A 121,896-nucleotide genomic window follows, 5' to 3' on the forward strand; every position below is an offset into this window, starting at 1 on the left:
TTTTTAATTACATTGTTTTCAAAAACAAAGGAAGAACAAAATGTGAACAAAATCAAATTAATTTTTTTCGTTTTAAAAAGGGGTTCTAGTTGTTGTATTTAAGTCTTTTTATTATTTGTACATTGTGTAAAGATCATTTACATTTCCACCTCACCTGCCATTTTCATGGATCAAAAGTCTCTGAATATTGTGAAATAGAAACCCAAATGTTTTCAAAGAAGGATTGTTTACCTTTAATAATGTAAGTAAACTTTTCCAGAGTTAATATTATCGACACTTCTTTAATCCAATTAATGAACTTCGGTTTACCAACCAAGAGAGTGAGATAACTCTGACAAACGCTGACAAAGATTTAAGGCAACAACATCATATTTATCAGGGTATAGACCTTAAATTAAAAACTTTGGGTGTTTAAATCTGTCTGTATCATTCATGTCTCATCATTGCATGTTACTAATTCAACTTCTTCCCCGGAGCTGTTTGTGCTTTATCGTCTTGCAGGTCTCTGCTGATCGTGGTGGTGCCTGCTGCCGTGGTCCTGCTTGACGCTTCCTGCTGTTATTATCACTATCACTCATATATACTGTCACTAGTCTAATAAACTATAAAATTTGTAGCCATAAAAACACCATCAGTGGTATGTCTCGCTGTATCGTAGCTGCTATTGCCCCTACTCATCATTGATCATATTTACCACCATAATTACTATAATTTTAATATTCTGTCACCTTAGATGTGCTTGTTTCTACTTTCCTACTATTTTAACTGCCATAAAATATAAATCATATTCACATTACTATTAATATTATTATAGTTACTGTTACTTTTGTGGTTGCTTGCATCTCTGGAAGTGTCTCTCTGTCCATCTGTGTGTCTGTCTTTGTCTTTTCTCTCTTTCTTTCTCCTTTTCTTCCTCCCCAACCGGTGCAGACAGATGTCCGTCCTCCACAGAGCTGGGTCTGTCCGACGTTCCTGCCTGTTATAGGGAAGCTTTTCATTGCCACCGTACTCTACGGGGGAGATGGCGGGTCTATGTAAATCATAAATAAGTCATAGAGTGTGGTCTTTACCTATTCTATAAAGTGTCCCGAGATAACTTTTGTTATGATTTGGCACTATAAATAAAATTGAATTGAATTGAATTAAATGTGAGCCCATTATATTCTCCAGAGCAGAATCTAATCTCCCTGCAGAACTTTTTCACTTTATCACATTTTCAGACACAATAAAAAAGGGTCTCTTTCTCCTATCCACCCCTAATGCGCAGGTTGTTGATCGCAACTTGAGTTAAATATAAGTTGACTGCAAATTACCTCCACTGCGGCAACTTTTATTGAGAAGAGTATGGGACAACAAACTGTTACAAACATACTATCCTCCCTTGCATTTAGAAATAGCTTACACACATAACATTTCTGCACCATAACCCACACCAAACAAACAAAACATAACATAAATGAAACAGTTTGACGTACCAAACTAAAGCTGTAAATTGTCACAGGTTGTTTATGCTTAATTTATCATGCATATAAAAATACATTATTGTACACCTGGCAACAGTGACAACAACTGACCCAGAAGGGAACACACCTGAACCGTATTTATAACCATTGCATCAATCATAGTGTGTTTGTGTCTGCATTAAACACACTGGTAAGAACACATGCATAGAAATCCTCCAGCCACTTGAATAATATTTAAATTTCAAACTGATCAGCCCTCAGACTGACTCAAACATGCTGTTGTTTACAGTTAACGACGTGTGTTTAGGTATTTGAGGTTCACTGTCCACTACATTTGGTGGAGGAAGTTGGGTACACAGAGCCGCCAGGACATGTTCCTACTGTTCCTGCAACGGGTAAACATTACAGACCACATGGATGAACACAACCAACCAATCAGATGTCAGGAAAACACTGCGGGGGAATACACACAGACTGATAAGGGTGACTCTGGATTAGGGATTATTGGACAAACATGACTCAGATCTCAAAAGGTCAGACGTGTGGGACTCACCAAACATTAGATAACACACAAACAGTACATGCTAATGATATTCTCCCTCATATGCTCTTTATATGTAAATCAGGTAATTTCACAGTACTTGTTCAATATTATTTGAATTTGAATTTAGGAAAGGGATATTTAAAGTGTAATTTTGGCGCAAACTCATCCCATGGCCCTTTTCGGCACTTACATACATCAAATAAGCCATCAAGACAGTTTTTTTCGTGTGTGAACTATTAACGGAGAATTCCTGGAGAGTCGCTAACAGTCGGATGTGGCTAACACAGATTAAAACAGCTTTTTTAACCACTAACACTCCTCAGGATAACACCAAACCTCTGCAGTAGCATGAGAAGAGTCACTACACATAAAACAAAGCACCAAAAATGTAGTTAGTGAACCCAGAGTTTGTTTAAAGAGTGTTTTAAAGACGTACCTACTGGCCCCTGTACCAGCTCCTCTCGTAGTAAAGTCCATTCAAGTGGTTTACCAAAGTCAATCCAAAAGGAAGGAGCCCATTGATGCTTTGTTTTCTCTGTAGGGACTCTTATCATGCTGCTGCAGAGGTTTGGTGTTATTTTGTGCATTATTAGTGGTTAAAAAAGACGTTTTAATGCCTTCACCGTACTGCCCCGAGCTAACCAGTGTTAGCCTCTCCTGGATTTCTCCGTTAATAGTTGTTTCATGAAAAAAACGATGGTTTATTTGATGTATGTGAGGGCCGATAAAGACCATGGGATGATTTTGCGCCATTAAAGTGTTGGTTTTATATATTGAAAAGTCGGGTTGTAAGAGGTGCTTATCTATAGTCAGTGTATAACTGACTATAAGAATGTCAGAACAGTTTCCATCAAATGTTAAATATATTTGCAGATTTTGAAAGTGACAAAGGAGGTCCAATCAAACAGGGGTCGGTCCAAATCTAGGAGGTCCTGGGTCATATTCAATGTCCAATTTAAGCCCTGGATATATAACGGCCTCAGTTCCCCATTGGAAAGGGCTTTCTGACAGCAAGGTAAAGCTATGAAAACATTCTCAATATAGCGTAAACACAAAGCAATATAGATTTCTTTTCAGGTGGCTAAATACGTTTGCCCCTTTCCTTAGCAGTACAATGCTTAATTTCTGTGTTGGTCCTCCTGCCTTCTTCTGAAAACTACTGTAGGTAACGCAATGACTATGGATAAGTACCTCATTCTACCCCACTTCAAAATATCCAAACTAATCCCCTAAAGGTCCAGACTGGCCTTGTGGCTCAGCTGGTCCACACGGGGACGTCCCTTCAGCAGCTACTCCACTCATGTAAACATGACCTCTGCTAGACTAACAACAGCCTGAAAAATTTCAGAAGTAATCTCATTCCAGAGGGACTCGCTATAAAACCCAGACACTTTGAAAATCCCCAAGTATGTGTGCACCAAACACATGGCTTAGCAGAGATAGACAGAGAAATTCAGTGGCACATTCTCAAAATAAAGATAAATCATGGGCCTGTGTGTGGATCAGCGGAGTGGAGGTGAACGCCATGTGTTCCTGTCATCACAGGTTCAAAACCAGCTCATGACCTCTGCTAGACATCATCTGTTTCCTTCTAGAGTTTCCTGTCAAGTTCCACTGAGTACTATCTAGTGGAGCAGAGGTTTCCTTAACGGATAATACTGATGTCCGGGCTCCCTTTGCATGATCAAAACCTTAAAAAGAACATGATTAATGTTATGTGCAGCATGAAAAACTGCAGTGACGTGACACAGTGATCCATCACAAAAAGTAAGATTTATTTTAGTAGTTTTCATATCCACCTGGTTCAGGTGTTGTAAGACATACGACTAGCCCTACTCAACCTCCTACTTGGCACAGTAGGCCGTTATCATCTGTTGGTAAGCTGGATCACCCATCTGTGGATAGGTCAAAAAAACGCAGGACTTACACTTGGGACACCCTTGAGACTGGTGTTTACAGATGTTTACATGCAGTTTAAGACCCGATCCTATTTGGGTTAAGGGCATAGTCTGGTTTCTCAAACACAATGGAAACACCGTACCCCGGTATCTTTTACTAGCTAAGTTGTTTTGTTGCCTAAACCTCTGACCTAGCCTGGTATTTCCCGATGGGAGTCATCAACGGTGCAGAGCATAATGCTTCTGGACTGAAATTTAATAGAACTACAACCAATCATGTGAAAAGATGACCTTCTCAACCTACTTCTTACCCATAAATATATATATGAGGCTGATAATCACTGATAACGCTTATTCAGTGGAGTGATATCATTTGAAACAGGTGTCATGTCAGTGTGTGTATCTCTCCCCATTCGTCACTCTAAGAAATAAGAAGTCGCCTTCAGGAAAATATCCCATAAAACATGTCAGTTTACAAACTACTTTGGCACATTCATGTCTTTTTATTCAGAGAATTATTGTTCTGTGGCAGAGCAGTTCATCTCAAACAAGACTGGCACAGTCAAGAAAGATGCATGCACAACCTTTCCCCCTGAAAATTCTGTTCATTACCTACTAGTGTGTGTTGCCAAATGTGTTTTGAATTGCTGCCATGATTATGATTACTGGCAACGTTTTTTTAAGTCAAAAAACTATTATAAACATTGGCCCTTTGTTGGCAGCCTCCTCACTCTGTCCCTTAATCATTGGCTACAATTTCTTTTGGATGTAGCGTAGAGGGACGTCAGTAGCAATAATATACAATGCCAAACAAGAACAACCTTAAAACCCTCTTTACACTCTCGCTCTTAGCTTATTTACTGTTCCACAACTACAGCTATTTCCACAGCCACCCCCCTTCTTCTCTCAGCCAACTACAGGCTTACAGCATCTCAGAAACAACATGCAACTTCACGGACCTGTGGGAAACAGTGCCACTCACATTTTAACAGTAACATCAACAGTCACTAAAGTCTGTTACATTATGATATTATATTCATGCTTTTGTTGTTTTGAGCAGATCTCGTGTCTCAAGATTTAGTTTCTCGACACATTTTCTATGAACAGTGTGCGACTTTGCATAAATGTTTATTTAGCATGCAGATGCTCAAGTTGATCGTAACGCTGTGGTTGCGAATGTTTTGATCAGCTTTCAGTGATAACATGTTGCTAAACAAAGCTAGCTAGCTAGCCTTAGCTGCTAATTAATGGGATGCTGTCAATTTTCTTGCTCCGTGTTGCTGAAGTAAACGCAGATAAATGGAGCCGGACCTGAGACCTCCTCACTCATCTGCAGCAACATTATCATACCACTTACATGGCAGCAAGTTCCACCTTCTTGTCCATGTACGGTCAAGAGGGCCACGGCCAAATGTGAAATTCCTTGACAATAGTCAAACCAATGGATGACGTCACAGTGACTATGTCTATCTGTTTATTACTGTCTTTGGTGAGTTCCTTATCTCAGTTTAGTGTGTTAGCATGCTAACATTTGCTAGCACTAAACACAAAGGGTAGCTAATGGGAATCTCGTTAGTTTTAAGTATTTGGTAGTCAGTTTGAGGGGGGTCTTCCCTATGTTCCCCGTTCGGGTTTTGGCGGGCATACAAAGCGGGGAACATAGGACCCTTGGGATAGGTATTTGCAGGAGAAAGTGGAATTTGAACCTGATAATGCAAAACATACTTTTGTAAATCCATTCAACAGTTGATTTCAGTAGGGACCCCCAAAGGCGTGGACTGACCGACTGACATTGTCATCCGTACATGTTAGAGCCATGCTGCTGGAAGAGCATTTTTCTTTTCTTAGCTGCTGCTAATTGCTCCGTCTAAATATAGTTTGATACACTTTCAAGCTGCAGTAACAACTCCAGTTCAAACCACAGAGGACTGGTTGCATTGTTTGTCTGCTGTATCTGATTCAGTGATAGAAAAGGAAAAAAAAACGTATAAACTCACACTGTAATGACCTCAGCCTCTGGCACATCTCCACAGACCTTTCACCGTGTGCCAACACAATTCAAAAGGCAACAAAAAGGCCAAAACAAACCTCTGGCTCTTTGACACAGTCAGCATCTCCTGAAACACAGTGCAGCTCTGTGCTCAACATGGATATCTGACATGTTATTATACCATTAGTTCTGCTTCATTTACAGTGCAGATAATATATGAAAACACAAGCCAACCGCAACTGAGGCTTAGAGATAAAGATCGGCTGCTCACGGCTCTGGATTTGACCAACCAGTGTTTGTTTTTCAGCCTATTAATGGTCACTTGTCTAAAGGTTTTTGTACCAGCTGACAATCAAAATGACTTTCTGTTAAAGGTTAGAAAAACACTTAATGTATTTATCAGACTGTTGTTTCTTTGATTGTTGGAATCTATCAGTGGTTCAATACTATTAACTCTGCTCTGTAAAACTTAACAAATTTAACTGTGCTTGGAAGGTTATTGCTCTCAACACTTTACGGCACATTTCATATGAACAAAGTTATGTTCACCAGTATTGTTGTGCAAAAAAATGTGCACATGTGTAACAGAAATGCTCTACATTTTAAATTCCTGCACCTCAATTGCACAACTTACAGTTAATGGTGTTTGGACGTAAATCGTATTGTCAGAAGTACATTTTTCAAACGAGGCCACATCACGTATTTCCATCATCGCATTTTATTTCCAGCAGGAGCGAACTCTTTCTTATACGACGAATGTTTAGGTGACTCTACCATATCTCTACCCATATCCGCAGCAGGTCTCCAAGGTGAACAGCCTCTGGCATGTTAGATCAAGGTAGACAACCACTCATACCATGGGTACAGCATACAGCAGATCGCTCTTCGCTGTAATGCGTGGCATGAGGTGGGAATGTAAAACATGTTAAAGAGTGTGGACGGCTCTTGGATGCCGTGTATCAACAGATCCCTGAAATGTGTTTTGACACAGCTACAAGATGAGGGAAACCGACAGGATCCTGAATGTTACATGAAGCTGGAAATGAGAAATGTCTGCACAGTTTTAATTCCAGGTCACTGGATGGAAATATGACAACATGAATTGGATGAACTGCTTGGTTTTAAAAGGTACCAGTTTCTAATACAACATCGTTTATAAAGGGTTCAATAAATCAGTTACCATATCGTTATAGATCCATCACAACCTATTAGTATAAACAAGTGTCTGGTTACCAGGTCGAGAAAAATGTCTTTAACAGTCAAATCATTTAAAAGTCACTGATAAAAGGTCAGGTGGTATTTCCCACTTTCTAATAATCCTGCAGTTACAGACGTTAGTAAGGTCATAATAAAGGATGATAAATACCTATCTGGATTTACTATGAATAATACATTTATATATTAATAAAGCTAATAGTTACAATCAAGTGGCGACCTCTGGTGCTAAAAAACTAAGCTCCAGTTCATTAAGTGGCCACTTGAGGCTCTAAAAGCATTCTATCACCATAGACTCCCATGTCAAAATGCCCAAAATAAACATGTTTACAGCCTGGTACTAAAACTCTCTATAGTTAATTTCACGATTCATGACAACTCTACAGGGGGTGGATATTCATATAACTCATCTATTTAAGTTACATTAAATCTTAAAGCTCTGTATAATTAAGGCCTGGCTGCTTTGAGTGACAGGCGGATGCTGTCGCAGGCATCAGTCGGCTTCAGGCTCAGCTCCACCTCTGTCCATTTTTGAATTAGCCAAGATTTAGGTGTTGCCTGGCACTGCCTACAGTCTCTGCTCGCCCCCTTTGACGGCATCCAGGTGGCACTCAAAGCACCCATGCCCTTAGTTTGGAATCACTTTAAGCTTTACTAGATTTTAAACGGGTGAGTTATTAGAAAATCCCCCCTGTACAGTTCTCATGAGGAGGGAAATTAGCGACAGAGAACAAACCTGTTTTTGGTGCCGGGTACATTTTGATGATCAACTCGATTTTGGAGCCAGCCTCAAGTGGCCACTCGAGGAACTGCAGTTTTCGGCTCTTCCACGTTGACTTCATTTTTCAGTTACAGTGATTGCCACCTGCATTGATAAGCACATTTCTCACTTTTCTGTTAAAAGCAGATTGTGTTCAGCTCCTATCTCCTGCCAACATATTGTGCAATTTGTCTAAATATGAAACCTGATGTCCTCATTATCAGATGTACTGTCGCTCTCTCAGCCCACTAAGCACCGAAATGGACATGAACACAGGCTGGGTCTCTTCTTTATATATAATAAATGCAGCCTTGTATATTCCCTCAAGACCTTCTCTTGAATGGGGAGACAGATGTTTATGCAGTTGCCATGGCGAGGGGCGTCCTTTAGTGAGGGAGCAGCGGAGGTGTCGCACGATCCACATCACCCTTTCAGAGAGTCATTAGACAGCCCCAGTTGTGTCAACTGCTGAAATACCATCCTCGACAGGGTGGGCACGTTCTTTGCGGAACGAGGACACGTTCTGTAAAATATAGACTGAATTTATTTTTTCAAAAATTGCCATTTCACCCCAGAACAACGAGGGAGTTACTGATAGCTTCTGCACATGATGAAAAGTAAATATTCCCACAAAGGAGAACTACATCCCACTGAAACAAATACGGTTGAACTTCAGTATTTCAAGGTCTGTGTATTATTGCTTACATGTTAAGGTTTCCTTCTCTGCACGTTATTGCATATCCTTAAAGCATAATATACACCAAAATATATTTTCTCATAGGAATAAGCATAAACAGAAAAACTTGGACTAAAGGAGGAAACTGGTTTGAATTTCCTTTGTTTCTAAAGTTAGCTTTTCCTGGGATACATCCATAAAAATTCCCAAGGACGTTGTGTGGCCATATTTAAAGAGGTCATGAGTCTAATTATCAATTAACTGGGTTATTACTCTCTCTTAACTCAGTCAGGCAGCACATATGTGCTGTTATGTGTGCAGGATATTTTGATTACTGTTAATTAAAGACTGCTTTACTTCTGCCATTCACAAGTAATTTCCTATAAAAGTTGTAATGCATCCAGTTTTATTGTTCATATTTTAGGTACTCACATGAGAATAATTAACGGAAAATGTACTCTATAATGTTAATATCTCGCTCAAGGCTGCTGGCAAGAGTAGAAGAAAATATGCAACGTTGACATGTTGAGCTTAGCGTTGGCCAATAAAATCAGTGGCTTCACTGCTGTGAAAACTCGAGGTGTGGATCTGGTGCTCTGTCTGGCCCCTTGTCCAAACATTTGTCTTCATCTTCAGGGCGGCTGCTGGCTCTGGCCCTGCCGCCAGCTCCTCGCTGCATGTTTGATGATTAAATACATTTTTGGCCATGTTGTAAACTTCCTGTGTGGTTGCACCATCAGGTCTGTGTTCCACGCCGCCACTCCCCAAAGGCCTTCCATGAGCACCACTATTATCCCTGCAAATTAGCCCAGTTAACCCACCCCTGCTCCAGCTCACTCTTTGTTAACCCCTCATTTTTCACCGTGTCTGGACCACGGACCAAAGGCTTGCCCAAGCTGGACTCCCCCCCCTCCCCACCGTCCCCGTCCACCCGTCCCGGCAGATCCTAACCCCTGTGAATATTAAACAGCACAGACTGCAGGAATGCCTCGGCTAAATTGGCAGCAGATGTTGTTGAGGGGATTTGGTTGTGAGGTGTTTTGTCTGCAAACTGAGCTGTAAAACATCGCAGGCCTGACAGGTCCTCTGGTGAGCCTCTGAGGTGAAACGGCACAAGGGCAACACAGCCCTGTAGCAGGTCTACCGAGGCGCACTGGTGGCTGAACACTCAACCATCCATTTAATGGTCACTTATGAAGAAAGGTTTCAGGAGACAAGCTGAACAAAGAGCCTACTTCACATGACGAGTATTTGAGCTTTCCTATACGCAGTTTAAATAATCCAGGAGACGATTCCAAGATGTGATTGGTTGATAACCTCGTAACGTAATCTCCCTTTGGTCCATATGCTGTTGTCCATTAACACGACACTGAAAGGTTTTTGTCAAATAACACACAGATTTAAGTTCAAGATCTGGAAATCATGTCGACATTGCAGATTACATTTTAATGTAGGTTAAAATTGAATTTAAAAAGAAACCTCTGTGTGATCCAAGAATGGAAAATGTTGCTTACCTGCCGGTCACGTCAGTTTGAGAGGAAGCAGGCCTGAGATGTCTGGGTGTCTGGGAAAAAGATGAATGACTGCTGCGCAAAGAAAATGATTTCGTAGTTTGTTCCAAATTCTAAACCAGTCATTGCTCCGGGCTACAACCGCCGACATAAACTGTGACACATGTGATTTCTTACTCCCAGCACAAATTATGATGGTTTGGACTACTGGTGCTCTGGCTCCAAGTCCTCAGAGGCACAGGAAGAAGAATTGGTTATAGGCTCAAATAAGTCAGTGGGTGGTAACAGGAATAAATGCTTTCTCCGGCTCTGAAATTTGACAAGCAAAACATGACCTTCGGATTGATTTAAAGCTGCACCAATCAATACTTTTATATAAACAATGGATCAAATGACTATGTGTAATGTAAGGTGTTCCTTAAAACCCACAGAAAAAACCCTTCAGCTCACCTTCAGCAAATGGCAGATGAAAACAGAGCTAGAAGAACAATGAATGTTAGACTAAAATTCATCAGGTTGCCAGAAACAAAACTCTAATAAACCAAGTAATGCTAATGTTTGCTAACAAATTTACTACAACAACTATAATTCATCACAATTCGATGTTATTTATAGTGTCAAAACACAACAGAAGTTGCGGGACACTTTTCAAATAGAGTAGGGTTATATGATTTACAGAGACAACTACAATAATATAAATATGATGAACACTATAGCAGTGGATATGGTAGGATGATGTGAACAAGAGCAATAATTGCATTAATGAAAATAGAACATTATTATAACATTATTTTTCCAAACAACTTTTCAGACTCAGCACACCGCCAAAAATCCTTGCGATCCTTTTTACATTTATAAAGTGATTCTAGTTGCTGACGCTCTGTTGCGCTGTTGTTCCGCCATTTTCTAGTTTGAATTCCGTCCGGCCTCTGCCGCTAGTAGACAAAATGGTGGCGATTGAGGGCGTTGAGTGTCCATTGATCCACACTCAACGGTTTGGCCGTTTTTGAGTACGCGACCAGATAAATGCAGTGCATTGCATTTAACAGACTTCCGGCGTGAATGCACTTCCACCCTCAAAAAAAGCCAGTATGAGGGTGGATGTGCGCGATTTGGGACACAGCAACAGTTACTGTATACAGACTGTATGCATTTCTCTGCCAATTTAGCATTTTAATGCTTTCACAGTGCTTATATAGCCCCTTAGCCTGCATCGTTATCAGAAAAAGGCACGGGAACCTCACTTTTTACAATATGGGACCCTTAATAAATCATAAATAAGCAACATTTCTCGTAGATTGCAGTGCATTTTGTCAAATTGAAGGCCGTTCTGGTGGTCTGCAAATGCACTTATGTGCTCTTCACTCTCTTATAAGAGGGATCACTGTATACAACATCATTTAAATCAAATGCATCCTTATGGTGTATTTATATGCCCTCGCTGTGTTTCTCAGTACGTCATCTATCAACACAGAAATTCCAGAAAAATAATCAGGTTAAGTGCTACAGTAGGTGGGAGGACCTCTTGCAGCAGCAACTATGCGATATGATTTTTTTCTAACTGATAAGAAACCATTACAACCAAGACATAAGTTCCTACGTGTCGGGTAAGTGCAGGGAGAAGCCCATTTACTGACAAGTGAAGCTGAACATGAGAACTAAATTCAAGGGTGGCCAAGATCCACGCAGGCTATCTGCCAAGAATCCAATACAGCAAATGGTTGGATAGTTGTAAGCCCTAAGCTGACAATAAAGTCACTATGCTTAAAAAGATGCTAACATCCTTTAATGGGTATGAAAGCCACTGCAGCAGAATACAAATCCGGCCTGTTTTCTCTCATGTTCCCTGTAGCCCAGACTTTTATCCGCTTCCAGCCAGCACGTCCTGTGAAGTTGATTAATTGAACACTTTGGGACAAAAGGGAAACTTTTATCAACTTTGGCCGTGACTTACTCACTGTGTGTGGAGTTTGGGGAAATTTTAAAAAGCTGCTTTCCTTTATCCCCTGGTCATGAGACAAGGGACTGAAGTGTTCGCCAAGAACTAAAAAGATGTCAAAACTTCATATTAGATGTCGGATCAAGACGGAGAGTCTGGTGTTGGGGGTGTGTGCCACCTGCTTTGGGACAGACACGAGGGGGAGTGTGGGGTAACTGCGGGGTCACGGCTGTCAGCAGTCTCTCAGTTATACAGGCCGAGTGGGACTGCTGATATGAGGAGGGCAGAAAGTACAGCGATGACATGATGGGGGACCTGGGGGTTATGCAGTCACACTACCACCATCTTCAGTCAGCATTGCATGGCGTATAAACTGTGTGTGCGTGCGTGCGTGCGTGTATAAACATTCCTTTAAAGAGTTTTCTCTCAGGACTCATGTGATGCTCCCACAGTGAAGCCTGTCCTCGACCCCTATAAAAAGAGAGGGATGCCCACTTCCTTCTACCCCCGGGCGTGCCAGTGCTGCCTCAAGGGAGAGGGGCCCCATAATTTATTATTTGTTCCCCTCTTGTTAAGGAAATACTTTCTCAATAGCTCTCTCTCCTTTGTATATTTTTACTGTTCTTATTTTCTTCCCTGATTCAGCCCCGTCCTCTCTTATTTATTTGCTTTCTAAACACCAGCTTGGTTCCTTACGTCCAAGCTGCCACGAAGAGACTTTAAAAAATTACTTTTGTCCTCACTGAGGACGGTGTTTATTTGTCTGGGTGAACCTGAAGGGGGGAAAAGAGTATTTTGGGGATACCTATGTGTAGGTGACAGCTGAGCTGAGTCACACACGCTGACCTCGATGACCATTACCTCAGCTTTAATCAGATTCCTCTGCTGCAGATTGAAGATACGTGGACTGATGCAACCGGCTCACATGTCATAATTTATCAGCGAGGCCCTGCCACTCTTAATGTAAAGACATTCCTGCACCATGTGAAGTTAATGGGATGTTATATCCACAGCACATGTTGTGTGAAATGGTTTCTTTCAGCACGAGCAAACCGTCATGAAACATTCAATCTCAGTTACCCAGAGGGACCAAACTCTGCTTTATTCCCTGCAGTGACTCCTTTGTTTGTTGGTGTTAGGCAGGTTTGGCTGTTTTCTCAACCCCCCCATCCATCCACAGACACCATCAAGGCAAAAAAAAAAAGGGGGATGAAAAGGCCAAGCCACTGGATGACCACTGATCCATGACTCAGCTTTGAAAATCTCCGCCTTCAAATCAAATTGTCCAGCTTCAAGGCGCAGAGGTGCCACAGCCCTGCCCCGGGCCGCTCAGTGTCACCGGCCAGCTTTTAGGGGTTAACACGCATTTTTCTCAGTTGTCAAGGACGTGTGATGGGGGCAAAGGGATACAGAGGAGCACAGAGGTCTCCACACTCACAAATATCACGCCTTTGAAATACTTAATTGTGTTAGAAAAGAAGCTGCTGGAATTAACACGTTTACAAATAAAAACACAAGGTATTTATGTGTTTTTGCTCGAAACGTACCGGTTTTATACTATTTTATCCAAAGAGCATTTTCTATTAGTAAGTCTTTTATAATGTTTTGTGGGTGTTCACTCGATTACTGAACTATTTATTTATGTATTTATTAGTTATAGTGGCGTTTCCAGTTCAGATCAATGTTTTTGTTTGTATTTTTTGAGGGATTTAAGTTTAAATTACTTTGTCCTGACTGAAATATCTTTCTCTCTCTGGATTGTTTGTCTGGAAACATGGTTCAGATACTCATGCTTCACGCACAATTAATTGTAATAAGATGTAACATTTAAAATTGTTCAATGGCAAAAGTAATGATCTTCCCGTCAGTCTCAGCTGATCGGCTAATGTGATCCCATCACAAGATGGTTTAATGCTTGTTTAAAGTTATTCCTGTATATTTATGCTGTGGAGGTCACACACAACGGGACCACGCAGACTCAACCCGGTGCAAATGCCTACGAAGGCTGAAGAAGTGAAGGTGCGGTCTACCTGCTCCTCATCGACGGCATCAGACACCAAACTGATTTCTGTGACTCACCATGAAGGGACCAGCGGGGCTGCGGACGTCTTAAAGGGTAATTCCTGTGTAAAATTATCCCATGGTCGTATAAATACATCAAATAAGCAATCGAGTGTGAGTGTGAACGATTCACAGAGAAATCAGGTAGAGTCGTTAACAGCTCGGGGCAGTACAGTGAAGGCATTAAAACAGCTTTTTTAACCGCTTATACTGCTCAAAATAACACCAAACCTCTGCAGTAGCGTGAGAAGAGTCATTACACATTAATCGAAGCATAAATGGGCTCCTTCCTTTTGGATTGACTTTGGTAATCGACTTGAATGGACTTTACTATGAGAGGAGCTGGGCCAGTAGGTAAGTTTTTCAAAACACTCTTTTAATAAACTCTGTGTTCACTAACTACATTGTTGGTGCTATCTCATTAGCCCTCCACTGCCAATGTGGACTCTCTAAATTGTCTCGATGGCTTATTATACGGAATAAGGACGTAATTACACTTTAAAAGCGGGTGAACCAGAGTCATATCACTGGTTGACTAGACGAGTGGGCCTGTGGAAGTGATTGGGAACAAAAACATTTAAAAAATACGATCATTTTTCTTACTATTCATAGAATAATTTGCTGCGATATTACTTATGTGAAGTGATAATAAATGTCTTTACGTGCATGACATGTTGTTTTGAGATATTCATTGTTGATCATATTTTGTTCTCTCACAAATATACAACTGAATGGGCCTAAAACCTATTTTTATTTTCCTGCACCATTTCCCAGATAGTATAAGAGGTTTATTTTATTGGTCACTAGCACTGGTTCGTCTTCTGTGCAGGGGTTAACTTTTGCTAGTTGGACTAATCATTTAGTCTCTTGCACAGCTGTCAGAATACAGGCGTGCAATGCTCCCTTTTCCTGTATGGAAGCACTTCGACAAGAAAGGGATAGATGATGAATTTCCTGAAAGTCTAAATTTTACTATTCTGGTCCGGTCTGTTTCCTTGATTTCCATACAGTCAACCATCTTTCCCCAAGAGGCAGAGCAGAGAAGATAAAAGTGAGAAAACACAACTCTTAGAGGAAGACAGTTTTCTCAGATATTTTCATATTTACCACGAGCCGGAGACAGAGCAGTCCCATGAGATCAGGAACACTGGATGGCTCATTGGCTTTTTATTTGAGGGATATAGAAAGAAGCACTGAGGGAAAACAACATCTTCAACCTCATCTCCTCTGAGGTCTTGATTCGAGCTCTGCGGCCCTGAGAAACAGACATGGCCGCTTCCTCCTGAGCCGGCCATGTTTCATGTCGGGACAATTAAACAAGTCACCGTATCCACCCACTCCCAGCCTTTTCTCCAGACACTGAACTCAATTATTACAGAGAGTAACTCCTCATCACCACAAGTTCACAGAGTGTGGCTAGTCTGATCTGATCCGTTATTAGCAGCATTTTTCATCTTTATGGCAGAGCTAACAAGCCTTAGAGACGGTTAATATCTGGGAATGTTCAAAACTCACGCTGAACACGAAGATGAATGAAAAAAGGATCCCAGGACATAAATCACTGTGTGCTCTCTGCGTACTTTTACATTCTTAAGGCCGAGCAGTTCGCATTAAAACAGAGATTTTCACCAAAGAAATCACACAGCATGAGGTGATCTCTCAAGCAACTCGTTTTGTTTAATTTAAATCTGAAGCACATTTTGATGCAGATGCGGGAACCAAAAATGATTTATCGCAGACAGCTTGGAAGTCATGTAGAAACGAAGGAAAAGATTACAGAAGAATTTATTACCGAATGCTTATTTCTGAAAACGACAGCAAATTGGGACATGGCTTTTCAAAGGAGAGATGATGAATCACTCCGGCTTTCCTTGTAGAAACATCCAGGTGCTCATTTTGTACGAGAGGCAGAAAAAACAACAACTTCATGAACCATTTGAAAAGCAAACAGCACACTGCTCACTTGACTGTCAAGTTATAAAAACAAAACACGAATGCATGACTGTAAAAGCAAAAAGGGGAAGGTGGGATGCTTATAGTTACAAAACGGGCGAGCTGTCAATATGTTGGTTAACAAAGAAGGGGTCAAGGGTTAAGAGCTGGTAATCAGACAAAGTTTGAGTGATGGATGAGGTGGTATCATGGGGGGGTGGGGGGTGACCTCACATAGCCGCAAAGTTTAACTTGTGTGTATCTGTGCGGGACTCAACAGAGAGGGGACAGAACATTTATGAATGACATCAGTGAGCCGGTGGAGATAAAACCCACTTAAGGAAATATCCCTGCCAGACACTGAATGGATACACACTCATCGCACAGCCCACCATCCTCCCACCTCTTTTAGACAGCTCCATCTTTCTTCGAGTCTCGGGGTCATCTGCCAGCGACCGGTTATCAATGGCCCGGCTTAGGCCTCCAGACGGCATGAATCTGTTATGATAAGTTCTGTTTAATTGCTGCATTTGTACCTCAAGCTTCATCCTAGTCGCTGCGTTTTACATGTTTCTCTTTGGTCTGTTTTCTAATCCATGTGTGGGGGCGGGGGTTCGAGTCTGACTCTGCATCCTCAAGTCACAGGTCGCACAGCCTCTCCTCCTCTTCCTCCACCAGACTCCTGAACCAGAGAAACACACAAAGTACAGGTGACCACAGTGAAACACTCGCAGGCAAAACGTTGCAATTTATTGAGCCTGGATCGGTCTTTCCCAAAGTGAGGGACGGGAGAAAAAAGTTTTATTTGGTTGCCAAAAGTAAGATGCATAACAACGATATGTGTTTTACTGCAGGAATGAGCTGTAAACTCATTAACATATCACCTCCTTTATAAAACTGATAAGACCTACTTGTTAGCAAACATGCTTATATCAAGGTTCGTACAACTTTTCCAAGGGCAAATACAACCACTTGTTTTTCACTCCATTTTCAAGATTTTCCAGCAACTTACAGCTGTTGTAAGTAACATATTTCTAGGAATACATACATATTGAAATTGATTATTTCACCTTTTTTAATCACGTTAAAAGAGACGGTATTACGCTATAAACAACTAAAATTGTGTCCCGTAACACCAGCAGGATAAGAAATTAGATTAAACTTGTGAAAGAAATGCGGATACAATTTCAAACATTTTCAAGCACTTTATCCAAAATTCAAGCACTTTTCAAACCTTGAAAACACAACATTAAAATTCAAGCATTTTGATTTCAAGCACCCGTACGAACCCTGATATTTACACATCCCGCAGACAAAGAGCAATACTATCATTGGATGTCAAGTCCATTATTTACTATCTTTTTTAACTCTGTTCTTGGCCTCTACCAGCTCCTGAGGGAAATATTTGGCTCTTCGGCTGCTAAATGCTCCACTATGTTCCCAAGCTAGTTGCTAACTGTGTCTGTCTGCTGTTTGATGCGGAGCAGGAAGCACACGGTGGGTTTTTAAAAGCTATTTCACTGAAAACAGCTGCCTGCTACATCTGGAATCAAGAGAGACGAGAGCGATCCCAAACAATAACGGGCCAGAAGAACAAAACAATGAAGTGAAAGACGATATTAAGCTCAAGAGTGCTGAGGGGAGTCATTTGATTCATTGTTAATATAAAAATATTGATTATAGCAGCTCTAAGATAGGACCTGCAGTAGTCACCCACTGCACTTAACTAAAAAGCATCTTGTCCCTCGTCGAGCTACTTGTTGCTGAGTCATGCAGCAGCACATGAACAGCAGAATGAATTACAGTGTAATATGGTTCACATTAGCAGTGAGCATCTGCCTAAACTGCTCTGAGATGCTTTCACAGGCGATAAGCCACACGGTAATGGCAGCCTGGGGTCATTAGGGTCTGTTGTGCAGACAGTTTGCCACGGCGCAGAGCGAATAAACAACCACCATTTTCATTCCTTATTCATGGTTTTAATCACGGATGAAAAAACATCAAGTAAATAAAAAAAGGAAAGAAAAAAAGTTGGCTTGAACTGTGTGCCTTTCCTGCGCTTTAAATGTCTTTGGGACAGTCTGTTGGGTAACGTGAGGGAATTAAAAATGCGGCGAATTTGGAAATGTGTGTAAAGGGGAGGGTTGACATTAACAGGCTGGCGTGGAGAAGAGCTGGCAGCGGCCCAGCACACGGCGCTGACAGTGTGAGGTCCTCTTTGCCCATTCTAATGAGACGTTGTGAGGGTCTGAGCTCAAGTCTGCAACAGGGCCCCCTGGGGGTTAGATGCAGTCGGATCGGCGATGGAGGGACCGGGAGGAAGTCCGTGGCAGCAGGATGAGTTGGTTGAAGTGCGTCAGTCCACATACCAGGATGGCAGATGGTTAAACAACCTCAGTGGAGGGACGGAGTGACATGAAACGTCTTCAAGGTCACGTGCAGGAAATGGCATCATATGCAAGAGCTGTTTCCTCTTACCCCGGTTGGCCAATGATGTCAGCCCTTTGTTTGCAAAAATATCTTAGAATGGACAATGCGGATGTCCGGGTGACATTATATGAGACGGTATATGACTTAAACATAGGATTTTGTGGGAATACTCCTTGTGTCCTTCACTGAGGGGCCTGCTCAGAAACTTTTTGTTGATGTTGAAGAAACACGGTGAAGACGGAAACATTTGATTTCTCGTGTGATATGTGATTTTGCGGTACGTAAAGAATGTCACACAGAGCATCGAGTTAATTTAAATCTAATGAAATCAATCCAGGCTTATTATGTGCTTTGCCCCGAACAGTTCATTCTCCTTGACAGATTTAAATAATGTGTGGCACCGTAGGGGACGTCTATTTTCATTTGACCCCCAACCGCAGAGATGGGAATCTACAATACATGTCAGGGAGGGAGCCGACGCTTTAGATTTTAATTGCAATCAGAAACGGCGGCTGACTTTATGACATCTTCAACAGGCGAAGACAAATTATTCAGTGAAACCACCTGGTGCCGTGTTTTTGTTGGAATGAACTCCTCCATGTTCTCCAGCAGACATGGCTGTCACTCTCTGCCCCACAGCGCGGGTTCACAGTCAACTGTCCCAAAGTCTTCTTTTCTTCTCTGGTATAATTGTAACATGATGACATAAAGTGTGCTTAAAAATGTGATGGGTCTCATTTAAAAATAACAACCTGCAGCTCTATTTAAGAGGGGAATGAGAGTTGGGAAGGGACGGATGACCACTGTAAGAGCACAGCAGCTAAGAGAGCTGAGAAAGTCCATAATGGTCCGTTGTAACGTATTAAGTCTTATGCTAAGATGTAATTATTGCAATGAAAGATCAAAAATATCTTCCCAGACACTTTTGTATACAAACCTTGAATCTATCAACTCCAGAGAAACAGCAGTTTATGAACAATGAAAAAAAAACATTCGAGTCACTGAGCACTGCGGCGGGGCTAACGATTAGCCAATCAGCGCCATGGACGGGACTAAAGCAAAATATGTTGTGAACCAATTCAGTCTATTTAAAAGGCCTTTTATTGTTTGTTTTTTTTATAGCTACATTCCTCATATACATTTTTCAATCATAATGTTTAATGTTCAAGTTTTTGTTTCGTGTGTATTAAAGTTGTACTCCAGAAGAACTGAGTTACGTTGTTTCTAGCGGCCTCTTTGACAGTGAGGTGTAACTGCAGGTGAGTCATTTTGTCACATTCATGGTCCCTATGTCTGTTGACTTTTTATTCATTTATGTTTAGCTCTTTTGCAAACACATTCACCTCTGTACTCACCACCTTCCAGTCCGACCCCCATATGTTCCCCTCTTAAATCCATATACACACATGTTCCTATTACACTTCTACCCTTAGTACAAACCTGACTCAAGTTGGAAACACCTGATTTACGATTACAAGTGAACACTGCAGACCAACCGCTGTCAGCAGCGTCACTAACATGGCGGCGTATTAACATCTATGGCGGTAATGTCGCCATAGACAAAGGCAATAAATGGTTTCATTAATGGGTCATGTGATCAATCACCATTGTTTTAACTCACTCTTTGATAGATATTAACTTAAAAAGGCAAATAAATAGATTTCATCATCATTTTCATCATCATCTCTAATGATGACTAGTAACTGCATTACTAAAAGTTAACTGGGACTCTACAAACAATAATCAAATAAAACAATCCCTGGTAAATATTTATAAGCCATTTTCACTGTAACCGATTATAATCAACATTTACTATTCCGAGCTTTTACACCAACAGATAAAAACAGCATTTATTCAACCAGACTGTCTGACCTGTAGGCAGCAATTTCCATGTCTCTGGCCATCTTCTCACTGAGCAGCTCTTTGTAGTCTTCACACTGCTCCTTCATCTGCACTTGGAAGTCGGCCTCCTGGTGTCGCATTTCATCTATAGTACACTGAATAACACACGGACACACACACGGACACACACACACGGACACACACACGGACGCACACACGGACGCACACACGGACGCACACACGGACACACACACACACACGTGGGATTAGAGGGTAAGATTAAATGACAGAATTAGTCCTAACCACTGGTCCTCTACAGCCTTTGATTGCGTTAATCAGTCCACTCTCAGACCTCCAACTCAGCAATCTGGTCCATGTATGCAGCCGCCTTCATCTCGACCTCGTCCTCCAGCTCCTCGTTACACTTCTCCAGCTCGGCGAGCTCCTTTTGTAGCTCTGAAATCTACAGAAATACAGACAACGACATACAGCAAATGTTATTCATTTAAAATATACTCACAAATAAAAGATGTCTACTTAATTATCTTGTCAATAAAACTACAATGATGCTTTGTCTCGATGTTCCCTTCATGGTCGTGTCGTGTTTGTGAACCGCAGATCCCATATTTACTCCTCTTAGCTCTGTTTTGGTCTCGCCAACTACTGAGAAATATATCTGGGTTTTTAGCTGCTGGGTGATTTCTTCTTCAGTAATCACTAACTTTGTCCGTCTGCCGTTTGTTGTTTGTTTATAGAGGCTTTATAAATGTCGGCCGTTCACTGTTTTAGTCCAGTTTGTTTCCAGTTGATACCTCCGACTGACTTTGGTTTTCCAGTGTCACCACTCAAGGTTGGCTTTTGTGGTTTTAAGGTGAAATATCTCAGTAACTGAAGTGAAGTGCCGTGAAATTTGGTCCATTCATGTCCTCCTGAGGTTAAATTTAAATCACTTTGGTGATCCACACGTTTTCATCTTAAGCAATCTTCAGGTCAAAATTTGAATTGGTCCAATATTTTAGTTTATGACAAAATACCTGCAAAACTGATGTCATTCCCATCGGCTTTGTGTGCTTTGTGCTATGTTAGCATGCTAACACGCTAAACCAAGATAGTAAACATGCCCACTTAATATTAGCATGTTAGAACTGTCATGGTAGCATGTTGACGTCAGCATTTAAGTCAAAGCTCATGTAGACTAATATATAAAAAGAACGTACTGATTCGGCCAAAATGTAGCATTTTGTACGCTAAAAAACTAAATCAGATATCGTACTGATTCTGAATAAATCCCCTGTATATATCAGATCAGTCTAACTCAAATACTGTGTCCCACAATGCTTTCCAAACAATGCAGCTTTTCAAAACCAGAAACTGGCTAAGCCTGCCCTAGCATACTGCAAAATAGTTCAACTTAAAAGTTTCATACTACATACTATCGATGAACGCATTAGTAGACAATTTCATGTGCGATACGATTACGTCCTGCTTGCTAACAGCTCCTGACCATTGCTTGAATCCGGGATAATAAGGGAAGAATTTATGAAAACCAACTGAGGCTAAAACAGAGATGGGATCATTCTCTGTGGGTTGGTCACCACATGCAATCACATTACACAGTAATTTGATACATTTTTGATAAAAAAAATGAATAGAACCCGAGCTTGAACGAACCTTAACTTAACTGCCAATCAACCTGACCTACACAGATAAAACAGGTTCCTTTACTTCTACCACAAACACTTCTGTCAGGCTGCGGTGTCCCACTGTGAGTAATTACAGCAATCACACAAGTTCAACAATTAGCTGTCACAGCCAGATGGGGATCCAGGCGGTCGTGCTCGTCTTTCAGCGGGATCATGTGAGCAGAGGAAGACCCAGGTTACAACTCACAGGCTGATGATGACTCCCAAACCTGGTGGAGTCACTTACTCGCACACTCCTCTGTTCTCGCTGGCATGATGAGTGGGGTCTGGGCCGTGTGCGTATGTGAGAAGTGGCGTACAACCCCATCAGTGCATGCTCTATTATATACATTTCTGCGTCAGGGCTGATTTCACTGCAATCTGTTTGTTTGGCCATGTTGTGTCTCAGTGAGAAATCAGACCTGAGGCATCCATCACAGGCGAGAGAGGAAACAGAGCAGATCAAGCCGTGCTGTTCATCCGTCAGGCTGGATTGAGCAGAGCTGGGGATTGTGTGCTGCATATCAGAGAAAAGTAGATGATGTCGGGAGAGAGTCCTGCGGTGGTTACAGAGGCTCGCTGTTTATTTAAAGAGCTGGAGGTAGAGCTACAGCCACATAATGAGAACCAAACCACCATGTTTACAGATGTGGTTAGGTGTCAGCTGTGGTCTGACCACTGATGGATGTTAAGGAGACTAATGTGAAGAAAGAGGAGGTAGTTTCTGGAGTCACCTGACAATTTTACCAGGGGCATAATTTCCTGTTTCATCTCTTTATTGATGCTTCACTTTGCCGTTTCATTCAAAGCCCCCTAGCTTTCATTTTCCTGCTGGCTGGATGAGAAATATCCGATGAAGGTTTATTTCCTCTCTTCCATTTGCAGAGGAAGTCTCCAGTCAGTGTGTGTGTGTCAAGTTTTAAGACGTTTATGATGCTGCAGACGCTCTGAAAGACTGTACTTAATAACTGAGGACTCAGAGGGCAATAAATCCTGTCTGAGCTGAAGCCCAGCCCTTCACATCTCCTGCTGAAAGTGTCCGCAGAGTAAACACTCTGGTCAGCAGGATCTCCCACACTGTTGCTCTGCTGTCACTCAGCTGCTCTCCACTCCCTTCGCCTGCTGTGGGAAACCATCCATTTTCACCATTATGTCTGATTTAGGAGCTGATGGCCGACGCAAAGCCGGTTGTGGGTTGTAAGACTCCTCTCTGCTTTGTCAGTAAAGAGGTGGGAAACGTGTTATGGGAAGATCTGAATCAGTAGGCGGTAACTGAAGGATTTAAATGATGTGTAAATGTGATACTTAAGCTCATCTCTTACAGCCATGCAGACAGTTTGTGTGTAAGCATCAATTTATGAGATTTATACTTTAAACTACAATGTCCCCATTGCTCTGTATAATCCTTGCAACACACAGTCAACAATTTTCATGAGGACTATGCTTAAAGCGGTAGTACAACATTTTGGTAATATTCACTTATTCGTTTTCTTACCAAAAGCTAAAAGGAGAAGATTGATACCCCTTTCATGTCTGTACAGTAAATGTGTAGCTACAACCTCTTTAGCTTAGCATAAAGACAGCAAATAGGGGAAAACAGGTGACTGAACTTCAGGAAGTGACTGCACCCAGTCAAGAAATACAACAACAAATAACCCCTCTTAAACTACAATGTATTGTTTTTACATTTAGTTTTGTACGGATTAAACAAACGCCATTTAACGTGTTATTTAGTGAACTTTAGAGGAGCTGGTAGGCTGATTTTGTTAGCTTTGATTTGAGCGACGTTTGTTGTTTCCCCCGTTTCTAGTCTTTGTGTTTTAGCCTTTTATTCATATCTGGCGTGCTGACATGAAAGTTGTATCAATCTTCTCATCTAACTATCTGCAAGGAAGCTAATAAGAGTATCATTGCTTAACACAAATGTCTGCACAACATGTGCGAGGTGAGCAGAGCAGAAATATGATGGTTATCTCAATATCTTGGCAAAATAAAACCAATCCAAAATCTGCATTAGTGTAGGGAACTTTTGGTATCATTTTAGTGACGTGACCCTTAAAAAACGATGAAAAAAGTGAGTGAGCAGTGAGTCTACTCACCAGCGTCTTCATCTCACCAATGTCCATCTTTGACACGTCTTTGACTGCTGACACTCCAGCTCCTCCCACTTCCAGTTGTTTTCCATCACCGCGGGGAACCGCAGTGGAGGAGGCTGCACCACACTCGTACTGCAGAGACAGAGGAAGAGGAAGAAGTTCTGACCTTTCAGTTTGAGTCTGCAGATGCACAGGACTATGGAGGATAGTGCTTTATTTTGGGCAGTTAAGTGCACTCTGACCAGCCCCGGTGCCACTCGATGTCTAAAAGGAATACTTCACCCTCAAAATGACCATTTGTGTACGAATTACTCCTCCAGTGCTGCCTTCAATTCATGAAGAAAACTGTGACACATGCCCTTACGGTGAACGGAAAATCAGAAAACAGAGAAAAGTCTTTATGCTTTGAAGAAATAGGGGACCACGTTTAATAACAAAACTGTATCAAAACATCTGTTTGCAGTCTCTCACATAACTGCTGCAGTTAAATCCAAGTATATAAAAAGTCCAAGTGGAGGACAGAAACAGTAGAAAAATACATTTACATTATATTTATAAAAAAATCAAAGTGCAAAAACAACAATATTATTGTATACACGATTTGACTATCACGTAGCTGTTGTTTCAGAACAATGGATAGTGCCTCTGTTGGAGGAGGAGATTGATTAACAGACACATCACATCACTCTATTTTCTCCTCATTGCAAAAATCCACAGACATGGACACAAACAGTGAAGAAACAGTCAACGAGAGAGAGAGGTTTGGACGTACATGTCATTACTACATTGTGAATCGATCATAAATTCAAAAAAATATTTAGTGTACTACTCTGATTAAGATGTATTATTTGATTTTGATAAAGCAGACTCAAGTTAGTTGGTTAAATCAATGATTTTTATTTTAGGGGGAAAAAATGCCTTATTGCGATTTTTAACAGCCCCCTCAGTCACTTCATGCTGCCGCCTGACCTGACTCTGACAGGGGAGCAGAGAGCAATCAGAGCCTCACTCTACCGGCTGATGGTTAAACCTCTCCTCGTGTCCACCACATTCCTGATTAGATGGAACAAATGCAGCAGAAATGAGCAACATGAGGGTGCACAGGTGTGTGGGAGTCAGCCAGCAATCACCATTACTGTTCAAACCCAATAGCAATCATTTTCAGTATCGAGACAATTGCGTCTCGTAATGGAGGCCAGGCACAGACAGGACGGTGTCCAGCTGGAGAGAGAAGAGACGGAGTAGGAGGGAGAGAGAGGGAAGAGATGGGGTTTGGGGGAACAAGAAGCACACCTATGCATCTAGACAGACACACAAATATATAAATACGCTGGATAACCTTCAACCATGCCTCTAAATGAAGGACCCACACACAAGCGTCCACTACAGTGCTGCTGAGGAGCCTGGGAAGGCGGCCAGCAGTCTGATTACAGCCCTGACCTTTGAACCGGGCAGACATCCTCGCCCCAGAGGGGGTCAGACCCACCGGAGCTACAGTCTGACCCCAATAGAGCACGTCTTTGCTTGCAACACACACGCACGCACGCATGCACGCACGCACACACGCACGCACACGCTGTTGGGGTCCGGTCCTGCACCTCTGATTCTCAAGTTCTTCCCCGGTGTTGTGTTAAGAGGGAAAGAAAACAAGAGGGGGTATCGTTGTGTGATTTGTGGAAGCTGAGATTTACATCTGGACCTGACTGAGACGGAGAGAGAGGAGGTGACCAGTGGTCAGCAGGAAGATGAGGACGACAAACAATGGTGGAAGAAATACTCAATTTCTTTTACTTTATTAAAAGTAGCACTACATCAATTTAAAAATTCTCCCAGTAAAAGTAATTCAAAAGCCTACTGAAGTGAAATAACAAAAACAAAATGCCTTTTTGTCAAGAATACAGGAGTGTGAATGCATGTTTTCTTTAAATGGTTATGTTGATGTCCTTGGTCTGTTTGTTGCATAATTGTCAATGTCTATATATTTATATTGTTGATATGCATCTACTGTAATCAGGGGGTCCTTGGAAAAGACAGTTTGCTCTCAATGGCCCTCCCTGTTTAAATTAAGGTTTCAATAAAGTGAAAAGCACTTGTCACTGATAGATTATCATATAGCACATTATTTAATTATTGATACTGACAATCTAAAGGTAAGTGGCATTTTACTGTTGTAGCTTTAGAATAAGGGAATCTTTATACACAGTTGAGTCCAGTGGGGACCACACCTGAACGGAGAAATGGAAATTAAAATATATTAAAAAACACTTTTTCTAGTTTAACACACAGGTGGAAAAGTTGGTATTATCTCTGAAAACATAATATGAGCCGGCGTCCCATACACAGATGCTAAAAGTCCTCACTGCAGCTGCCGGGGTTCGACCTGCGGCCCTTTGCTTCCTCTCTCTCTCCCATTTCCTGTCAACCTCCAGCCATACTATCTAAATAAAGGCATGAAAGGCCAAAAAAATGTTCTTCTAAAAAACAATGTGATAGCTGAAGCGGGAGTTTTGGCTGCACGCAGGTAAACAGTCCGTGTGGAGAGCAAACGGGGCTTTTTGTTATTTATAGGTATGTTTCCATTCTGCTCGAATACCCGGGATGAGGCGGATCTATCTCACCAAAACGGCCCTGATTTGCATGTGAGTCGCTCGAGCTGCCTTCTGACAGGGCGTTTTTCTTCCTTGAGAGAAGCCTGGTTCCTGATTGGATGTAGCTCTTACCGAGATGAGACGTGTGGTAGTACAGATGCCACAACAACACGGCGAAGTAGAGTAGACACTCTTATCCAGTGGGGTATAGAACACAGCGCAGAAAATGATCTGTGCACGCACATATTTGCACAGGCTTGTTAAATGAGTGCTGCAGCAGCCGGGTTGGATTCTGACCTGCGTGCTCCCTCTCATACACACACACACACCGTACTGCAAGCGGGGTCACAGCCTGACTGTCAACAAACACTTTTACAGCGCCTAGAATTTTTTTCTGTTCATTTAGGATTATTTTTTGGCAGTTTTTGAAGCCTTTATTATATAGGACAGACAGGAAATGGGGTGAGAGAGAGAGGGGGAGACATGCAGCAAGGGGCTGCAGGTCAGAGTCGAACTCGCGGCTGCTGCCTTGAGGACCATCAGCCTCTTTGCACGGGGTGACTGCTCTAACCACCACTCTCGGGCCTTTCTTTTTGTAATGGAAACGCGGCGAGTGAGCGGCCATTTGAGAGGGCGTGCCCTGAAACTTTCCGAGCGGCCAAATTCTACCCTAATGGAAATGCACCTATTCATCTGCATTCATATGCAGATATGTGTTTACAGAGATGCCGTCTCTCGACTCATTTTGGGTCCCGACCTTGACGTTGGACTGCAGTAGTGGACGGAGACACACTTTTATTTATATTTAATTTGGCCGATTTTCTGGAAATATCGTTAAAGATTTGTGTTAGATTTAAATGGCGACCTCACCATCGACATTTGAAATGTGGCAAAGGGCCCAACCAACCACTGCTTCTTTGTGAGGAGTCAGTAGGTTAAAACACTTGGAAAACACTGGTTTAATCTTTAACAATGTATTTTACAAGATTATCATGTATCTGAAGAGTTACAAGTATCTGTCGCCGTCAGATCTGAAGAAGCAGAAGTAGTGGAGTGAAACACTGAAGTAAAGTTCAATTACCTTAAAATTGTACTTAAGTATTTGAGTAAACGTTCTTAGTGACCTGTATGACTGTCTGAGGTCATTTATGTGCATGTAGGTGTCGCTCAATGAGAACCACAGCCAGAAATAACCTTGTTGTGATTCCACGGTTGTACACAGACATGCTACTGTAAAGCATCTGGCACAGAAAGGATTCCACCTCATGACATGTTTATGTGTTTCATGCTACAGTGTGTTGTACCTGGAGGCTCTCAGCCAGCTGGCAGTAGTATTCCTTTACATCCAGGGCCCGAGTGATGTCAGGGCTGCCAAATTCAATGGCTGCCATGGCTCCTGTAGTCCCTTCAGCTGGCTCCAGAAGAGTCTCCACTGCCTGCTCATACAAAACACATACAAAACGCATTAGTGAAGCATATACCCATTCACTCAGTGGTCAAATATAACCAAGTACATGTATTAAAGTATTGTAATTAAGTTCAATTTTCAGGTATTTGTTCTGCTCTTGAGTATTCCCATTTTATGCTGCTTTATACTTCTACCTCGCTACATTTCACAGGAAATTGTTGCAGTTCTTACTCCACTACATTTATTTGACAGCTTTACTTCAGATGTTACATACAAAACATGTGATCACTTCATAAAATGATGCCTTATCAAAACTCTATTTAAAGTAGTTCAATTAAAATGCTGCTTAAAATAAATCAATAATACAACTTAACACTGAAAAGTCATTATTCATGATGAATACTTCATGGATGGACACTTTTTAGTATATTTGGCTGATAATATTGTACTATCTTTACAAGTAGAAGACTTTTACAGTGTGGTATTGTTACTTTCACTCAAGTAAAGCATCTGAATATGTAACTTAAGATAAAGTATGTAAGCATTATATGGAAAGTTGAGTTAAAGTGTCGAAATTAAAAGCACTTGTTATTCAGACGAATGGTTCCTAATATGTAGTGTATTATTAGATTATTGTTACTAATGCATTACTTTGCACGTAACATTTTACTCCGAGTTGGAATATGATCTATTATATATACACTGTTGGATGGTTTTATTTGCTTATGTGCATATTATGTTATCTGTGTAAAATCTTAATTTGTGACATCGATAGTTACTAAAGTTGTCAGATACATGTGGTGAAGTAAAACATAATTGTATTTTAGTGCACTAGAAGTATACTGTGGCATTAAATGGAAATACTGACAAAGTACCTGAAATATGTGCTAAAATACAGTGAATCTACTTAGTTACATTACACAAATACAAACACACACACACACAGTTAATTTTGATCCGTTTACACACACATCAAAGACCCCAACACACTTGTCTTTGCTTCCAATGTTCAGCCCCTTCAGTAAAAAAGCTCCACATCCATTACAGAGAAAATGAACTGTTACCGTGCTGCGGTGGCAGTCGAACATTTTTCTCCTTTCCCCTCCACCTAAATAACGACATGGCTGCCGATTTGTCAGGGGAATATGGGGTATCTGGAAGTGCTGATAATAACAACAGTTAATAAAACAAAGGGAACTTCTGTTTTCATTTGGTATTCAGCTGCATTTCCCGGACTGCGAGTTATCGAGCGTGTCCCAGAGGGAGTGTGTTAAACGCCGGGCGGCCCGGCTTTGCAGAGAAAAACAGTGTGATGGAGTTGGTCCTGCTTCAGCTGCCTCTCTCTCTGCTTACAGCCTCGAGCTCTGATACTGGGGCGCGTCTGTCATCTCCTGGCGAGGTGGAGAATATTGGAGAAGGTGGAGAGATCAGGGTTTTTTATGGATGTGATATAAGTAATGGTGTGCATTGGAAATGGTTGCAACCGTATATGTTAAAGATGGGATTTTTTAAGAGAGATTCAGCCATAAGCCTATATGTTTGAGCCCGGCTTCAGACAGGAGGCGGCGGGGAAGTGGACCCTTTGGCCGACTTGCGGAGCCGTGCTGATGGATGGCCGACTTACGGAGCCTGTGCTGCCAAATATAGTTTTGGCGTCCTGAAGCCGGCATCAGTCAGAGTCAGACTAGGGTGAGGAGTCTCTTTTTACTAATATGGTCGACTAGCAGACGTATCAGAATGGTAATTGTAGTTAGCATGTTTTATTAGTTTCTGTTGTTTGGTAGCCTGTAACTTTCAGTGGCTGACAGCTGTGATCGCAGTGTGTTTTCTCTCTGTACTGAAAGTCCACTCTGCGCTGGAGGCTTCAGCTTTCTTTTCCAATGTGTCGAAGTTGCGCCCCCGTCGAATAGGGTTTCACATATTAGACAGTGATTGGTTTACGGATTAGTGACGCACCAACTAAAGTTCGACTGGGATACGTTTGAAATGCACAGACATCTGCTAAAACAACTCTCTAGTGACAAACTTTGCACAGTTACAAGTCACTATAGTCAATGTCAGACATCTTAGAGGACGGAAACAGGAGAAAAAAACATTTTTGAGTGGAGGGAGGCTTTGACACAGATAGCAAAGAGTTGTGAAGTTGACAACCAAGTTGTGTTCATTCACCCCAAACAGCCAGTAGTTAGAAGCTTGAACATTTTTAACTTGTGTGAAATCATCTTTATGTCTTTCCATTGACTTGAATTTGTACGCATTTGCTCCATGTCTAAAATGTGTTTGACGCTGTGACGCTTTTTTTTAACCAGGTTGGGCTTGAATCGTCTCTGGTTCACAGAAATGCTGAATATTGACGTTTGCTGCCCTTCATTCAACTGTCAGTTGCCTTGAACAGACAGATAAATGTTGTACCATCTCTGTTAAATATGGCCTATTACAGGTTTTTTTTGGCTGCGCTGAACATTCATGAAATGTCGGAGAGATAGGAATCGAAAACCGGTTCTCACCTGAAACCTGTTCTCGATTCCCATTCCTATCTCCAGCATCTTATATGAACTGGTAACAAATTGGAATCGTAACAAGAATCATATGCCTCCGAGCTAATCTTTTCCTTTTACCGACGGTGGCATGGGTTTCTAACAGTTGCACATCGCAAAACAACGACATCAGACTCATGTGTACTCTGCTGGATACTTGCAACATGAACTATCGGAAAAGGATTAACGGGCCATAGCTTGCCCTTAAATAACATCAGCACCACGCATGCAAGGTTGGCAGGTTTCTTTTCTTTGAAAAACCTGAGAACTGAAATACAAAAGACAGCTGTAGAAATATTCTCTCATTTCATCCTCACTGTGTTCAGACTCTTCTTTGTCTCTGAGCTCAGCTAACTGGCTGCTGGCTGTAGCATCATTTCACATACAGCATATTTCCCATTGTCAAACTATTCCTTTAAGACAGTAAAACAAGGCCTCAAATGAGCACAACAAATTAAACAAAGGCCTTATTTTGACTTGTTGCATGATGCGCTAGATTACATATTTTGTGTTTCTGTTGTCAGGGCTGTTTTTGGCTCTTTAGCAAGGTGAGTGGGGTCATCGCAGCTGTGTTTGTCACCGGAGGTCTGGGCAATTCTCCAACATTCCCGTCTGACCTAAGTGCTACATTTTGAGTCATTTTCATGGCTATAAACAATCGCACTGCAGCTATATATCGCCTCTCCCTCTCACCGTCGTGTGCTGGGCCTCCATGTTGGCCAGCTGCTCCTCGTAGATAGCCCCTTGCTCCCTCAGCGCCAAACACTCTGCTGTCACAGCATCGACTTCCTGCAAAGAAAATCAAATTAACAGAGAACAAAGCTGCAAGTAAAGAAGTTCAACTGAATTTCTGCAGGTGTATGAGAGGAGCACTGCAGTTTGGGCAGTAAATCACACCACAGGTTGAAGAAAAGTAGAAACAGGCTTTGTTTCCACCCTGAAAAACCATTTCGAGAACCGTCAGCACATCCACCTGTTTCACTGAACAGCAAGTCGACACCGCAATGCAGAGAGAGGGGGAGGAGGAGGAGGAAGATCAGAAGGAGGCTAACTAGACACAAAAGCCCTGTCCACCAATCCATCCGCCAGCAGGGGTTCTCAGCTCATCTGCTCTTTTTAAAAGAACCAGATTAATTTGTGCTGGATGCAATTACCGTGGGTGCCTGCATTTACATTTGGACACACGCAGAGAGAGTTTGGTGGTGAAGTTGTGGAGCCTTGCTGGGAGCGTGGCAGGGTCCTTGATGGACTGCAGTAAGTTAAAGTAGTCTGATCCTGCTGCTGCCTGTGTTCAAGTATCTGTCAGCAGCTGGGGCGAAACTGGTTGTAAATCACATTCTGTGCAACTTTAAAGTAACATGAGTTGTCTTTTTGGCCATTTAGGGGCAGCACAACATACTTTAAACACAATGGTGACACATTAGCACCTTCAGTTCATTTGGCAAAAGCGTTGCTACAGTTGCCTATGTTTTAGCATCCAGGAGAGCTTTAGCAGCCATTTGCATTATCAACTCTCCCATTTGCTCAGTTTTTGTTTCCAACAACTCATGAAGAAAATAACTGGCTCTTTTAGGTGCTAAATGCTCCACTCCACCAGCTAATGACAGTCAGCTGTTTGGCGTTGGGTAGTGTACAGTGGGTTTATCAGAGATTTTTCTCTAAAAGCAAGCTGATGAGAGCAGTGAAAGTGAACCAGAACAATAAAGCTGTGGGCCACGAAAGGAAAAAAACAATGACAATAGTGCCGAAGTTTAATCTTACTAACAATCAGTTAGTTATCAATCTGCTGCGGAAATGTGAGGGTGTGCCAAACAACCCTCCAACGGTCATTAGATTCTGGTCCAAATGTTGCTGAATCCTGATTGGGGCTGAGAAGTACGCATCATCACCTTTATCCAACAGCGCCCCATCCCATTGAACGCAATGGAAAAGAGCACAGGAAGATGCTGATTGATAAAACAAGTGTTCAGGGCCAAAAATCCATTGTTTTAGCAGTTTCTGCCCTGATGAGGACCCTGTGAGGTCAAAACCAGTAGGCGTTTTAACCGAAATGCCTGACTGAATAAAGGCTTTTAATATAGCTTCCGTCCTTGTTCTGCCTAAGAGCGCGTGAAGAACATTTTCTTTTCTGTGATCATTTTTTATTCCCACCACAACGTTTGAAGCAGACTGAGCACTCGTCATTCATCCACTTCTTTGCAATTGTACTTTAATTCTGGTAAATGCTGTTAAACTCACTACATGTGCACAACTGTGTTTTACAGAAGCCAAAACAACTGAAACAAAATGTCAAAATGACTGAAGCGATGACCATGAGAACGGAGCAGAACCGGCAGCAGAGAAGCAACACAATATCTAGAAGTATACTTTAAAACAAAGCAAACATGCCTTGTTTCATCAGTCAGTCTAACATTATGTGGAGAGGAGTGCAGCTTGCTGTGGGTTGAGCTATGTAGTGTTCGCTCCTCTCCTCCACATCTCTGCTCTTCCTCTCCCGTCGATTTCCCACCAAGTCTTGTCACCCTGCAGCTGCTTCCAATTCAGAACCAGAGAACTGAGCCAGCAGGAACATTATGGCACCGTATTACAGCCTGCATTACATCTGTAAGGGAGAAATTAAAGCCTCCCTCTCGCATCTGGCCTGGCAGGAGATGGGCTCTGGCATGTGTGTGTGTGTGTGTGTGTGTGTGTGTGTGTGTGTGTGTGTGTGTGTGTGTGTGTTTGTGTGTAGGGGTGGCTCAGGTTGCAGTGGGCCACCAGCCCAGACTGTGTGACTGCTGGTGATCAACACCCATTGGGTAGTGCTACAGAGGAGCAGCTGTGCAAGTTTCAGCTGATTCACCAGGAGGTCGAGGGGAGGAGGAGGAGCAGGCAGAGGGTTTGACAACACTGCCATCTAGTGCTGCAGGTACGTTATCACAACAAAAGGTCTGACGACATACAGCACAGTACCAGAATAAAAGTTTTATGAGTCCACACATTATTCAATTTACGTTTTATTAACTGTTTTATTTTAGACTGAAAGACATGGGAGTTTACCACCCATGGAGGGTCTAACGAAATGCTACTGGGACATGTAGGATCCAGTGTTTTTGGAGCTTGTCCCACAGTCAGGACTAAAATAAATATCTGCCACTGCTTCAAATTTGGCAAGAGTTTCTTTTATATCTCATCTCTCGCAAATTTCCCAAATTCATGGAATGACACATTTCTGAAGTGCCTTTTTAAAAGTATTTATACCCATTCTGAACTTGAACATACACTCACCGGCCACTTTGTTGGGCACGCCTGGTGCTTAATAAAGTGTCAGTGTGGTCTTCTGCTGCTGTTACCCCCCTCTGCTTTCCTCTGTTGGAACCAGTGGATATTTGAGTTACTGTTGCCTTTCTATCAGCTCCAACCAGTCTGGCCATTCTTCTCTGACCTCTCGCTAAAACAAGGCATTTACACCTACAGAACTGCTACTCACTGGAAATTTTCTCTTTTTGGGACCATTCTCTGTAAACCCTAGAGATGGTTGTGCGTGAAAATCCCAGTAGATCAGCAGTTTCTGAAATATTCAGACCAGTCCTTCTGGCACCAACAGCCATGGCACGTTCAAAGTCACTTAAATCACCTTTCTTCCCCGTTCTGATGCTCGGTTTGAACTGCAGCAGATCTTCTTCACCATGTCTACAAGCCTAAATGCATTGAGTTGCTGCCATGTGATTGGCTGATTAGAACTGTGCGTTAACAAGCAGTTGGACAGGCGCACCTAATAAAGTGGCCGGTGAGTGTATAAAGGATTAAGGACAACCATCTCTAATCTCACCAGTCTGCTTGTTTGAACGGGTCAACTGCAGCACTTCTGATCATAACTATGATTTACAGCTTCAGGATTAATGCTTATTGTAAAGTGAAAAACCCATGACCCTTTGTTAACCTAACAATAAACCATTACATTTACAGTTATAAATGTTGGTAAGTAGTTGATATTGTTTGTTGGTTATGACTCTCAGCTCGCAGCTCGTTTAATTTATAGAGTTGATATCTTAAAATAACTCAAATAAGCTAAATTGGTCTGGGAACTTCAGGGTCCATCACTGCTCCAAAGTTCTGCTTTTGCATTTATAACTGTTACCTCAGCCACATCTTGTCGTCCCTGCTGGAGGAGGATCCTCTGCTGTGCAGCCTTCTCGTATGCTCTCATCAGATGTTCCAGCTCTTTCTGCAGCTCCTCGGTGTCACACAGAATCTCATCCTGCAGGACACGCAGCAACCACAGTGATGGATCATGGCAAGGTTATAGATCATTCCTGCCTGTCACTGTACAAACTGAAGTAAAATTGATGGGGTGGGATGGTAAGTGCAATGGACCGTCTATGAGAAAACCTAATTTAGGAATGTCACACGCAGAGAAGCATGCAGCAGACACACCCCGCAGCAGCAGCACCTACCCTCTCCCTGCGCAGTCTTTCCACCACTGCATCCAGACTGTAGTCAGGCTCGGCCACAGTGGAGGTGACGCTGGAGGAGGCTTGTCGACTGTTCAGCTTCTCCTCTAGTTCAACAATCTGACATTCAAGAGACTCATTCTCCTCCTCAAAACAATGGGCCTAAAGGGCACAGAGACAGAACAGACAGGTGCATACAAGACTAACTGCTTTATTTTCCAAGTACAAAGCCATGACACAGCAGAGGGAAAATAAAGTGCTGATGTGTCATTGGGAGTGGTTCGTCCTCACCAGTTCAATTAGCCTGATCAGGCGGTCATTGAGGGCAGCGATGATGGTGCGGTCCTGGACAAACCGGTTCAGACCCTCCTTGTTGAGCACCTTGGCAGCTACAAAATCTAACTTGTCACAGTCACACTTGTCAACAGCTGCACCCCTGAGAGGACGACACAGAGTACCAAAGACTAAACTGGATTTAGAAGGATGCTAGGAGAGATCAACTTCAGGGATACTTATGACTTTCATCACTCAAGCATGGGTCGACACTATTCAGGAAAATCTGAATCCGTTGTGATGACTGAAGAATCACAACACCCAGATTCATGAACATTCGTTTCAAAAACATCTTAAATTCAACATATTTTTAAGTGGAACAACACTCAAGTCTGTCTCTAATATATATAATAAAAACTTAGTAAATGCAGCCCAAATTTATAAGTCAGCCTCTACCCAGAGACCCATACTGACCTGACAGAGGCCCGGTACTGCCCTGCACACTGCATACTCGTCCCTGCATCATCCTCAAACAGCTTGCGGTAAGAAGACACTCTGAGCACGGCCATGACTCTGGGTTCACACTGGGCTACAACACAACAGGCAAACAGTGGCAGCAGGTCCAGTTAGGGGGTTTTATATTCACAGGGGATGAGAATGTAGCACTGAGGTGAAGGATCTCTCACCGGCCACTGAGCAGACTAAATATACCGCGAACATCAGCCTGTAAAGATTTCACATGTACCTGAAGAGTGAGCCCAAAAGTCTGTTGTACAATTGTTGTTTAAACAACAAACAGTCAATAAAAAAAAGACGGTCCTGGATGTGAAAACAAAAACAACTGTTTACATACTTTTATTTCTGTTAAATAAATTAAAAGCACCAAAAATCTGGAAAGTTGAAAACAGGTGCGAGTGTTTCCTTGCGTACCTTTAAATGTACCTTAATTTAATGAACAGATTGAACCGAAGACAAAAAAAAAGCACAAATGGATGCACATAAACATCTGTTACAGTGGCATAAGACAACACTTAAAATCAGAGGTTATTGACTATATTGATTTTGTGTTTGACATGATGACAATAGAATTTCTAAAGACAAATAAATGAACGGCTCCCAAATCTGAATCAAACGGAGAAACCTTGTGTATTGACGGCAATAAGGCAGAAAACAAAACTACACAAGAAAAGAGCAAGTTCAGCCAGACGGGCATTTCTATAAGTGCCATGATTGTCAGTGTGCTCACATTGACTCCAAACGTTAAATCTTCTGAATCTCCTGGAGCATCTGAGAAGAAAACCTCTGGGTCTTTTCCGGCATCACTACATTAATGGAGATACTGAGCAAAGGAAAATTCATGTCCTAAACGTGAATATTTTTGTCGACTGGGAAAACTAATGCTGACATCTCTTGGGTAAAACTGTAAGAGGAAACAACGGTTCATTATACACAGCATGGAAGTTCCTCATTTCAATAACAAGTTTTGCAAGAGTGCCTACAGTAGAAATGTCCTCAGTGGCACATATGAGAAAGGTGCTGTATCTTGTAGAGTAATGAGCCATTCGATCTTGCACCCAGAAGGTTTTGCATCCCCTTAAAAACGTGTGTGAGACCACGAGGAACACAAAGGCTGTGTCTCGGCATCACACAGGCCTCAAACATCAGAAACTGAGCTTTAAGATGTGGCAGAAGAGAGGAAAAGGACATGTAAACAAACACGGACATTCACTGTACCACCTCAATGACAAACATGACAAACTGTAGACACCATCACAGATTTGCATCACCAAACCGACAGTCACATACTGATGAAACAGGGAAGCGGTCACTATTATTTACACCATTTAAGACATCAGGAACCAGAGGGTGACTCTTCACTTTGTTCTGGTTGACCAGGAAGTTAGTGTGTTAACATACTTTTGTAACTCAAGGGGAACTGGCAAAATGAGATGTAAGTCTCACGGCTGGATTTACACGAACACAGCAAACATTCACGACACAGCGTTTTCTATAACACGATGATAAAAACAAACGATGAATATTTTAATACCAATGCAGAAAGGAAAATAAACCATACTGTCATAGGAACTAGAAACCGTCAGGAAGAAAAATATATAAATAACAGTTAAAAAACAATGAGTATGGTAACACAGAGATATCTATAATATTGTCTCCTCAATTAAAATGAATGATTGTCATGATTTATCTTAAGCTTAAACATTCTTTGTGATATATTTCCACAATCATCCAATTTCAAACAATGCAATGCTTTATACTTGTATTCAGTCTATTTCTTAAAACTTCAGGAAACTCCTTTTCTTTAGTGTAATTGAGTCTCTCTCTTAGTCTCTATGGATACATAGTGTTTCACATTCATACCGCTCACTGTCCAGGGGTTGTTTTGGCATGAGCACCTACGATAAGAAGTGTGAGCTGAGGATAACTTTAGTCTGGAACCACGGGGCCTTTAGGTCATCAGAAAGTGCATAGGTATCAGTTCAAATCCCTCCCAAGGTGGTAACACTGTGAATGAACTGAAGATATGACACTCGGTAAAATCACAGCTCTAATGGAAATATGGAGTTCCTCGAACGTGAGCGTTTGTGAAAAGTTAGGGTGCAAGACAGCTGCACTGGTCTCCAATAGATGAGAAAATACCACGTGGGTCATGTTACACAGTGTCCTATAGGTCCAAGCCAGGAAGGGAATCGACTCCAAACCCCACTGACGTCTCGAGGTACCATTGACCTCGGTTACTCCTCGTCTCCCGCCATGAGGAAACCCAGGATGAAGTCGATTGTTTTCTGCCGTTCGTGTGGTGACTGCCTGCCCATCAGGTTGGGAGGGGGGCGGATAAGGAGGCTGGCAAAGAGTGTAGCTAAAATACAAGAACAGGACAAAGAGGTTAAGAAAAACAAATACTAACATAACTTATTCTTCAATAAAGTAAAACACAACTTATGTTCTTTATAACCAGCAGTGTGAAGACAACACAGGCGATCAGGCAAGGTCTTTTAAAAAATGCACTTCTACTTTGATTCCTCACTGTTTATGTTTATTAATCAATTATAACGTTTATACTTTAATATCTTATTGTATACTTTAAGTTTATTATTACTTTTACCTTTTTATGTTTTTTTTTCATTAAATTAATTCTGTTTTTATTTGTGCTGTTGTGAAGACATTTGTAACTATCTTTTTAGAAGTTCTCAAACAAATGTATTATTATTATTAATAATATTAGTAGTAGTAGAACAAGGTCCAGTACATTCAACCAAACTCTACCATTCTAGGAGTTTTTGGTTCTAGAGTGAATTTAATACTGGCACCAAAATCTATTCATTTATTGCCTTAGTGTAGGATTTCATGTAGAAGTTCGTATAAAATAATAATAATAGTGAAAACACTATGTATTATGTTGTACATTAGTAATGTTGAATCTTGTTGTAAACATCGATGTAAGATGTTACGTATGCCATTTTTACAAAAGTATTGTACAACAGAAGCTTCTGTTATTGAGGATTACAGGGATCGATGTCGTGGGAAACAAACTTAACACATACAACAAATCAATTTACTCTATAATGATCTTACTTTTCTTCAGACATAGGGCTTTGTTCTCCAAATTGATTGAGACTAATACATATTATAAACATCAATACACATTAAACGAGCTGTTCAATTAGCTGTAAAGTATAGTGAACTTTAAGATAGGAGGTATCCAGTTCATACCTATGAGACTGGCTGTTAGGTTGTTGTTGTGTGAGTGCTTGAGAAGTTCCTTCAGAAAAGCCATTAAGTAGCGAAACACATTGCGATGAGCCCGTGGCAACTGGGAGATCAACTGTGAATTGTCAGAGACAGACAAAGATTAGTCATACAAATTACTGTATAGAGCATATGATGAGCTGGACAGCGGCATTAAAAAAAAAAAAACACTCCTTTAAGTAAACATCATACAGATAACTACATCGTGTCACTGCACCTGTTTGCAGAGGCGGCTGTCATGAGCGCAGTCGAGGCACCGTTGGTAAAGTTCGTAACACACCACTGGCTCCGGTAAGGCCTCCAAGAAGATCAACAGAGCCTCAGCTACAGAGTGGTTACAACCAGCTACAAGAACAGTTAGGGAAGAACAAGCAAATGTGGAGTACTATACATAAACTGAGAGGTAGGCAACACTAATTATAGGTGCGTTTTAACTATGGTCGTCCACACTGAATGAGGCGGGTCTATCTCGCCAAAAACAGCCCTAATTTGCTTGTGAGTTGCGCAGGAGGCTGTTTGACCCGAGTAGAAAGAGGCCCTATCGGAGAGCAGGGTCTTTTCTCCCCTGAGATATACCCGGATGGTGATTGGATGTAGCTCTCAGCGGGATGTGACGTGTGGTCGTACAGACGCCACAACAACACGGTGGAGTAGAGTAGACACTTTTATCCAGTGGTGTAGAAGAACACAGCCCAGAAAATGATCTGTGCACGGATTCTGGATTGAATTTCCGACCAGTGGTCCTTTGCTGCATGCTCCATACCTCTCTCTCCCATTTACACACAAATATGCACGCACACACACACACACAAACGCAAGCACCCACGCACGCACGCACGCACGCTCGCACCTGCAGCGGGGTGACAGCCTGTCTGTCAACAAACACCTTTAAAGCACCTAGAATATTTAAGGTGGAGTGTTTTCTTTCATGTTACTTGTACATAAGTTACTGTAACTATTCTGTATTTCTCTGGAGGAAGAACGCACCGCTGTATCACTGATCAGCTGATCACCAGCGATCTAAACCCATTCAGAGTGATACGTCACCTCCTGAGTATTGCAAATCCCTCTTGGGCCTTTTTTTGGTAATGGAAACGTGGCGAGTGAGCTGCCATTTGAGAGGGCGAGCCCTGGAACTTTCCGGGAGGCCACTCTACAGGGCTAATAGAAACACGCTTAATGCTAATAGTTCCTTGTGACCAAGACACAATAGATTAAGTATGTGTCTTAATGCGGCTCTATGTGTCTTTTATTTTATGCACTGTTTGGCATTTCAGTGATTGCAGGACTGGGTCTTAATTAGATCTGGTCTTGTGGGACTTGCTTCTTAAACAAGGATACAGATGGAGTCTGGGATGCTGGTGTCCAGGCAGTCGATGATGCTCTGCAGCTCATCTTGTAGGCCTGGTGTCTGGAACAAGTCCTCCTGGGAGACACGCAGAGACAAATATGGAACATTTAAAACAAGTGCCTATGTGCCCCATCATTATCAGCACACACTGGTTAGTTGAGTAGCTATTGTGTCATGCACATACAAGTTCCCAGTCCACACAGACTTAAAATAATAAAGACACAAAAATACTGTTGCCGTGGCGATACATCTGCCAGACATGAACATAACTTGTTAGATGAAATTGCAAACAAAGAACCGTCTCCTGTCTCATGCTCTACAAATAAAATGTGCCACACAAAAGCATTTTAAAATCATTCATCAGAAAGTAAGGATGTGTTACTGAAAGTGTGGCACATAAATCATATATAAATATATATATATATATATATATATATATATATATATATATATATATATATATATATATATATATATATATATATATATATATATATATATATATATATATATATATATATATATATATATATATATATATATATATATATATATATATAATAAACAATAAAACATGAAATTGCCTTTCTCTTCGTTCCCACATAAATCACTGAGCAGCAAGTTTTCTCTTCAAGGGGACCAGAGAACCAGTCTGTTTCTACAGCTTATATGCCTGAACATCCTGAGATCTTCTTAAGTCCTTATTTTACGTCTACATTAATTACTAATCTAGAAAAGATGCATTGTCACAAAGCTGCGTTTCTTAGTTCATGAAACGTTTTGGAGAAACATGGTTTCAAAAGGACATAAATACTGTGTAAAATGGATATAGTGAGTGATATGAAAATAGATATGATCTGGTGTTTGGGGTTATCATACTGGATTACATAAAAGCAAGAGTCATTCTCAGAAAGTGAGTATTTTTGTTTTTTTAAATGTCTATGTGCATTGAACATAATATTGCACTGTTGTTTATGACTACTGTATCCGTGCACGTATGTGTATGTATGCGCATATGTTTGTATATGTGCAGGTGCTACATGCATTTGTGTTTGAGTATGTGTGAGCATGTTTTCCTTTTTCTAGTACATAAGTCCTTTTTGTTTTTGTCTTTGCTCTGTGAAGCACTTTTGACTGTTACAGGTCTTTTTAACTGTGCAATATAAATAAAACTGAACTTGAAGTGAACTTGTACTATTTTGTCAGTATAATCCAACCACCCGTTTCTAAACATTTGTATGTATTACTCTTTTGAATAAGACAAACATAAAAGCACATACACAAGTTTTAAAGCTCTTGCGTAGTAGTTACAAATGTAATTGTAACATCACAACAGAAAAAAAAACAATGACCTACATTCCTCACCTTCACAGTTCAGCAGTCTTATCACTTCTCAATGATAAACATCCTTTGTTGTAGCCAGCATTTTATCAGTTATAGCTCAAATTTGATCAGTTATTGCCAGTGTTTTTTCACTAGTAGCCTTCTCACCTGATCACAGGACTTGGTGAAGAGATGGTTGACAAGAATCCACACTTCCTTGGGGATCTTTAGAGGTTTGTCCTCTGTACTTGCACCATCCACCATCAGGAAGTTGACCTTTGACTTTTCCTGATGAGAGATAACACAGTCACCGTTTCACACTGACATCAAAGACAGCAAAGACATTGCATTATTTCCTGGAATTATACACCGATATTCTCCCATTTATTCAAGAACAATTATTGAAATCACAACATTATTCCAATACGGTGTGATTCATAGAGACTAGAGTGACTGCTCGAGACATCTGATCAGTTAGTGAAGAAGTAGAAGCAGCGCTGAGATTATCTCTGGGATCTGGAAACTTGAATGAAAGAGAGCCATTTTAGAAAGGGCTGGATATCACATTCTTTTTGTCTCTCTGCAAATGGATTCCCGAGACTCATGAGAGATGTCCAAAAATAACTAGGTAAGGAGGCTGCACGTACATGCAAAGGAAAGTCGAGTGGGCCTTTAATAGGAGACGATGCAGACATGCAGAACTAATATGATAATCTGTAAAATGTTTAACACCCAAAGCCTTTAATGCCAATCTTCATGGTATTTACAGTATGGTGAATGTTCCAGAGGGAATTCAAACCAAGAAGCTTTAATACAAATTTAGAAATCACTACATGTTAAGAAATGAAGCCTAATTCATATATATATTCTTAGTGGATATCTGTTCTGTACTCGTGCAGCTACTCCGTTTCACTGATCAGTCACAAGTTATGAAGTGGAAGAGGAGGCTTGTCGTTTGGCTTCATAGAGTGTTTGAGCTTATCTGAACAGACCTTCATACTTCTTCTCATTAGTTTGAATCATGAGAACGAGGGAGCTGTGCAGTCAGGGTGACCTGCTGTGAAATGGGACTTAGTGTGTTTGCATGTGTCTAAGTCACATTGGACTGGTGTACTCCGTCCTCAGTGGGTTAGGGGAGATTTAATGGGTGACTGATCCCAAACTGATTAGGACTAAGCTGTGACGGTCTTCTCTGTGAGTTAACAATTGTTGCCCTTGGCAGCTTTCTGAAATGTAGAGAAGGCTGTTGAAAACTGAAACTGATTCAATTTTCTGATTAGCTTGTGAAGCCACTTTTTAATCAAGTGCACAATATTGTATCTGAAAAGAACTGCATGTTAAAGGAATAGTCCAACATTTTAGGAAGTACGTTGGTTGTGGTACATAGTTGGTTATAAGTCGATGCTACTCTTGTGTAAGTATGGAGCTAAAGGGGAAGGTCATCTAAGTTCATCACAAAGACTGAACGCAGGAGGAAACTACTAGCTTGGCTCTTTCCAACATCTCTAAACCTTAATAATTATTGTTAGCAGCATTTTAGCATCTGATGTTTTATTTATTTTTCAATATCATGTGCAATGTGACTTAATATAATAAGCAGTATTTATTTTCATGTGCAATATTACTCATTCATCATTCAAACTCATTGATCGGTTTCTCAACCTGGACTTCCTGGATCACATTTCATATGTTACTGACACTCAAAGCAACAGGCTCCGATTAACGCGGCTCCTTGAGTTGTTTGAACGCAGGATAAACCTCTCATCGAATTCTCAAAAAGGACGAGAGTGAGGATCATTTCCAAAATGTTTAAGTATTTCTTTATGTTCTGCTTTTTTTGATGGGAGGACAACAACTAGTAAATGGTCCAACCATTTCATGACATAAATATATTGCTACTAAAGTATGTGCATTTTTAAGATTAAAGTTATACAGGATTAACAGTTATAACAGGATATGCCTACATTGTTGACACCATGCCCTCACATGACTGATTCTAATAGTGGAACCAATTTCTCTTTATGACGTGAGGTCAATAAAGTGTCCTAAAGTGGATCTAACTAACTACGGTGATACTGACCCTGATTTGCCTGAGGGCTGACGAGAATTTGTGTTAATATTTTACCTTTTCCATGTAGCTGTCCTCTCCCTGAGCAAGAAGTCAGCCCACAACCACAGTGAAGAGTTGGAAAGGAATGATCAAGGCAATAAGAGGCGATGAAAGGAAACAAAAGAAGAAAGAATGAAGTAGATAGAAGAGGAAGGCATAAATACAGAATTAGAAGAAGTAGAAAGCATACAGATTGTTCTTGTATAAATCATTTATCGAATACACCAGGACAGTAGGAAGATTGAATCGTTCAAATGGAAATAAAAGAAATACTGAATGATAGTAGCACTATATTCCCGAGCAAAATCATTCAAAAAATAGCGTTATGGAAAAAGACAAAGGTGAACGTGTGAAGACCAGAGGAGTCGAGTTATATAAAGCACTAATCTGGGCCTAACTTGAGTCAGTTTCCCCTGTTCTTGAGGAGCTCCTTTCCTATGTTTTTGCCACTTCCTCGTTCCCTTGGCCCCTTTTGGCCAGAAATATACAGCTTGAGACATTTTTTGCACTCCAAATATAGTTCTCTCAGTGTGACTGAGTTTACCCTGAGGGAGTGAACAAGCTCTCACGTGTCGGCGCTCAGGTTTCAGGTGGTGAACAGCTACAGAGTGAGGCATTACAATCTGAGCTAAAGTGCTCCGAGTAGAGGAGAGTTTATGTTTCACAGTCAGAACCTCAACTAATGAGAGGAAAATGTGTCTCTGTTCATTAATCCTTCCATTTTCCATTTTAAAAACAGGTTTGATTGGATTTTCCTTACCAGATCAATTAGTTTGGTTATGGGGATCTCTCTGATGGGCTTCTTCATGCGGCACAGAGTCTCCAGCGAGGTGCCAAAGCAGCTGGGCAGGTAGTTGCCAGAGATGGAAATGAAGTAGTCTTTGCCACGGTCCAGATGGAGCACCAGGATGTCCTCTATGGTGTCCTCTCCAGAGTTCAGCAGCGTGACGGAGTCTTTACTGACGTACGCCTCCAGATAGATCTCCAGGGTCTCATCTGTTCAGGAAGATAAGGCACGGTTTTAATTCAACAATGAAGAAAGGGTGAATGGCATGACCCTCCACTATAGTCAAAATGACACTATTACAGTGGCAAGACTTAACCAGTACAAAGTTCTCCTGACAAGATACAACGAAATTTTTAATCTCCCTTTTGCAAAAACAATGACGTCAAACTCATGTGTCTACGCTGCTGGAAACTTGCAACAAGGAATCATGGCGAAGAGAAACAAAAGGTCCAAAGCGCTGCGTTATGATAACATAAGCACCACATAGGCTGGCTTTTTTGTAAAAACATCAAAATCAAAATACAAAAGAAAGCTGTACAAATATTCTCTCACTTCTTCTACACTGTGTTCAGATTCAGAGATAATAAAACAGATTGGTTGTCAACTTTTTAACTAACAAAGACAACAAATTATTAAGGAATTTAAAAGGGAATAAAAAAAAGAATCGGACTAATAAGCAGAATCAGTGCTGGCATTGGTATCAATACAACCGTATCAACCCCCATCCCTAATCACAGATGTAAAGTCTGATGTAACAAGGACAACTGAAAAAGAAAAGGGAGCTATTTAGACTTACTCGGCTCTAAGAATCCATCGCTTGGCTCTGCTCGGAGCCAAGGCTTACAATACTGAGAGTCATTGAGTTTGGGGATGAAGGCAAAGTGACAGGGGACCTGTCCGTCATTTGTTATTAGGAAGCGCTCCTTCTGAAGCTGGCGAAATTTCACATTCCCAAATGTAAACTGCAGGACAAGAAAAGAGCACAGAGATTACAACAAGCTACTCTTTGTTTAAGGTTATGAGTGATTAGTGCCTGAGGTGATAACACTGAGGAAGGAACATGAGACAGTGCATGCGTTTGTGAGGACTTTTTCTTTTACCTCCGTCTTGCTCAGAGTTACAGATGGAAGGAAATCATTCTCCATTCTGTCCATCATCCGAACAATCTCCTCAAACACCTTTTTGCGGCGCTGCTCATTTACCACCTTAACCTGTTACAAACACACAGGTCCCATTTAGCAGAACCGTACTTTTTCCAGCCAGGGTTTTTTTGTAATTTATTTGACAACATGGCTTCTTACCCCTACACTGAAGAGAGCACTGACAGGCTTGTGGTCACTTGTTTGCAGCTCCATGTGACTCCGGTATTTGAGTTGCTTGACATTGTTGCCCCTCCACAGGATTCTGTCACACCAAGCCGGGACACGGCACTTCCCACTGCAGGACGTGACCAGAGTTTCAGAGGCAAATTTAAGGGTCAGATATCAGACACACATACAGTACTGCTGACTCTGTGTTAGTGTAATGATAAGGCTAGAAAACGCTTCTTTACTAGCTAAATGTAATCAGGATTCCAAAGAAGAAAAACTGAGGACAAGTTGGCAATAGCAGCACAGATCCTGGAGTCTGTGTATTAAATCATTGTGAAAAAAGATACAACACAGGATATATTTTTACCTTGAGTCCCATCGATCTGTTTTGGGGTCGTACTTGTACGTGGGAATGAAGTTGATCTCCCCCTCCATGAAGTCTGTGAAGGCTCTCTTGGTCTGCCTCTGAACGTTCAGCTACAAAATGAAAAGTGGTAACATTTCAAAGTGTTATTCAGTTAAAGAGTCCAAACAGAATCCTTAATAATTGTCACACAGATAAGTTAAAGGATTTAGTAGTACTGCAGAACGCTGGAAAAGGGAAATACATTTTTATATATAAAAAACACAATAAAACAAGAGATAATCATGGCAGATAAAAAAAAACACAGCAAGTGTGGTAATCTCTAACAACTTGTGTAACATTTTTTTGCAAAACAGTGTTCCTTATACATCTACTTAAACATTTATTATGATCCATTTTCCACTTACTGTTTTAGTTGTCACACTGTCATATATTATATTTTCTGTACACGTCAGTGAGTTGCATTTTGTGTCAACATGACTAAATACACAACAAATTATTCAAGTACTTCCAAACTGCCAAAGAGGGAACGGTTCTAAAAGCCTGTGCCCATAGTTGTCTGTGTTTTTAAATAAAAGTAAGTAAAAGTTATGTTGTAATGTAAAATTTTCCTTCAATAGTCTCTTACCTGATCAAGCTCTTGAAGCTTTTTTAGCTCTTTCTGTAAAATGTGCTGTTTGACCTCAGCAGCATCATTCAAGAACAGACGGTAGTTTAAGTCCCCGAGCCAGATTACTACTCTGAAACACAAACACAGAGAGAGAGATAGCCTGAAACAACAAAATCACAGCAACCACTTTGTAGTGAATAAATTATCCTCACAAAAACTAAAATCCTGTCACAGAGAATTGTACTCTGCAGTATACTTTGCTGTAAAACCAATTGCTACTAAAGACAGAGACACTGATTAAGTTAGTGTTTTAAGTAATAAGAGCTTGGTAGTATATAATGAATTTAGTGGTATTGCACAATGTTGTAAATGTGGGAAAATGTTGTGTAAAATGAACAATAAATAAAAGTACTCTGAACAAAACCTCAAGCTGCTGATACAAGTACAAGCAATGAGTGTAAAACCTGACTTTGAACATTCATTTAACGTTAAATGTCACTCTGGACATGAATGGCTGAGGAACTCACTCGTGCTTGACGATACTGAGAGGGGGGTGGTCCAGTAAGTGAAAGGTCATGCGGGCACAAATGTCTTTATAGTCCTGGTTGCGGCGCTCAAAGTCTTCCACGTGTGCTGCGAGATGGGAGTTCACGATGCAGAAGCTAGTGTTGTGGAAAACAAACCTCACTGCCACACCTCCTTTGTTCCCCTACAAGACAAATGAAACATTAAAAAAGATCAGGCTGTAAGTTTGACAGCTGAAAAAGCCACTATTTATAATTAAGTAGAATACATGCAGGAATAAGGTCTGTGTGACATGTTTAATATTCAATAAATCAAACAGAAGTGCAGTATACTGTAAATACTGTAGTCAGGAAAAAAAATGTTTTTATCTTTTTTAACTATTTCTTAACACTAAGCAGGATCATTTTAAAATAAAAAGGTAGCATATTTATCCCATGGTTATCTGAATTGAATTGTCTTTATTGTCATTGTACCAGTACAACGAAATTTACAGTACAATCCCTTAAAGTGCAGAAATAATTTAACATTAAAAGCATCAAAAAGAATAGGCTAGACCTTTAAAAGACACATTTAAAACGATATACACGCACGCACACACGCACACACGCACACACACACGCACAATGAGATAAAACAAAAAAAACAAAAAACAGTAGATTGACCCTGAGCGTCATGTACCATCATGACTGTGAGTGTTTCTTGAGGCAGAGTTTAGAGTGTACAAACCATTTTCCCCATGATTCCCGTCCCCACGTGCTCTGCAGCCACTTCTTTTATGTGATTCTTGTGAATCTTTTTGACAAAGATCACAAGCATCATCCCGACTAGACGTATGATTCGAACCTGTGGACATTTTTAAAAAAAAAGCAAGTTAGCACATTTACCAACAGATGGAAGGATCCAATTGTTCAGGAAAGTATTAATTTATGGTAAATGGCTGCATTTATAAAGCGCTTATATCCTCGGTGAGGGGAAAATGTATTATTTTTATTATTATTATTATCTTATCTCTAAAGACGGAAGAAGCTGGGGATTAAGTAGTCTTTTCTCTACTCACCTTCTTGTACTTGGCTTTTTGGTGCAAGCTCCTTTCCACAGCTTCCACCCACAGCTGCTCCTTGGATGAGTCCATGTACAAGAAAGCTTCAGTGCTCAAGTCCAATTCTTGAAAACTAGAGCCATAAAACAAGTCAACATATTTGATGTTATTCAAGCAAGAACCGAGGACAACATGTTTGACTTCCTGGTCAGTAGAAGTACTGAATGGTAAATTCTCACTGACCCCAGAGCATAAATATCAGGAGGTTCTGTGTCACAGCAGAGCCACGGCCCGAGGCTGCTGTCCGGAGCCTGGCCATTCACGTTCCACGTTCCTGTGAAAAACCTAAAGAAACAAAGAGAAGTATATAAGTGTAGAGGTTTTTTTTTTTTTTTATAGTCAAGACATCAAAACTAACATCATACAGAATAAAGAAGCTCCTCTCACCTGAAGGTCTGGATGTCCACATACTCACTCTCCTTCTTGCCCAGGCGGTGTTTGATGAGGTATTCTCTCTGCCCTGCCTGGCTGGAGAACATGGCCTGTTTCATGCTGTTGGTGGTGGGGCTGTCGCACCACGACGTTGGCCTGTCCACGCGGTCAAACCCTGACGTAAAACTACTGGAATGGAAAAGCGGGTATTATTTAACACCAGCAATAATTTGGATAAATTAATACTGTTTTAAAGTTAAGTATAATTAGCCAGTTTCCACTGTTTCCAGTAAACCGGCCATGGTGTCCTGAACTTACTCTGGTTTGGAGTTGTCTTTGGTCTGTAGGGAGACAGCTCTGTCTTTAGGGATTGGTGGAGGAGGCAGAGGATTGGTTGGAGCGTAGGAGGCTTTGCGAGGAGGTAGAGGGGGAACTGGAGGAGGCTCCCTAACGGCAACTATGCGATTCTGGTTGTTCTTCTTTTCCTCCACTTTGAGAGCATTGTTGAAGTTGTCCTCAAAGCCAAAGTCTGAGGCAAGTGATTGAACTGGATCTTCAGAAAGTTCAAAAACAGAGGATTCAATATAGCAGCATCAGAAACTAATTTTGAAGACTTTGGGATTTTAAAGAAACTAAAGTTTAAGCATGATTTCTTTCTGAACTGTTGTCTTTTTCTAAATGTAAACACAGTTAGTCCGCATGTTACCTGTCTTAGTCTGATTTGTTGACCTGCTATTGTTGAGGTTGGGTGGCAGTGCACTGGCAGATTTGGGTGGGTTGACCGCAGAGCCCACAGAGGTAGCAGTCTTGTTTACTCTTTGCGGTGGGATGGGGACTGGACCTCTCAGGGCTGTTGGTGCAAGGGGCTCCATCGCTTTAGGTTTCCTAAGTTTTGATTCAACTGAAAAAATTAAACACCATTGTCAGAAAGAAGCACTCAATGATCCACCCTTACCTTACTCAAGCAGAAGGAGCATCTTTCATTATTTTATTCTTGTGTAAAAAATAAACAATAAAAAAAAGGTCCCACAGCTTGCTGACGATAAAATGTCTAATAAACATTTGACTCTCCTTAAGTACATTTACATCCTGTTTTAGTTGACCTCACTGAATGTAAATATGAACAGATTAAAAAAACAAGCCAACACCCAGAAGAGCAATGCTGTAATTACAGGAACTAGAGTACACCAGCGTGTTAATAAGACTAAAAAGGACACATCTCCACTGTAGTACTCCTCAGGACGTGTGTGCACCTTAACGTCTTCATATATTTGGATTTTTAAAAAGTTGCGAATGCTTTCTCATTCAGTTGAGGATGTTACACGGCTAAAACATGAATGTAAAAACGAAAGCATAATGACGTAAGCTTCAGGCGACTTTACAGACGGATCGGATTTCAAAAATGGCAGCCAAGCGAGTCGTTCCAACAGTGTGTGGGTGGCGAGGACAAACAGGAAATCAGCAGTGTAATCCACCCTCAGGCAATAAATGTTAGATGAGTGATTAAATAAATTAGCCAACTGACGGAAAGTGACGCCTTACCTTGTTGCTGAGCACTCTTCACCTGGGTGAGGAAAGTCTGCGTCCGATCATCATCCTGGAGTTCCAACAGCAGCTCTGGAGATTTTTCTCCTTTGATTCGTATCCTAACGCAGGCTTGAGAGGGGTACAGGGATCACACACACACAGTTAAACACATGTTGGACACCATCAGACTTCACACACACATAAGAAATGGCTGGACTGTCATTGAAAACAATGCAAAGTGATTTAAAGGTGAAGCAACAAAGCATTCTTTCAGAGAGCCCTAGTAACACATGACCAGTGTCTACTACTAAATAAAGGAAATTTGGCTGGAGGCAAGCTCTAAAAATGGGGCTGTGTTGCAATAAATGCCATGTTTTAGCTCTCTTTTATTCCCGAAATACAGGCTAATTTTATTCTTGACGGCTTACTTCAAGGACCGACACAACACATTTTCTCTGTCTCTATACTATCTGTTTGAAAACAAAGCAGGACCACAAGTTATTTAATCTGAAGAAAGGTAAAACGTACTTACAAGCTACTGAGAAGTTTATAAGAAGAGCCTCTTCAGCCTCTGTAATGAAAAAGGAAAGAGAGTTTACACGGTGCCCATGAAGTTCACAGGTTGTGAGAGTAAACCAGAGGTGTTTTATCTTATTTCAACATGTTCAAGCTGTGGCCAGCTGGTTTTTAAATTTTGTGTTCCAAGCACAAAGGAAACGCTTCCTGGACTTTCACTTTACTCCACTGTGACGTGACCCTGAGTAAACAGTAACACTATTGTGCACTACTGTGGGTAAATGTGAGGTGAGGGTCAACTTTATAAACATTCAGGTGTTTCTAAGAATTGTACACAAATCACAAACATCTTCGAAATACATAATGAAGAATAGTTTGTAGCAGTTGACGACTTAATTTATCCTAAACATTCGATTAGCATACCCAAAACAGTAAAAACTGTGAATTTAATATTGAGAATCCAAAAAAAAAGGACACAAACCTCGCACAACTTGAAAATGACCATTGATGGGTATAGACAGCTGAGCCACTGGACGAGACACAACAACATCAGGAGTGGCCAAAACACCCAATCTGGATGAGAGCAGCACAGAGTTCCACTTAAGATCAACTCTATGACGTTTAATATAATTTAAGAATATCAACAAAATCAACTAAATCTTTTTTTCTCTGTAATGAAATATGAGTAAATGCACAATTAGGATTAGATTACAACCATTAGATGATTAAAATGTGAATTAAAGATTATAATATATAAAATGCACATGCACACATGCAAAAGTCTCATTTAGCCTGACTTGTAGACAAAAGTCCAGTGCAGCAACCTGCCGCACACTCAGAGGAGCTTCATTAAATAATCAACATAAGTGGCTTCAAATCTGAGATGTGGGTCAATGAAGGCGAGGTCATGTTTCACTCTCTAACAATGGCCGACTAACAGCCAGGGTCAAAGCTGGGCACTGCCCACGCTTCCCCTCCACTTCACAAGTCTGATTACTGTTGGAGAGAGGAAAATGATTCAGCCCCGCTGTGTCAGAGGGACTCGCAGTTCTCCAAAGTCTGCAACGGCCACTGATTTAGAAAGCTGCGTGACAATCAACAACAGAATAGCTGCTCAAGGGCGTGGACGAAATACAAATCCTTTGAAAACAGTAGCTCTAATTCAACTTTATAATGTGAAAGTTGTGGTGAACCTCCTGACAGTTTTAATTTGAGACTATAGTTTAACGTTTCTATTTTCTGAACTCTTTGAGGCTCATATCTTTAAAAAATAGTTGATTTTAAACCTGTATTATATCGTTTCAAGTCATATTTGGTGCATCAGTGGCAAAGTCTGCTAAAGTATGAATGGTGGCAAACATAAGTCTTTAAAAAAATACAGGATAAATTATACTGACCTTAATGATATATTTAATCAACAGTACTAATATACATATACTTTCATAGGTTTACGGGTATATGTTATAATATCTGTACAGTATCAAATAAGACCCTGACAGCACCTGGACTCATGACTCTTCAGTTTAGTGTGTGTGTGGTTTTAACACAGTTAGCGGAGGACGGAGCTCGGGTGCCCATGTGAGTCTCATTACAGTCAGGGACTAAGACGAGGAATTCTGGATAATGGGCTGACTGCTGGTATTGCTTTCTCCCTCGTGCTATTTGCCACATGGCACAACGTGCTACAAACACAAACAACACTGATCTTTTAACACACCCACAACACAAAAACAAATGCTGAAGCTGCCAAGAGCCGGGTTAAAATCCTGCTAATGTAACAACCAAACCACAACAGCTCCACATGCAGCACTGTCCTGTAGATGACGTTCTGACCCCTGAAGAGGTGGTCAATTAAGAGTCACTGATCCATGTAGCGACACGCTTATTTCTGCTGGAAACACCGACTTAACGTGACTATAACACGCAACTTTGGTTACAGGTCCTCAGGTTCTGTGTTTTACTTGCTATTGTGTTCAATACTAGCCTTTTCACCTGAAAATGCAAAATATTAGTTTTGTTTTCTGATAATGCACCTGGCCCATTTGATTTAAACACACAAATTGCCTCCAACAGTACAATTCTTATGTAAAGCCTATTATAAGACATGAAAACCAACCCAAATACACAATATTGAAACTATAGAATCGAAAGCCTCATTACCAATCATGGTAAAAAAAAAACATACTGGCCTGAAAAGCAACTAATAAAGCGCATACAAGGGACCTGCCCATAAGACAACAGCAAGTATCTACCTTCGAAACACAGAAAAATATGTCAAAACTTGGCTTTCAGCAGATTAAAGCAAGAGTTAAAAGGAAGCAGATGCACAAGACGGACATCTAAAATCTCAAGGTGTTCAGAGCTGCTCCTAAACCTGTGAAATATCACTAGATTTACCTACTGCCTGACAACGACACATAGATTTTCAGTTATCAGGTTTCTGATACTTACATAAACTCTCCACTGCGCTCAATTAGTGACAGTAGTCTTGGCTCCTTGTGGCCAGCCCTCAGCTCCTGACCTTTCACAGTGTGAGCATCACAATCAAGGATAATTGGTTTGAATGAGGATGAGAAAGGCGCTTGGACATCACAAGCATTGAGTTGCTATTTTACTTCACCCAGGGCCTCGCTGTCATTTTAGGATTGTAAATTAGTAGTTGTGCATGTGGTTAGATTGGAGATACTCAGTGGTGAAGATCTCTGTTAGAAGAAGCCATGCTTATTGGATATTAAGAGGCAAATTAATGTGGTAAATGACAAATCACAGGCACTGGAAAATAAAAGAGAGAGGCTGAGTTGGTTAGTAGCAAACACTGTAACTTAAAAGAAAACATGGCTCAAGTTATTCTGTTCAAGAACAAACAGGTTTAATTAGTTAACTCAGATGAGATTGGTCATATTTGTGTAGTTAGTAGCGATCTGAATTCAAAGTCAACTGTAGCTTTAAACCAACCAGTTTAATAAACTCACAAGCTACCAAGCTAATTAAGCTGGAAAATACAGTCAACGTACCCAGTTATCAAGTCAAGTTAGATGAATTGCTAAATGTTAATACTAACGTTAACTAACTTCAACTGAAATTAAATGGTCTTATCTGAGTTCAACTGACATTAACTGGTGCTAACTGACTAAAACTGACATTAACTGACTTCAACTGACATTAACTGGTGTTAACTGAATTCAACTGACAACTGGTATTAACTGACATTAACTGACTTCAACTGACAGTAACTGGTGTTAACTAACTTCAACTAACATTATCTGAAGTTAACTGACAACTGGAATTAACTGAGTTCAACTGACATTAACTGACTTTGACTGACATTAGCTGGTGTTAACTGTCTTCAACTTACATTAACTGATGTTAACTGACATTAACTGAATATATTGACTTCAACTGGCATTAACTGATGTTAACTGAATTCAACTGACATTAGCTGGTGTTAACTGTCGTCAAAGCTAACGTCAGCCAACGGACTAAAGCGAATTGGAGGGGGAAAAACATGTAAAAAAATAAATTAAAAAAAGGCTGTAACTTAATTCAAAAAGGATATTGCCAAGCACTCTTCGTCGCTTATCCCCAAAGAGGACTCCATTCTTACCGATGTATGATAAATATCAATTTATCATTGGCTAGCGACTTAGTGTTGGTTCAGCCCAGACACGACAGAGAGAAAGTTAATTTCCCACCCGGCGCAGCGGTGGCGGCCTTCCGGGGTGACAGCGGTTGGTTGCTAATGCTAACCCGCCCGTTAGCTTGTTAGCTTGTTAGCCAGCTGTGGTTGTTGTTGCTGGGCACAAACATTCAACAGAGTCGGGAAGTCAAAGTATTCCGGTTAGTGTGCGCCATTCTGTCAAAACCCTTTAAGTATCCGGTTTGTCTTCTGTGTCACGGAACAACTACATTGCTGGCGGGTTGTGGCTGATTCAAGCTACAGGAGAGTTTACGGTGGACTCCCTCCTCGTCCCTGCTCAGTTATTCGTGGATTCGGCTTCATCAGCTTGATTCCTGGCGGCGGTTGACAACAAGTCTGAGACAAACGACGCCATCTTCTGCCTCGGAGTGTGGAGCAGAGATTATGGCAATTATGAACATTTCATCTCTAGACTGCAGTTGTGACAGCATTTAACACATATACATCATAATATGCAGAATAATAACATTTTATTTACAGTGCCAAATCATAGAAAAGTTATCTAAAAGTCAGGTATAGACCACACTCAATGACCGTTGTTACTATGGCAACGAAAACCTTCCCTTTGACAGGCAGGAGGACGGACATCTGTCTGCACCGGTTGGGGAGGAAGAAAAGGAGAAAGAAAGAGAGAAAAGACAGAGAGATGGACAGGGAGAGTCAAAAACAGACACACAGATGGACAGAGAGATACTTCAAGAGATGCAAGCAACCACAAAAGTAACAATAACTATAATAATATCTATAGTAATGTGAGTATGACTCATATGTTATGGCAGTTAATATGGTAGAATGATGATGAGTAGTGGTAATAACAGCTGTGATATGATGAGATATATTACTGACTGATGAGTGGTTTTATGGCTCCAAATTTTATAATTTATAAAACTAATGATAGTATATATTGAGGTTTTTTTTATTTTAGTTTTTTATTATATTCTTTATTTGCAATTTAAACAAATACAGTACAACCAGAACAGTGTGGCATCATACTTGACAAAGATAGATATGTGTGTAAAGACAGTCAGTTCTCCTTTCAGAAAACAATACACATCCAATTATAATGGCATTACATAAGAATACTTAATACTTGATACAAAGGCATAGAGAAAAAAAAGACAATAAATAAAGTAAAAATAGATAGTTTGTATGAGTAATAGTGATAATAGCAGCAGGAAGCGTAGAAATGAAATGTAGAGTAGAAGTAGAAAGTGGCAGGAATTTCAATTCTCAAGTAAAGTACATTAGATATGTAGGCCTACTTCAGTAAATGTACATTTCACCACTGAGGTGTATAGTAGTGTGTGTGTAGTAGGTTGTAACAAAGGCTGCTGGATAACTCCAGAGTGCACCTGTAAGATAATTTAAAGTGCTGCAGACATAATGTCTGTCACAGACAGGTTTACTGTGTATTAGGTATTCAGTTGCTTATTAAATATAGACACCACTGCAATTAGACCACCATTCTCACCCCACTAAAACAGTCTTTATTATTTAGAATGAATTATTTTGTAATGTACAGTACAGTATATACCGGCTTTGACATCTTGAACAAAAACAAATGTAGGCAGGAAATTAGCTGAGGCTGAATCATTTTCCCCACTGTTGTTTAAGAAAAAACTATTGCATTTCAAATTAATTTAAAGAAGAAATCATCTGATTCTAATCCTAATAACTATTGTAATTAATAAAGCACTGTATTTAATTTGGTAATGAAGGACAATACATGGATGGGTAAAATAAGTTGTGTCCACCACAACTGAAATGTCCTAGCAGTAGGATGCTTTAGCCGTAGTTTCACTCATACGTACAACTTCTCTCAATCGTTGTAAGTTTTAATCTTATGAATGGCGTAAGGGCTGGAGTCTCGATGTGGCCAAATGTCTCCGTTGGGCTGATCCCTCGTCTGCTCCACCTCACGACTGACCATCTCTACCGTCAGAGTGGGAGGACTGAGGATTTCTGTTGTGCGGTATGACTGTGTGAGCTGACGGAAGGACGACGTGTCTGAGATGTCGTCATCAAAGAGGTCCTCCATGAGCTCCTTGCGCTGTCTGCGAGAAGCTTTCAGCTCATCCTTCAGGTCAGAAACCAGATCTTTAACATCCTTCACTAGTGTGGAGCGAATACCAAACAGGCAGAGCAGAAAAACCAGACCAGCACAGATGCCTGAGACAAAGTACAGAGCCACTCTCTCTGGAAGATCTGGAAGAGATTGAGGCATGGGATGATCATGCATCGAACTTAAATCAAAATTAGGCACAAGACAGCAAATTCACAGTTGTCCATCCTTTTTTGACTTCTGCACAGGGTTATTCTCTAAAAGACCATACTGGTGTTTTTACATGCGTCAACCAGTTTTCTACAAATTACATTACTGCTTGCTATTCATTTTTTTTAAATGATGTATTTTTTTACATTCTTTAACTAACTTCCCAAGCAGCCATTAACTCAATTTCCTCTCATTACTGTGTGAAAATCAACATGCAGAGACTTTAAACTCAATCAAAATAGGCAACTGATTACAGGAAACATTAAGTTGTTTTTATTGTCTTCATTTTTTAGTCAGATTTTGTATTTTTTGCCTGTATTTAAAGCACATATTTTTCTTTATTCTTCTAGATCATGTGCAGATAGAAATATTTAACATCCAAGATTCTAGAGTGTGTTCTGTATGAGCAACATTATTGCGAAAATATATAAATTTCACATGAAATTTTGTCCATATTCGCTATAGTTTGTCTTCATGGTCAGGGATGTTTGAGTTTTCCACCAGCACATGAACGCACCATCTAGGGGAATTTTCAAATAAGCTCAAATTCTTGTCAATATACCTTGGAGGAAAAAAAAAAAGACATAAGCTGTACGCATTGCTCATGATGAGCAGGTTGATTTTAATATACTGTCATAAACTGAAAGGAGACAACCACGTGACTGAAATTAAGTGAAAAAAACACTCATTAAAATAAAGAAACCATGACATGTTTTGGAAAACGGTCATGTAAATTATTGTGTGTTATGTATGTAATTATTATTATGCAGTTTAACTGCAGACAAGTGAAATCATTGTCATATGCTCATTGTTTTGCAGAAAGAGGAAAATTTAACTCTGAGTCGTTTGGAAAGCCAATTCTTCCACTGTGTCTGTGCCAAAACATGATAAAACACCCGTATGGCCCTTTAAATATGATCTACAATAATGATAAGAGATGCCCATGCAACCCTGGCCTGAGGTCTACAGGCGTCAGTGCACATACCCAATACTTTTTCAATGATCTCCAGAGAGTTGGTTAAGAGCACGTTTTGAGGCCTGTAGGTGGGGCCAGTGTACCATCCACCTGCAGGTGAGAGGGGTCTGGGCTCAGACACCCGTCAAAGTCTCTGCATGAACAAAACCTGTGAATCTGTCAGTCTTACTCTCACCATGTGTGTAGTCTGAGATCATGAAAGGATCCGTTGACCCTCGACCCACATCTTCCAGAAGATACCGTGGCACTAAATACAAAAACGAGAGATTTTTACATGATGCAGCAAACCACGTCATAAGCAGTAACATCCGCTGTGTCACTCACCACAAGTGAAGGACACACGCAGGTGTTTCCTGGTGCCGGGGAAGCAGGGGTCCCCGAAGGTTTGAGTATCAGCCACTAATGAACAGTTCGCTCTGCTGTGACACCTGCGCGACACCTTCCTCAGAGCCGAAGGTGACAAACACTCTGGAATAGATTACATTTGGTAAATTAAATGACTGTAATGCATTCGTTATAAGAAATCAGTTTATTATTGTAACATCAGGCCCTGGCTCTAATGTATGAACAGGGCACACCAAGAACTGATATTTGTTCCACTATTTTGCCACTAGATGACACTTAAGCGCCCAGTTTCAGACCCATGTCAGTGTGTGATCCAGGTTCCTGGGGACAGTAAGGACTGCCATGCAGCAGGTGTCCAAACGTGGCCGAGTAGATGGCGAGGACTGTCTCGTTTTTACACATCAGCCTCAGGCGCTCATTTTCACACACCAGCCTCGTGCGGTGGTGCTCTGAAAAACCGATGACATGGACTCAGGATTACAGATTTTGATGAACATCTCGTAAATACACTTTAATGATCTTGTGTGTGGAGCCGCATACTGTTTTACCAGTAAACCATTACTATGGCCTCACAAACAAAAAAAAGAGCGATGAATACAGACTATTTAAACTATGAAACTTCAAAAACAAGTGAAAGTGAGATACAAATAACACATGCAATTACTGCTTATCACCATAGCTGCCGCCAAAGAGAAGGGAACGGAGATCTTTGCAATTGCAACTTTAATATGAAGTACATCGTTATCAGGTTTAGGCTTAAACATGCAGAACCTACAGTTTTATACCTGGTCTGCACTTGTAGGAGACGAGAAGGTACTTGCTGATGAGTGGACAGGGGTCCTGTCCGAACACTGGACTGAAGACAGGGATGTGACAGGACCGCCGATCCTGACACTCTGACAGCACTTTCTGTAAGGACAGGGACTCATGTTGACTTTTCTAATCTTCTGTGAGGATTATGAAAGCATTTTACTAAAACATAGACCCATTTTTCATTCTTTTCACTGTGGCTTTATACCAGAACCGTCCCGTTGAGGGGTCCAATCCAGCACACTGGAAGACTTTGCAGTGACAGTAACACTTTGAAGTGTTAAAATAGCAGAGTAGTCATTAATTGCAGTATTTCAATAGTCCTGGGGGTCGTGCTGTCCTAATAAAAGTAGCATGCCCTATGCTGGATACGCTATCATAGATCCCGTGGGCTTACGGACAGGCTACTGTTCATGCAGGAGCTGCTGGTGGATGTCTTGGTCAAAAAGGAGAAAAGTGGACGCAGAGTTTCATGTTTTCCAAGAAAAACTGACCAATTTATCCATCTTAACCAGAATACAGGTGAAAACTGAGACATATTGTTGAAAGAACACTTATTTTTCTGAAGATATCTCTGTTCTTCCTCTGTTTTGTAAATAGATCGTCTATTAATTGTGGACGTTTTCAGAATGTCCTCATCCTCCTTTACAATTAAATTAAAGAAAGGGACAATTTGTGATAATTATCAGTTATTATGCAATGGTTTTACTGGTGCAGACCACATGATATCAAATTGGGCTGAATGTGACCCATGGCCTAAAATGAGTTTGACACGCCTGATGTACCTCGATAGCGACTGGGGAAGTGCATTCGTTATCCTCTTCCACAGTTGTGTTTGTGTTTGCAGAGGGACATAAATGCCGGTTAGGAACACGTCGTCCGTAGAAAGCTGAGAGGACGGCCACAGACGTCCTGGAGGGACAGTTGATGGCGAGCGTGTCTCCTTCACAAGCGTGAGCCGTGTGGTTCTTCAGGATGGTGTGAAGATACACTACAATAGAACACAAGGTAATGCTCTGTGACCTCATTCCAATGTACTCTCCCTCACATACATATAAGACGGTGAAAAAGCATCTTATAAAGGGGAAAAAACGTAAACGTACAAGCTTCTGAGTGGTCTGCAGAGGTCCACAGGCATGGAATGAGGTTGACAACACTACAAATGTCTTTCTTGGTCTACTTTCAAAAAACAGTCGTAACTACTAAAATATGTTAAAGCTTGAATACTATAAACAGCAGGAGACTTTTAAAGGAGTTACTCTGGAATCCTTTTAAATTGTAATAGATAATACAAATTGTTGTTGTGTTATCTGCTTGGTGTCTGGGCTCCTATATACAAGCTTCAAATAGCTGCTCGTAGTTGTCTTAAAGTTTAACAGTTAACAGTTTTGTTAATAAACTGAACTGGAGTTATGTATAACTCTGTTTGACTTGTAACTGTACGTAATAAAACAAATTTCATATTTGCTCTATTACTAACAAGGCAATTATTTTCCCTCCTTGACAAACAAATGAGCAGTTGACTCAGTTCCTCTGACTAAATAATACATTATTTATAAACCCTTTCATAAATAGTGACTGTGTGCGTGTGTGCGTGTGTGCGGGTGTGCGTGTGTGCGTGTGTGCGGGTGCGTGTGTGTGTGCGGGTGCGTGTGTGTGTGTGCGGCAGTACCAGGCACTCACTCACAATGAACTATTATTAGATCCCCTCAGAGCCTGGAGCCGCACAAAAAAATGGAAATCTCTGCTGAGGTCTGATAGAGAGATACACCGCAGTGCTCACAATAGATTTTTATCATAATGTCATCTTTCATATTGTGAAGCCAGGAGTCAAAACAACTCCACTGTAGTTTGTTTAATGCTTTGGGAGTATATCTATTCTGTGAAGATCTAAGATCAGCAGCCTCCTCACCCTGATGCTGGTCTTTCAGCATGAGTTGCAGCAGCCGTCCTGAAATGAGGATGCTTAATGTCTCTCAGAAACTTCCTTTGCAGTTAAAGTTTATAGCTGAAAAATAACCCTTCAGCATTTTGACTTTCTTCTACAAAAAGCAATAATTAAAATAGAAAACAAAACACTTACGGGAGAAATCTGGAGCTGAATATGCGTTGTGAATCTTCAGAGCCAAAAGAAGAGATAAGAACGAGCAGTAACACCGTGGCACTGTCATTGTGCATATCCTGCGTGACAGACCTCAGGCTGTTGTTGTAATGAGTTGTTGTGCTATTGACTTGCTGAGAGGTCAATGGTGCCATTGTGTTTACAAGAAAACAGCCACCCCCCTTTAGCAATAAAAAACAGACTGCAGATGAAATAAGCTCCGTGTGTCTGTGCACTTACATTTATTCTACGTTCTTCTTGTCACATGCTCACCCAGTTGACAAATGTGAAGGTGAATTAAGTAACGCAAACTCCCTCAAACTGTCAGCACTAAATTTAATAAAAAGGCAACGTTTTTGACTTTGGTCAGATATTAAATTCACAATATAAATAAACATCTTTATATTACAGCAACATTCTGCAAAAAACCTCTTGATGTGACTCCTTTTTTGATTGGTTGTTGCAGGTAGTGGCTTAAACTTGCGTTAGGCAGTTTAATTTTGGCATTGGGCAAAACATCCCTAATAATCTTTCATCATATTGAAATCCAAGTGTTCTGGAAGAAAACTAGATTCCTGCAGCTCCTCTTGGCTCTGGTTTCAGTCTGTTGTTATGCAGAGAGAGCGTTGGTATTGGCTCAGGACAAAGAGGGGAAAGGACGGAGTTTAAAGAAATAGTTTGGGAAATGCACTTATTTGCTTTTTGTCAGATTGTTTGATCAGAGGACCAATGCCATTTTTCATGTCTGTGTGTTCAAGGGATCATTTCCAAAAATTTTATCGGTCTCTGTGTCATGGCAGCGGTGTGTTTGGCTTCCCTCTGCGGTGAAAATCCATACTGTAGCAGCAGAGGTCCGCTGAAAAGGAGCAGATTGTGATGACAGGAAACAACGTGTTTTGCATCATCCAGCGGATCTCCGCGAACCTCCCATGCTATGAGCTCCCTGCACTGCGGAGGCAAATTAGCAGCTTTGCTATGATCACCATGTTTACAGAGATATGTAAATATCAATGCTCATTAAAGTGCACTATCCCCATCTTAAAAATAAAGCATTATTATTATTATTTGGAGTAGGGAAAACAGTTAGCCTTCCTCTTTCCAAATCTCAAGAAAATGCCTACTGCCAAACTCTACGGCTCATTAATTCACTATTAACAAAATATTTATTTACAATATATATCCATGCACACAATAACAATAGTTTTCATGCGGCAGTAGGAGGAGGTGTAAATGGCTGCTGAGGAAAAGTATCTATTTGAAGTTTTATGGCTGGAGTTTTGTGTTGAGCTGGAGATTGCCAGTTTTAGTAAACGCCTCTGTTGGCGCACAGTGGCACCAGACCTAGCAGACTCCAGGAAGTCCCTTTGCGCCGCTGTTGTTCACTAGTAAAAATAGATAAAGCACATTTTAGATTTCTATGTATGGTGCTGTACAAAACACAACGTGTTAAGTCCAAATCACACCACCCTTTGGACAAAGCCAGACCAGGTCACCTCCCTGCTCCACTTCAAACCTGGCTCACAGACACGTGCTGTATTGATCTTTTCGCGTAACTCTAGTCTTGGAAAGATAGCAAAAAGTGAATTTTCCAAAATGTTGAACCTATTAATTGATGCCTGACGAATACACTGTATATGTCCAAAATGTTGCTTTTTCTATATAGAAATTACAAAAGATAGCCACATAGAATGGCTCACTGGCATGTTGAACGCGTGTGTGCGTGTGTGCGTGTGTGCGTAATGTCAAAATCAGGACTCATTCTCTTGGACTGGGCTGTCAACAGGGAGCGTCCTGTTTGTGGAGATAAGGCACTTGTTTCCAGGAGGTCACTTCCAGCTGCTGTGTGTGTCCAGTGGAGATATGTGTATCCCTCTCCATGAAATAGGGCTTTCCTATCTTTTTGTCAGTGGAAGAGGAAGTTAAAGGTCATTGACAAGTTTTTTCCAGAAATACTCAGGAAATCTCTCCTGTTGAATGTCCTCTCTGCGTAGCCAGAATCAGTTGGTTTCAGTTTACTATAAAAGCAGTTTTAACCTTAATTTCCTCTCTTACTCAACCCGTGTGTGTGTGTGTGTGACACGGCTGTTGTCATACCAACCAAACACTGACGCATAATGAATGTGAAGTCATTCACCACTGCTGACTGTGACATTATCAGCGTTTGCAGCCACTTGTGATGGTGAATAAAAATTAATATCTGAATGTCACTCCAGTCATTTATCACTCACGCTCCAATAAAACACTCCCTGTGCGGCAGAGTGGACATAATAATGGAGGCTGAGGAGGTTTTAATCACGTATGTAAGTAAGAGTGACACTCCCACGTTATACTCCTGTAAAATTCCATTCACCTCCCATAGGAAGTGTAAATAAAGAGAATAATTATCCCTTCAGACTCTACTTGGAGGAGTGGTGGTACCACCGTGTGGAAAGAGAGATTAGCTTTCAGACATTTGGAAAATCTCCGGCCATAACCTCCCTCACTTTGTAGATATTTAAAAGGAAAGAGGAGGATGTTTTGTTTTTTCTCTCTCTGCCTCCGTTATATTTCCTGTGATGGTCGAGTGTTATTCATCAAATTTCCAGGATTTGTTTGGAATTTGGTTTTGTTTTTCATGGCACAGATCCACGTAACACAGAGTGCACGGGGCACAGAGCCTCATATCTTCTTTTTCTTATGTATTGCATAATTTGCCCATGATGTTGGTCTTGTTTCTTTAGGGAAGTATAACCCACCGCAAGGGGAGTTTTACTATGAAATGTCCCTTCTCCTATTTACTGTAAGTGATGGCAAGAAACACACAAGCTGAACTGAGCCCTCACTCCCAAACTCTCTGAGGACCTGTGGGTCATGAGATGAAAGTTGACTTCCATATTCATTCATAGCTTTACTTATCATTAATAATTAATTACCAAAAAACATTCAGTGGAAAAAATATCAAATGCCTTTAACTTTAAAGAACAATCTTTAATACCTTCACACATCAACTCATGCAAAACGAATCAGCAATCGAAAAGTAACCTTCACCTCTTTCATTTTCATTTTTATGCCCGCAGCACTGAGGGGATTCCCTTCACCATGTGCCTCTACTCAAAATACCCCTGAAATATCCCGTCTTTGTTTGAAAGAATAGTGACAAGACCCATCCTGACCTTTTCTGTTGGTACAATAGAGTAGTAAACCTTATACAGTATAGACAAATATACACTATACTATACTATACTATACTATAAATATATATATATACTACATTATGTTTGTCATAATTATTATCATTTTCATGTTCTGTCACCTTGGATGTGCGTGTTCCTGCTGTTCTGCTGTGTAGACTGCCATAACATGTGGGTCATGTTCACATTACTATAGATATTGTTATAGTTACTGTTACTCGCTGGCTGCTTGCATCTCTGGAAGTGTGTCAGTCTCTCTGTCTTTTGTCTATCTTTGTGTTTCTCTCTTTCTCTCTCCTTTTCTTCCTCTCTCCGGTGCAGACAGATGTCCGTCCTCCACAGAGCTGGGTCTGTCTGATGTTCCTGCCTGTTAAAGGGAAGGTTTTTCGTTGCCACCGTACTCTACGGAGGAATTGTTGGGTCTATGCTTACTCTGTAAAGTGTCCTGAGATAACTTTTGTTATGATTTGGCACTATAAATAAAATTGAATTGAATTGAATTGAACATACTCAGCTGTGGTAGAAATACTCAGAGTACTATTTTAAAAAAAGTTAAAGTAGCAAATACCCCAATGTAAAACTACTGTCCTGTATTTAAACTTTTTCTAGCTAAAATATTAACGTAAGATCGGCACTTAAAGGATGACAAATAAAATCAGAGTTAGTCATCCCAGTGTCATATTGTTATTTGATTATCATTACGGATGCATTCACAGCATTTTAATGTCACAAGTCAAGGTGAAGCTAGTTTTACTGTACGCATTACTCAGTATACAGGGAAACAAAGCTACTTTGATGGTGTGAAGAAACAAAAGCATGCAAAGAAAATGTCCCCCACACCCATACATCGCCATCACCAGGCAGGTGGATCCATGCTTTCATACTGTTAACGCCAAATTCTGCCTCTTCCACCTGAACGTGGAAGGCAACGTCTTCAATTTACACGTTTTGTAGAGCCCGTGTTAACTGTAGCTTCAGTTTCTTGTTCTTGGCAGGAACAAGGACAGGGATTTCTCAAAATTAAACACCACAGAGATTTTAGGAAATCACTCCCACCTTATCAGACCTTCATCAAAGGAACTGGTATTGTAGTTTGTCCAGAATCAGAGCATCGGTGGAGTCATTGATAAAACTATTGATGCCAATTCTAAAGCAGTCTGGGGTCAGCAACGTGTGTATTTCCTTATGAAATTAAACACTTTAAATGAAGATGGGAAACTTATCTTAGTTTTATAAATCTTTTATCAAGTCTGATCTTACATTAACAGTGATTGTCTGGTATGGTAACCTGAATATCAGGAACAAATAATATGAAATGAAAGGTGATTGGTATCTACAGATCTTTGAGCAGCGGGTGTCTAGATTAGATCGCACAAATCACCCTCTCACTTTGCGTTTTAAAGTCTCCCCTCAGGCCGTAGATTCAGATTACCCTCGGTTCAAGAGCAATAGGAGAAAAAACTCCTCCGTCCCCTGTGCAGTAACTCAGCTTACTTGCACATGTAAATTTAGACTTTTAGAGATCGCATACTATTGTGATCTGCGTAATTAATGTGCAGGAACTTTGGGACAATACAGTCACTGAACTGAACATTGGCTGAGGGGAGTGGTACCCAGCACCACATGAGTGTGTATTTTATCATTATTAGTTCATCATTGCAGCAAAAATATAACCATGAATCACCATTAATATCACACACACTTGGAAAGATGTCTTTGACTTTTAAACCCTTTGTTCAGGTACATTATTGTAGTCAAAACAAAACGTTTTTACATTAATGAGACTAATGCAACTTTCTCAGTGAGTGCTTTGTATCAAGTGCAGCCTTCTTGATTTATTATTCCCTTCATATCTAACAGTGTTGGAATGTGAGCGGCACAAATGAATCGTCTGAATTTGTGTGTTTTGAGTCACATGCTGTTATCGGTTCCTGTGTATTGCAATAAGCAGAGAAACCTATTTTAAGCTCATAGAATTTGGCTTTGGGTATATAAGAGTGGGTACCCCGCCCATTCCTCTGGATCCTCCCTCTCCCCTGACTTGTGAAGTATGTTCAAAGCGATAGCCTCCAAGGAGCCCTCAGACAAAACACAAGCAGCCAGGAGGTGTGACACTTTCTTCTCCTGACATCCACGACCGCAGAGACTTTTGAAACCAGAGCAGCACTACGTCAAGGGCACTCTTATCTGATCGGGCTCTCTCCAGCTCTCTGGGTGGACTTCAGGGGTGCAAAGAACTTAAGTAGAAGCTTTGGAGAAAGGAATTTAAAATAAAAAAAAGTGAATTAAACTTTTTTTTATTGGACGACATGGCACTTCGGCAGAACTCTGACAAGGAGCCAAGCATCGAGTTGTTCATTAAGGTCAGTCACTTCTTTCCAATTTCTACTTGAAAGGAGAACTTGGCTGTAACGTGTGAAGGAAAGTCAGTTATAATAATTCAATTCCACATGAAATGGCTCCCAATTTATCCTTCGTATATCCTCTTTTTTAGAGGGAAAGGATCAGTAAAAAGAGCTACAGTACGTTGCTGTATGCTCAATCACAGGACAACTCATTTTAATGGGTGCCACCTACAGGTGCTGAAGTGTTTGTATCCCAGCTGAGGGTCAGAGCACCTTTTTTATCAGCGACCTCTGACCACAGACAGATGGTCCACGTTATCATCGCACACCCAGACTGAGCTGAGAGCACGCGGGGGGACTGGCCCCCAGCCTCAACCAGGCACACCCACTTTACTTACGCACACATTCAGATATAGTCCTCTGTATCAAGAAGTCACACAGACAAATTTCCAATTCCTCACTTCACGTTGTTGCCTAATAGTCAAACATTAACTCTTCATTCTCTTTGGGCTTTACCTTGTAAATGTCATCTGTGCAGAGGCAGAGATAGGATAAATAAAACAAGGTCAAGTGAAGACAGTACAATGTGTGGTGGACGGTACATGATGTCTCTTTGTAAATCAAACATTCAACATTCAGTCTCTTAAATGATCGGGTTGTCACTTTTGTTAAGGAGGTCATGTTTTCAGTTTGGTTTGTCGGTTTCTCAGCTGGATTACCGAAAAACTGCTCGTCCCATTTCCATGAAACTTGGTGGAAGAGTGTAGAACTGAACTTTGAGAAACTGGGATGGACATTTTTCACTATTTTCTGACATTTTATAGAGCAAACAATTAATTGAGAAAATAATCTGCAGATGAATCAGTAATGAAAATAATCGCTATTTGCAGCCATAGTTCTGTCGTAAACTGGCGCTGGTTGGTAACTTGTGTTACCTTTTGGACAGAGACAGGTTAGCTGTTTCCCCCTGTTTCCAGTCTTTATGCTAAGCTAACAAGCTGCTGGCTCTTCTCTTATTTAGCTTACAACAATGAGAATTGTACCAATATTCTCAACTAAGAAAGCAAATAATTTCCAAATGTCAAACTATTCCTTTGACATCAAGAGAAAAGAGAGCAAATGTTAGCGTCTGCTGTTCTCTGCTTCAAAACAATGCCTGTTTTTCTTCTGTGGAGGAAACCGCCCAGGAAAACTCGCCTTTCACTTCCAAAATCACTCAGAACACAGAAGAGACATTGCTTCACTAAAGCAGGGCATTTGTGGCTCATGCGGTCATAAAATGAAACTTTACTTTCTGTGTTTTTCAGGCTGGTCACGATGGTGAGAACTTGGGGAACTGCCCCTTCTGTCAGAGGCTCTTCATGGTCTTGTGGCTGAAAGGAGTCAAGTTTACAGTGACCACTGTTGACATGAGGAAGTAAGCGCCCCTCCTCTAAAATATAATTTAAACAACACTTCCTGAGCATCTGGTCGTGGGGACTTTCACACAGAACTCTATTAAGAAGCAAATGAGAGAGAAATTGAGTGTAACCCAAAATCATTTCTCACTTATCAATAGGTGTGTTGCTCACGCCAGCGTGTACAAAGAGCTCTGTGTCGCTGTCAAACAAACACCTTCTTTAATCCAGTCTTTATTGTGTGATATTCTCAGGGTCATTGCCGGTGAGCAAATAAGAGCAGGAAACTTTGAAAGGATGCTGATAATTGAATGATTCAGAACACACACACACACACACACACACACACACACACACACACACACACACACACACACACACACACACACACACACACACACACACACACACACACACACACACACACACACACACACACACACACACACACACACACACACACACACACACACACACACACACACACAGGCCTTTTAAAGAGTCGACCACTCCCAGGCAGCGCTGTGTGTTTTTATAACTGAACCAACAGCCAGATTTCTGTGTTGAAATCATTAATCCATAAGAGCCTCCTTTGGCTCTGACAGCCTCGATAACCAACACGCTCTGAGCTTTGACGTGCTCGATAACGCTCTGATTGAACAAAGTCGTTAAATCTACTCCTGCACCGACCACGTACGAACATAAGGAACAGATACTTTTAAATACATCCCTTTAAAAAAAGAAGTCAGTGTTTACACAGTTCTCTCTGATTTGTACTTTATACTTTGTGTTTCCTTTTTTTAACCGCAATATCCACGATTTAGTTTTTTGTATATAAATCTCTCTCTATATATAAAGAGAGAGATTTATATATATTAGAGCGATTAGTCGATTAATCAATCAATTATTAGTAATTAGTATCAACAGCTATTTTGATAATCGATTAACGGTTTGAGTCATTTTTGAAGGAAAAAAAAGACCAAATTTTCTTATTTCAGCTTCTTAAATGTGAATATTTCCTGGTTACTTTTCTCCTCTATGACAGTAAACGGAAAATCTTTGATTTGTGGACAAAAAAGACATTCAAGGACGTTTTCTTGGACTTTTGGGAAAATTATCCACATTTTCTGTGATTTATAGTTTAATCAATTAATCAAGAAAATAATCAGCAGATTAATATATATAGGCTTTAATGTATATAATTGTTACAACATATTCTGTTAAACTTAACTATTTTCATTCATACATTTGATCACAGCTCTGTTTACACTTTATTCGAGTAGATCTTTTCATATTGTATGTACATGTTTGTTTTGTTCTCTTCACACTGGATTTGGTTATTTAAACATATCACACGTTTCCCATGTCCATGCTGCTTTTGAACTGATTTATTTGAATCTAAATTGAATTGAATCTTTGAGTCCTCTCTCACCATTCTTCGTCCTCTCTCCAGGAAGCCGGCTGAGCTCAAAGACCTGGCCCCGGGGACCAACCCTCCGTTCCTCCTCTACAACGGCACGCTCAAAACAGACTTCATCAAAATCGAGGAGTTTCTTGAGCAAACATTGGCTCCTCCCAGGTAGTGTTGTGTTTAATCATTACACAAATATAAATCAGGCTTATTCTCATCAAACAACCTAACTCCCAGGCTTTCTTCTCTCCCCGCAGGTATCCTCACCTCAGCCCGCTGAACAAAGAGTCCTTTGACGTGGGCGCTGACATTTTTGCAAAGTTCTCTGCTTTCATTAAGAACAGTCCGAACATAGCCTGTAAGTTGGATACTGTTGAAATGAATTTAACATGTACTCACAACCTTTTCATTTGTCCTAACTTAAAGAGGTACTGCACACTTGAACTTGTTTATTGAGCTGTAAACTAAATAATACGACTGTACTGTGATGAAACACATCCATGCTGGAGGTAATGTTGATATTTCACAGCAACTTTATAAAAATTTCATGGGTTGAAAATGGCTCAACACGCCCCCTACTGTTTTAAATCAGCCCTAGCCTTGAAAGTCCTATGATGAGGTGTAGTCGAAGAGGTTGGGACGTCTCTATGTCATCAAATTTAGTAGATCAGGGGGCGAAGTTACACTTTAAATATAATACATATTATATATGCAGGACACAATAATAATAATCAAATCAATCAATAGTGTAGGTATTTTACAACACACACGATTTCAAGAAAAACATATCTTTGTGTTTCTCCAGTCCACGAGAAAAACCTGCTGCGGGAGTTTAAGCGCCTGGACACCTACCTGACCTCGCCCCTCCCCGAGGAGGTCGACCACAACTCCAGAGAAACCATCACCGTCTCCAAGAGGAAGTTCCTGGACGGCGACCGCCTCACCTTAGCCGACTGCAACCTGCTGCCCAAACTGCACGTTATCAGGGTGAGACAGCATCCGTGTTTTCACCTTGGGGTTAAAGTTTGTCGTCTGTCTGAAGACGAAGTAACGAAGTAATTGTCCTCAAGTACTTTACATAAGTACAATTTTAAGGTAATTTAATTACTTAGTATTTCCATTTTATGCTACTTTAAATTTCTAGGGAAAAAAACTTTTTACTCCTACTGATCTGTAGTTACATGTTATTTTTCATATTTATATTTTACATAAAAAACATGATCATTTTATACAATACAATTTATTATAAAAGACCATAAAAAACAGCGATTTCCAACCTTTTTGTCTCCTAACACAAAAAAAACTCCTCCTGCAGCTCTCCCAGCTTTAATAGAGTTTAATAGATTATTCATCTAAACTTCTCAGATAATTTATGTTAAATTTAACAATTAACCAATATTTCACCAAACACAAGAAGGAAAAGAAAACATTAAAGAGAAGTCCAAAACATTAATACCAATGCGTTTCTTCAATCGTCATCTTTTCCTTTCCTCGTTTAAATTACGTTTTCAATCAGTCCGCTCAGATTCATCTTGTGACCCTGGACTAAATGATCAAACTGTGTATTAAGTAGTTAAAACCTCGACAGCTGCAACAATAAAATGCTGTTTAATCACTGATGCATCAGGATTCATTTATAATACTACACCAGAAGGCCAAATGCATAATGATGCAGAATGAATACTTTTACTTTTGATACTTTATGTACACTTTGCCAATAATACTTTAGCTTTCAGGAGTTTTTTACAGTTCACTTGATTATTTGAGTGTTGTGATACTTTATTTGTTTACTTCACTGCACTAAAGAGAAATATTTATATTATATTATACATAAAATATGATGCAATATAAGAACATTGAACCGTTTAACATATATCTTACATTGTTGTTTTGGTAGTTTTACTTTCTTTATGTGCCCTGTGTGAGCTACTCTATAATTTAGATCTTCCTTTCATTCATTTCAGGTTGCTTCCAAGAAGTACTGTGACTTTGACATCCCGCCAGAGTTCACAGGCGTGTGGCGGTACCTTCAAAACGCCTACGAGAGGGAGGAGTTCAAACAGACGTGTCCAGCCGACATTGAGATCGAGAAGGCGTACTTCAGCGTGGCCAACCAGAGGAAATAAAACCTTTGACTCTGTAATAACGACCTGTTTTCACTCACAGTGTAAGGATGGCGACCTGTGGAGGGCGCTGCAACCTACAAGAATAAACCGCTGCGATGAATCCGACACTTTTCCACCTGTCAAACCTTCCCCTGTTGTTGCTGTCAGACTTTGGGACACGCTGAAGTTTTACTTGTTGCATGTATCGACTGTTTATCCGTACTCACTCACAGACAGCTGGTATCTTTATGCCACGCTGAAAAAAAGGCCAAATGTGCAATTTATTGTTTTTGTTCATAGTGTAAATAGATATTTTCCACGCTTTTATGATCTAAACACCCTCATTAATATATGATTGTGTTAGTGTGAGCAGCAGCTGCAGAAACGTTCACAAATCATGAAACACACTGGTATGATTCAATGGTCTCTGTCACACTAATAAAAAATATCAAATCGATTTGTCGTGACCTTGATTTTTGTGCGTGGATGTTCACTTCCATGCTCTTTAGGTCTCATACCGTAAATAAACATCTTTACCTTTAAAAGGTCACAGCAAGGAGCAGGTCACATGAATGACGACTCTGATATTCAAGTTTATTTTCAGCCACAATAAGAGACAATTTTACAACTTCAAAAATATATCTTCTGTTGTTCCGGTAGAGACGGTGAATAAACCGTTTGGTGGGAAACAAAAATGATGACGGGGAGTGAAGGCGGCGCCGACCAGGCCGAACATCCTGCAGCTGCTGGGCGTTAGTTGGTGACACAGTATTTCCAGAAACATGCTGTCGGGGCGTCAGAGGGCAGAAGTTACTGGAGGTCAGAGTTAATCCACATTCTTCATCCTAAACCTTTTACATTTATGACAATTATATTTGAATATTTCCCAAATATTGCCAATCTGTTTCTCCATATTTCAATTTAACTTCAGGCACTTCTGTATATCCTGTAAACGTTATCTTATCTTATCGGATTGGGAAGAATCTAAAAGATAATGTGTGATTTTGGGGCTTTATAAATAAAATAGACTCCACCTAATTATATGCTGTCGTGCCCAATTTTCAATGACACAAGTACATACAATAGTATTTATTATTTGCTACTAAATAATTGTAGTGTGCTTGTATTTTGTGCTGGACTATATTTGGTAACACCACTCAGGATTTATAAGCAGTTCATTTAATAAACAGTCTATAACACACTAAGCAGATGTTAATGTTAATTAATGTCTTTATCAACAACTAGACAGTCCCTTAAGTGGAGACTCATGTATAAACAGATGACAAAATAGTTGTAATAATGTAAAATATGTCTTGTGCCTTCATATCTGCTGCATTACAGTGTGTTAGAAATCATTTCTTAAATGTTTATATGTGTTTATAAATTCTCATTTCTGGGCTTAAAGTCACTCGTTGCCCTTTGTGTTTTGAGTGTTTTTCCACTAAAGAAGTAACATTTATGCATTTGTCATGAAAATTAGAAAATAATATTAAGGTACTTTCTCTTCAGTGGGGTTTACACCGGTACTTCTACATGAGAAGAATATAATAGTTAAGCAGAATAATGTGGTGCTGTTGAGGTTAACCTTCCTCCTGGTCAGATCAGTGCATCATCATAACATCTGTCAGGTATTTTTACATGATGTCCAATGAAAACTGTGCGTGTGTAAGGAGCAGGAGTGGCGTGTGCCTGATGGAAACAATACACACTCACCTCTTTTGTTTGTTTTTGGCAAGTTCTGCTCTGACCTGAGAAAACCCTGAGAGCGAAGCTTGTCAGCGGCTGCGAGCTTCAACACAGCGTCCCTGAGGTCCTCCACCTGCACACAACAAAAGAGGATTAAAGCAGCTGCAGGTGCTTCATTGAGCCTCTTTCACACATGCACCACATCCTAATTATGTACCGGGAACTGTGTAAATACTGCGATATTTTCACTGCTCACACATGCAGCCATATTCAGAAACTCTGCCTTTTTAACAGTCCCCAACCGGACGGTCCTGCCTGTTATAGGGAAGGTTTTCGTTGCCACTGTACTCTACGGGGAATTGTTGGGTCTATGTAAATCATAAATAAGTCATAGAGTGTGGTCTTTACCTGCTCTGTAAAGTGTCCTGAGATAACTTTTGTTATGATTTGGCACTATAAATAAAATTGAATTGAATTGAATTGAATTAAAAGGAAAGGTGATGAAGCACAACACAACTTTTTTGGAACGTGTTGAAGGCATCAAATTCAAAATGAGTGAGTATTTGACAAACAAAAACCCCAATAAAGTTTATCAATTCAACTCAATTCAATTGTATATACAGTAGGTAAACTTACAGAGTAGGTAAAGACCACACTGTGATTTATTTATGATTTACAGAGCTCCAACAATTCCCCCCTGATCAGCAACAAGTCGCACTATCTTTAATAAAAGTAGTAATAATAATTATAGTTATTATATCCAGTAATCTTGTGCACACAGTGGCAACGAAAACCTAGTTCAGTTTGAACATTAATATATTGTCTTTGTAGTGTCTTCAATTGAAAAAGGGTTGAAAAGGATTTGAAAATCATTGTTTTCTGTTTTTATTTATGTTTAAACAACGTCCCAGCTTCATGTGATTTGGGTTGTAATCAGTTTCCCCACAGACGTAATATTATAGGAAATTGTTGCTATACAGAGAATATTTAAAACTTAGTCTTAGTTTAGTTTTTTATTTCGAACATGTGAAAGGAATAAAAACATAAATAGAAATAATGTGAGGAAAAGGAAAAAACAAAAACAAACAAGAATAATCACAGTAACAAAATCCAAATAACATCAACAAAAAAAAAAACAGTTTAAAATGTCAGAAAAAAGTGAGAGGAATAACTTAACGTAAAAGACAGATTTCCCTGAGTGAGGACCCCCTGCAGGAAGGGTCACCTGCACATATCAAGGAAAGACTCACTGTAAAATGGGTTCACACTCGTCTCTGCCAAACTGGAGACATCGCAGAACCTTTTAACCTGTTTGCGTTTGCTTCCAGTTGGTTTTTAGAATTTAAACCCTCTGTTTTTAGTTTTGTGCCTGTTTGTAACTGCGATCAACCTCCGATCCTGCAGCAAAACTCTGCAGGAACCTCCCGAAATAGAAACTAGACTTAAAACTAAAGGAGACACATCGGTTTTCAGAGCAGCCTTCCTGTTAAAATGCATTTTACTGCCTCCTTTAAATATCTACTATCGATCCAATTCCACTTTTAATGTCCTCTTTGACTTGCTATAGTGCTATATTGTTAATTTCTTAAGAGAATAAAGAGTCGTCTTATCAGCCTTACCATGTTCGTAAACTTATCCTGTTGTGCTGAATCTTTGGCCCCTTAAAAGACAAAAATACAGAAGGTGAAACAGTCATTATGTCGACCACACGTGGTTGATTCTTCTGCATAATATTTGTATTATTAGTTTCACCTTTACTCCAGGACTCTCTCCCTCCACTGTGCTGCATCAGTAGAGGATACAGATCGTTCACCTCTCTCTGCTGCCCCTCAGCAGTGTTGGGTCCATCCTCCACCTCCGACACTAATTTCTGAATGAAATCTGTTAAAATAACAAAACATCCTCTCATCATCCGTCATTGTGACATTCATTTCTCTGCAGCGCGTTAAGACGGATATTTGGGGATTTTTTAAAAACCATATCTTGAAGAGCAAAATTGAAAAAGGACATTTTAGTAAAGTTAAAATAAAACTTCATAGCCGGTCAGACTACGTTTCCATCTAAGGTCTGGGAACAGGCAAATAACTTTATTTGAATATTATGAACAGAGTTTGGTTGAGTTCCTGATGTTTTCTGGTGCGACTTGACTCTGTTTCATCATTGAGTCAACGGATGTCACACAAAAACACAAGTCAAGTTTAAAAATCCCAAATTGAGAAGTCAGACTTTTTCAGTAAAATGAAAATGAGGTATTAACATGTTCATGAATATGCATCAAATGGACAATTGGTCTAAACATCACATTATGTAATCAAATAAAAATTGAAGTTAACACATGATTATTAATTATAGTGTGAAGCGGTAGTATTAAATAAATATATACTTCCTACTTTTCCTTTTCGGCCAGTTAAATTAGTCAAATATTTGTTTGGTTCTCCCCAAAAGCAATTTCAGTCAAAAGCAACTGGACATGGTTCTTTGAAGACGTTTCACCTCTAATCCAAGAGGCTTCATCAGTTCATGTACGCATCTGACCAGACTGGGAAACGTCTTCCTAGTCCAGGGGTGGGCTGGAGAGCCACTGTCCTGCATGTTTTAGGTTTCTCTCTGCTCCAACACACCTGAGTCTAATGATGTGCTCGTTACCAAGCAGCTGATGCTTGTCACAGTTTGATTATTGTTAGACTCAGGTGTGTAAGAGCAGGGAGAAACCTAAAACATGCAGGACAGTGGCTCTCCAGGACCGGATTTGCCCACCCCTGGTCTAGACAAACAACCAAGTCCAGTTGCTTTTGACTGAAATTGCTTCGGGGATCACGACGACCTGGACAAATGAGAACATTCACCTGCCTTTTGTTGGTTCATTACTTTGTGTGGTTTATTTATTCACAAAAAAGTATTTATTTCCTTTCCTTGCATGTTCAAAATAAAAAAAAACCTAACCTAAGAAGAAAACAGCATGAGAGTCTTACCTGCCTGCGGCTCCAGGTTGGCATCAGGGTACAGAGGTAGAGCATGAGTCCGTCTTGCAGAACAAATCACAGCTACGAGGTAAAACAGGGCTGCAGACAGCATGGCGACTCTATCTTTAGATGGACAGATCTGAACTATAACTGTGCTCGGCAAAGAACTTCACTTATATATCCTCAGTGACCATCCATCACCACCTGATCAATACATTATCACCACACCCAGTCTCCTTCTTAATGGTTTTGACGCGATGGATCAGGCGTCATAGACACGATTTAGGGGACCTTGTCAATTGAGCCGGAGCCTATCTGTGCTTGTTCAGAGAGACCTAACAAATGTTTACTCTGCAGACGTAATCAGCGGCTGTCCAGCAGAGCTGCGATGCTTTATGTCTGACACCGTTTCTGTGTGATGGCCTGTTCAAACGCATCATTGCTCTTGTCTGCAGACGTGTCACTGCAGGTTTCTATGTCATTTTGTGAAGCGTTTCATTATGACGGTCTGATGAAGCAAACATGTCACATCGTGGTAAATACGTTGCACATTTTGTTGGTGTAAAAGGTACAAATGCGCTTTGTTCTTCTGCCGTGCTTAAATTGTTTGTGTATCATCATAACATAGTAAGTGAGGGAAGGTTTTCGTTGCCACTGTGTGCACAAGATTACTGGATTAATACTGTATAAAATAATTATTACTCCTTTTATTAAAGATAGAGCGACTTGTTGCTGCTCATGGGGGAATCACTGGGTCTTTACCTACTCCACTTGTGATTTGACACTATAAATAAAATTGAATTGAATTAAGTGTCTGCTTTCATAGTTTATTTCTATACATGTTTTTGTTTTCATCTCTACATGTTGATTAAAGCGTAGATGCCTAAATGTTTATTTTCTGCTTCATTGCTGCTTTCAATGCATAAGTTGCACAAATAAATCTGAAATACTGGATCAGAGTAAAAATAGTGTGAAAAACAAAGATTTAGAGGTTTCTTATTTAACTGCTCCTGATGCTGCACTTTGAACTGATCATCTTCCTTCCTCTGACAATTACCCAGTTTTTTGCACTTGTCTCTTGTGATTCTTATTTCTGTATTTCTTTAGTAATTCAAACACTTTATGACCAGGATTGTTGGGTTGAGTTAGTGGTTTGGATGAAGGGACAGACACTCTGACAACATGAACTTTAAAGAAAATAAACAGTAAAACGACTGGCGGCAAAGTTTCAGATGGATACTGTGAAATTACAGTAAATAACCACATTCAATTACAGTATATTTAATGTAATTGAATTGATTTTGTCTTTAAAATGTTTAAACTGTGATCCATCTTTTTTTTTTAACAGTTTATTACATTGGAATTCTGTGATACGGTTATTTACGGTAATTTCACAGTATCCATCTGGAAACTTTGCTACTGTCGTTTTACCGTTTTTTTTACAGGTTATATACATTTATATATATATATATATATATATATATATATATATATATAAATGTGACCTGTACATTGCTCTGTCTCAGATTTAAGTTCAAGATCTCGGTCACATTCAAAGCCCTTCATTGCTTTTAACTCAGCTTTTATGTTTCTGAATTTATAACCCAATACTCTGCACCGAGGTCACTCAGATGTTCTGGAGAGTTGTTCTTTTATCCTACGGACAAAACCTAAAACAAAGGAGGGCCACGCTTTTACTGCTTTAGCTCCAACACTTTAATTGTCTCCTCTCATTGTCAGGTCAGCTGAGTCTGGCCCACACAAAAACCTTGTAAAAAAAATCCATTTATACCAAACCCCCACCACAGCGACTTCCTGGTTGATCCAATGAGGAAGTGACAAAAACCGCAGTTCACCGAGTGTCCACTAGGAGCAGGTTTCATAACAGAGCAGCTTCTCATTGACCCCCATGTTAAACAGGCCGTTTACACAGCATCATTAAACCTGTTTAAGGTCTGCTCCAAAAAACTTTATAGTCTGTATGTTTACGTCATGTTTATCTCCATGACAACACTGAGGGGGGTGGATTTTTTTGTGCCAGGCTAGTTTTTATTTTATTTGAGGTTAAAGTTTATGACTAATTAGGGGCGTGGCCTCTGAGTGACAGCTAGCCTCTGGCCCTCACTTCTCCTCAGAGGTAAACGTCAGCCAGATGGACTTATCTCCCTCCCCCCGACGTCACATACATGCCCTTTTTTGGTAAATGGAAATGAGGCGGAGTCAAAGTCTGACAAGATGTCGACTCCCGAAGGCGAGGACGATTGGATCAAGTCTCAACAGAGAACAGAGGCGTCCTTTTTTTATTCAGTCTAGGATTTATACAGGCTGACGTTTTTATAAGTTTGTTGCTTACAATTCCTTTTGGTTTTATTTGTCTTTACATTATGTTTTGTTTGTTGTATTGCTTTTATTGTTGTCTGTTTTTTTAATTTCTACATAAAAAGCTGTACTTCCTTACTTTAAATATATTTCAGCCTGCTAACATTTGATGATGGGGATGTCACTAGTTTTGAAGGTATTTGTTGATAATCAAAAATATTGGGCAAATTAAAAGTGGTTACATGCTACATGAAAAGTCAAGGGTTTACTGTGAAATATCCAGAAGAAGAAGAAGAAGAAGAAGAAGAAGAAGAATTATTACTTTATTAATCCCGCGAGGGGAAATACAATTTTTTCACTCTGTTATTATTCAGGTTACACACACACAGGCCCGAATTACACACACATGCACAAACAGGACCTATATACATGCAATTAACAGAGATGGCTGCCAATGGATCGTCGCTTCGAGCAGTTGGGGATTCGGTGCCTTGCTCAACAGCCCCTCGGCAGTGCCCAGGAGATGAACTGGCAACTCTCCACCCACCAGTCCACACTCCATTCATGGTCCACACAGGGACCGGTGACCCTACGGTTCCCAGCCGAGTCACCTATGGACAGAGCTACTGCCGTCCCATGATAAATATCTGCAGGGAATCCATGAGATATTTAATTTTCTAAAGCCACCTGCATGGTCAACAGGCATGGTTAAAGATGATAAATATATGTAAAATAGGGCCGTGCTGAGGATTAGCTGTAGAAAAGTGCCAGACAAGGACAAGGGATTACAGAGGTCTGGATGTGCTGATGTCCTCAGGAAAGAAGCTTTTTCTTTTGCTCCTTTAAGTCCCTCGACCTGATGAATGTGAATATATAATATTTCCCTAATTAAAGTTAAGAAGAAGCTTTGAGGAGAACACGCAGATGACTGTGTTGAGATTCCTGTGGCAGAAAACAACAGTGTGAGTTTAATTAATCTTTAACTTTTTTCATAAAGTCTTAAAACTCTGGAGTTATTTTGCGATAAGTATAAATATGAAAGATAAAAGAAGAACGTGTTTTGTCTCCTGGAGGAAGCTTTGGGCTGCGGGGCTTTCTGTCAAACTGAAAGGTCCCTAATGCTCCTCCGATGAGTGTTCGAGGTATGGGGTGATTTATAAGGTTGTCTCCACGACGATGAAAACAACAACATTTGATACACTGAGCAGTCAATGAAACCACAAACACACAGGTTTCTCCAAGAAACAATAACTTTCCCCCTCTGTTAAAAGTACAAACAGGATTTATGTTTATGTTTATGTCCTAGCTTTGGATCAATAAAGTATTTCTATTCTATGTTGACGTGTTTATCATGATCCCAGGAAACGTAACTCTATGATCATAAGTCGTTCAAGTAAAGATATAAAGTATGAAAAGACCTTTTCTGCAGGACAGTGGCTGTGACTGACTTATTATTACATTAAAATGTTAATTATTATACAACATAGTACTTTATAGACAGTTTACTTTGATGACCTGTAAGGAAAAGGTTATGCTATACATTTGTATTGTTATTATTATAATTTAGACCTTGGATTAAACCTGTGTTTTTTTGCAAAATATTTGGTAATTTAACCTGTTTGGGTCTGAAACTGTTATTTAAATTAAACTCTGTGAGAAGTTTAGGGGTGAAATGTCTCCGTGGTGGAGCAGTTAACAACGCAAACATCAGAAATGATCACGGTCCTGACTCCAGTGAGACCCCTGGGCGCTTGTCATAACTTCTGTGGAGAGAAATAATATAACGAGGAGTGTAATCTGGCAGGGAGGGGAAAATAAAGTGATGTTACCTTTAAAAGAGTAACAAGTGCTGAGCAGAGCATGTGTGTGTCAGTGTCGCTGCACACTCAGAATCATATATTACTGTTATAATAATAATACAGTAAAAAAAAACACAATGTATAGAAAAATATAGCAATATAAGTACAATTTTTGTGCAAAAACTTAATCGACCACTTAAGTACAATAATTTAATCTTAATTTCTGCTGATGTCATTTATCTTATGTTGAAAACACAGTCCTTTATATTTTATCTTTATTTATCTTTATTTATCCTCTGTGTGTTTCTCTACACTTCACTTATCGGATTTCATTTTAAATTGTATTCGACTTGTATTCTTATCTCTTCTTAACGAAGAGTTTATTGTTTACCTTCTGTATTTAACTAGGTTAATCGTTTACTGTCTATTGTTGTACTTTGTGTATTTATTTAGTTTATTGTTTACTGTTTATTGTTTACTTTTTATATTTAACTAAAAGTTTATTGTTTACTTTCTATTGTTTTACTTTCTGTGTTTGTTTAGTTAATTGTTTACCTTCTGTATTTACCTAAGAGTTTATTTTTTACTATCTATTGTTTACCTTCTATATTTAACTACGTTTACTGTTTACTGTCTATTGTTTTACTTTCTGTATTTATTTAGTTTTTTGTGTACTGTCTCTTGTTTACCTTCTTTATTTAACTAAGAGTTTATTGTTTACTGTCTATTGTTTACCTTCTATATTTAACTGAGAGAGTTTATTGTTTTTACTTTCTGTATTTATTCATAAGTTTATTCTTGTTTATTTAGTTTATTGTTTACTGTCTATTGTTTACCTTCTGTATTTAACTAGGTTTATTGTTTACTGTCTATTGTTTTACCATCTGTATTAATTTAGTTAAGAGTTTATTCTTTATCTTATACTGTATTTTTTACACCTCCTTGGGAGTTTGTAAGCTGCTGTAAATATAAATAAATAAACATAAAGATTAAAAGGTTAAAAACCTTCACCTTTACATAATGAAAACAACTCTCTTGACCTTAAACAGTCTCACAGATTGGGTTTAGTGTTAAAGTATCTACATTTATCTATAAGCACCTTTTATGAGGGACAGAGTCCAGGTGCGCGCGTGACTGAAGGTAAATAAAGCGGCGGCGCAATCACGTGACCTGAGAAAGCGGAAGTGGATGCTGTGGCTGTTCATTTACTGTCCTGGTGTTGGACAAACTCACCAAACTGGAAAAGTGGGAGCTGGAAGACGCGTGAAACAGGAGCACCACCTTTACACGGCGACATTAACACAGCCAGGCACGGTAAACGCGTTTTATTTGGTATATTTGTGTTGCTAAGAGACCCCCGGGGTTTAACGTAAACGTCACGAAGCTAGGAAGCTAACGGTGAGCTAACAGCTGGACCATCTCCTTAAGTTACCCGGTAAGAAGTTAATGATGCTAATGCTCGCTGCTCAGGGTCAAACAGAGAAAAGTCCTCATTAAAAACAGGTGGATGCTTTTACCTTCACACCTCCTCAACTTGACTTAAAGGACAAACAAGCTAACACCGTTTATTAATGTCCTTTAATCACAACCAGGCTGCAACTGAAGACCATTTGCATTATTTGGTTAATCTGACAGTCAGAAAATAGGGAAATGTTGAGTTATTTACGTTTCGCACAAGATAACGGAATAATCTGGCTGAAAATGAAAAGCAATATTCACATTAATAATGAAATCCTCTTGTTTCAGCTTCTGATCTGTGAATATTTAGTATATTAGATATATTCAAGGGTTTCTATGAATACTACCAGAAGCCATCATCTTGGATTTAATAATTGTGCATTTTTCTGATATAGGTTTCTGATCAACTAAAGATTTCTTGCATTATTTGGTAATTTGACAGTCAGAAAATGGTGAAACATCGATTTGGTTACATGTCTCGCACAAGATAATTTATTAATCTGGCTGAAAATGAAATGCAATATTTATTTAAATGCTGAAATCATATTGTTTCAGCTTCTTATCTGTGAATATTTAGTATTTTAGATATATTCAAGGGTTTACCATCATCTTGGATTTGATAATTGTGCATTTTTCGAAAATGTTTCTGATCAACTAATGATTTCTTGCATTATTGGGTAATCTGACAGTCAGAAAATGGTGAAACGTTGATTTGGTTACATGCCTTACACAGATTAATTGATTCATATATATCACCTTTGGACATCACCTTTGATTTGATAATTGTGCATTTTTCACGTTTTTCTGATACACACTTTTATAGGTAAGGCAAGTTTATGAGTATAGCATCTTTCAATAACGAGGTTATTTAAAGTGCTTTACATAAAACATTAATAGCAATGGAAAGAAACATATAAATTGACATTTAGATAAAATAATTATAAAAACAAGCAAAAAAATAAAAGATAAAACCAAGAATATCAAAGGAATCGGAGTTACAGTGCATTATAAGCAGTTAATAAATTGTTTTGTTTACTGAAAGGCAGCAGCAAACAGAAAAGTCTTCAGTCTTGATTAAAAGAGCTGAGCGTTGCAGCGGACCTGCAGTTTTCTAGGAGTTTGTTCCAGATGTGTGCTGCATAAAAACCATAGACCAAACAATGATGACTCAATTGATCACGCATACAATTGTTAGTTCAATAAGGAATCACTTTTGGTGTACAGAAATGTGCCGTGTGATGTGATGTGAAATCACTGAGAAGAAGAATTAGAGGCTGCACAAGTCCGCTTCAGCTATATATTAATGCATTTTTCTTTCTCATCCAGTGTCTGCTGACAAAATGTTGTCTGAAGGAGGCTCTTTTGCAAAGGGGGTGGTCGTGGGGGGCCTCTTCTGCTTGTTGCTGGCGCTCCTGGGTAGTTTCAGCCCCGTCACAGAGTCCACGACAGACGACCACCATCATCATCACGTCCAGGCCCCAAGTAAAGACGAGCTGACGCGCCTCTCAGACAGTCACATCCAGGAGTTGAGCAATCAAGTCCGGGTCTCTTGCGTCATCATGGTCCAGCCCAAGGTCCTTGTTTACTGGGCCACTGCGCTGGACACCTGGAGCAAACACTGCGATAAGGCTGTGTTTTACACCTCGGAGTCCTCTAAGGCGCTTGAGGCAGTAGACTTGAAAGAAAAAGATGACTGGGCAAGGTTACGTAAAGCTCTGAAGCATGCTTATGAGACCGCCGGAGACCTGCGCTGGTTCTTTGTGGCACAACCTACCACGTTCGCCATCATCGAGAACCTCAAATATCTGGTGCTCGCAAAGGATCCCAGCGAGCCCTTCTACCTGGGCAACGCTATGAAGTCAGGGGAGCTTGAGTATGTGTCGTACGATAGTGGCATTGTTCTGAGTTATGAGGCGCTGAAGAGGCTCGTGAATGTGTTCCAGGACGAAGACAAATGTCCAGAAAGAGGACGTGCCCTGTGGAAGCTGAGTGAGGACAAGCAGCTCGCCGTGTGTCTCAAATACACAGGTGTGTTTGCAGAGAACGGAGAGGACGCGCACGGAAAGGGCCTGTTCAACAGAAAGAGCGTGAACAGCCTGATAACGGAAAGCATGAAGGACAACCCCACTAATGTGGTGGAGGGCTGCTGCTCCGACATGGCAGTCACATTCAACGGGATGTCACCGAATCAAATGCAGGTCATGATGTTCGGAGTTTACAGACTTCGTCCTTACGGACACGATTTTCACGACTCGTTAGTGTTCAACCCTCCTGAAGGTTCAGATAATGACTAGAGACTGGTTTCCTTCGAGGTGGATTTGGGGTTTTAAATGTTTTGCTTCTGTGATGGCAAACCTAACTGTGGGGAGATGTTTTTATAATTCAGTTTGTAAAATGACACTTTTATGTATATTTGTACCTTTTGCACTTAGCACAATCAGCACCCCATAACTTTGTGGTGTAGGGAAATGAAGAGAGCTGGGACATCGCTATCAAACGTGTGACCGGAGTCTAGGTTACCTGGAAGTTTTGGTAATTGTTGTGCATCTTAAATGTTTGTCTTTTTCTGGTCTTAAAGCTGCAGTAGTTATCAGGTGATGACTTTTTTCTGAAAATGACGTGTTTCTGAAATTATTTATCTGTTCAAAGTGCTTCGCTATCTTCACCACATTAATAACTTCTTCTTTTTAACCTCTGATTTAAAGATGGTACCAATAATCATTTGAGTCAAACATGGTGACCGAGCCCAGCTGTAAATGAAGTGCATTTCTCGTGCATTTCGTACATGTACGTTTTGAATTACATTAGTAAATAAAATTCATTTCTGATTAAATTCAATGTAGTTCTGTGATGGTGAATTATCTGACGGCGACTGTTAAAAGGTGGGACTGCGGAGGAACAGGAAAAATCCTATAAGAGTCTGATAGGTGTTAATGGTGAAGTATACTGAGTTATTTTTGGTAAAGGGAAGTGCGTTTTACATTTAAAGGGCTGCTTTGTTACTCTGAACAGATTTTATATAGAACTGTGAATGTATTCGCATTCCCAACCCTCATTTATGTTCTGCCTTGACCCCTATGTTGTTGTGTATTTTCACATAATGTATATAAACATTTCGCTGCTGTCAGGTCAGAAATTAATAAAATACAGGAATTCTAATTGATGCCCAGGTACAAGTGAAATATGAAGTCAAATTATAACAAAGATTAACCACTGCCCGAGCGACGTCTTTGTATTACGCAAGTTTCATGTTCATTACAAACCTCTAAAATGACTTATGTTGAATTAACCCTTCTGTGAATAGTTTTAACTGAGCATCACTTTCATGAAGGTTAGAAGGGCTAATTAGCAATTTAAACGAGATGTACATCATAAACGGCACCTTATTTCCAGCTGTTTGATGAACAGCAGGTGCGGTTTAAGTAAATACTAAAGAGGAAGCAGAATAACAGGTTGAACAATCGAAACCTTTGTATTCCTGCCACTCCTTCAGATGTTAACATGCTCACATCCTGGATGAACGTACACACAAGCTACGTCATTACTCCAACTAGATGCTTCGCTAGTTGGACTAGTGCAGGGGTAGGCAATTCCGGTCCTGGAGAGCCACTCTCCTGCATGTTTGAGGTTTCTCCCTACCCTAACACACCTGAGTCTAACAATAATCGAACTGTGACAAGCATCAGCTGCTTGATTACGAGCACATCATTAGAATCAGGTGTGTTGGAGCAGAGAGAAAACTAAAACATGCAGGACAGTGGCTCTCCAGGACCAGAATTGCCTACCCCTGGACTAGTAGTTAGTTCAGTACGTTAAAACCATATAATGGAGTTTAACCTGAAGTAATTCATATTACAGTGTTGTCATGTCATTTGATTCATCTCTAAAATCACAGGCAGTTATATGTGCATCTTAAATTGGATCCCATGCAAAACACCAACTAAGATTCACGTTTAAAGCAAGATCTTTGTTTTATTTGTGGTTAATGGCGATGGGTTCAAAGCCATCCGCAGGTTACACAGCTAAGTCCTTAGGTGTGAACAGGTGACGGGCAGCTCGTACGTCACTGTCAGGAGCTGCACACTTTCCGGGGGGCGGGGATGTGGGCGGGCGTTGCAGGTGTTCATCATTTATACGTCTTCATGTGCCACAATCCATCATTCAGATAGTGAACGTTCTCAATCCCGATTCCCTTGTTGACTTTTTCTCTGTTCGCAAAAGACAGATAAAGATCAGGCATCATAAGAGCAGAAAAGAGTTTTCTTTTGATTCTGTAGAGTAAAAATAATCTTACATGCTGTCTGCAGACATCTTCATAACGCCAACACAAAGTGCATGTTGTTTCCCCTCCGCCATTATGGCCTGCAACCACTTGTTAAAGACAAACTCATGCGTACAGTTAGCGATTAAAAATGTGAAAGGAAAGAGTTTTTTGTTGTGAATGGAAGAAATGTTTAAAACATTGGACGATTCTACAATTTATTACAAATATTAAACTATTATTAATTTTATACTTCGACGCCTCACAGCAAGAAGGTTCCAGGTTCGCATCCCGGTCTGGGCCTTTCTGTGTGGAGTTTGTATGTTCTCCCCGTGTCTGCGTGGGTTTTCTCCGGGTACTCCGGTTTCCTCCCACAATCCAAAGACATGCATGTGTTAGCTTGATTGAAGACTCTAAATTGCCCGTAGGTGTGAATGGTTGTGTGTCTATGTTCGTCTCTATGTGCCCTGCGATAGACTGGCGTCCTGTCCAGGGTGTACCCCGCCTCACGCCCGATGTCAGCTGGGATCGGCTCCAGCACCCCCCGCGACCCCGACCCCGGGATAAGCGGTTGAAGATGAATGAATGAATGAGTCAGGGTTCCCATTCTTTTCTGGAGATAATTTTCCAGGAGTTTTTCAGTGATGATGTATCTGACATGAGACACATCAGACATTAGCGTGTTCCTCTCTGTGGAGACTTTGGCTGGAGTTGTTTCTATCCGGGTATCAGCGGGTACACAAATCTATGCCTGACCATATTCTGTGTATTTTAGCCCCAAAAAAACCAACTATTTTAAGGCAGTTTCACTCTGATAAAAGGGCAATTCTTCTTTGCAGCTCTAAAACAGTAGCCCAAACAGCCAATTCAAAATACCCTTGCTCATAAACTAACATTTTTTTATTTTAGAAGACGATGTTATCTGTTTTAGGGAGCTCAGGGGTTGTATTCACAAAACATAAGTCTAAGAGTAGGCCCTAACTTGCTGATTTGGGAAGTTGGAATTTGAGAGTAACTTAAAAATAAGGAGCATTTTCCTAACTTTTTCAGATAAGTGTAATTCACAAAGCATTTTAGCGCTAAAAGAAGCTTCTATATCTGTAAAAGTCACTAAGAGTAACTCAGAAACGACCTAACGTGGCTGCTGCAGTAAACATTTGAGAGATTAAATGATAGTGAGCTTTTAAAAATGTATCGCCTTAATGGAGATGGCATTATGAACGTGGTGGAGTTGGTCAGGGGCGCCGTCACATCACCAACCAATAAAAAAAACACCTAACATCACCACAGATAAACGTTGGTACAACTCTCCGCTGTTTGACCACAGGAAAAATGCAGCTGCTCAGACAATCTTGGCGTCTCTCAGCTGTCGAGAGGAGGATTTTGCACCAGATGATAAACGCTCTATCCAGATCCCACATAGTGCTGCAGTTAATTCGCTTTCCCATTGAAGTGTTTCTCTCATAAATTCACTCTCATTCCCTCACTGTGGGCATAGAACGTATGAACATCCATAGCAACGTCTTATCTTAGGAGCCCCTCCCACTCCTGAGTAAAAGTCTTTGTGAATAGGTTTTAAGAAATTACTCTGAACTAATAACTCTTAGCGCTAAGATAAAATGTTTTGTGAATACGGCCCCTGATAGACTTGTGGCTCATCCTCGAATAAAGGAAAATAGGAGAATGTTGAAATAATATTCCAAGGGGCTTGTAGTAGCAGTAGTAGCAGTAGTAGTATAAAATGAATGGTTTCCACATGCAGCATCAAGTACAAAAGGATACAACTACTGTGTCCGCTGCAGCTGGGTAGAGTTTAGCGCCCGGTGACGTCAGCCCAGGGCACATGATGTTGGCTCCACTTAAGACAAATTTAATGGCCCCTTTGTCGACTTGCTGATGTGGAAGAATGAAAGGATCTACGAAGAGAGGAGATAATCTCATCAGTGTGAGGAAACTCGAACACAGCCATAAAGCAGTTGACAACAGGAGATCTTACATTTATGCAACAGTCTGAGGGTTGGGTAGAAAGGTCCTTCTCTCTGTCTGAAGAAAAGAAGTTCTCCATTCACTGTCAGGATTTCAATGTGTTCATGGCTGAGGGAAGAATAACAGAAGCATGAAGACGTAGAAGAAAACACTGAAAAGAGATTGCATGTGTTGCCTTGGTGGTAGAAATGAAATGATAAATCATACCATCTCACTATTTTGACAGGGTCCTTTTTTGGCATTATGTGATTGAGCCATGACTCGATGTCAGGAAACTGTTCCAAGAGCTGATTTTTGATGCCTTTGATCACTGACGTTTTCAACTGGATACAGTTCGACACATTTTCCTTCTCATCAAATCTAAGACAGGAAACAGAAAACGCCTTTGTGTTAATGTACAAATGCAAAGCACAACTCACTTCTAAAGGCATATCCATCATTTGGTAGGAATCTCTTTTTACAACGAAGTAGGATCCTATTTTGGTGCTTTCAATTTGCCAGGCATGTTAGTTGATACACTCTAGGAATAAATCACAAACACACACAACGGAGCACACCGATTCAACATTGTGGCAAATACTGAAAGTAAACAATGTTGGTTTAGTTCCAATAGAGATTTTTCAAGCAAATATCAACCAATACCAACAGTTTGCAGCTATTTAGGGAGGAAAGAGTGTGTTCTGACCTATTTTCATCAGAAAGATGGATACATAAATACATATATAGGCGGCAGTAGCTCAGTCCATAGGTGACTGGGCTAGGAACCGTAGGGTCACTGGTTCAAGTCCTTGTGTGGACCATTTATGGAGCGTGGACTGGTGCTCGGGGCGCAGCTCACTGGCAGCCCCCTCGCTCTAACATCTCTCCTTAATTGCAAGTATAGGTCCTGTTTGTGCATGTGTGTATTTCGGGCCTGTGTGTGTGTAACATGATTAATAATAAGAGTGAAAAGATTCAAATTCCCTGTTGCGGGATAAATAAAGTAATTCTTCTTCTTCTATATAACACATTCTCACTCATGGAACAAAGATGACCACCTGAAGTCTTTGGGTTGTGTTCTGTTTGTTTGTGTTACTAAATCTTTATGTATGCATGGTCATATTTGTAAATGTGTATGTATGAGTATAAACATATGGGAGCATATGTGTATATAGATACATTTATGGTTTTATATTTTTATGAACAGGCATGTACAAACATATATCTGTTTATTAGTGTAAATTCATCTTTTATTTTGTTGATTAATTATAAGAATTAATGCACAAAAGTTAAATATCATTCAGACAAATCACATTCATTTTAAAGTAAATATAATTTTCACTTGTTATAGAAAAGAAAGGTATCTTTCAATATTGTACGACTTTTAATTTAAAATACGTCAAATTTTCAAAGGTTGGCTAGTGTGAGATTTGCTTGAATTTTCCTAACTGACAACTTGATTTTTGGATTACGATGAAATAAAATTAAAACGTTATTAATCCCGATGGAAATTCTCATTCCAGATTAACTAAAACTAAAATAACAATGTATGATAAAGACAACAAAAGGAAAATTAAGTATCTAAGGAGTAAAGTGCAAATGACATAACATGTTTTAACAGAGATATATTGCACATAATAATGAACATAATATAGCAAATAAATAGTACTGAAATTAATATTGCACATGATAATGAACATAATAGAGCATATAGATAGTGCTGAAATTAATATTGCACATGATAATGAACTTAATACAGCATACAGATACTGCTGAAATTAATATTGAACATGATAATGGACATAATAGAGCATATGGATAGTGCTGACATTAATATTGAACATGATAATGAACATAATATAGCATATAGAAAGTGCTGAAATTAATACTGCACATAATAATGACCATAATGTAGCATATGGATAGTGCTGAAATTAATATTGCACATGATAATGAACGTAATACAGCATATAAACAGTGCTGAAATTAATAGTGCACATGATATTGAAGATAAAATGGCATATAAATAGTACTGAATTAAATATTGCACACAATGACGACAGGTAAAACTGAACTGACACATTTAAATGTATATATTTACAGGCCTGGTTTGATGTAATAACAGAGGATCTCACTAAAACACCGTAACTCGTGTCTGCTTGTCTCATTAATTGAACTTAAACAAACTTGAAGGCGAGCTCAGTTAGCGTTAGCCACCTAGCTGTGGCTAGCTAACGTTACAACATGGAAATAATCAGTAACGTACTTTTTAAACATCCTCGTTGGTCGCTGTCGCCGTTACCGTGTTCCTCAATTGTGTTGTTGATTGTCCGGACTTACTGTGACAATTAGGGTTTGGTAAACACAAGTAAATAACAGAATACAAATAATATATCAGCTAATGCCGCACGCCTGATTTAGCAGTGCTAGGCTAGCGGTTTGAGGGTTGCGTCATTTTACGACACTTACTTGGGTTACACGGCAGGTCAGGTTGAGGTACTTCCGCCCTCTCCTGTCACCAGGGTAACAGCTGTAACCGAAATATGTCTTATTATTATTATTTTAAAGTTCAAAAGACACCACAAATAAGCACATTTAAATGCAATTACAGAAGTTGTTGCTTTCAGAACTGAGCGTAGCGTTTCTTACATCCAGAAAGAACAGGATATAAACAACAATAATACAGTAAAGCAATAGAAAATAAATAAACTAAACATTTTCTTATAGGAGATCAATCAAAAGTAAGAGTGAATAAACTCCCATACAGTAATAGGGCTTTCTTTGATTTAATAAGTTTTAATAGATTAAAGTAAAGCTGCAGTTATTTTTTTTAAAATGTAGAAACGTGGGGTTTTTGAGAATTTACATTTGTGTCGAAAGTGTTTGGTAAGTGTAATAAAGTTTCTGTCCTCTATTATGAAACCAAATCTCAAATTATTGTAAGTCAGGGGGGGGGGGGGGGGGATCTATATTAATATAGGCTTTTTTGAAGTCCTACCAAAACAAATCACGAACATTACAAACATTTAAAAAAGTGTTTTTACTTCTGTTTTACAAAAAGGCACTGTAACTGAAATATGTGTAGGCCACATTATGCTCTAAAAAGGTGCTTTCAGATATGATATTCATGGGAATTGTGTATTTTGTAATAATTAAATTTTGAGAGTATATGACACTTTTTTTATAATTATTTATGTGATAAATTATTGTGTTAGATATGCAATAGTTTTTAAGCCACTGACTGATTAAAATATACATTTTTAGGTAAAAGAGATATGGTATTTAGATATGACAAGAATGGCTCCTGATTAAAAAAAACTGTATATCTTGAGCCTATTTATGTTATGAGGAAAATTGTTAATTCACAAATGCAAATGGTCTAAAAATAAACCAGGAATACAACACGTTTAAAATAGTAAAGGTATTATCGGAAGAAAAAAAAAGAAAGTCTATAAATGAATGTATGCTTTATGTAAAGCCTGATGCCTTGATCCTGAAGGAAATTCTCATTCCAGATTGCTCCAAAATTGCAGTAACAATTACAAAACATAACGATATAAGAAAACAATAACAAACTAACATAACAATATATGATAAAAGACAACAAGGAGCATCAAACAAGTGAAATATAAAAATAAAGTTTCTAAGGAGTAAAGTGCAAGTAAGATAACATAATGTACATGATGATGAACCGGCTCAATCCATAGGGAGTTGGTTGGAAACCGAAAGGGTTGCAGGTTCAAATCCCCACACGGTCTAACAGAGGAGGGTGGACTGGTGGCTGGACAAGGCACCAAACCACAAAAATTCACAAAAGAAAAACAACAAACAAAATGGTGAATGTGAATTTCCCCTTGCGGGATCAATAAAGGCGTGCTTTCTTTCTTTCTAATGCATACATTTACAGGACTGGGTTGATGTAATAACAGAGGGTTTCACTTAAATACCGCTTTTTTTTTGCTTTCCTTTTTACTGCTCATTTGCTTTATTTAGTTTGTATTAATATTATTTTGTACATGTTAAATAAAGATTAATAATAAAAACAGGAATTCCATTGCGTTGTCATGGCGCCCAAACGGTTTTAAATATTTTTACTTTATTAAATATATTTTATTTCCTTTTTGTATGTATCTTATTGTATTTTCAATAGAGCCTCATGAATATGTTTGTAATATTTTGTTTTCACATATTGTGAAATGTTTTGAATAAAGTTTTGGAGAAAAAATTTTAATTAAAAAAGCGTTGTCATGGCGCCATCTTGTGTCCAGAGCCGTTACACCACTGTAGTCGGTATATTTAAAAAAAAAAAAAAAAAAAAAAAAACACGCTTGTGCAAAAACTAGTTTTGTACAAAGTACTTCCGGTGGGGTCACCGACTAGCTTTTGTGAGCAAATGTTCCCCGCGTCTACCCACGGATGTTTTAGCTTCATGTGACCGTATTTGTAGCCGTAGCTTCATTTCTTGTGTAAATACTAGCCGTTAACGGCCGTTTGAGTTGTAACGGCTCTCACTGAACGACTGGACAACGGTTGAAGACACGGGAGGCAGAAAGAGGAAGCAATAGCCGACCATCTTTCTTCTTCTGCCAGCAATAACAAGAAAGAGGACCAGGCTAGCTTCAGCTGTGTAGTTTACATTATCTGTTTTATACTGGAGAAAGGATAAACCCTCTCCGTGTGAAGATAGATAAAAAGCTCTCGGACACTTGGAGAAAAAAGGCCTGGGAGTTTGGGAACCGAAGACTGGCTGTTTAAGATTTAGTATCCCCGTTTTTTCATGTTTCCAACAGGTTTATCTTCCCCTAATCCCCCACCACCACCACCACCGCCAACCCAGGAGGCTAGACCCGCGGCTACTGATGTCAAACACGACAGCGGCAACATCACATCTCCGAAGAAGAGGAAAATAAACGGATCAGAGAGGGAAGACACCGTTGACACGATCTCTTCTTCCCTGAATTCCTCCTCCTCTTCCTCCTCCTCCTGCTCTCCCACTCCGCTGCACATCCAGAAGAAGTTGAGGTTTGAGGACTCGGTGGATTTCATTGGGCTGGATGTGAAGATGTCTGAGGAGGTTGCTGCTGCTGCCGCCGCCGCTGCTTCGTGCTCCAATAACAAAAGCAAAGCCGTGTTCCTGGCCGGTGGTGGTGGTGGTGGTGGTGGTGTGGGGCACCATGCAAACGGACTGACCAAACCTGCAGGCTCCACCGGAACCTTCTCCAACAGTAAACCCGGTGCTGCCAAGAAACTAGTCATCAAGAACTTCAAAGGTAGCAGACACACACGTGTGGGTGGGGATGTGCAGTGGTGGGGAGACGTACTCAGAGCTTATACTTCAGTAAAAGTAGTAAAAAATAAGCGGTTACAAGTATTCAAAATGTTACTTTAGTAAAAGTACAAAAGCATCAGCATCAAAATGCACTTAAACCCTCAATTTATTTGAATTTTTCAAATTTAGACTTTTCTTTATTAATACTTTGGGATGACTCTTGCAAGGGAATTGAGTTTCCAGCAGCTTATAACAACACAAGGGAGGTATAAAATCAATACAGTATAAGATAAACAATAAACTCTTAGCTAAATTAATACAGAAAGTATAAAACAAAAACAGTAATCAATAAACTCCTAGATAAATAAATACAGAAAGTATAAAACAAAAAACAGTAAACAATACACTCTTGGCTAAATAAATACAGAAAGTATTAAAAAAAACAGTAAACAATAAACTCTTATTCGAATATATGAGGTAGATGTAAGAATACAGGTACAATAAAATGCACAGAAAGTTAAATCGGATAAGTTAAATGTAGAGGAAATGTATAAGATAAAATATGTATGACTGTATATGACAGAAATGAGCAGTAAGATTCAATTATTGCACTTAAGTGGTGGATAAAGTTGTTGCACAAAGAAAAGAAGATTAGTAAATAAATGTCCAGGTGTGTAGATTTACAACAATGGGGCAGATTAATGGAAAATTGGTAAATACCTAAATCCACATGTGGTAATTTCCACTGGGAAACTCGTAAACTATTTTTAGAACAGGAGTTGCCAAAATGATTTAACATTTGACCTTTTCAACATGGCAGAGCTCAACACAAGAGTCTACTTTATTACAACCACACTGTTTTTGAGCTGGTGAGGAAGATTATGTGCTTCACATAAGGGTAGACCAAGCTTATGTAGCTAAAACAGAAATATTAAATAAAAATACAGTATATTATTTACCGTTTGTGTTTTGATAAATCCTCTTTTTGCTGTAGCTGATTAATTGAGCAGTTTAAAATGTTTTCCCCCAAGTAACAGATCAGATTTCTGGGTCCGCCATGTTTAATTTTACTACAACAACAAACGCACTTGAACACAACACACTGGTAATTTCCATTTTACAATTTTAAAGGACCATCTTCTCCATAGCACCTGAAGGCAGCGTTATCTTTCTAGAATAACATGGGCTGAGAAAGGGGGATAAACATGAAAGTATGATACATAATAATAATAATAAAATGGTATAAATTGAAAATATAAACAAATCAAAATACAAGTTAAACAAACAGTCATTTAGTCTACCTTTGATTAGCTAGTAGATACATTCAAGGGGGAGTTAAATTGTACAATTCCAAGTTGCTAGGCAGTTCATTTGCATGTTTAGAGCTCAAATAATTAAGTGATTTACAGTATAATAAGAGTTAATTTTGAAACTCTTTAAAGATGGGGGAGTCTTCATAAATTAGCTTTCTGTATATAATATTTGACCATTATGATAAGTGTCATCACCAACGAACTTACATTTCTTTTATTTATAACTATTCCCTACATTACACCCACATCTGAGCTGATTGTTACAGGTACATTTTTACATTTTAAGTTCTTCCACTTGTTTCCAGAAAAGTTTGGTGTGACTGCAAGATGCTTTCAAATGCTTTCAAAGTTCAATCTTACTCAAAGGAATTCACTGCAAGGATAAATATTATTAATTACTTTAAAATAAATGTATTTAGCTTTGGGTAATATTGGATAATTCTCTCGCTCTAATTTAAGTTTAAATGCTTTTTCAGGATCCAAGTCACAAAAAATCTATCAAATCGTTACTTAAACCCTCCTGTTACCCTCAAAAAACACCGTTTATCCTTGGGGTCAGTTTGACCACAGCAATTTAAACATCCAGAAAAGACCGTAATCAAAGTTGTTATGCTCAAGTTTTTATGTCAGGTGGTCTGTGTGTATTTGTTGGCTACCTAAATAGCATTTTGAATTAAACAGAGCGCCCCAAACACCCTCTTAATAATCCAGAATACCTAAAGTTACCAAATAATGTAGGGGAGTAGAAGTATAAAGTGGCATAAGATGTAATTACTTTAGCAGGGTTTGTACGGGTGCTTTAAATCCTTGAAAATGCTTGTGTTGTGTTTTTCGAGGTTTGAAAAGTGCTTGAATTTTGGATAAAGTGCTGGAAATCGTATCTGCAGTTCTTTCACAACAAACAGCTCTCGGGTAGAAATACATTAAGTCAGAGCCTGAAACGTGAAATAATCATTTTCAGTATGTATGTGTTATTTTACCACAGCCGTAAGGTGCTGGAAAAGCTTGAAAATGGGCCTTGAAGGTGCTTGAAATCTAAACATGCAGAAGGTGTACGAACCCTGTAAAGTACAAATAGCTCAAAAGTTTATTTGGTGCAGTACTTAGTAAAAAACAGCCTTCACTCCCAGCATTATGCAACTTTAACTGTGTTATTATTGTCTCCACTGGACAATGCATTTGAAAACTGTGGTGTGCAACTTTAGTTTCATATCACAGTGTTTTAGTCTTTAGCACAGTCAGTGAACCAGGAATGATTCTGCCATTGTATTAACATTACTTTGAAATATGAAATGTGTCAATTAATGTTTTAGATCTGGTCAAACACGGTAGGTGACTGAGGAATAAATCTTTTTGAGAAATTAGTTAGTTATGCAGAGGCCGCCATTGTTCATTTAACAGCAATAAAACAAGTCAAATACGTTATAAAACCCTGACGCTTGGTGATAATTGAATGTTATTGGTTATAAGATTCTAATGAAGCCATATTGTGACGATTTGATCTGGTGATATTATCGTTTCTCAAATTTCTGTCGTCCAAATTAATGATTGAGCGAGCAATAACAATAACTAGTTATCAAAGTACTTTGGCGTGTAAAGAATTGGGTCTGGTGTAATTCATAACAACGAAACTCTGAGATGTGTCGTTTTATACGTAATTTAGCAATAATGGAAAATTGCAAAAATCCACAATATTAAAGTGATAGTTATGTAATATTGAGAATATGATTTCAGTCATATTTAACCACTTTTAATCAGATTTGGCCGTTTGTTTGATGAGCTTTGTTGAGATTTTTTTTCAAGAAAGAGCTGAAAACAAAAACACCACATAAAAGGCAAAACGACCAGCAATCACGCAACAGGTAGAGTTAATCTAAACTATTAAATGAGTAATAAAAAACATCGGAAGGACGTTTAAAAGGTGTATAAAATACCTGCCAAGGTGAATATGTACATGTACAATATGTCCAAAGTCTAGTGTTAAATGCCATATCCCCTCTGGGATTAATAAAGTGCGTCCTCTTTATTTCATTGTTTGCTGCTGTTTAAGCTTTAGAGAGGAGCGCTGTGGCAGGGTGGCGTTCAGTATCAGAGAGCTGAGCCCATATCTTTATATTACAGTAACCAACATCTCAGGCGATATCAGGTCTAATAACACAATTCAATAACCAGATATTTGATTTTGATTTTGTCACACTACCATCGGGCTATACTTTAAAATAGAAACAAACACTTTTTAAGATAGCACTGGTGACACAACATTATGGCCCAGTGAGGTCCTCTGTCGGTCCCTGTTGCTAAACTTATCAGTGTGGGTTTTTGTTTTGCACACAGAAAAGCCCAAATTGCCGGAAAACTACACGCAGGAGACCTGGCAGAAGCTGAAGGAGGCAGTGGAGGCCATCCAGAACAGCACTTCAATCAAGTACAATCTAGAGGAGCTCTATCAGGTATCACCACAGACCTGCTGACCCCCCAGAGGACGTTAATTGATGTAGAAACGCTCCCTTTTGATACTTTCTTTTGTCTCCTCAGGCTGTTGAGAACCTGTGCTCCCATAAGATATCTGCCAAGCTTTACAAACAGCTGAGGGCTGTGTGTGAAGACCACATCAAGGCACAGATTGATCAATTCAGAGAATATCCTTTACGCTTTCTATCAGTGGAGCTTACCTATTTTATTTAAATACGTTTTGATCTTTTTTCCTTAACACTGTTCATACGGATTCCCTGGACAGCGTGCTTTTCCTAAAGAAAATTGACAAGTGCTGGCAAGATCACTGCAGACAAATGGTACGGTTCATAACTTGAATAAGTCAAGTGCTCGTTGTCATATCCTTTGAAAGTCAGTGCATTGTGTTTGTTATTTAACTTTCATGTTTAAATGGTTACTCCACTGATTTGTTGTTGCACGAACATCAAGTCCAGAGACATATCAGGGTTATTTTCTCAGACTTTTTTTTGTTGCTTCATTTACACTTAGCCTCCACATTACTAAACCCTGAATCAGACATGTTCGGAAACACCGTTGACCCTGTTTTAGTTTGAAAAATCTGGTGTGTTTGAGTCTCGACGGGCAGAAACGGAGACCTTTGGAAACGATAACGCACACGCCCGCGTCAGTCTGTCTCAGAAAGGCCGTGGGTAAAACAGGGAAAAGGCTCCTTTTCCCTTTGACATGGCTTCCACCGCTGATGGACAATTAAAAAATTAAACATAGATCTGTATAGATAGAAGTAAAATTAAATATCTATATGTCCTCAGTATATATAGTTATTTATTTTTACTCTTAGATCTATTGTTTTTCTTATTTAATTTCTACTGTGCCAGTTGCCTGGTTGTCTCTTGTATCTTTTTGTATGTATATATATATATATATATATATAGCCTCTCTCTACCTGCCTTTCACTTGTCATCTAAGACTCTTTTCTTTTTCCACCACACATCGATAGTTGCTAATCACGTCTGGGTCTACTTCTCTAGTTGTAGCTGTGTTTCTCAACTTCACTGTTTTTTTTGTCTATCCAACACGGAGTGCTCATGGGAGTTGTAGTGTCATTGTATCACTTTGCCAACAGCTTATTAATTCAGTTGACCTTTGAGAAGACTACAATTAAATTCAACCGACTGTGTTACCCGCCACGGCCGAAATTGAAATGAAAAATGGGCGGGTGTTAATGTCAAGCCCTGCCTACAGTGTCATTTGTGCTTCTTTCTAACGGTGATTGTTTGTCATTGTTCCACAGATCATGATTAGGAGTATATTTTTGTTTTTGGACCGTACCTATGTTTTACAAAATTCAATGCTGCCATCAATCTGGTGAGTGATCGCTCGTGTCGGCTTTTCTTTTCATAGTGTGGGGCCAATTTTTTATTTTAAGTGTTTGAACAAGCTGCTCTGGTCTGCAGGGACATGGGTCTAGAGCTGTTTAGGTTCTACATCATCAGTGATCTGAAGGTCCAGAGTAAAACCATCGACGGGATTCTGCTGCTCATTGAGAGGGAGCGAAACGGAGAGGCGATAGACCGCAGTCTACTGAGAAGCTTGCTGAGCATGCTCTCTGACCTGCAGGTAACTGGCCATGTGCCATCTTATTATTATCGTTTTAATAACAACCCACATATAAGTGTCAGCTGCTGTAAATTTGTTTTTGAAAGCCCGTATCTTTGCCCTGCACTACAAGAAAAGTGTGGCTCCTGCAGACGTGTTGTTTGTGATTATCCCCGGCACAGAGGTGCGATGAGTTGTCAGTGTGTTGTTGATAAATGGCTTTAATGAAAGCTGTGTTCACCCCGTCCCTGACAGATTTATCAAGACTCCTTTGAGCAACGCTTTTTGGAGGAAACTAATCGACTCTACGCTGCAGAGGGACAGAGGCTGATGCAGGAGAGAGAGGTGATATATGTTACCCTGAAACTCTGGGCCTGTGTTGGTTGTTTGTGTGTGTATGTTTCTTATTTCAATGGAAAAACTGGTCAAAGATAGACAATCTGATTACGCAGTATATGTCCAATGTCTATTATAATATTTATGCCTCTAAATCATGACACTTTTTTAAGGATCCGCAGAATGAAACATAAAATTCTCACCATTTTGGTTAAAAAAACAAAAGCAAGTCAAACAAAACCACAAACACAACAAAAAACAAATCCATAATAGAAGATCAAAAACACCAACGTGTCCTCCATCTGTAGCTTCAGGTGATCAGAGGCAAGAGAAGTGCTGTGTTTTTGAGTGAATGTTTCATTTTATCTCAGCTGAAAAAGCGTTTGCCCGATTCAGACGACAAGTATAGCCGCTTTGTTTACTTGCTGACACATTGGATTGAGACATTCACACTTCCTGTTCGTTGTGGGGCTGTTGCGCCTTTATCCGCACCGTGTGTAAAAGGCACAGCGATGGAGCCTAGTTTGGTCTGAATTAGCATCATCTTTCAGATCTCTTTTACAGATTCAGATTTTTTTCACTTAACATGACTTTATTAAAGAAAGGTGAAGGCAACTTATTTACTCTCGTCTTATCCAACTGTATATGTGCTTAATCATAGATGGACAGTTTAAATAATATTATGTCTTTTCCTTGTTACTCACTGCATTTTTTTCAAACATAGTGCGACATTTCTCTCCCAGGTATTTGTCACTGCAGAGGTTGCAGACCCTATGATTCCTATCTTGGCCAGTTTATTAGGTACACCTCGCTAAAACGAATGCAGTGCCCCGTTGTGTGTTCCCTGTTGTTTGAACAGATCTGAGTTTTACAAAAACAACACAATTGTCATTTTACCTCTTTCTTATCGATGAAAAGGGTGTCTATCTGATGTTAGAGGTGATCGTGATTGTTTACATGTTCAACAGTTGTGTTTGTTTTATTACAACAGAGCGCTTGGACCAGGAAATTGTATTTTTAAAGGGTGTTACATCAGACTTAACAGCCAGATAAAACAGTCCCGTAACGAATCCTTCCTTCAGATTATTATGTTCAGTTTTTGTATAATGCAGGACAGTTCAACCGCACCACAAGCTACATCCTCTAAAAATGTTCAAATGATCATAATCAACAGCTGTTTCCTCAGACTGCACTAGTTTTAGCTAAGTGTTCCTAATAAACAGGCAACAGAATACTGTTAACTGTTTCTCACCCAGAATTTATACATTTTAAAAACATTTTTGTCTTAAAGCTTATCTTGGTTTGGCTTTTTCATCCGTTTTCTATTATTGGAAATGTTTTATATAATGTATTCTGGTCCTGTCAATGTCTTTCATTATCTACCTCATTAGATTTTAGTATTGCTGCTTTATTTGAATCACTTTTTAACCTGGGTAATTTCAAATTCAGATGTATTGGAGAAAAACCGTCTCCAAGGCACATATGCAATGTTGTTTCAGGTGTTAAAGGCAGTTAATACGACCATATCTTTAAAGTTATGAATATTAAGAGATCTGATTTTAATATCGAGGCTTTCCCCCCTTTTTTGTAGGTCCCAGAATATCTCCACCATGTCAACAAACGCTTAGAGGAGGAGGCTGACCGAGTCATCACATATCTAGACCAGAGCACACAGTGAGTGTTGGACTGAAGTATTCAGTTTGCAGTTTGACAAAGATTCATTTTCAACTTTGTTGCAGTCGGAAACATTTGTTTGATCATATTCACTGAAGCTGATGCTGTGCTCCGATAGAACAACATAAATCATCCGCTTTTAGAAAAAATAACGTGCCCCTACCCGCACCTAGAGCTTGTTGTTTGATTTGCAAAGATCCACCGCGCCAGTATCATCCTGTCCATTCAGCCCAGTTTACAGTTTGTGCACACGCCACAGATCCCACCTCGTGCATGTTACAATATCACGGGCCCAACGGCTCAAGCTAGGATGACGTAAATGACGTTAGCAATTGTTTTTTTTTTTATGAGTGCGTGAGTTAGCCAGCCTACCTCCGTGTAGCATGCACCTCATACCGTTTATTGATGAGCGAAGACACTGGCACGTTCCCAGGAATCTGGTGCACGCACACTTAAGAACACTCGATGGGAGGGAGCGGAGGAGCTTGGTGGTAGTGGGGGAGGGGTGTGAGAACAATATTTGAAATATGACTGAGTCACCTCGATCTGCCAGACTTGTCGACTGCATCTTAACTTCTTTTTTATTTCCTGCTCAGAAAACCGCTCATTGCTACAGTGGAGAAGCAGCTGCTGGGTGAACATCTCACAGCTACTTTGCAAAAAGGTATACAGCAGTAAATACTAAAGTAAATGCCTAACCAGTATCTGATATTGAAGCAGCTGTAGTTCTAAACTCTGACTTTCTGCTCTTGGAAACGTCCAGGACTGACTCACCTGCTGGATGAGAACAGAATTCAGGATCTGTCTCTTCTCTATCAACTCTTCAGTCGAGTGCGAGGTGGCGTTCAAGTCCTCCTGCAGCACTGGATAGAGTACATAAAGGTATGACGGTATTTACAGCGATAATGATGAAGGTGTTGAGCTCTCTTGAAGGAATTGTTTTGGCATATTCTGGTGCTAACTGTCCCAACTGTTTTCCCACGGCTTGAAAATCCAGGCTTTTGGAAGCACAATCGTAATAAATCCAGAAAAAGACAAAACAATGGTGCAAGAGTTGCTCGACTTCAAGGACAAAGTGGATCACGTCATCGACACCTGCTTCATGAAGAATGAGAAATTTGTCAACGCCATGAAGGAGGCTTTCGAAACATTCATCAACAAACGGCCAAATAAACCCGCAGAGCTCATAGGTCAGTAAGCATTTCATGACTGCTGTACTATCAGCATATAATCATTATATTCATGCCGTGAAACAAACTATTAATATGCTTTTGTTTACAGCAAAACACGTGGATTCAAAGCTAAGAGCAGGAAACAAAGAAGCAACAGACGAAGAACTGGAGAAGATGTTGGATAAGATCATGATTATCTTTAGATTCATCTATGGTAATATTTACTGTCACAATTGTATATGTTGTTTTCTCTTCTGTGGTTGTTCTCTGTGTAAAACTGTGTTCTCGTCATAGGAAAAGATGTTTTTGAAGCTTTTTACAAAAAGGATCTGGCCAAGAGGTTGCTGGTTGGAAAAAGCGCCTCTGTGGATGCTGAGAAATCGATGCTGTCGAAGCTGAAACACGGTCAGTTTAATCTATCAGTGTCCTTCCTAACACACGCGCACACACACACACACTCAAAAGAGAAATAAATGACAGAAAGGGAATCTTGTGCCTGAACGCATGTTGACTTGTGACCTTGTGGTGTTTCCTCAGAATGTGGAGCAGCGTTCACCAGCAAACTGGAGGGGATGTTCAAGGATATGGAGCTTTCTAAAGACATCATGGTGCAGTTCAAACAGGTGAGGGCAACAACAGTGGGTTCAGTCTGTTAGAGTATCTATGTAAGTTTAATATTGGATTGTTATGGCAGTCAGATTATGTACGAGGCAGTTAATTCTTCTTACTGAGTGAAAAATGCAGCCCCTTATTGATTTTGCTTCAACACAATCTGACAATTGAATACTTGCTACAATTGCGGCAATTAAGGTTATTTAATTTCTTGATTATTTGCTTAAATGTTGAGAAAAAATGTGAAAATGTACATCATGACTCTCTACCCAAACTGACGTCTTCAAATCCCCAAATTATCACAAATGAACAATCGTCAACCTTACAATTTTCGCAACAATAGATGACGTGATCGTCACTGTGAGAAGTGTCAAGAGCTGTAAAATCCCGTCCATCCTATCGGGGTCGCGAGCCAATCCCGGCTGTCATCGGGCGTGAGGCGGGGTCCACCCTGGACAGGACGCCAGTCTATCACAGGGCACATAGAGACAAACAGAGACAGACAACCATTCACACTCACATTCACACCTACGGGCAACTTAGAGTCATCAATTAACCTTAACACCTGCATGTCTTTGGACTGTGAGAACCCACAGAGAAACCACGGAGAAACGGAGAGAACATGCAAACTCCACACAGAAGGGCCCCAGCCCGGATTCGAACCCTCTTGCTGTGAGGCGACAGTGCTAACCACCACCATACCACCTTGCCGCGCTTGTAAAATCCCTCCTCATATTATTTCAAACCGCCGTGCAGTGTTTTGAAACCCAGTAAGCTTTCAGACCCATGGGTTTATTATTCAGACTGGGCTCCGTGAATCGTATTTCGTCGTCTCACTGACACCTGAAACGGCACGTGCTCACCAAGGCAGCCCCTGGAGCTTTTCCTTTTTTTAACACCAGCTGTTTTTGGTCTGAATACCTACTAACAGGTTCAGTTTCTTGTAGTTATAACATATATCACTTGTGTGTCATTTGTATTTCTGCAGTATATGCAGTGCCAAAACATTCCTGGCAACATAGAGCTGACGGTGAACATCCTCACGATGGGTTACTGGCCGACCTATGTCCCGATGGAAGTGCACCTGCCTCCTGAGGTTGGTGCTGAGCAAATATAGACATTTTCGGGAACATGCTGTTTTTATAATCTGCCATGCAATAAATATACTGAGTGTTGCTTTGTAACGCCTCTCTTATCTTTGTCCAGATGGTGCGACTGCAGGAGATCTTCAAGACTTTCTACCTGGGCAAACACAGCGGCAGGAAGCTGCAGTGGCAATCAACACTCGGCCATTGTGTGTTAAAAGCCGAATTTAAAGAGGTAGATAACTAATAGAGAATACTCTGGGGTGTGTGTGTGTTCACTGATTAAAGCATATTGTTAATGTTCTTTTTTTAAATTTTGTTACAAAAGGGGAAGAAGGAGCTTCAGGTGTCCCTTTTCCAAACACTTGTGTTACTGATGTTCAACGAAGGAGAGGAGTTCACCCTGGAGGAGATCAAACTGGCAACAGGAATAGGTCTGTGTGATCACGTCAAAGTTTGGTTGTCAATCTCTCATCACGCAGCACCACTGCTCTAAAACACTGCTTGTGTGTCTGTCGGTTTACAGAGGACAGTGAACTGCGCCGGACTCTGCAGTCACTTGCTTGTGGAAAAGCGCGCGTTCTCACCAAAATCCCAAAGAGCAAAGACGTGGAGGACGGAGACAAGTTTTCTTGCAACGACGACTTCAAACACAAACTCTTCAGGATCAAAATAAACCAGATCCAGATGAAAGAAACGGTAGAAGAATTATCTTGCAGTCGTTTCCTCACTTTCAAGGTATTTGGTGAAGTATTTTAAGTAATTGTTTTTCTCTCAGGTGGAGGAGCAAGCCAGTACCACGGAAAGGGTCTTCCAGGATCGGCAGTATCAGATTGACGCTGCCATCGTGCGGATCATGAAGATGAGGAAGACTCTGAGCCATAATCTCTTGATGTCTGAAGTGTACAACCAGCTCAAATTCCCCGTCAAGGTGATGAACATGACACTGAATCACTTTACGTACAAAAACTGTTTCACTGATTTATATACGGTACAAGTATTTTATATTCTGCATTACTGCTTTATTATCAAAATCGGTTGTTGTGTTGTCGTCTGTTTTTGTTCGTGTGTGTGTGTGTGTGTGTGTGTGTGTGTGTGTGTGTGTGTGTGTGTGTGTGTGTGTGTGTGTGTGTGTGTGTGTGTGTGTGTGTGTGTGTGTGTGTGTGTGTGTGTGTGTGTGTGTGTGTGTGTGTGTGTGTGTGTGTGTGTGTGTGTGTGTGTGTGTGTGTGTGTGTGTGTGTGTGTGTGTGTGTGTGTGTGTGTGTGTGTGTGTGTGTGTGTGTGAGATTTTATCTTATTTATTTATTTTTACCACTCTTATTACGAATAATCTATAATCTTATTAATAATAATCTGTATGTCCAGACAATTTCCAGTATGTTTACGTATCTTTTTTGTGTGTTTTTGGGGAAATAAAAGTAAAAACATTAATAAAAAACATCAACGACCAGAGAAAGAGAAATGATAGAAAAGTTTAAAAACACATTTTATAGTTAAATATTTTCCAAATTCTGTGGCAGACAAACTATGAAACAAAGACACTGTTCATAAATGTACTTGGACCTGTATTTTAAATGTCTATACTGCTATTTTGCTTTATGGTCATTTTAATTTAATAATCTTAAGGTTTTTTTAGGTGTTTAAGTGAAATCTGTCGTCAAAAGTCTATAAATACAGAGGCGTATGTGTTATTTCATAGAAGCACCTTACCTGCTAACAAGATATCGCCCCCATTAGTTAACAATACAGTCAGTGTTGTATCAAAGTTGATTCAAGTCAAATCTTCCCAGATAAGAAAGGATAATAAATGACTTACATGTATCTGCTTTTCAACGCCATTACCTCTCAACTCAAAGTACAGAAATAACCAGGAATGCTGGCATGTGCCTCGCGTGTTAACCTCTGCCTCGTGTCTGTCCTCTTCCCTTTCAGCCCGCTGACTTGAAGAAGAGGATAGAGTCTCTTATTGACAGGGACTATATGGAGCGTGACAAGGAGAACGCCAACCAGTACAACTACGTGGCTTAGAGCAGGAAAAAAAGTGACTGAGAAAAAGAGATGCAGATGGTCCATTCAGGCTGAGTTGATCGGTCTCGAAATCTTTTGCTCCAGTGGATGTTAAACCATTATCATCTTCAACCCAGCGACCGACACGTGAATGGAAACCGCTCCACAGGATACTTGTCGGGGGTCTTGTGATCCTGTGGACTGCATGCCCATCAAAAAGAGAATATTGCCCTATTTCTCAGTGCCTCTGAGGGAGTCGGGCTGCCGTGGACAGACAAAGAAGACACACAGATGTTGTTCCGTTTGCTCTTTTTTTTTTTTTAATGGAGAGGAAAAATATTTATTTTCAAACTTAGATTCTTCTTTGTCCATAGTTTGAATCGATATGCTCTTTGTTATAAAGTCACTTTTTTGTCTTTTTGTCCACTCAGTATCCCAAGCAAATGCTGACACACTTAACAATGCTCTAAATGTACCACACGCTGGAGAGGAAAAGGATAAAAAGAAATTAAACTGATGCTTGTTTCTTCAGTTAGTGTCAAATGTGCGGCTATTGGACTAACAATCATAGTTGGGAATAGACAATTCGGGGAATATCTGTGTCAAATGTGTGATCCTGCAGCTAAGTTTTACGATTTTTAAGGCCACGTAGCCATCAGATAAAACTGTGATCATGAAACCACGACGCGTTCAAAGCAGAGTTTGTGCCAAAAAGAGGAGCACTTATTTTGTTATAGGGTGTATTCAAGCTGCTAAGAGACTTCAGTTGTACAAGTATATGCATTTAAGTTTTTTGTTTGTTCTGTCTTTGTACGTTTTTGTACATACTTCACAAAAGTGACATTTTAAATGATCTCATCTGACAGTCAACTGCTTTTTAGGTTGTTTTTTTAACCCTTAGAAAGTTTACTAAAAGCACAATGACATCAGACGCCCATTTCCCCATCCTCCACAGTGTCATCCCACATACACTCTATATTTTTTTTGTATTTCTCCCTGTGGGACTTGCAGGCCTTGCTGAAAAGTGGGGGGAAAGGGAGCGGATTGCCTCAACACATGAGGAAGAACATGATTGATTAGACATGCCCTTGTTTGTATAAGTCTGTTAGATTTATTGCTTCAGATTAAAATAACTGTTTCAATTAGGTTTCATTTGTTAATAACTCCTAAACATATCTCACTGTCTTGGATGAAAGAAGCCGATTAGCTAGCATTTGTTTTGTCTGAAGCCATCAAACGTCCACATTCTCATGAGCGCTGAAAATGCATTAAGTAAATGGGAAGCAGGTTCAACATTTAATCTCTAGTATTGCAGATATCTGTAATTAAAACAAACATTTCAGATATCCACAACGACTTTACAATACATCTGTATCAGGCTTTTAATTCTAGATATCCACAGTTACATTAGATATCTGTAATGTAATTGTTACAAGGAAAAACTCCCATTTCAGATACAATATAATTACTAGTCCATTTTTTTAATTTAAGATATCCGAAATGATAAAAACAAACATTTTGGATAGCTATAATGTAATTTTGACTATCCAAAATTAATATATATAGAGCCGTAATGACATTTTTACTAGTCAGAATGTATTTTGGATTGTCAAAATTACATTATGGGTATCTGGAAAGTTTGTTTTTTTTAATTTGGGATCTTAAATTAAAATTATGACTAGTAACAATTGGATTGTATCTGAAATAGGAGTTTTTCCGAGTAAGAACTACATCACAGATACCCAGAAGTTTCATTCCTAATATCTAAAATGTAATTGTGGACATGTGATGTTATTTGTGGATAGTAAGAATGTAATTGTTGACATCTTAAATTATCATTTTGACCAGTAAGAAATCAATTTTGACCAGGAGAAATCAATTTTGACCAGGAGAAATGGTGTTAAGGATATCTAAAATGCAATTACAGATAGGTGTGTGTTTCTATTACATGTTAAAGCCGATAGCCATAAAAAGTATAATGATTAACAGTAAATAAAAAGAGAGAGAGATGTTAAGGATACCTCCTCCTCCTGGTTGGAGTCATATGACTTCCATTTCCTGGTACAGTCGGCGGCTCATCTGCATCACAAACACCGCTGACTGAGCGTCTTTGTCGGGTCTTTTTTTACATCTCCTCTCCGGTGTCGGACACTCCGAGCTCTTCTGGCCGATCATGTATCGATATTCTGCGTTTGTTTTGTGCCTCGCCCTGGGACTCGGTAAGTATCACCGGTGTTTTTAATCAAACTCAAACGTGTTTGTGTTGCAAGTTATGGGACACCGCGGGCCTGGTGCTTCTGGCCTCTCAGGCTACATGCTGCCCTGGACAAAAACACATTCAAATGATGCGTCTTATTTGTTTTTGATTTAATTTATAGACATTATATGTGGTTTGAGGGTGAGTTCACTGTTAAGGCCGTAAAACGAAACCACCCTTAGCTGTCATAAGAGGAGCAGTCGTGATGTTGTGCTAATGAAGCTATTTGTTACCTACGTCAACAACATCACACCGATAAAGAAACTACTTTTCTACGCCGTGTGCAGCTCAAGAAACTACATTTTACTTCACAGTTGCCGTTTATTTTTCACGTCGATGTATAATAGACAAACAATGCAATGACTGTAAGTGTAAAAGCTAGCTTTAACTTTATATTGCATGTCCTTAATGCAAGGCCTAAAGAAGGAGGTTTGAAAAACAAAAATGCCTGAGCTTTGCGATACGACGCATGCGTAGAAACATCTGATAGGCTCAATGAGCTGTTACCTTGTAAGGTAGTTATATTTGATTTATATAGCACTGGTTTTGTCACTGCATGTTATCCTTATTTGTGTTATTAATAAAGATGCTCAAAAAAAAGGCGCAAAGATCCCCTGAGGGGAAGCCGTCACTTTATTTCTAGCGCCGTCATACCCCAAAGCGCAGACATTTTTGTATTGGTGTCCCAGCCTCCCTCCATTAGCCTTGTAGCTTACTTCTTAGATAACGCTTGTTTTGAAGTTCAAGTTTCGGTTAAATGAGGAAACCACCTGAGTCATGTCTGCTGCCAAATAACGCTATCCACACACACCACTTTTTAGAGTGTAAAAATGGGGGCAAACCCACAGTTTCTACAACATAAAACGCATTGACAGTGTGTGAGCTGGCTAAAATAGTTAGCATTAGCGACGTTAGGCAGTTTACAGTGAGTTAGCACGTGACAGTATAGTTGGAACGAATTACCGTTAAATTACCGTTTGTGACGTAGTTACCTAACTGACAACGGTTGATTTACTGAACATTAATATATTATGATCATTTTAAACCCAAACAACGGACATTAAAATGAAAACAGCCAACACTACATTATCATCTACACTTTGTAATACTATATACTTGTTAAATAAAATAAAACAAAACGGTTGAGTTGGAAAAAACAATAATAATAGGGAAATTAAAATGGGTGGGATTAAATAAGTGTGTTAATCTTCCCACTCCTCTTCAGACACGTCAAAAAGAAAAGTTAAGTATTTGATATTTATGTCTCTCTATGCTTTCTAGTTGTGTAATACTGCTATTTTCTGTATGACAATTTCTGTTTCCTTTTTTACATGTTTGAAATTAAATTTTAATAATAATTTACTTATGTTATATGTTGGTTAATTACCTAGTTATTGACTGACTCTGACATGGGTTGTTGGAGGGATAGTAGGAATCATGTTGGGGTTTTTTGTTTTACCTTTCCACTTTAAAGCAGACGCTGTGACGCAGAATGCAATTGTTGTACCTATTTATGCCTGAAGGCTAAAATTCAATAAAGAAATTTGAGAAAAAAAACATTTCAAATAAAAAAATAACAAAAAAAGCAGTCAATTCTTAGATAGTTAATGTTGTTTTGCTTACAGTGCTTTAGTTAATCTCAAAAAGTGAATCTCCAGGGCGAGTCATATATAATAAAGGATTAAAAAAAAACAAAAAATAACCTTTTGAAAAAACAACTTAATCTCCAATGATGACAGATTCGGTGCTACAGTTAAATCTGTGACCTTTTTGAGGAATTTCAACCATGTTTCCATTGTGAATGTTATTCTCACAAATACACTTTGATAGACGTCAACAAATACAGGTTATTTCATTAAACAGAGTCATTTCATAGCATCAGTGTACTGAAACCTGTGTGAGAAGAGGACAAATCCTTTTCCGAGTAAAGATTATGTCTCACGACCCGGACATTCAGTAAAGAAATCCAGTATTTTTATAGCACTATCACAAACATCAGTGTGAGTCTGCGTTAACATCAGGAGCTTTATAATTTTATGATTCTTTAACACTGCGACGGGGCGTTGTTGTTGAGTTGATGACGGTGCACACTGGTAAAACCATAAAGTAAATCTGAATGGACCTTGACCCCTTCTGTTAAATTTTATACAGTTAATCTGAACAGGTAGAAAGGTTGTTTTTGGTCAACCTGGGGTCATGTGACATTAGAAATCACTCGTGAACACATCTATGCGTTTCCAGTTTCCATCCGGTTCACACAAAGGTATTGACTTTGTTGTTGGTTCCCATTTTTTGCAACTATGTTTTTAGTGAAGAGAGAATAAAATATTTAATTGCAACTGGACTAATACGCAGAATAGGGTGGAAAAAAAGAGTAATTTTTCTTGTTCCTTTCAGCGCTCCAGCTGTCACACGGCACTGAGGTGAATGTCAGAGACAAAGACAACCAGTTATGCCTCTACGCCAATCTAATGCTCAACTTCTCAGTGTCCTACGACGTAGCTGGCAATAAGGTGAGTTGCTGTTTTTTTTTTTTTTTTGGAGTCAAAATATCCTTAAAGCGTAAAATCAACACATGAGGCCACGCCCCCAATAAGGTTAAAAACAAACTTTAACAAACAAACAAAGCACAACAACTTAGTTAGTGAACCCAGAGTTTATTTAGAGAGTGTTTTAAAGACTTACCAACTGGCCCCTGTACCAGCTCCTCTCATAGTAAAGTCCATTCAGGTGGATTACCAAAGTCAATCCAAAAGCAAGGAGCCCATTGGTGCTTTGTTTTATGTGTAAGGACTCTTCTCATGCTGCTGCAGAGGTTTAATGTTATTTTGAGCAGAATTAGTGGTTAAAAAAGACATTTAAATGCCTTCACCGTACTGCCCCGAGCTAATCCCTGTTAGCCACGTCCGGCTGTTAGCGACTCTCCCGGATTTCTCCGTTAATAGTTCATACACAAAAAAATTTGATGTATTTAGGTGCTGAAAAAGACCCTGGGGTGATTTTACACCAGTTACTCTTTCAGATGTTCTACTTTGTCAGACTGTGTATATTGTATCAGGTTACACCGCGTCCTTATCAGGCAGCCTCAACAGCGAGACTTTCAGACAACTCTTGTGGAAGCAAATGTCATCATGTGGAAATGAGTCGAGTCACTACAAAGCAAACAGATTCTTGCTATTCAGCGTTTTAGTTAGTGAGTTTTCCTCGTGCATATCCTGTGATTGTTTCGTCCGTTCACCGGTCAGCTGTTGTGTCTTAGAAAGCAGCTCACAGAAATGTAGGAAATGTTGAAGAATGTTCTCCTCTGTATTTATAATTAACCGTAATAGATCTTTCTTATTAGCTGTCTTTCAGAGCCGCTCCTATTAGAACAACGTTTGTCAGTTTTACAGGAGAAATGCTTGAGGTTGAAGCTTTGCTGTCAGACTTTACAATCAGCACTGCTCCCAATAGACTATTGACCTCATCCTGTACCCTGCACTGTGCAATATGCCTGTACTATGGGCACTTCTGCTTTTTGCACTATTTGGACTTATTTAATCATATGTATTCACTCCATATCACATTTTTACAAACAAACAAAACAAGAACTACTGCACTACATCATGTGAATATGTACATATGTCTATTTCTTCCCTTTTTTAATTTAACTTTATTGCTTATTTTTGCTATTTTTTTATCTATTTTTGCTATTTTTTATCATATTTTGTCATATTCTGTTGCTGCTGTGACAAAAGAATTTCCCCGTCGTTGGGACATTAAAGGTTTTCTGATTCTGATTCTGATTAGAAACAACAACATGTTTAATAATTATTATATTTGTGTCAGATAATCGTCTGTTCAGTGTCAGTAAAGTCTTTCCTTGAGGTCTGTGAACTTTGCTTTTAAACAGTGTGACATCAAACTTGTGTATGACATTAAATAAGGTTTCGCTTTGCTCTGTTGTTTTTTTAAGAGCTCAACAGTCTCCTTTGAGCTTCCTGAGAAAGTCACAGCGGATGAAAGCACATGCGCTAACACAAGCTCGCTGTTGAAGCTTAATTTCGGAGAAGGTCACTCCTGGAGCGTGAACTTCACCACTAATGGAAAACTGTATCAGGCAGACACCGTCACCTTCTCCTACAACCTCGGCGACAAAACCGTCTTCCCTGATTCTGCATCAAATGGTAACTGATGGTAACAAAAACACACATGTAGGGATGCAACTAAGGCTTATTTTGATTCATGATTCTTCTTTTGATTATCATCTTGATTAATCGATAAGTGGTTTGGGCTATAAAATTGTTGATCAGTGTCCCCAAAGCCCAAGATAACGTCTTTATTTTACATTTAAGAAGCTGAAATCAGATCATTTGGACATTTCTTTTCTTAAAACAATTCCACAAAGATATTATTTGACTAACAAAGTAGTTGCAGAATAATTTAATCGTTGATAATTAACGGACTAATCGATGCATCTCTACTCGAAAGGCCTTCTGCTGATGCTGATGTGTTTTTTAAATTTCCTTTAGACACCGCCACTGTCACGGTGAGGCCTCACATCACAGATGTAGGCGTGGACACGTGCTACTCGTGCAAGAGTAAAGACACGTTCGAAGCGGACTCGGTCAATCAGACGCTGTGGGACGTGCTCATACAGGCATTCGTCAGTGACAACAGCACGAGTGAAAACAGTGAGTGCAGACGCTGCGTCACATCTCTCCCTGCCTCTTGATATTAACCTCTCCCTCCTGTTTACATTTATTGTCTATTCTCTCACACAGTTACGTCTTGTGCTGCTGATATACCCACAACCCCCGTCGTCCCCACCACTCACACCACAGAAGCCCCCGTCACAAACTCTACCTCCCCTGCCCCTCCTCCTACAACCGCCCCGACCCCGACCCCCGCCCTCCCCACACCCACCACTGGGAAGTACAGCTTCAAGCCTGATGAGAACAGCACCGTCTGCCTGATGGCCAACTTTGGTCTGCGGATTGCTTACAAGAAAGAAGAGGTATGTTCACGAACTGAACGATGATGTAATCTTGATTTCCACGTGATGTACGCATGATCTTCCAATAGTCCTTTTGCTGATTTGGATTCCTCTCTCTTTCCTTAATGTGCCAAGATGAACTTTGACCCCAATGGGACCGCCATCTCTGGATCATGTGAACGCAACAACACCAGTGAGCTGTTGTTGACGTCCCCCACAATCACCATCAAGCTCACCTTCATCAATGTAAGTTTGATAAACCTGCCTGCACACAGTGACTGTGGTGGATCCTTGGCACACTTGAATTGATACAAACGTGGTCTTTCATGTTCAGGCATGGGTCTTTTTTTACAGTACGTTTAGTCAATTTCGCAGTCATACTAATGACACTTGAGTATTTTTCTGACTGGATTAGTTTAATGTTGGGACGTGGGGTAAGGTCATTTTTACTGAAGGTTTTAGTCCCGTCCGAATGCATCATGTCAGTATTTATTCCAGAGAATTTCAGTCAGAATTACGGTGATTTTCACCTTCTGTAAAACGGTCCAGAAAGAATACCTCAGGTAAAACTAGTTCCGTCTGAATACGACCCTCTGTAAAACATATGTTGATATTCTGTCACATCCCGTCACTACGTAGTTTCCACATAGAGCGTGGATGTGCTTGAAGAAGCACTTTTTTTTAGATAATTGATTCTGTCCTTTAGTTTCGTTTTTAGTTAGTTTTGTGATATCAGGAAGCCACGTAGCACGCACACGGGGACAGGGAAATGACGGCAGTGCGTAGATCGAGTAACCTCTCCCACCTCTGGTAGAATACAGGGATTTCTTAATCCCATGCGAATTAGCCATTTATATGACAGACGTCCTGAGGTAGAACTATTTTACCCCACGTCCCCACAAAGTAATCCCGTCCCAATAGCGCTTCAGGCGGTGTTTCCTTACAAAAGTGCTGGCTTGGTTTGACTCGGTTCTGCTCAGCCCCAGCACAGCAAGTGTTTGCATTTTCATGAAATCGGGGCTACCCGCCGTGTGCTGTAGCCTTATATTTACCCGCTGCGACGCTGAGATTGTTATGCGTCATCATGACAAAATGTGGTCCTGGAGACACCGAGTGTTTACCTGACTCTCGCCAGATGTCTTGACTCCACCTAGCTCCACTCAACCATCTGGATTCGCAAAAAATGGTCAGGCCAATCAGGATTGCCGGACGGGGTTTTATAGATGTGACGTAGATGAGAAACAACTGTTTGTGATTCAGACAACAATGGCGGCTCTCATCAACGAAGCAGGCGTCAATTTTGATGATGCTCTTTCATCCGTGTTGTCCAATCTGTTTCTTCTTTAAAAGAACACCAGAGAACGGCCATGTCGGCTGTTTGGTTTGGCTTTTCCCTGCGTCACTCTTTAGTGTCACGGGTTGGTTTCGATGTGAGTGGTTGAAGTAACACATCAATAAAGATGACGGACAAGTGGTTTATCCAATCATATGCAAGGATTTTTGATAAGGCCCAGCCTCCTGAAGTCACTTCCCAGTCAAGCAATCCCAGATGGATGAGGGAAGCAAAGCGGAACGACATTCATCTGGTGAGAGTCAGGTTAACCGAGTGTAGCATGAACCACCGCAGAGGAGGTTTTGAGTATTTTGCCAGGTGTTTTTATGTCCATCAGTCTGTATGAGCACAAGTGTTGTCACCGCTATAGCGTCCCAACCGTGCAAGAGACAGTCACCAACCTTTACAGGTGTGTAGTTGTGATCAAAATCAAGGCCAAGTTCAAAGATGGGTGTGGTCCGAGCAAGGGTGCTGGAAGTCAAGGGGGTATGACGTAGGGATTCGGGAAGGGGCCAATGCTAATTTTCGAAAATCTCCCAGAGCCTGTAGGACAGAAAGACAGACTGTCCTGTTCTCACGTTCAGCAACGTCTTCTGTTCTGTTAATCTGAGGAGTGGCTGTGAGACGGTGGATTAACACATTTTATTACCTATCACAATAAAAGTCATCTTTTGTTTTGTTGTTTAAAAGGTTTTATCGTGAAGCGGCAAAATCAGGAAATTTGTTTTTATCAGCAGACGCTTAACTCTGCATTTTTATTGTCTCAGCTCATCTGGAGGTAGTACTAAAGAAAGAAACGGGTGCCCTCCACAGCTTTTGCTCACAGAAAACCAAAAAAGTGGAAAAACACCATTAATGTGTCAGTAGCTGGTCATTTCAACCATTTATCTATTACCATTAGCTGTTCTTTTAAACCAGTTTCCATGCACTTGTAATGGTGTTTTGGTGTGACAGTTGAATATTATATATTTTAGATTTAGTTTCAGTTTGATCATTTGAGTTAATTTTAGATTTTCTTCTTTACAATTCAGTCTTTTTAAATGTGAGAATTTGCTACTTTGCCTTGTCTTATATTACAGTGAACTGAATATTTTTTGTCTTTTGGAGTTTTGGTCATAAAATAAGATATTTGCAGGACATAATGCAAGACACTATAAAATATATAATGTACATTTCCATGTCCTGGATGCTGAGTCTGTTATCTTTTGGTAACTGTGAGAGCTGCTAGTGTGGTCAATTGTTTAAATAAAATCCTTTTTATTCATATTTTGTGTCTATTTTCTAACAGGACACAAAGAAATTCCGCCTGCACGCTCTGAACATCACCGGCAAGACGAACTCTGGTAACTGGAAGGATCATATCTACCTTCATAGACGGGACACTGTGCTGAGAAGAAAGATAATGTTGAGTTTTTATCTTTCTTTTATGATTTAAGGCGTGGCGTTTTCTCAAGCAAACACCAACCTGAGTCTGTGGGAGGCAGCTGTCGGCTCCTCCTACATGTGTAACAAGGAGCAGAACTACACCATCACCGACCTGCTCACCCTCTACACCTTCGAGCTTCACGTTCAGCCCTTTGGAGTCAAGAAGGGTGTTTTCAGTACAGGTAGGTTATCCTTAAATCTTAAAACTCTTAAAACTGACTCTGAACAAACCGAGTCCAATAACGAGCGAGACGATCTTTGCTGTGTTTTGAAGTAACCAAAAGGATTACGTTAGTTTGTTCTCACTCAAGCTGGGTGTAAAAAATTGGTACAGACAGTATCTTAATTTGATTTAATGTAAAGTTTGCTTTTCCCAGAATAGATGTAGTCTACAGTATATGTCTGATAATATGAGCATACAATGTTTTAATGCAATTAATTTTCCCAAAGTAAAAAAAAACAAACATTTACAAGTTTAAAATAGTTTGCATTCAGTTGTTTTTCATCTTTTTAACAGTATAAATAAGTGAACTTAGATCAGTATTGTATTGGATATAATTATAAGATGCCACAATTGACAATCACAAAAAGACAATCAGGTTTTGGTTTAATCAGAGGCGTGAAACACCTTCATTTTGTCACGTTAAAAAAGCCGTTTTGGACGGTTCAGCGCTCCGCCCCGAGCTAACCCTTCTCTGTTTATAGGTCATCAACAAAAAAAAACGTCTGGATGGTTTATTTGATGTATATTCATGTATGTATTTATTAAAAAGGCAAAAGTACATAAGGACTTTTTCCTTTTCAAAAACAACAACCACTTATTCCCTCCCAGTCCTACACCACCTCCTTCCTTCTTACCGTAAACAGACAAGCAAATATAGAAGTACATAGAAGAATTAAGAGAAAGAACAAAAGATTAAAAAACACAAAACAAAGTATTATTTTCAATGGATTGAAATGAGGCAGAGTGGAAAAAGAAATATAGTCAAAAGTCGATTGTCAGACATTTCATTTGCCCTGTATTGTCTTTAATTTAGCATGATGTAACTAATCATGCAGCTCCAAACCAACCAACTTTTCCAGGCGTCCCTCTCAGGTTATATTTACTTTTGTCCAAGTCTTAAGTACAACATGAGGTCCGTAAGCCGCAGGGAAGCTTTGGCGACTTCCATTCCAACAAAATGATTCTACTTGCTAATAAAGAAGCGAAGGCGATACTATCCTTAACCTTTTTCCTACTTGTTTGACGGTCTGATAATACTCCAAAAATATCCAATTCTGCACACGGCATCAACTTCATATGTCGTGCTTCTGCAAGACGTTTACAATCAGCCGCAAATTGGCCATTTTTATTACAGACATCCTGAGGTGGGACTGTTTTACCCCACGTCTCCACATTAAACTAATCCCATCCGAACAGGGTTAAGGACACCCAAAATACCTCCCGCAGCATGTTTTTATTCCTATAAAGTGCTGCCATTAAGCCAAAGAGCGCAGTGTTATGTGGCAGCTCCACAGTAGAGGAAGTGTGTTTAAGTGTAATAACCTGAGCAGCTGTTCTGCCGTGTTGTGAATCAGAAACTCTCTGTTGCACCTGTTGACTGACTCTCTTTTTATCTGCAGCTCATGAATGTTCATTGGATGACACCAGCATCTTAATCCCAATCATTGTTGGCGCTGCTCTGGCCGGCTTGATTCTCATTGTAGTGATCGCTTACGTGATTGGTCGAAGAAAGACTTATGTCGGATATCAGACGCTTTAAATCCAGTTTGCAATTAATACCACGGGGTTCCCCAAGCCTGGTCCTTGGGTTTCATGTGCAGTTGATTAATTGGCAAATAACTGAAAAATTCAAGATTCAAATGAGATGCAAATCGACTTTATTGGTCATAATGAGACATGAAATGCATTTTGTGCATTTTCGAATCGCAGTTGCCTTTTTAATGATACTTTAATAATTAAAAATCCACATCAAGATGGAGGGTTTGTTGTATTCTCAAGGACCAAATTTGTCTACCCCTAATGTTTGTTTTTGTTTCTTTTTAGTTGTTTTCTGGATGTCTTGTCTTTCCTTTTTTGTTGTTTGTTTTTTTTGTTCTTAAGGAGCAAGTGCAACATCCACACAACCTTTTTCAAGTCATTATAATCACATTTTATTTACATGTGCCGTACATTTGTACATTTTCAGAAACATTTTCAAGTATTTTTTAAGCAATTTGTGACAATTTAAAGGAGTTGCTGTCGGCTCCTGCACTTGCTCTGCAGACATTCCCTTTTTGTTTTTCTTTTGTCATTATTTAATGTTTGTGCACCTTTTTTAGTGTTTACTTCCCTCATGGTTTGGCTTTTCATCCCCATAATTATTCACATTAAGATATTGGTGAATTATAATTTTTAACAGCATTTCTTTCACAAATCAAAGAAAGATGGCTCATCAGCTTTCTTTCTTTCTTTCTTTTCTTCCCAAAAATGAATTCACAAGGATGAAGGTCTACTCCATTTGGAAAGTAGTCGAGGGAACTCTGCTTTAGCCCAAGTTTGCTCCTGTAGAGCAGGAGAAACCTGGAGCTATTGTCCCGATTATGTGGCTCCAATCAGATTACGAATGTGAAATCAAAATGTTGTTTAAACATTGATAGACCTTTTTTTTTTATGGAGGACATTTCAGCCTTGAGCAGTAAAGGTCCAGGTGGAACTAACGATGTTAACGACGGCTCGTTTACATTGAAGTGTAAAGGCAGGTCGTCGTTGGTGTTATTAATTACACCTGTGCTTTCCCTGCCGGGTAAAAGGTCTCTTACATTTGCACACGCTCCAGTCAGAGAATAACTCTGGAATAAACAAAAGGTCAACTGTTTGTTTTTTTCTCACACAATACACTTTTGGCATTAGTGTTTAGAAAAGGGAGAGTTTTGTTATGTAGATATTCATATCAGGAGGATATTTGCATAAATGCACTAAGGCGCTCTTTACATTTTTACTTTTTTTTGCATTATGTTGCAACATTTGATCGCACCTGTGTATAGGTGCGGGCTCGGCCTCTTAAAACATTGGTTTGAACTTTAAAAAAAAAAAAATATGGCTTTTATTTCCTTTTTATTATAATTGATAGGACAGCTGGAGAATGACAGGAAAGGAGGGTGACATGCATCAAAGGGTCGTAGGTCAGATTCAGGGGTGTGGGGAGCACACTATACCCGGTGAGCTAGAGCTTGGTAATCCTCTGTAACATTAAATTACATCACTGAACAAAGTTGAACATAACAGAAATAGTTAACTCGCTTTCTTGCCAATTTAGATCCGAATGATGACTTTTGTGTCTTCGTGAAACAGTTAGCTTAGCACAAAGTCTGTAAACGGGGGGTAGGGTAGCCTGGCACAACCCAAAGGAAACAAATCTGCCTACCACCACCTCTAAAGATCACTTTTTATATCATGTACAAAAACAGCATGTTGTACTACAGAGATAAATTCAGAGTGGTGTCGATCTTCTCATCTAACTCTTGGCAAGAGAACAAAGAGGATATTTCCCTAAATATCAGACTGTTCCTTTTTAAAGGCTAGTCTTATTCGCTCCATCAGGGTTTATGGTATTTGCTCAACAGTGTTGGCGAAGAACAAACAGCCTCACTCACACCTGTCTTCAAATTTCTATTCAAAATTAACTAAAGAACCACTAAAGTATGTGATGTAATCTCATGTGAAATAGAATAAAGGGTGTTCATGTAGTCGCTCATTGTAAGAGGCTGAAAGCGGGTTTTCAGGAGCTTTTAAGTCAGGGACTTAAAGTGCAGGTTGCAGTGATGCAGTATCAGGGATGGAGGCAAGCCCCGAGTGTGTGTTTCTGTAACATTAGAAAGCCAATGCTACACATGGTAGTAGCTGTGTATTGTTGTTTAATTCTAGCGTCTAGTGTTGTGTGCTGTCCAACTCAAAACAGGCAGAACATGACACAGTAGAAATAGTTGCGTTTTTAAGTTAGCTTTCCCGGGACATTGTACGTGTGTGTTTGTGAGTGTGTGTATGTGTGTGAGAGTAATGGCTCCAAATCAAAATATGAGGTTTGATTTTTGCTTGTGATTGTTGCTTTCTTGTGTATTGTACAATCTTAAGTTGCCTTCATTCTAAAGATGGTTTTGCAGCACTATAAATGTTCATGTTAGACATTGTCTCATCTCCCTTGTTCTCAATAAATCATCTAACAGGTTTATCGCTATGACAACTGCGCCTTGCTGCATGGTATATTTCTGTTTTGTCCATTCAATAGCTCACAAATACTGTTAAAATACCGCTTTGGTAACTTTGAGTTCCCTTCACTCAGTTAAGAACATTGCACACCTGCACGTTCAGTAAAAGGGAATTTGTGCTGCAAGGCCGTCTTAAAGATCAATTCATGTGTGTTCATTCGTTCATACGTATTCATTCGTGTTAAATGGACAGAAATGACTGCAGATTCATCTTCAATACGCTGTTTGCATAGACGGACTCGTGTACGGTCTGTGGTTGTTAGCTATAATAAATTGTGTGTCAGACTGAAGTGGAGCTTTTTAGTCTTTTAAGATTCATGGAAATAAAAAATGCGTTGCTGCCCTGGACACCTGAGTAAATGTTTATTCCTTTTGTATGAAAAAAACTAAGTCAGTCAGCAGGCTGTACTGTTTGTCTTGCTTTCACCCGCTTTAACCATGTTTGACTTGACTTCTTCTGTTCAGCCTATGAGACATTCACCTCTCTGCTCTCTTCACTCCCGTCTAGCTGAGGATTGCCAGGCTGATGCGGAGAGCTTCCTTGTTCCCATAGCTGTCGGAGTTGCCCTGCTTGTTCTCATTCTTATCGTTCTGCTGGCCTATTTCATCGGGAGAAAGAGAAACATGGCCACCGGCTACGAGTCTTTCTAGTTAAACTCACCTTCATTCGGATCTTAACGCTCCTCAAAAGATAGTCAGTGGACCGCCGCCTTTGACTAAAAATCACCGACGTGTGTTTTGTTGGCGTTTTCATGTTTAGTGCTGTTGACATTTTGGGAAATGACGCTTGAACGATAATTATGCAGCCGTTCAGCTTCGCTTCATAAAATTTGTTCTCCACTGGTTGCCTGGCAACCTCACGATGACTTGATACCTTGTTCCAAGATGGCGGCCCATTTATTCCCACCAAAGCTGCTCACTCGTTCAGATAAACTAAAGAAATTCACCATTGGTTTCATCTATTAAATATTTAGTTTTAAAGCTGATTATGACGGCGTTCATGAATATTTTAGAAATCAAAAATAAAATAAACAACAGATCGGCATTTACAAAAACAAAGCATTGAATGGTATTAAACAATTTGTTGAAGCTGTTGAAATATTATTGGAGTGAATGGATCAAAGTCTGATAATGTCAATAATACTTTAAGACACGAGACAAGAGAGTGGTGCGACTTTTCTCAAGAGAGCATTTCCCAAAATGTCAGGCTACTCCTTTAACATTTTCCTTTTTCTCATCTTGCCTTCACATTAATGTTCATAAAAATGAAGTAACAACAAACGGAGTGATTTCCCTTTTGTACCTTTTGCATTATTCAGTAACCCTTTCCTCTGATCTCTAAACGTCCTGCAGGTTCTGATCTCCTCTTGCTGCTCTGCCTCTTTTCTTTAACCCCTTTGTGGTGTGTAAATATCCTAAATCCCTCTCTGAGTGACGTCTAAAACCACTAACCTGCTTTCTGTCTCCTCTCTTTCTGTCTGTCAGCTGAGGAATGCTTCCTGGACGCTGATTTGAGCTTTTTGGTGCCCATTGCGGTGGGCGTGGCGCTCAGCTTCCTAATCATCCTTGTGCTTATCTCTTACCTGATTGGCCGGAGGAAGAGTCGTACCGGTTACCAGTCTGTATAATCCAACCCTCGCACCCTTTCAACCCTCACAGCTCTTAAAAACCTCCTCCGCCCGTCAGTGCATCGAAAGCATCCCAAATGTCCTGCTCATTCGCCTCAAAGTAACCTTTAGCTTATTTCTCGTACAGTTTCAAATTTGATCCCAGCAGCCACCTCTAATGGTTTCCTTTCTTCTCTTTGCTTTGATGCCAATGACTGAATCAAGTACCAAAACATTTATGATCAATATTGCATCGTTTGATTGTAGACTGCATGTTTTGAAAATTAGATTTATGGCTTTGAGAAGCCGAACTCCTCCTCCTCCTCCTCCCAGAGAGACCTCCCTCCTCCCGCTGCCCCAGAGAGGCTTTTTCCCCTCTCGGTGTCTGTGCTGTAAAAAAGTATATGTGTAAATTACTCTCTTGTATAGAATGAATGACGTTGATTATTTTTGAAGACGTGAATGTAAAGAGCAAGCTCCACTGTTGTCATTCACATCCCCGGACGCCACTGT

At 39.9% G+C, this 121,896-nt stretch overlaps 9 protein-coding genes across 14 annotated transcripts; 4 read left to right on the top strand and 5 right to left on the bottom strand.

The window, feature by feature from the left end:
- Window positions 1–15,709: 15,709 nt before the first annotated feature.
- Window positions 15,710–35,875, bottom strand: vimr2 (vimentin-related 2). The gene is made up of 10 exons (XM_083915696.1): window positions 35,753–35,875; window positions 35,297–35,441; window positions 35,009–35,167; window positions 34,693–34,812; window positions 31,266–31,361; window positions 27,932–28,063; window positions 24,043–24,171; window positions 20,614–20,724; window positions 20,292–20,416; window positions 15,710–16,671 (listed from the first exon to the last, which is right to left on the bottom strand). Exons 1-10 carry the CDS (start codon window positions 35,845–35,847, stop codon window positions 16,629–16,631), a joined length of 1,155 nt encoding a protein of 384 aa, XP_083771822.1. The 5' UTR covers window positions 35,848–35,875; the 3' UTR covers window positions 15,710–16,628.
- Window positions 35,876–36,097: 222 nt separating this feature from the next.
- ocrl (OCRL inositol polyphosphate-5-phosphatase) lies at window positions 36,098–53,543 on the bottom strand. Of its 3 annotated transcripts, XM_083914688.1 has the most exons (23): window positions 53,392–53,543; window positions 51,422–51,513; window positions 50,957–50,995; window positions 50,440–50,553; window positions 49,604–49,798; window positions 49,216–49,450; window positions 48,913–49,083; window positions 48,709–48,810; window positions 48,484–48,598; window positions 48,153–48,269; window positions 47,429–47,610; window positions 46,920–47,031; window positions 46,295–46,404; window positions 45,919–46,054; window positions 45,718–45,828; window positions 45,414–45,579; window positions 44,591–44,826; window positions 43,846–43,869; window positions 41,889–42,008; window positions 40,388–40,472; window positions 39,264–39,391; window positions 39,011–39,122; window positions 36,098–38,156 (listed from the first exon to the last, which is right to left on the bottom strand). In XM_083914688.1, exons 5-23 carry the CDS (start codon window positions 49,767–49,769, stop codon window positions 38,032–38,034), a joined length of 2,553 nt encoding a protein of 850 aa, XP_083770814.1. In that variant the 5' UTR covers window positions 49,770–49,798; window positions 50,440–50,553; window positions 50,957–50,995; window positions 51,422–51,513; window positions 53,392–53,543; the 3' UTR covers window positions 36,098–38,031. The 3 variants fall into 3 exon arrangements, with proteins under 3 accessions (XP_083770814.1, XP_083770812.1, XP_083770813.1); XM_083914686.1 differs by lacking the exons at window positions 50,957–50,995; window positions 51,422–51,513; window positions 53,392–53,543 and having other exon boundaries at window positions 48,913–49,086; window positions 50,440–50,547; XM_083914687.1 differs by lacking the exons at window positions 43,846–43,869; window positions 50,957–50,995; window positions 51,422–51,513; window positions 53,392–53,543 and having other exon boundaries at window positions 48,913–49,086; window positions 50,440–50,547.
- Window positions 53,544–55,725: 2,182 nt separating this feature from the next.
- Window positions 55,726–61,233, bottom strand: LOC310948466 (protein eva-1 homolog C). 2 transcript variants are annotated; one of them, XM_083915609.1, is made up of 8 exons: window positions 61,124–61,233; window positions 59,826–60,031; window positions 59,016–59,139; window positions 58,527–58,679; window positions 58,210–58,353; window positions 58,061–58,132; window positions 57,895–57,975; window positions 55,726–56,842 (listed from the first exon to the last, which is right to left on the bottom strand). In XM_083915609.1, the coding sequence occupies exons 1-8, from the start codon at window positions 61,209–61,211 to the stop codon at window positions 56,457–56,459; spliced, it is 1,254 nt and encodes a 417-aa protein (XP_083771735.1). In that variant the 5' UTR covers window positions 61,212–61,233; the 3' UTR covers window positions 55,726–56,456. The 2 variants fall into 2 exon arrangements, with proteins under 2 accessions (XP_083771735.1, XP_083771736.1); XM_083915610.1 differs by lacking the exon at window positions 57,895–57,975.
- Window positions 61,234–66,405: 5,172 nt separating this feature from the next.
- Window positions 66,406–72,026, top strand: clic2 (chloride intracellular channel 2). The gene is made up of 6 exons (XM_083914819.1): window positions 66,406–66,674; window positions 67,964–68,073; window positions 69,507–69,632; window positions 69,722–69,822; window positions 70,270–70,451; window positions 71,429–72,026. Exons 1-6 carry the CDS (start codon window positions 66,621–66,623, stop codon window positions 71,588–71,590), a joined length of 735 nt encoding a protein of 244 aa, XP_083770945.1. The 5' UTR covers window positions 66,406–66,620; the 3' UTR covers window positions 71,591–72,026.
- A 190-nt stretch (window positions 72,027–72,216) lies between these two features.
- urp1 (urotensin-related peptide 1) lies at window positions 72,217–76,330 on the bottom strand (the record flags this gene model as incomplete). Its single annotated transcript, XM_083914938.1, has 4 exons — window positions 72,217–72,354; window positions 73,283–73,388; window positions 74,875–74,915; window positions 76,228–76,330. 4 exons carry the CDS (start codon window positions 76,328–76,330, stop codon window positions 72,323–72,325), a joined length of 282 nt encoding a protein of 93 aa, XP_083771064.1. The 3' UTR covers window positions 72,217–72,322.
- Window positions 76,331–81,518: 5,188 nt separating this feature from the next.
- On the top strand, window positions 81,519–84,694 carry c1galt1c1 (C1GALT1-specific chaperone 1). Of its 2 annotated transcripts, none has more exons than XM_083915915.1 (2): window positions 81,519–81,650; window positions 83,121–84,693. In XM_083915915.1, the coding sequence occupies exon 2, from the start codon at window positions 83,135–83,137 to the stop codon at window positions 84,086–84,088; it is 954 nt and encodes a 317-aa protein (XP_083772041.1). In that variant the 5' UTR covers window positions 81,519–81,650; window positions 83,121–83,134; the 3' UTR covers window positions 84,089–84,693. The 2 variants fall into 2 exon arrangements, with proteins under 2 accessions (XP_083772041.1, XP_083772042.1); XM_083915916.1 differs by lacking the exon at window positions 81,519–81,650 and adding an exon at window positions 81,651–81,771 and having other exon boundaries at window positions 83,121–84,694.
- A 1,058-nt stretch (window positions 84,695–85,752) lies between these two features.
- mcts1 (MCTS1 re-initiation and release factor) lies at window positions 85,753–90,463 on the bottom strand. The gene is made up of 6 exons (XM_083915125.1): window positions 90,287–90,463; window positions 88,249–88,401; window positions 88,052–88,149; window positions 87,838–87,971; window positions 86,089–86,156; window positions 85,753–86,002 (listed from the first exon to the last, which is right to left on the bottom strand). The coding sequence occupies exons 1-6, from the start codon at window positions 90,295–90,297 to the stop codon at window positions 85,921–85,923; spliced, it is 546 nt and encodes a 181-aa protein (XP_083771251.1). The 5' UTR covers window positions 90,298–90,463; the 3' UTR covers window positions 85,753–85,920.
- A 1,934-nt stretch (window positions 90,464–92,397) lies between these two features.
- Window positions 92,398–106,619, top strand: cul4b (cullin 4B). Its single transcript, XM_083915084.1, has 20 exons — window positions 92,398–93,290; window positions 96,937–97,052; window positions 97,138–97,241; window positions 97,325–97,394; window positions 98,348–98,421; window positions 98,511–98,673; window positions 98,908–98,997; window positions 100,580–100,662; window positions 101,259–101,326; window positions 101,426–101,544; window positions 101,660–101,852; window positions 101,944–102,048; window positions 102,129–102,239; window positions 102,372–102,457; window positions 103,435–103,542; window positions 103,653–103,766; window positions 103,860–103,965; window positions 104,058–104,230; window positions 104,310–104,462; window positions 105,464–106,619. Exons 1-20 carry the CDS (start codon window positions 92,798–92,800, stop codon window positions 105,557–105,559), a joined length of 2,625 nt encoding a protein of 874 aa, XP_083771210.1. The 5' UTR covers window positions 92,398–92,797; the 3' UTR covers window positions 105,560–106,619.
- Window positions 106,620–107,610: 991 nt separating this feature from the next.
- Window positions 107,611–121,404, top strand: lamp2 (lysosomal-associated membrane protein 2). 2 transcript variants are annotated; one of them, XM_083915941.1, is made up of 9 exons: window positions 107,611–107,757; window positions 110,193–110,308; window positions 111,751–111,961; window positions 112,307–112,468; window positions 112,559–112,791; window positions 112,906–113,016; window positions 115,392–115,446; window positions 115,540–115,710; window positions 120,285–121,404. In XM_083915941.1, the coding sequence occupies exons 1-9, from the start codon at window positions 107,712–107,714 to the stop codon at window positions 120,425–120,427; spliced, it is 1,248 nt and encodes a 415-aa protein (XP_083772067.1). In that variant the 5' UTR covers window positions 107,611–107,711; the 3' UTR covers window positions 120,428–121,404. The 2 variants fall into 2 exon arrangements, with proteins under 2 accessions (XP_083772067.1, XP_083772068.1); XM_083915942.1 differs by lacking the exon at window positions 120,285–121,404 and adding an exon at window positions 117,152–120,162.
- Window positions 121,405–121,896: the final 492 nt, after the last annotated feature.

Source organism: Echiichthys vipera (genome assembly GCF_963691815.1).
Source record: "Echiichthys vipera genome assembly, chromosome: 6".
In the NCBI taxonomy this organism is placed as follows: Eukaryota; Metazoa; Chordata; class Actinopteri; order Perciformes; family Trachinidae; genus Echiichthys; species Echiichthys vipera.

Excerpts from the sequence above, each read along its gene's own strand:
- vimr2 (XM_083915696.1), bottom strand. The coding sequence starts at position 35,847 with ATGGCCGTGCTCAGAGTGTCTTCTTACCGCAAGCTGTTTGAGGATGAT. Across the intron at positions 34,813-35,008 it reads AAAGACTGCGCAGGGAGAGG|GATGAGATTCTGTGTGACAC; the intron begins GTAGGTGCTGCT and ends CGTGTCCTGCAG. Across the intron at positions 24,172-27,931 it reads AGCTGGCTGAGAGCCTCCAG|TACGAGTGTGGTGCAGCCTC; the intron begins GTACAACACACT and ends CTGTCTCTGCAG.
- ocrl (XM_083914686.1), bottom strand. The coding sequence starts at position 49,769 with ATGGAGCCCCTTGCACCAACAGCCCTGAGAGGTCCAGTCCCCATCCCA. Across the intron at positions 42,009-43,845 it reads AGGACAGCTACATGGAAAAG|GAAAAGTCAAAGGTCAACTT; the intron begins GTAAAATATTAA and ends ATCTCTCATCAG. Across the intron at positions 40,473-41,888 it reads TCACCAAGTCCTGTGATCAG|GAGGACTTGTTCCAGACACC; the intron begins GTGAGAAGGCTA and ends CGTGTCTCCCAG.
- LOC310948466 (XM_083915609.1), bottom strand. The coding sequence starts at position 61,211 with ATGACAGTGCCACGGTGTTACTGCTCGTTCTTATCTCTTCTTTTGGCT. Across the intron at positions 59,140-59,825 it reads CTTCCCCAGTCGCTATCGAG|AAAGTGCTGTCAGAGTGTCA; the intron begins GTACATCAGGCG and ends CTGTCCTTACAG. Across the intron at positions 58,680-59,015 it reads CTCCTACAAGTGCAGACCAG|AGCACCACCGCACGAGGCTG; the intron begins GTATAAAACTGT and ends TCGGTTTTTCAG.
- clic2 (XM_083914819.1), top strand. The coding sequence starts at position 66,621 with ATGGCACTTCGGCAGAACTCTGACAAGGAGCCAAGCATCGAGTTGTTC. Across the intron at positions 66,675-67,963 it reads GCATCGAGTTGTTCATTAAG|GCTGGTCACGATGGTGAGAA; the intron begins GTCAGTCACTTC and ends TGTGTTTTTCAG. Across the intron at positions 70,452-71,428 it reads CCAAACTGCACGTTATCAGG|GTTGCTTCCAAGAAGTACTG; the intron begins GTGAGACAGCAT and ends CATTCATTTCAG.
- c1galt1c1 (XM_083915915.1), top strand. The coding sequence starts at position 83,135 with ATGTTGTCTGAAGGAGGCTCTTTTGCAAAGGGGGTGGTCGTGGGGGGC.
- mcts1 (XM_083915125.1), bottom strand. Across the intron at positions 88,150-88,248 it reads CCTGTCAAAATAGTGAGATG|CCATGAACACATTGAAATCC; the intron begins GTATGATTTATC and ends TTCTTCCCTCAG. Across the intron at positions 86,003-86,088 it reads AAGATGTCTGCAGACAGCAT|AGAAAAAGTCAACAAGGGAA; the intron begins GTAAGATTATTT and ends TTTTGCGAACAG.
- cul4b (XM_083915084.1), top strand. The coding sequence starts at position 92,798 with ATGTTTCCAACAGGTTTATCTTCCCCTAATCCCCCACCACCACCACCA. Across the intron at positions 97,395-98,347 it reads AAGATCACTGCAGACAAATG|ATCATGATTAGGAGTATATT; the intron begins GTACGGTTCATA and ends ATTGTTCCACAG. Across the intron at positions 100,663-101,258 it reads TATCTAGACCAGAGCACACA|AAAACCGCTCATTGCTACAG; the intron begins GTGAGTGTTGGA and ends TTTCCTGCTCAG.
- lamp2 (XM_083915941.1), top strand. The coding sequence starts at position 107,712 with ATGTATCGATATTCTGCGTTTGTTTTGTGCCTCGCCCTGGGACTCG. Across the intron at positions 107,758-110,192 it reads GTGCCTCGCCCTGGGACTCG|CGCTCCAGCTGTCACACGGC; the intron begins GTAAGTATCACC and ends TGTTCCTTTCAG. Across the intron at positions 113,017-115,391 it reads TCAAGCTCACCTTCATCAAT|GACACAAAGAAATTCCGCCT; the intron begins GTAAGTTTGATA and ends ATTTTCTAACAG.